Source organism: Odontesthes bonariensis, chromosome 8, assembly GCF_027942865.1.
Source record: "Odontesthes bonariensis isolate fOdoBon6 chromosome 8, fOdoBon6.hap1, whole genome shotgun sequence".
Classification (NCBI taxonomy): domain Eukaryota; kingdom Metazoa; phylum Chordata; class Actinopteri; order Atheriniformes; family Atherinopsidae; genus Odontesthes; species Odontesthes bonariensis.
In genome coordinates this window covers 36,893,960-37,035,571 of record NC_134513.1, presented here as the reverse complement: position 1 = coordinate 37,035,571, position 141,612 = coordinate 36,893,960, and the positions used below count along the sequence as shown (strand labels likewise).

At 44.8% G+C, this 141,612-nt stretch overlaps 1 protein-coding gene across 3 annotated transcripts; it reads left to right on the top strand.

The window, feature by feature from the left end:
- Window positions 1-49,488: 49,488 nt before the first annotated feature.
- Window positions 49,489-115,189, top strand: ptpro (protein tyrosine phosphatase receptor type O). Of its 3 annotated transcripts, XM_075472356.1 has the most exons (27): window positions 49,489-49,870; window positions 73,877-74,138; window positions 85,974-86,129; window positions 86,614-86,766; window positions 87,025-87,561; window positions 87,946-88,107; window positions 88,220-88,416; window positions 90,096-90,216; window positions 90,361-90,554; window positions 90,640-90,751; window positions 94,465-94,628; window positions 95,223-95,343; window positions 96,456-96,589; window positions 97,469-97,607; window positions 98,027-98,147; window positions 99,130-99,198; window positions 101,340-101,423; window positions 103,590-103,625; window positions 104,017-104,098; window positions 104,962-105,052; window positions 105,178-105,254; window positions 105,359-105,493; window positions 106,343-106,465; window positions 106,559-106,713; window positions 109,216-109,351; window positions 110,599-110,719; window positions 110,837-115,189. In XM_075472356.1, exons 1-26 carry the CDS (start codon window positions 49,823-49,825, stop codon window positions 110,701-110,703), a joined length of 3,714 nt encoding a protein of 1,237 aa, XP_075328471.1. In that variant the 5' UTR covers window positions 49,489-49,822; the 3' UTR covers window positions 110,704-110,719; window positions 110,837-115,189. The 3 variants fall into 3 exon arrangements, with proteins under 3 accessions (XP_075328471.1, XP_075328472.1, XP_075328473.1); XM_075472357.1 differs by lacking the exon at window positions 103,590-103,625; XM_075472358.1 differs by lacking the exons at window positions 101,340-101,423; window positions 103,590-103,625.
- Window positions 115,190-141,612: the final 26,423 nt, after the last annotated feature.

Genomic DNA, 141,612 nt, shown 5'->3' with positions numbered 1-141,612 from the left:
GACTCAGAAAGAAATGACCTCTCTTAAGAGTAAACCTAAAGAATCTGATCACACAAAGGGACCTTTTTATCCATCTCTCCAGGGCTTGAGTGCGTCTCTGGCAACGGTCGATCTCCAGGACTCCTCAACCCCATCCCATCGACAACTCCCACCCCTCGAAGGTAATCCTGCCGGCCCTCCACTGTCGCCCGCTCCCTCCGCTCCCCCTGCACCCGACAGCTCCTCTGACCACCTTCGAGCCACCAGTAGATCAGGCATGCCGCCCAGCAACGGCTCTCCATCCTCTACTACTGGAGGAAGACAGATTCTGCCGCTGGTCCTGGACTTCAACAGCCCTTTAACAAGCCCTGTTTCAAGCCACCTCAGAAGTCGAGACAACGATCCGGTCTCTCAACTACCCATGGTCCAGGTTGCTGGTCCTGACGGTCCGATGTTCGTCTTCTGTCCCTGGACCTTAGATGACATCATCAACTCAGCCAAGCACCTTCCATCCCCCGATAAAGGCGGACAAAAGTTGGCAGATGAGCTCCTGGAATTCATCACTCAATTCACTCCCACAGCTCATGAAATGAAGTTTTGGCTCATATTCTCACTCCAACCCAACTGACTCTCCTCCAGGCACACCTGAACCCGAACCGTGCACCAAGAACCCCGAATTGGCAGACCTCCACTGATCAGCAAGATGTTGACTATTACACCTGGATGACAGGTCTGATTGCAGCCGTTCGAGCAAGATTCCCTGTTGTCTGTGACATGTCCAAAGTCGGAGCATGTGTTCTGAAAGCAGATGAAGACATCATGGAGTACTTCACCAGACTCCAACAAATCTTTGACGCCCATGGAGGAATTGAATGTCCTGGCGGTTATCCCGGCAATAACCCTACCACCTACGAGTGCATGCTCAAACAATACTTTCTGGCTGGACTTGAGGCATCATTGCTGAGCATGGTCCGTGATTCCTGTGTCGAGGTGGATGATCCTAACACCCGCCTGACTGATGTCCTGAAACATGCAAAACACTGCCAAAAGAGACTGAGAGACAAATCAAATTCTGAAAAGACACACCGCACCGATGCCAAACACCGTGTCAACCTTGCTCTCCTGCATCAGCCTGGCCCACCACGTGGTCAGGAGGGGGGGCCATTCCCTGATCCACCTCCTTATCCACCCATGCGTCAATCAGCCAACTTGTCCCGCAACCAAGGTGAATGTTTCTATTGTCATCAAGCTGGACATTGGGCCCAAGACTGCCCCAGGAGGCGGAATCAAAGACAGGGACGTGGACGAGGAGGCGGTTACCAGCGTGGATCATACTCACCCAATTCAGGCCGAGGCCGCCCTTTCCAGGGCCCCTCCTCTTCCGATTGAGAAGAAAGGGAAATGGGTGGAGTCCGGGAGGTAGGCCCTGCTGGAGATTCTCCGCCCATGACAGATGATGACAGCTCTCCCCAGACTGCAGCTGAGGGAGGTGAAACACACACACACGCACACACACACACACACACACACACACACACACACACACACACACACACACACACTTCTCCTTTTCTACCTCTGAATGTAGTGCTCTAAGTTTACCCTCGCTAACTGTTCATGTTTGTGGTCACCCTGTTTCCTTTATTGTAGACACTGGTGCCACTTATTCTGTTATCACCACTTCTGCTCTGCCACATTCGCCCCCCTTATCTGAACGTACTGTTGTTTCTGTTGGAGCCTCTGGCTCACATGTTAGTGAACGCTTTACAGCCCCTCTATCAGTTACCTCCCCTTATTTCCCTGATTCAGTCCTCCATTCCTTTTTGTATTCACCTTGTTGCCCCTTCAACCTATTCGGTCGAGACTTGATTCTCAAATTTCAGATTAAACTTGTGCCCACACCCGACGGAGTTAAACCCGTCCAAAGAAATGACTTCACCTACTCTATGATAAAGCAAACTCTCGCCTCTTCTCCGTCTCCGCCATTGTATATTTATCAGTGGTGGATCAGTTTCTCTCAAGCCTCTTCTCTGGTCACCACTGCTCAAGACAGACTTGGTCCAAGTGCTGAGTTTATGGCAGCTGCTGCTCTTCACTGTACTGCTAAGGTCAGCTCTGAAGCATGTCCTGATTTTGAAGCTGAATTCTTTTCTGCCCTTAATGATTCTCTTCTCACCAGCAACCTTTACTGGTCTGCGACGCGCTGTGCTCTATCTGTTTGTTTGTCTCCCACACAGTTGCAGTTCTACGAGATTCCTTTTAGTGAGCCCCATGTTTCCCTGGCTAAGGGTCCCACGGATCAGTGGTGAGACTTGGGCCCTTGGGTGAGGATGTGCAACAGCCTGACTGATTGGTGTCCTACCGTGTGCCCTCTTGTGCTTCACTCTCCCTCAGCTCGGGTCTACTGCACCCCACACCCAATCCATTTGTCCGCCCTTAGATCTGTGTATCTTTTGCAGACCTCATCACTCTCCACCCTTGTGTCTGCTCCTGCAGACTCTGATCCGGATCTCGATTCTGTCCCCTCTTGTGTTTGGGCTCAGTCCAAGTATGATGTTGGTTTAATAAAGAACTGTGAACCGCTTGTTGTCACCCCTAAATCATCTTTTCGCCCTAGGCGTGCCCAATACCCACTCCGCCCTGAGCCTGTGGCAGGAATTCGTCCAGTCTTTCTGTCCCTGCGCACTACTGGTGTAATTCGCCTGTGTGATGACTCTCCTGTTAACACCCCCATCCTTCCTGTCAAGAAATACAGGCCCCCTCCTGCTCCACAGGAATGGAGGTTTGTTCAAGACTTGACCGCTGTTAATGCTGCTATTCATGCTCGTGCCCCATTGGTCCCTCATCCCTACACTTTGTTGTCTAAAATTCCCCCTGACTCCTGTTGGTTCTCTGTGATTGATTTATCAAATGCATTTTTCAGTGTTCCTGTACATCCTGATTCTCAGTTTTGGTTTGCTTTCCAGTTTGAAGGCCGCGGTTACACCTTTACTCGCATGCCACAGGGCTATGCTGAGTCACCTACAGTGTATAATGCCGCCTTGGGAGCTTCCTTGTCCTCCTTGTCACTCAGCCCTGGCACCGCCCTGCTGCAATATGTTGATGACCTACTTATCTGCTCTCCCACTCAGGTGCAGTGTAAAGCTGACACCATTTTTCTCCTCCACCATCTTGCATCTGAAGGTCATAAGGTCAGTCGATCTAAAATGCAGTTTGTGCAACAAAAGGTCACGTTTCTTGGACACGTTTTGTCCGAAGAGGGCAAGTCTCTGTCTAAAAAACATACTGATGCGATTCAATCTGCACCCAGACCCGCTACTACAAAGCAACTCCTTTCCTTCTTGGGTCTTTGTTCTTACTGTCGTGCCTTTGAGCCAAATTACTCTGCTCGCGAACGTCCATTTCGTGTCCTCACTCATTCCACACGCAGCGGTTCTGTTCTGCAGTGGACCCCCCAAGCTGAGGCTGCCTTTACGGACCTAAAGCAGGCCCTCATGTCTCCCCCCATTCTTGGTCTCCCTGACCCTTCCAGACCTTTCACTCAAACTGTTGATGAACGTTCCGGTTGTATGACATCTGTTCTTTTGCAGAAGCATGGTGACCTCCTGCGACCTGTTGCCTACTTTTCCGGCAAACTTGACCCTGTGGCTGCAGGCCTTCCTACCTGCCTTCGTGCCGTTGCCGCAGCTGAAAAGGCCGTCTTAGCCTCTCGTGATATAGTGGGCTATGCCCCACTCACTCTTCTGGTTCCTCATGCGGTAACCCATATCTTACAAGAACATCGCACCTCTCATTTCTCTGTCTCTCGTTTCCTTCGTTATCACACCTGTTTGTTGGAAATGTCCAATTTGACTGTTAAGCGTTGTACTGGCCTCAATCCTGCTTCTCTTCTTCCTCTTCCCAATGACGGGACTCCCCATGATTGTTCTGCGGAGTTGGCTCTGACCTGCACTCCCAGACCGGACCTGACTGATTCTCCCCTCCCAAATCCTGACCATGTTCTGAATGTTGACGGCTCTGCTTCCCGTGATTCCCATGGCACCAACAGGGCTGGTTATGCCGTATGTTCTGATCATGCCACACTCTCTTCTGGCTCTCTACCTTCCTCCTATTCGGCTCAGGCTGCTGAATTGGTCGCTCTAACTGAGGCTTGTCGCCTCTCTCGTGCTCTACGTGTCACTATTTACACTGATTCCAGGTATGCCTTTGGCGTCGTCCATGACTTTGGCGCACTTTGGAAGCACCACGGCTTCCTCAAATCAGATGGCAAACCTGTCCTTCATCATGATCTCATCGCTCAACTCCTTGACGCCATCCTTCTCCCATCTGAGGTTGCTGTTTGTAAATGTGCTGCTCATACTAACGCTACTGACTCTGTTTCTGCAGGAAATTCTCGAGCGGACCAGGCTGCCAAGACAGCTTCCCATCTCCCCCCCCCTTCTCCCTTACCCTCGCTGCTCTCTGTTCCCTCCTCTCCTCTCACAGACCTCCCGGCCCAACAATCATTGGCTTCGCCCTCTGACAAGGCTGCCTGGCGTTCTGCTGGCGCTGTTTACTCATCCAATGGCTGGATTGGCCCTGATGGTAAACCCTGTCTTCCCTCTTCCTTGTTTCACCATTACGCCAAGTTGACACATGGGTTAGACCATTTGTCAAAAGGAGGTATGGTAAGAATGATGACAGAAAATTGGTTCACAAAGGGATTCTCACCAGTGGCACAACGCTACTGTGAAGCCTGCCTAACATGCGCCACACATAACACACATAAATCTCGACCTAATATCAGATCAGGCGCACACCAAGCCCCTACGGGACCTTTTGAACACATTATGATGGACTTCATCGAACTTACTCCTTCACATGGTAAGAAATATTGCCTTGTAATGGTTGATATGTGGTCCAAATGGGTTGAATCATTCCCCACTTCTCAAGCTGACGCGTCATCAGTGGCTAGAGCACTATTAGGGGAAATCATTCCCAGATGGGGAATTCCTCGAATACTGTCTAGCGACAATGGTGCTCATTTTGCCAATCAGGCGATTACCCAAATTTCTAAATACCTTGGCATTGATGCTAGAAAACACTGTGCCTATCATCCTGCCAGTGGAGGTGCTGTGGAGAGAGAGAACGGAACATTGAAAAACAAACTGTCTAAATGTTGCCAGGAAACAGGACTTGCATGGCCAAAAGCACTTCCAATAGTTCTCATGTATATGAGAATGCGCAGGCGAACTAACAACAATCTCAGTCCCTTTGAAGTTCTGTTTGCAGGCCCTCCCCGGCTCGGTGTGGAACCTCCCAGGACTCCTCCTCCGGATTCTTCCCTGTGTGAAAGTGATGTGCTAACTTACTGTGTCAATCTGTCCAAAACTGTGGCAGACATTCGTTCACAGGTTGCTGCGGCGCTGCCCACCCCTGCTGACTCCGTCCTCCACAACCTGAATCCTGGAGACTGGATCCTCATTAAGAACTTCAGACAGAAGCAGTGGAACGCACAGCGCTGGACTGGCCCCTTCTAAATCCTCCTCACAACGCAAACGGCTGTGAAAGTCGCTGAACGGACCACTTGGATCCACGCATCGCATTGTCGGGCCGTTCCAACCCTAAATCTTGCTCCACCCATCGCACCCTAACAAGATCAGTGTACGAATTGTGTGTGCACTGCAACGTGACGTGCCAAGTCACCATCAGCCATGGGTTTTCTCGGAAAACTGTGTTGTGTAGCACTAGTGACCACAGCTGTGTTAGTCATCTTGTTAGTCTCACTGTTTCTCCCTTCCAGATCTATCACAGCAGTCTTCTACCTCCCTCCCGGACTTATCCCTCCTGCCAATCTCACCTTCACTCCCCCTAGACCTACCCCTCCTACCAATTTCACCTCCACTCCCCCTACCCCCTCCCTCGCGAACCTTACCCGTACCCGTCGATTCACTCCTCTCGCTCAGACCAGCCCAGACAAATGTGCATGGAATCCCACTAGCAGCGACTCCACCTTAGTGTTCTGTTACAACATGTACGTATTTAACGCAATTATAACCATTCCACTCAGCTCCTTCTCAATAGGTGGCTATCAGGCCTCCTCTTGGCAAGGTTATCTGTGGTATTTATCTCATACCACCGTTCGTGCTGACTGGGGAACAATATTTGCTTATACAGGCTCTGCGTGGAAAGCATCTGAGGTGATGACCACTGAGGCAGCCCGAAACTGGTCAAAAATCCTCACTCTCTCTGCCACTCCCTCTTCCCTTATCCTTACTCTTAACACGACAGCCTCTCCTTTACCAAAGCATCCCCCTCCCACTCCCTCTTTCGTTCCTGATCGCTCAGGGAAGAGGACACAAGTAAACGATTCTTGTTACCACTTCACCCTGTTTCTCGAGAAACCAGGTGCTGACCCAGCTGCATTCCTCTCCCTTTGTAGTAATCTCACGTCCTTTATTGATAATACCACATCTTCATTACCCCACACTCCGGCTCTATCCATTAGTAATTCCGTCGTCCGTGATGTCCGCGTGCATGTCTCTGTCCATAACCCGGCTAGGCTTAGCAAAAATAATTATTTTGAAATCATGACAGGCGTCTCGGGTTCCTCCAACAATTGGCTGCTCCTCGCTGAACAAGTCGGTGAAGCAGCTGGCGGTGACTGCGTTGTCTGTTTAGGATCCCGCCCTATTCTCCGTGTCGTGGCCCCTCCCCCTAGCCTTAACACCTCGTGTCTGTTAAATCTCCTAACTAAAAAATCCATCTCTGGCTCTTGTCAGGACTGGGACACGCCCTTCCCTCTCACTTAACGTACTCCCTTTCCCCCTTTGTTTAGTGCTGATGTTGCAGCAGGCAACTTTACCTGTTTTACCAATTATTCCCCAGGAACTTTTCCTCTCGGGTCCATTAATGCTTTGTGGTGCAGCTCTTCCACTCGAACCTCTGCCCGCTTCAACGTTGCTCGCACCGACCTGTACTGGTGGTGTGGCGGTTTTTCCCTCCGTGCAACCCTTCCATCTGATTGGGCTGGAACCTGCGCTCCTGTCACTCTTTTGCTGCCTGCTCGGATATTGCCAGGTTTTCCGTCCTTTTCATCGTCGCACGCCCGCTCTCGTCGTTCCACTCCCGACACTCCTGACCCCACTTATATAGATGCCATTGGAGTACCTCGCGGCGTCCCTAACGAGTACAAGCTAGTTGATCAAGTTTCTGCTGGCTTCGAGTCCAGCCTTTGCTGGTGGTGCACCATAAACAAAAACGTCGATCGTATTAATTACATACATTATAATGTCCAATGTCTGGCCAATTATACCAGAGATGGCCTTCTCGCCAGGAGGAGGTGTTTGCGCTGTATTTGGTGATCAATGCTGCACCTTTATCCCTAATAACACCGCCCCCATGGGTAAACTCACTCGCGCTGTTGATGGCCTCCACACTTTGAGCGCGAAATTGAAAGCACATTCCGGCATTGACTCCCCCTGGGATCAATGGTTCTCTGTTTTTGGTAAATACAGAACCCTTGTGGCCTCTGTCCTCACTTCTATCGCCATTTTCTCAGCAATTCTTGTGGTATGTGGTTGTTATTGCATTCCATTCCTCAGGTCTCTCATCCAGCGTCTCGTTACCACTGCCATCGGGGCATATCACCCCACTCTCACCTATCTCCCTCTACCTTCCTTTTTTCCCCCTCCCAAAACTCCTGCCCCCTCTCTCGCTGATGACTCCGATTCTGAAGCCATAGACCTTGTTTAACTCTGCAGCCTTTATGTGATGTCTTAAACCTTTGGGTGTGCCATCTCTGATGTTATTGCTGCATTTTTTATATACATTCTTTTTATGCATTCTTTGATGTTATTACTACCTTTTAGAAATTCATTCAGCTTGTGTTGATCCAGTAGGATCAAAAGTAGGGAAATGTGAAAGAATTTATATTACAGGTAGCCTTATATACCCATGTGAGGTGTGCTGTACCAGACTCTGGACAACCAGACTCTGAACTACCGGACACTGAACTTTAAGTGCTTTGTCTCTGCCTTGCAACATCATGATATTAATACCTTGCAACAATATGGTATTCATATGTTGCAACAATATGGTATTAATACCTTGCAAAAACATGACATTAATAGTATAAATCTGCCCTGCAACTTGCAAAATCTGCAAACACCTGCGTCCTTAGCTGTCAGATTCATGCGTGGGATGCGCGGGCCTTATTGTAAGAAGACTCGCGCGCCAGACAGGAAATAACTCCCTTCTGTGTAACTTGTTTGTACCACTGTATAAAAGCTTGTGTGATGTGCTGCAATGGCAGAGATCTCTCCATGTTCTGTACGAGCATGTGTTTCGAATAAATCAACTACCAGGGCACATAACGGACCTTGTTCATTTATTTGACTTGAGAAAGATTTTATTCCTCCACAAAAGGCCAAATGGCATAACTTGGTACTCAAAGTGTCCAAGGGGAGTCTTGAAGGCAGTCTTCCATTCGTCCCCTTGGCGGATACGGACGAGATGGTAAGCATTTCGCAGGTCAAGTTTTGTGAAAATGGTTGCGCCTTGGATGTGTTCAAAAGCTGAGGACAACAGAGGTAATGGGTATTTGTTCTTAACAGTGATTAGATTTAGTCCTCTATAGTCTATGCATTGTCTGAGTGATCCATCTTTTTTACTTACAAAGAAAAACCCGGCTCCTAGTGGGGAGGATGAGTGTCAAATGAGTCCAGCAGCTAGTGATTCATTTATATATTTCTCCATAGCTTGACGTTCAGGGTGCGAGATGTTATACAGTCTGCTAGAGGGTAGTGGAGCTCCTGGGAGGAGATCAACAGCGCAGTCGTATGGCCTGTGAGGTGGAAGAGATAAGGCTCGGTATTTACTGAATACTTGACTTAGATCATGGTATTCCTCTGGGACGGAAGCCAAATTACTGGGGTCCACCTCATCCTGGACGGCCGGAGACTGGTTGGATGGAACCGCTGACTGCAAACAGGTAGAGAAACAGTTAGTGGACCATGATTGGATACTTAACCTAGCCCAATCAAGATGGGGATTATGCATTTGGAGCCAATTGAATCCTAGAATTATGGATGGATCAGAAGTGGGAAAGACAAAAAAGGAGATCATTTCATGATGATTACCTGAAATAATTAGCTGGACTGGTTTGGTGAGTGATTCTGGGTAACTCTTTCCCATCTAGGGCTGAGACTTTCAGAGGTGTAGAGCGTTTGAAAGTTTCTATCCTAGCTTGTTCCACCAAAGTCTTATCTATAAGATTCTGCTCGCAACCAGAGTCAATAAGGGCGGTGAGATGTAGTGAGTCTTTGTCTAATTGGATGACGGCCGGGAGTATAAGGCGGGGAGATGGAGTCGGGAATTTTTGGCCCGTCAGGTTCCCCATATCTACTGACGGGCCCTCTCTTTTGGGCGGATGGGGCATGAAGCAATGTAATGTCCAAATTCGCCACAGTAAAGACACAGATTTGAGTTCCTTCGTCTTTGTCGTTCTTCTGGAGTTAATTGGGTTCTACCTAATTGCATGGGTTCTGATCCAAGGGATGAAACTAATGGACTAGTGGTCTTGGAGAAGGAAGATAACTTAGCTGGTCCAAAATTCTGTTTCTCGCCCCTCTGCTTCCTTCGTTCACGTAGACGATTATCTATTTTTGTGGTTAGGGAAATAAAATTATTTAGTGTCTTGGGTTCCTCAAGGACAGTCAATTCGTCCTTCAAAGAATCGTTGAGCGACTGGAAGAAGGCTGTCTTTAGGGCTTGGGTGTCCCATCCGGATGCTGCTGCGAGAGTGCGAAACGCTACGGAGAATTCAGCCACTGATTTGGAGCCTTGTTTTAAGTACCAAAATTTTCTGGAAACTGAGGTCTTGTCTGATTCCTCGGAAAAGGTGAGTTTAAACTCATCTATAAACTCTTGAAAAGAGCAGCCGAAGCGGGTCGGATTTTGAAACCGAGCCTCGGCCCATTTTAAAGCTTCTCCAGAAAGAAGACCCAAAATATGGGCGATCTTGGACTCATCGGTCGGAAATGACTGCGGTGATCTATTAAAAACAAGAGAGCATTGAAAAAGGAATCCACCACAACTAACCTCACCAGAGAACTTTTCCGGGTTGGGAGAGGTGACGTCACGGGAAACCACTTGTTGAACAGCTGGTGGAATGAATGGTTGAGAAGAGGCGCCGTCTGCTGGTAAAGATGACTGGTTAGGCTGCAAGTTTTGAATCAAACCGGTTAGTCATTCCAGACGTTGATCAACGGTTCTGCAGTGATCGTGTAGAGCATGAAGCATATTGTCATGTGACTGAATTTGTCGGTGCTGTTCTGTTAAGGTTCTATTGAGAGCCTCTGCTGGGTCTGGATGGCCTGATTGTTCTGTCATGGTTTTCTCTGGTTTGTCAGACCCAAATGCAGGAAACTCTCAAGAGTCCGGATAGTTTAAAGTGTTTATTTTCAAAGTGAGGAAAATTGTCTTTCATGGAGTGGATCTTTCCAGGAAGTGAATTCAGTCAGGGGTTGGCACCACAGCGGCTGCAGGAATAACTGGGACTGAAACAGATACACAGGTGAGTCTAGAGAAGGTTTTCTGAGCAGGATGAAGATGTCTGGAGACTTAAGCCCTATTCGGACGGGACTAGTTCAATGGGGGGACGTATGGTAATGTTGGTTAACCAGACGACGCCAGGGAGAAGAAATGACCAATTCGGACGGGACAAGAAATCCCTGTAATATTCATCTAACATGGGAGGAGTTGTTGGTTACGCACAACCGTCACATCCTAAATGCTATGCACGTCATTTCACTTCCGTAAACAGACATGGCGCCGACCAGGTCGAAGCAAGCCAAAGTCCAAAATTGGACGAGAGAGGAGACTCTGGTGTTAATATCTGTGTGGGGAGACCGTCACTTTCAGAGAATGTTTGAGGCCATGGTGCACAACCACACGGTTTGGGAGGAAATATATTTGGAAGTACTAAAGCAATGCCCTAGCGTTGAGGATTTCGGCAACTGGGTCAGGTGTAAAGAAAGACTGGAGTACTTGAAGAAGAAGTACCGCGAATGCGTTAAAAACAACAGGCGGACAGGCGCGGCTGCTGTGAAGTCGCCTTATTTCGAAGAATTGGATGCTGTTTTGGGTAAGACAAATGTTGTCATCATGAAATTAAACGGCTTTTGGTAGATAGCACAAGCCATTAGCTCCATTAACGAGTTGTCCTATTGTAGGATGCCGACCGATCACAAACCCCGGCAACGACCACGCTGACAACAGGACCACCGAGGAGGAGGACTGTGAAGCGGACGGTAAGTGGACCCGAGGCCATGTAGTGTCTGTTTTGTGGTGATGTTGTTAATGTTGGTTTTATACATCGTGCAGATATGGGCCCGGTGTGCAGTGTATAGCTTGGACGTGTGTTTGTGTATAACGCACACACGTGTAATTTCGCATTGAAATAGGCTACACCCGTGTTATAAACAAATGCACAACAATGCAACTGTTGAGTTTATCAGCAGAGTGGTGCTGCTGACGATGCGTAAATGAGTTGTTATGATGAGGTAATGAATAGGTAAGTCTAAAAACTTCGTTTGTCGCCATTATGATGGGGCAGAAGAAGGCAATATCAGCAATGGGGCATTAAATTTTCAATTTCTTTATTAAGGGATAACCCCTTGAGATGATGCATGTCGTTTTCGAGGGGGTCCCAAAAAACACCAAACATATACATTACACACACTCACACCAGAGCTAGTACAAAAATGTACTAAAATGTATTCATGCCCACAGCACCCAACAGTCAGGACAACACCCTTGAGCAGACAACAGATCCAAACGATGGTTCCGGTACTTCAGGTGCAGCTGCTGATCCATCACCACAATCCATCCATAGTAAGTATGTTTATAGTAGCTGATATCCCACTCCCAACCATCCCAGAAATGCACACAGTCACACAGAGAAACAGCAAGCACAATGTTTGGAAATAGTCATCAGGGTATTGTGCCGTGACATTAACCTGGCAGTCTGTGACATGTCTGTGAATATCATGCAGGTGAAATGTAATGTAGATTCACTGTCCTTTTAAACTTCGGATATGAATGATGTGTAACATTTCTGTGTATTTCATTCCTTTTTCACAGACACTCGTAAACGGAAGGGTAAAAAGACTCAAGTCATGGAGGCGGTGGAGAAGGGTCTGGACCGCATCCTCAGCCATGACTCATCAGCAGATTCAGAGCACTTGCGTTTGGAAAAGGAAAGACTGGAATGGGAGAAAGAGGTGGAAAGGAACCGGATGGACATGGAAAGGCGTCGGCTGGATTTTGAAATGAGGCGGTTGGAGGCTGACGAGCGCCGTGCAAGGGAGATGCGCGAGTTCATGATGCAGATGATGCAGTATCGGCCAATGCCTGCCAGTCAAAGTGCGCAATTATATGGTCCCCCCTTTCCTAGCTACCTTGAGCATCTTCAGGGCCCCTCTGCCTTACGTGATCCCACATTCCCCCCTTAAAATATTAGTAACAAGCATGTTCCATGTTATGATGTACCTGCACTTTGCTAAATGTTTGTAGTGTTGGAAAAGTGACATGTAACTACACATAAGAGTACTTGGTGTACATTTGTTGTTTTATTTCATTTCAGTGATACATTTTTGGTTACAGTATTCTTCTTAACACAACACATTGAAAAGCCAAACTGAAGGAAAAGTTGTTGTTGTTTTTTTTCTTGAATGTAAAGCATTCTGCTCCAAAATTATTCTATACAAACGCAGAAGACTTTTTTGTTTGTTTACCTGAATGTAAAGTATAGTTTAAAAAAAGGATTGCACAACTAAACTTAAGTGTAATTTTCTATTGTATCACATTGTTTACCACTTACAGAAGACCAGTAAAAGAAGCTATATTTTTTGTTATTCAACAAACAATGACAGACAATTTCTGTGTGAGAGCCCTATTGGGTTGGATGTTTTTGTATTTGTATCATTACTTTATGGCAGCTGGTTGATAAAGGTTTCTAACACCCGCCGGATGTCTCCTCCATTGTTTCCGATGTTCCTGGGATTGGGTTGTCCTTGTGGCTGTTGAAGCATTTCTGTGTATGGTGGTGGGTTAAGTAGGTTGTGACTCTCACAGAAGTTGTGTAGGACAATGCATGCTGTGACTATGTACTTGAGGTTGCTGGTTTTGGAGTCATTCCTCTTCATTATACACCTCCATCTCCCCTTCAGACGACCAAATGCATGTTCGACATGTATGCGTGCCCGACTCAGATGCTCATTGAAGCACCGCTGAGATCCTGTTGCTGTGCCCTCTGGGTAGGGTTTCATCACGGTGCCGGACAGGCTATAAGCAGAGTCGGCCACAATTACCACAGGGATCTCAACATCATTCACCACTCTCTTCACATTGGGGAAAAATGTGCCATTTTCCAGCTTGTTGTAGAGGTAGGACGATTCAAATACAAATGAGTCGTGGCATTTGCCTGGCCAGCCAACATCATAGTCCAGCAACTTGTAGTCAGAGTCCACAAGGCCTTGGAGGACCACACTATACCAACCCTTGCGGTTATGGTAGTCTGTGCGGTAGGCGGATGGTGCAATCACGGGTATGTGTGTGCCATCTAGGGCGCCTCCACACATAGGGAACCCTGACTTTCTTTCAAAGCCATCAATGATGGCCTGCATTTCTCCCTCATTTCTTGGCCTGGTGATGTATTTTTTTTTAATTTTGCACAGTGCCTTGCACACCTCCCAAAATATATCACACGCTGTGCTAGTACCCACTCCAAATAAGTTGGCCACATCATGGAATTCCACATTGCTTGCCAACTTGTACAGTGTGAGACCAACTCTTTTATCTAGGGGAACAGGCCTTTTCATTGTAGTGATGTGAGGCTGGATGATGGGGGACAGGTGAGCACAGAGTTGTTGAAATGAATTTCTAGGCATCCTGAAATTCAGGTACCAGCCATCATCATTGAAATGCTGCACTGTTGTGTCCCAGAAACAAGTGTCTCTGGGAATTACAGCAGCCGTCGGAGAGGCAGGGCATAAAGCTTCAGCTGAAGTAAAAAAAAAAAAAAAAAAAAAAATAGAAAAGGTTATTATTATCCTTTGGGAAATAGCCGGTTATATTGTCCATCATCAGGACCGTCATAATAGTTACTAGGCACATAGGCTACATTACTTAAAACAAGTAGAAGCTTCATGCCTCTGGTGGTTGATCTCTTGCGCCTCTTCATTTTTCGACGTATGGGTTTGGAATGCGCCATCATCGGTAGACCTACATGCGTGCTTGCAAGCAGCGCTTCATCCAGAACCTCCATGTTTGCAAACAGACACACCTACTTGTTTCTCTCTTTAAAAGGATGTGACGACATATTCCGTACTTATTACCGAAGGTCGCATTCGCACGGGATTAGTATTACCTATGGTAGATACTCCGGGCCGTTTCACAGGAGGTAGAATTCTCGGCAAAGTTTACCGACATACTCCGCTATCTTTACTGACATGGCGCGTTCGGACGGGACTAGATTTCCCGGTTATTATTACTTTACCCCAGGTCCCCCCATTGAACTAGTCCCGTCCGAATAGGGCTTTTCAGTTTCTTAGATGCGGATCCACTTGGGGGGGGGGGGGGGGGCAGATAAACACTGAGGGGTTTCTGGAGGTTGAGGGTTTGAATCCAGATGGATGTTCCAGAGCACGGTGGAGAGCGGACGGGGTTCGATCGGGAGCAGTAAGGAGAGCAAGGCTGTCAGTAGTTAATCAGGTCCAGGTCTTGGGAGAGTCTTCAGGTTTGTGTATTGGATACAAAGGTCCGAGCTTGGTTTCAGGAAAAAGGAAAACCTTGGAAGCAAAAAACACAACAAGTAAGTTTTCAAGGTATCTCAACGGGTTTGTGAAAAGGTATTTCACAGGCTTGAAGTACCACTTATGGCAACAATCAGGCGCCAAAGGACTGACAGCGATCTCCTTAAATGCTCCTCCTTGATGATGGTAAGTTACTGCAGGTGTGCCTCGTCAGATGCCAGCCTCAGCCACCGTGCTCCTGACTACCACCTGGTGGAAGGAAAAAGAACCACCACACTCCCAGAACCCCAACAGGTACAGGACCAATGAAATGTGGTTGGCATCCAACCAGAAGTGCAAATAAGTATGTTGACTAAAGAGTGAGGTTGACGAATAGGAGCTGGATTATATACAGATGGACATATAGAGCAATGTGTGAATAAGAATGACAGAGTACAGTGACAGGCAGCACGTCCCATACTGCAAAAATAAATATCTACTGGATTTATGTGATTTTGTACAAAGTGGATAAAGAATTCTGATGATATGAAACATGTTTGATTGTGATGTGAGAAATACCGCCTTAAAACAGCCCGGACTGAGTTCTATCAGGAGCTCTCTGTTTTTCTCTGTGTCCATAACTTTGAGGTGCTTTGAACAGTCCTGCAGTGTATGGCCAGCTTCAGGTACCAGAACAGATTAGTGTCCAGCAGAGGCTGTGAGAGGCGAGACGGGATGTTCCCAAACCCTGAACAAACCAAAGTCCAGTTTAAAACGCACCGAGGGCAGAAGGTCCCGCTTCTAAACCAAAGTCCAGTTTAAAACACACAGAGGGCAAAAGGTCCCGCTTCCAAACCAAAGTCCAGTTTAAAACGCACCGAGGGCAGAAGGTCCAGCTTCCAAACCAAATTCCAGTTTAAAACGCACCGAGGGCAGAAGGTCCAGCTTCCAAACCAAAGTCCAGTTTAAAACGCACCGAGGGCAGAAGGTCCAGCTTCCAAACCAAATTCCAGTTTAAAACACACAGAGGGCAGAAGGTCCAGCTTCCAAACCAAAGTCCAGTTTAAAACGCACCGAGGGCAGAAGGTCCAGCTTCCAAAACAAAGTCCAGTTTAAAACGCATCGAGGGCAGAAGGTCCAGCTTCCAAACCAAAGTCCAGTTTAAAATGAAACCGAGGGCATAAGGTGCAGCTTCCAAACCAAAGTCCAGTTTAAAATGAAACCGAGGGCATAAGGTGCAGCTTCCAAACCAAAGTCCAGTTTAAAACGCACCGAGGGCACAAGGTCCACCTTCCAAACCAAAGTCCAGTTTAAAATGAAACCGAGGGCATAAGGTGCAGCTTCCAAACCAAAGTCCAGTTTAAAATGAAACCGAGGGCATAAGGTGCAGCTTCCAAACCAAAGTCCAGTTTAAAACGCACCGAGGGCAGAAGGTCCACCTTCCAAACCAAAGTCCAGTTTAAAACACACAGAGGGCAGAAGGTCCAGCTTCAAAACAAAAGTCCAGTTTAAAACACACAGAGGGCAGAAGGTCCCGCTTCCAAACCAAAGTCCAGTTTAAAACACACCAAGGGCATAAGGTCCAGCTTCCAAACCAAAGTCCAGTTTAAAACGCACCGAGGGCAGAAGGTCCAGCTTCCAAACCAAAGTCCAGTTTAAAACGCACCGAGGGCAGAAGGTCCCGCTTCCAAACCAAAGTCCAGTTTAAAATGAAACCGAGGGCATAAGGTGCAGCTTCCAAACCAAAGTCCAGTTTAAAACGCACCGAGGGCAGAAGGTCCACCTTCCAAACCAAAGTCCAGTTTAAAATGAAACCGAGGGCATAAGGTGCAGCTTCCAAACCAAAGTCCAGTTTAAAACACACAGAGGGCAGAAGGTCCAGCTTCAAAACAAAAGTCCAGTTTAAAACACACAGAGGGCAGAAGGTCCAGCTTCTAAACCAAAGTCCAGTTTAAAACACACAGAGGGCAGAAGGTCCAGCTTCAAAACAAAAGTCCAGTTTAAAACGCACAGAGGGCAGAAGGTCCAGCTTCTAAACCAAAGTCCAGTTTAAAACACACAGAGGGCAGAAGGTCCAGCTTCCAAACCAAAGTCCAGTTTAAAACACACCGAGGGCAGAAGGTCCAGCTTCCAAACCAAAGTCCAGTTTAAAACGCACCGAGGGCGGAAGGTCCAGCTTCCAAACCAAAGTCCAGTTTAAAACGCACAGAGGGCAGAAGGTCCAGCTTCCAAACCAAAGTCCAGTTTAAAACACACAGAGGGCAGAAGGTCCAGCTTCCAAACCAAATTCCAAATTAAAACACACCGAGGGCAGAAGGTCCAGCTTCTAAACCAAAGTCCAGTTTAAAACGCACCGAGGGCGGAAGGTCCAGCTTCCAAACCAAAGTCCAGTTTAAAACGCACAGAGGGCAGAAGGTCCAGCTTCCAAACCAAAGTCCAGTTTAAAACACACAGAGGGCAGAAGGTCCAGCTTCCAAACCAAATTCCAAATTAAAACACACCGAGGGCAGAAGGTCCAGCTTCTAAACCAAAGTCCAGTTTAAAACGCACCGAGGGCAGAAGGTTTGTCTTACAGAAACCTGGCTGCAGCAGGAGGATGTTAGCATCATGTTAGCATCATGTTAGCATTAATGAATCAACTCCCTCTGACTGTTTAAATGTTCACGTTCCTCGAACCACAGGCAGAGGAGGAGGAGTGGCAGCTATTTTCAGATCAGGGTTACTCATCAGTCCCAGACCCAAGATTAGTTTGAGCTCTTTTGAATCTCTGATTCTCAGTTTTTCCCACGCAAAGTGGAAATCACAGAAACCTCTTGTGTTTGTTGTTGTGTATCGTCCACCTGGCCCTTATTCTGAGTTTCTGTCTGAATTCTCAGAGTTTTTATCCCAGTTAGTGCTGAGTACAGATAAAGTCATTGTAGTGGGTGACTTTAATATTCATGTAGATGTTGAAAATGACAGCCTGAATATGAACTTTAATTCTATATTGGACTCTATTGGATTTTCTCAGAGTGTTCACAGACCAACTCACTGCCTTAATCACACCCTTGATCTTGTGCTGACTTATGGCATTGAGAGTGAACAGTTAACAGTGTTCCCTCATAACCCTGTCTTATCTGACCATTTTCTGATAACCTTTGAGTTTACATTACTTGACTATACAGTTTCTGAGAAGAAATTTACGTATAGAAGGTGTCTATCAGAGGATGCTGTAACCAGATTTAAAGAATTAATTCCATCATCCTTTTCTTCACTGCCATGTGCAGATATGACAGAGGACGACTACCTAAACTTTACTCCAGCAGCACTTGACTCTCTTGTTGACAGCACTATAGTTTCAATGCGTACAGCACTGGACAATGTTGCCCCTCTGAAAAGGAAGGTAATCAGTCAGAAGAGGTTGGCTCCTTGGTATAATTCACAGCTGCGTGCTTTAAAGCAGACTGCAAGAAAGCTGGAGAGACAGTGGCGTTCCTCTAATTTAGAAGAGTCTCAGTTAGTCTGGAAAGATAGTTTAACAATGTATAAGAAAGCCCTTCGTAAAGCTAGAACTGCTTATTATTCATCATTGATAGAAGAGAATAAGAATAATCCCAGGTTTCTTTTCAGTACTGTAGCCAGTCTGACTAAGAGTCCGAACTCTGCTGAGCCAGGTATTCCTTTAACTCTCAGCAGTGATGATTTCATGAGCTTTTTTATTAATAAAATTGTTTCTATCAGAGAGAAGATTGATGGAGTCCTTCCCACTATTATCAGTGATGTATCATCAAGTACAGCAGCTTTAGAAGTATCTTTAGAACCTGATTTGTGTTTAGACGGCTTCTGTCCAGTTGATCTCTCTGAACTAACAACAGCAATAGTCTCTTCTAAACCATCAACTTGTGTTTTAGACCCAATCCCAACCAGACTGTTCAAGGAGGTTTTCCCATTAATTGACACTTCCATATTGGATTTGATCAATCTGTCTTTGTTGACAGGATATGTACCTCAGACTTTTAAGGTTGCTGTAATTAAACCTTTACTTAAAAAACCTACTCTTGATTCAGAAGTGTTGGCTCATTATAGACCTATATCCAATCTCCCTTTTATGTCTAAAGTTCTTGAAAAAATAGTTGCAGCTCAGCTTTGTGATCACTTACACAGAAATAATCTGTTTGAAGAGTTTCAGTCAGGATTCAGAGTGCATCATAGCACAGAAACTGCACTGCTGAAAGTTCCCAATGATCTCCTCTTAGCCTCTGATAGCGGACTTGTGTCTGTGCTTGTCCTGTTGGATCTCAGTGCTGCATTTGATACGGTCGATCACAGTATCTTATTACACAGACTTGAACATGTTATTGGGATTAAAGGAACTGCATTAGGCTGGTTGAAGTCATATTTATCTGATAGATTTCAGTTTGTTCTTGTAAATGAAGAATCTTCCTCACACACCAGAGTAAGTCATGGAGTTCCCCAGGGTTCTGTGCTTGGACCGATTCTTTTTACTTTATACATGCTTCCATTAGGTAACATTATTAGACAGCATGGCATAAATTTCCATTGCTATGCTGATGATACTCAGCTGTACTTATCTATAAAACCAGATGAACCCAATAGGTTGGTCAGACTACAAGCATGTCTTAAAGACATAAAGACCTGGATGACTCAGAACTGTCTGCTTCTAAATTCAGACAAAACTGAAGTCGTTATCTTTGGACCTGAGCGCTTCAGGGAGAAATTGTCTAGCTATATAGTTACTCTAGATGGTATTTCCTTGGCTTCTAGTTCTACAGTGAGGAACCTTGGAGTTATTTTTGACCAGAACTTATCATTTGACTCGCATATAAAACAGGTTTCTAGGACTGCCTTCTTTCACCTTCGTAATATTGTTAAAATCAGGAACATCTTGTCTCAGAGTGATGCAGAAAAACTAATTTATGCATTTGTTACTTCAAGATTGGACTACTGTAATTCTTTATTTATGGGCTGTCCCACATATTCTCTGAAAAGCCTTCAGTTGATCCAAAATGCTGCAGCCAGAGTTTTGATGAGAACTAACAGGAGAGATCATATTTCTCCAGTTTTAGCTTCTCTTCATTGGCTCCCTGTTAAATTCAGAATAGAATTTAAGATTCTTCTCCTTACATATAAAGCTCTTAATGACCGAGCTCCATCATATCTTAAAGATCTCATTGTAAGATATTTTCCTAACAGAGCACTTCGTTCCCAAACTGCAGGTTTACTTGAGGTTCCCAGAGTTTCTAAAAGTAGAATGGGAGGCAGAGCCTTCAGTTATCAGGCCCCTCTATTGTGGAATAAGCTGCCAGTAAATGTCCGGGAAGCAGACACCCTTTCCACTTTTAAGACCAGGCTTAAAACTTTCCTTTTTTATAAAGCTTATAGTTAGGTCTGTTGAATCTGATAGTGTATCTGCTAGTGTGTCTTGTTCTGCCTCCACCTCTGGCACCCTCTATACTTTCATTACCCCCTACCCGAACCAGGGTTTGAATCCCATTCCCGCTTATCTTACCTCTTTTATTTCTCCCCCTACCCGAACCAGGGTTTGCATCCCCACCCCGCTGTGACTGGTGTGCAGTTGGTGAGAGGCTGAGGTAGCTTGTGGCTGTAAAAAGATGGTTGTTGTGGTGTGAGGAGCAGATCTATATAGGGAGTATAGGGAATTACTCACTGAGTCTGGTCCTTTATTTTATTATTTATTTTTTCGTTAGCACAAGTTTCTTGTGTTTACCTTGAATAGGGATGGCTCAGGTAATCCTGAAACATCCCATAGTTAAGCTGCTATAGGCCTAGACTGCTGGGGGACCTCATCTGTCACACCTTTCCTCACTTTACTCTCTTTATGTATATGTGATATTATTGTGGTCATTAACTCGTGTTTCCCTGTTCCAACAGATATCCTTTGAATGGTGTTACAGTGCCGCCGCCGCTGCGGCCCTCCCCCCCTCCCCCCTCCCCATTTTCTGTCTTCTCAAACCCCAGCTGGTCGAGGCGGATGGCCACCCTTCCTGAGTCTGGTTCTGCCAGAGGTTTCTTCATGTTAAAAGGGAGTCGTTTCTTTCCACAGTCGCCTCAGGCACGCTCAGGCCGGGAGATTGGACCGAAAAACTAAAAGTTTTCAGTGCAATCTGTTGGTTTTCTTAGCTAGGAAATTGTTTTTGAATTGGCTCTATATGAACGAATTGGATTATTTTATGAATTATGATTATTATTAATTAATTGAATTCCAATTGGCTTGAATTGGACTTACTATCTAAGTGCCTTGAGATGACATTTGTTGTATTTGGCGCTATATAAATAAAAATGAATTGAATTGAATTGAATTGAAGGTCCAGCTTCCAAACCAAAGTCCAGTTTAAAACGCACTGAGAGCAGAAGGTCCCGCTTCCAACACAAAGTCCAGTTTAAAACGCATCGAGGGCATAAGGTGCAGCTTCCAAACCAAAGTCCAGTTCAAAACGCACCAAGGGCAGAAGGTCCCGCTTCCAAACCAAAGTCCAGTTTAAAACGCACAGAGGGGAGAAGGTCCAGCTTCCAAACAAAAGTTCAGTTTAAAACACACAGAAGGCAGAAGGTCCAGCTTCCAAACCAAAGTCCAGATTAAAACGAACCGAGGGCATAAGGTCCAGCTTCTAAACCAAAGTCCAGTTTAAAACGCACCGAGGGCAGAAGGTCCAGCTTCCAAACCAAAGTCCAGTTTAAAACGCACCGAGGGCAGAAGGTCCAGCTTCCAAACCAAATTCCAGTTTAAAACACACAGGGGGCAGAAGGTCCAGCTTCAAAACCAAAGTCCAGTTTAAAACGCACCGAGGGCAGAAGGTCCAGCTTCCAAACCAAAGTCCAGTTTAAAACGCACCGAGGGCAGAAGGTCCAGCTTCAAAACCAAAGTCCAGTTTAAAACGCATAGAGGGCAGAAGGTCCAGCTTCTAAACCAAAGTCCAATTTAAAACGCACAGAGGGCAGAAGGTCCCACTTCCAAAACAAAGTCCAGTTTAAAACGCATCGAGGGCAGAAGGTCCAGCTTCCAAACCAAAGTCCAGTTTAAAATGAAACCGAGGGCATAAGGTGCAGCTTCCAAACCAAAGTCCAGTTTAAAACAAACAGAGGGCAGAAGGTCCAGCTTCCAAACCAAAGTCCAGTTCAAAAAGCACCAAGGGCAGAAGGTCCCGCTTCCAAACCAAAGTCCAGTTTAAAACGCATCGAGGGCAGAAGGTCCAGCTTCCAAACCAAAGTCCAGTTTAAAATGAAACCGAGGGCATAAGGTGCAGCTTCCAAACCAAAGTCCAGTTTAAAACAAACAGAGGGCAGAAGGTCCAGAGTCCAAACCAAAGTCCAGTTCAAAACGCACCAAGGGCAGAAGGTCCCGCTTCCAAACCAAAGTTCAGTTTAAAACGCACCGAGGGCAGAAGGTCCAGCTTCCAAACGAAAGTCCAGTTTAAAACACACAGAGGGCATAAGGTCCAGCTTCCAAACGAAAGTCCAAATTAAAAAGCACCGAGGGCAGAAGGTCCCGCTTCCAAACCAAATTCCAGTTTAAAACGCACCGAGGGCAGAAGGTCCAGCTTCCAAACCAAAGTCCAGTTTAAAACAAACAGAGGGCAGAAGGTCCAGCTTCCAAACCAAAGTCCAGTTTAAAACGCACCGAGGGCAGAAGGTCCAGCTTCCAAACCAAAGTCCAGTTTAAAACACACAGAGGGCAGAAGGTCCAGCTTCCAAACCAAAGTCCAGTTTGAAACGCACCGAGGGCAGAAGGTCCAAATTCCAAACCAAAGTCCAGTTTAAAACGCACTGAGAGCGGAAGGTCCCGCTTCCAAAACAAAGTCCAGTTTAAAACGCATCGAGGGCAGAAGGTCCAGCTTCCAAACCAAAGTCTAGTTTAAAACACACAGAGGGCAGAAGGTCCAGCTTCCAAACCAAAGTCCAGTTTAAAACAAACAGAGGGCAGAAGGTCCAGCTTCCAAACCAAAGTCCAGTTTAAAACGCATCGAGGGCAGAAGGTCCAGCTTCCAAACCAAAGTCCAGTTTAAAACACACAGAGGGCAGAAGGTCCAGCTTCCAAACGAAAGTCCAAATTAAAAAGCACCGAGGGCAGAAGGTCCCGCTTCCAAACCAAATTCCAGTTTAAAACGCACCGAGGGCAGAAGGTCCAGCTTCCAAACCAAAGTCCAGTTTAAAACAAACAGAGGGCAGAAGGTCCAGCTTCCAAACCAAAGTCCAGTTTAAAACGCACAGAGGGCAGAAGGTCCAGCTTCCAAACCAAAGTCCAGTTTAAAACGCACTGAGAGCAGAAGGTCCCGCTTCCAAACCAAAGTCCAGTTTAAAACGCATCGAGGGCAGAAGGTCCAGCTTCCAAACCAAAGTCCAGTTTAAAATGAAACCGAGGGCATAAGGTCCAGCTTCCAAACCAAAGTCCAGTTTAAAACGCATCGAGGGCAGAAGGTCCAGCTTCCAAACCAAAGTCCAGTTCAAAACGCACCAAGGGCAGAAGGTCCCGCTTCCAAACCAAAGTCCAGTTTAAAACGCACCAAGGGCAGAAGGTCCCGCTTCCAAACCAAAGTCCAGTTTAAAACGCACAGATGGCAGAAGGTCCAGCTTCCAAAAAAAAGTCCAGTTTAAAACACACAGAGGGCAGAAGGTCCAGCTTCCAAACCAAAGTCCAGATTAAAACGAACCGAGGGCATAAGGTCCAGCTTCCAAACCAAAGTCCAGTTTAAAACACACAGAGGGCAGAAGGTCCAGCTTCCAAACCAAAGTCCAGTTTAAAGGCTGAGTTATACTTCTTTTAACTGCCCTTGCGCTTTCTTCTTGCGCGTATGTTAATGGCTCGAGACGTTTATACTTCATTTAGCTTTGCCGGCGCTTGCGTGTGCTGCGTGGCGATTCACTGCCAGGAGAGTAGGTGGAGTAGCGGGTTTTTTCAATGACAAGCCTACTATGATGAAAGGAAATTCACCGCCAGGACCTCTTCGAGTGATTCATGCTTCTTCTTCTTGTAAATAGCCGGTATTTTGTCAGATTTTCAACACCTTGGGGGTCTAAACGACTACTTTCTCGCCTGAAAATGTTTCAAATGATGCTGAAGTTATATATATACAGAGTTTATAGCTTAAGCGAAATCAGCTTTTCAGGCCGGCTGATTTCGGCTCGGGCAGGAGTGAAGTGCACTGTGTGTAAACGCTCTGCATGCTGTCTGATCGATGAGTATGTCGTTTTCAAGCAGTAGGCTTGCGTCTTTTCTTGCGTGAAGTTTAGAAAATTGAGGTGACACACGCAATCTCGCAATGGGGGGCTTGCAACCGCGCAAGGGCTTGCGTTTCTTCTTGCGTCTTGCGTTACCGACTATAAACCAGGCTTTAAACGCACCAAGGGCATAAGGTCCAGCTTCCAAACCAAAGTCCAGTTTAAAACGCACCGAGGGCAGAAGGTCCAGCTTCCAAACGAAAGTCCAGTTTAAAACACAAAGAGGGCAGAAGGTCCAGCTTCCAAACGAAAGTCCAAATTAAAAAGCACCGAGGGCAGAAGGTCCCGCTTCCAAACCAAAGTCCAGTTTAAAACGCACCGAGGGCAGAAGGTCCAGCTTCCAAACGAAAGTCCAGATTAAAACGCACCGAGGGCAGAAGGTCCAGCTTCCAAACCAAAGTCCAGTTTAAAACACACAGAGGGCAGAAGGTCCAGCTTCCAAACCAAAGTCCAGTTTAAAACGCACCGAGGGCAGAAGGTCCACCTTCCAAACCAAAGTCCAGTTTAAAACACACAGAGGGCAGAAGGTCCAGCTTCAAAACAAAAGTCCAGTTTAAAACGCACAGAGGGCAGAAGGTCCAGCTTCTAAACCAAAGTCCAGTTTAAAACACACCGAGGGCAGAAGGTCCAGCTTCCAAACCAAAGTCCAGTTTAAAACGCACCGAGGGCACAAGGTCCAGCTTCCAAACCAAAGTCCAGTTTAAAACGCACAGAGGGCAGAAGGTCCAGCTTCCAAACCAAAGTCCAGTTTAAAACGTACCGAGGGCAGAAGGTCCAGCTTCCAAACCAAAGTCCAGTTTAAAACGCACAGAGGGCAGAAGGTCCAGATTCCAAACCAAAGTCCAGTTTAAAACGCACCGAGGGCAGAAGGTCCAGCTTCCAAACCAAAGTCCAGTTTAAAACACACAGGGGGCAGAAGGTCCAGCTTCAAAACCAAAGTCCAGTTTAAAACGCACCGAGGGCAGAAGGTCCAGCTTCCAAACCAAAGTCCAGTTTAAAACGCACCGAGGGCAGAAGGTCCAGCTTCAAAACCAAAGTCCAGTTTAAAACGCATAGAGGGCAGAAGGTCCAGCTTCTAAACCAAAGTCCAATTTAAAACGCACAGAGGGCAGAAGGTCCCACTTCCAAAACAAAGTCCAGTTTAAAACGCATCGAGGGCAGAAGGTCCAGCTTCCAAACCAAAGTCCAGTTTAAAATGAAACCGAGGGCATAAGGTGCAGCTTCCAAACCAAAGTCCAGTTTAAAACAAACAGAGGGCAGAAGGTCCAGCTTCCAAACCAAAGTCCAGTTCAAAAAGCACCAAGGGCAGAAGGTCCCGCTTCCAAACCAAAGTCCAGTTTAAAACGCATCGAGGGCAGAAGGTCCAGCTTCCAAACCAAAGTCCAGTTTAAAATGAAACCGAGGGCATAAGGTGCAGCTTCCAAACCAAAGTCCAGTTTAAAACAAACAGAGGGCAGAAGGTCCAGCTTCCAAACCAAAGTCCAGTTCAAAAAGCACCGAGGGCAGAAGGTCCCGCTTCCAAACCAAATTCCAGTTTAAAACGCACCGAGGGCAGAAGGTCCAGCTTCCAAACCAAAGTCCAGTTTAAAACAAACAGAGGGCAGAAAGTCCAGCTTCCAAACCAAAGTCCAGTTTAAAATGAAACCGAGGGCATAAGGTCCAGCTTCCAAACCAAAGTCCAGTTCAAAACGCACCAAGGGCAGAAGGTCCCGCTTCCAAACCAAAGTCCAGTTTAAAACGCACCGAGGGCAGAAGGTCCAGCTTCCAAACGAAAGTCCAGTTTAAAACACACAGAGGGCAGAAGGTCCAGCTTCCAAACGAAAGTCCAAATTAAAAAGCACCGAGGGCAGAAGGTCCCGCTTCCAAACCAAATTCCAGTTTAAAACGCACCGAGGGCAGAAGGTCCAGCTTCAAAACCAAAGTCCAGTTTAAAACACACAGAGGGCAGAAGGTCCAGCTTCCAAACGAAAGTCCAAATTAAAAAGCACCGAGGGCAGAAGGTCCCGCTTCCAAACCAAATTCCAGTTTAAAACGCACCGAGGGCAGAAGGTCCAGCTTCCAAACCAAAGTCCAGTTTAAAACAAACAGAGGGCAGAAGGTCCAGCTTCAAAACCAAAGTCCAGTTTAAAACGCACCGAGGGCAGAAGGTCCAGCTTCCAAACCAAAGTCCAGTTTAAAACGCACTGAGAGCAGAAGGTCCCGCTTCCAAACCAAAGTCCAGTTTAAAACGCATCGAGGGCAGAAGGTCCAGCTTCCAAACCAAAGTCCAGTTTAAAATGAAACCGAGGGCATAAGGTCCAGCTTCCAAACCAAAGTCCAGTTTAAAACGCATCGAGGGCAGAAGGTCCAGCTTCCAAACCAAAGTCCAGTTCAAAACGCACCAAGGGCAGAAGGTCCCGCTTCCAAACCAAAGTCCAGTTTAAAACGCACCAAGGGCAGAAGGTCCCGCTTCCAAACCAAAGTCCAGTTTAAAACGCACAGATGGCAGAAGGTCCAGCTTCCAAAAAAAAGTCCAGTTTAAAACACACAGAGGGCAGAAGGTCCAGCTTCCAAACCAAAGTCCAGATTAAAACGAACCGAGGGCATAAGGTCCAGCTTCCAAACCAAAGTCCAGTTTAAAACACACAGAGGGCAGAAGGTCCCGCTTCCAAACCAAAGTCCAGTTTAAAGGCTGAGTTATACTTCTTTTAACTGCCCTTGCGCTTTCTTCTTGCGCGTATGTTAATTGCTCGAGACGTTTATACTTCATTTAGCTTTGCCGGCGCTTGCGTGTGCTGCGTGGCGATTCACTGCCAGGAGAGTAGGTGGAGTAGCGGGTTTTTTCAATGACAAGCCTACTATGATGAAAGGAAATTCACCGCCAGGACCTCTTCGAGTGATTCATGCTTCTTCTTCTTGTAAATAGCCGGTATTTTGTCAGATTTTCAACACCTTGGGGGTCTAAACGACTACTTTCTCGCCTGAAAATGTTTCAAATGATGCTAAAGTTATATATATACAGAGTTTATAGCTTAAGCGAAATCAGCTTTTCAGGCCGGCTGATTTCGGCTCGGGCAGGAGTGAAGTGCACTGTGTGTAAACGCTCTGCATGCTGTCTGATCGATGAGTATGTCGTTTTCAAGCAGTAGGCTTGCATCTTTTCTTGCGTGAAGTTTAGAAAATTGAGGTGACACACGCAATCTCGCAATGGGGGGCTTGCAACCGCGCAAGGGCTTGCGTTTCTTCTTGCGTCTTGCGTTACCGACTATAAACCAGGCTTTAAACGCACCAAGGGCATAAGGTCCAGCTTCCAAACCAAAGTCCAGTTTAAAACGCACCGAGGGCAGAAGGTCCAGCTTCCAAACGAAAGTCCAGTTTAAAACACAAAGAGGGCAGAAGGTCCAGCTTCCAAACGAAAGTCCAAATTAAAAAGCACCGAGGGCAGAAGGTCCCGCTTCCAAACGAAAGTCCAGTTTAAAACGCACCGAGGGCAGAAGGTCCAGCTTCCAAACGAAAGTCCAGATTAAAACGCACCGAGGGCAGAAGGTCCAGCTTCCAAACCAAAGTCCAGTTTAAAACACACAGAGGGCAGAAGGTCCAGCTTCCAAACCAAAGTCCAGTTTAAAACGCACCGAGGGCAGAAGGTCCACCTTCCAAACCAAAGTCCAGTTTAAAACACACAGAGGGCAGAAGGTCCAGCTTCAAAACAAAAGTCCAGTTTAAAACGCACAGAGGGCAGAAGGTCCAGCTTCTAAACCAAAGTCCAGTTTAAAACACACCGAGGGCAGAAGGTCCAGCTTCCAAACCAAAGTCCAGTTTAAAACGCACCGAGGGCACAAGGTCCAGCTTCCAAACCAAAGTCCAGTTTAAAACGCACAGAGGGCAGAAGGTCCAGCTTCCAAACCAAAGTCCAGTTTAAAACGTACCGAGGGCAGAAGGTCCAGCTTCCAAACCAAAGTCCAGTTTAAAACGCACAGAGGGCAGAAGGTCCAGATTCCAAACCAAAGTCCAGTTTAAAACGCACCGAGGGCAGAAGGTCCAGCTTCCAAACCAAATTCCAGTTTAAAACACACAGGGGGCAGAAGGTCCAGCTTCAAAACCAAAGTCCAGTTTAAAACGCACCGAGGGCAGAAGGTCCAGCTTCCAAACCAAAGTCCAGTTTAAAACGCACCGAGGGCAGAAGGTCCAGCTTCAAAACCAAAGTCCAGTTTAAAACGCATAGAGGGCAGAAGGTCCAGCTTCTAAACCAAAGTCCAATTTAAAACGCACAGAGGGCAGAAGGTCCCACTTCCAAAACAAAGTCCAGTTTAAAACGCATCGAGGGCAGAAGGTCCAGCTTCCAAACCAAAGTCCAGTTTAAAATGAAACCGAGGGCATAAGGTGCAGCTTCCAAACCAAAGTCCAGTTTAAAACAAACAGAGGGCAGAAGGTCCAGCTTCCAAACCAAAGTCCAGTTCAAAAAGCACCAAGGGCAGAAGGTCCCGCTTCCAAACCAAAGTCCAGTTTAAAACGCATCGAGGGCAGAAGGTCCAGCTTCCAAACCAAAGTCCAGTTTAAAATGAAACCGAGGGCATAAGGTGCAGCTTCCAAACCAAAGTCCAGTTTAAAACAAACAGAGGGCAGAAGGTCCAGCTTCCAAACCAAAGTCCAGTTCAAAAAGCACCGAGGGCAGAAGGTCCCGCTTCCAAACCAAATTCCAGTTTAAAACGCACCGAGGGCAGAAGGTCCCGCTTCCAAACCAAAGTCCAGTTTAAAACAAACAGAGGGCAGAAGGTCCAAATTCCAAACCAAAGTCCAGTTTAAAATGAAACCGAGGGCATAAGGTGCAGCTTCCAAACCAAAGTCCAGTTTAAAACAAACAGAGGGCAGAAGGTCCAGAGTCCAAACCAAAGTCCAGTTCAAAACGCACCAAGGGCAGAAGGTCCCGCTTCCAAACCAAAGTTCAGTTTAAAACGCACCGAGGGCAGAAGGTCCAGCTTCCAAACGAAAGTCCAGTTTAAAACACACAGAGGGCATAAGGTCCAGCTTCCAAACGAAAGTCCAAATTAAAAAGCACCGAGGGCAGAAGGTCCCGCTTCCAAACCAAATTCCAGTTTAAAACGCACCGAGGGCAGAAGGTCCAGCTTCCAAACCAAAGTCCAGTTTAAAACAAACAGAGGGCAGAAGGTCCAGCTTCCAAACCAAAGTCTAGTTTAAAATGAAACCGAGGGCATAAGGTGCAGCTTCCAAACCAAAGTCCAGTTCAAAACGCACCAAGGGCAGAAGGTCCCGCTTCCAAACCAAAGTCCAGTTTAAAACGCACGGAGGGGAGAAGGTCCAGCTTCCAAACAAAAGTTCAGTTTAAAACACACAGAGGGCAGAAGGTCCAGCTTCCAAACCAAAGTCCAGTTTAAAACGCACCGAGGGCAGAAGGTCCACCTTCCAAACCAAAGTCCAGTTTAAAACACACAGAGGGCAGAAGGTCCAGCTTCAAAACAAAAGTCCAGTTTAAAACGCACAGAGGGCAGAAGGTCCAGCTTCTAAACCAAAGTCCAGTTTAAAACACACCGAGGGCAGAAGGTCCAGCTTCCAAACCAAAGTCCAGTTTAAAACGCACCGAGGGCACAAGGTCCAGCTTCCAAACCAAAGTCCAGTTTAAAACGCACAGAGGGCAGAAGGTCCAGCTTCCAAACCAAAGTCCAGTTTAAAACGTACCGAGGGCAGAAGGTCCAGCTTCCAAACCAAAGTCCAGTTTAAAACGCACAGAGGGCAGAAGGTCCAGATTCCAAACCAAAGTCCAGTTTAAAACGCACCGAGGGCAGAAGGTCCAGCTTCCAAACCAAATTCCAGTTTAAAACACACAGGGGGCAGAAGGTCCAGCTTCAAAACCAAAGTCCAGTTTAAAACGCACCGAGGGCAGAAGGTCCAGCTTCCAAACCAAAGTCCAGTTTAAAACGCACCGAGGGCAGAAGGTCCAGCTTCAAAACCAAAGTCCAGTTTAAAACGCATAGAGGGCAGAAGGTCCAGCTTCTAAACCAAAGTCCAATTTAAAACGCACAGAGGGCAGAAGGTCCCACTTCCAAAACAAAGTCCAGTTTAAAACGCATCGAGGGCAGAAGGTCCAGCTTCCAAACCAAAGTCCAGTTTAAAATGAAACCGAGGGCATAAGGTGCAGCTTCCAAACCAAAGTCCAGTTTAAAACAAACAGAGGGCAGAAGGTCCAGCTTCCAAACCAAAGTCCAGTTCAAAAAGCACCAAGGGCAGAAGGTCCCGCTTCCAAACCAAAGTCCAGTTTAAAACGCATCGAGGGCAGAAGGTCCAGCTTCCAAACCAAAGTCCAGTTTAAAATGAAACCGAGGGCATAAGGTGCAGCTTCCAAACCAAAGTCCAGTTTAAAACAAACAGAGGGCAGAAGGTCCAGCTTCCAAACCAAAGTCCAGTTCAAAAAGCACCGAGGGCAGAAGGTCCCGCTTCCAAACCAAATTCCAGTTTAAAACGCACCGAGGGCAGAAGGTCCCGCTTCCAAACCAAAGTCCAGTTTAAAACAAACAGAGGGCAGAAGGTCCAAATTCCAAACCAAAGTCCAGTTTAAAATGAAACCGAGGGCATAAGGTGCAGCTTCCAAACCAAAGTCCAGTTTAAAACAAACAGAGGGCAGAAGGTCCAGAGTCCAAACCAAAGTCCAGTTCAAAACGCACCAAGGGCAGAAGGTCCCGCTTCCAAACCAAAGTTCAGTTTAAAACGCACCGAGGGCAGAAGGTCCAGCTTCCAAACGAAAGTCCAGTTTAAAACACACAGAGGGCATAAGGTCCAGCTTCCAAACGAAAGTCCAAATTAAAAAGCACCGAGGGCAGAAGGTCCCGCTTCCAAACCAAATTCCAGTTTAAAACGCACCGAGGGCAGAAGGTCCAGCTTCCAAACCAAAGTCCAGTTTAAAACAAACAGAGGGCAGAAGGTCCAGCTTCCAAACCAAAGTCTAGTTTAAAATGAAACCGAGGGCATAAGGTGCAGCTTCCAAACCAAAGTCCAGTTCAAAACGCACCAAGGGCAGAAGGTCCCGCTTCCAAACCAAAGTCCAGTTTAAAACGCACGGAGGGGAGAAGGTCCAGCTTCCAAACAAAAGTTCAGTTTAAAACACACAGAGGGCAGAAGGTCCAGCTTCCAAACCAAAGTCCAGATTAAAACGAACCGAGGGCATAAGGTCCAGCTTCTAAACCAAAGTCCAGTTTAAAACGCACCGAGGGCAGAAGGTCCAGCTTCCAAACCAAAGTCCAGTTTAAAACACACAGAGGGCAGAAGGTCCAGCTTCCAAACCAAAGTCCAGTTTGAAACGCACCGAGGGCAGAAGGTCCAGCTTCCAAACCAAAGTCCAGTTTAAAACGCACTGAGAGCGGAAGGTCCCGCTTCCAAAACAAAGTCCAGTTTAAAACGCATCGAGGGCAGAAGGTCCAGCTTCCAAACCAAAGTCCAGTTTAAAATGAAACCGAGGGCATAAGGTGCAGCTTCCAAACCAAAGTCCAGTTTAAAACGCACCAAGGGCAGAAGGTCCCGCTTCCAAACCTAAGTCCAGTTTAAAACGCACTGAGAGCGGAAGGTCCCGCTTCCAAAACAAAGTCCAGTTTAAAACGCACTGAGAGCGGAAGGTCCCGCTTCCAAAACAAAGTCCAGTTTAAAACGCATCGAGGGCAGAAGGTCCAGCTTCCAAACCAAAGTCCAGTTTAAAATGAAACCGAGGGCATAAGGTGCAGCTTCCAAACCAAATTCCAGTTCAAAACGCACCAAGGGCAGAAGGTCCCGCTTCCAAACCAAAGTCCAGTTTAAAACGCACGGAGGGGAGAAGGTCCAGCTTCCAAACAAAAGTTCAGTTTAAAACACACAGAGGGCAGAAGGTCCAGCTTCCAAACCAAAGTCCAGATTAAAACGAACCGAGGGCATAAGGTCCAGCTTCTAAACCAAAGTCCAGTTTAAAACGCACCGAGGGCAGAAGGTCCAGCTTCTAAACCAAAGTCCAGTTTGAAACGCACCGAGGGCAGAAGGTCCAGCTTCCAAACCAAAGTCCAGTTTAAAACACACAGAGGGCAGAAGGTCCAGCTTCCAAACCAAAGTCCAGTTTGAAACGCACCGAGGGCAGAAGGTCCAGCTTCCAAACCAAAGTCCAGTTTAAAACGCACTGAGAGCGGAAGGTCCCGCTTCCAAACCAAAGTCCAGTTTAAAACAAACAGAGGGCAGAAGGTCCAGCTTCCAAACCAAAGTCCAGTTTAAAACAAACAGAGGGCAGAAGGTCCAGCTTCCAAACCAAAGTCCAGTTTAAAACGCACCGAGGGCAGAAGGTCCAGCTTCCAAACCAAAGTCCAGTTTAAAACAAACAGAGGGCAGAAGGTCCAGCTTCCAAACCAAAGTCCAGTTTAAAACACACAGAGGGCAGAAGGTCCAGCTTCCAAACCAAAGTCCAGTTTAAAACGCATCGAGGGCAGAAGGTCCAGCTTCCAAACCAAAGTCCAGTTTAAAATGAAACCGAGGGCATAAGGTGCAGCTTCCAAACCAAAGTCCAGTTCAAAACGCACCAAGGGCAGAAGGTCCCGCTTCCAAACCAAAGTCCAGTTTAAAACGCACGGAGGGGAGAAGGTCCAGCTTCCAAACAAAAGTTCAGTTTAAAACACACAGAGGGCAGAAGGTCCAGCTTCCAAACCAAAGTCCAGATTAAAACGAACCGAGGGCATAAGGTCCAGCTTCTAAACCAAAGTCCAGTTTAAAACGCACCAAGGGCAGAAGGTCCAGCTTCCAAACCAAAGTCCAGTTTAAAATGAAACCGAGGGCATAAGGTGCAGCTTCCAAACCAAAGTCCAGTTTAAAACAAACAGAGGGCAGAAGGTCCAGCTTCCAAACCAAAGTCCAGTTCAAAATGCACCAAGGGCAGAAGGTCCCGCTTCCAAACGAAAGTCCAGTTTAAAACGCACCGAGGGCAGAAGGTCCAGCTTCCAAACCAAAGTCCAGTTTAAAACGCACAGAGGGCAGAAGGTCCCGCTTCCAAACCAAATTCCAGTTTAAAACGCACCGAGGGCAGAAGGTCCAGCTTCCAAACCAAAGTCCAGTTTAAAACACACAGAGGGCAGAAGGTCCAGCTTCTAAACCAAAGTCCAGTTTAAAACGCACCAAGGGCAGAAGGTCCAGCTTCCAAACCAAAGTCCAGTTTAAAATGAAACCGAGGGCATAAGGTGCAGCTTCAAAACCAAAGTCCAGTTCAAAACGCACCAAGGGCAGAAGGTGCCGCTTCCAAACCAAAGTCCAGTTTAAAACGCACCGAGGGCAGAAGGTCCAGCTTCCAAACGAAAGTCCAGTTTAAAACACACAGAGGGCAGAAGGTCCAGCTTCCAAACGAAAGTCCAAATTAAAAAGCACCGAGGGCAGAAGGTCCCGCTTCCAAACCAAATTCCAGTTTAAAACGCACCGAGGGCAGAAGGTCCAGCTTCAAAACCAAAGTCCAGTTTAAAACACACAGAGGGCAGAAGGTCCAGCTTCCAAACGAAAGTCCAAATTAAAAAGCACCGAGGGCAGAAGGTCCCGCTTCCAAACCAAATTCCAGTTTAAAACGCACCGAGGGCAGAAGGTCCAGCTTCCAAACCAAAGTCCAGTTTAAAACAAACAGAGGGCAGAAGGTCCAGCTTCCAAACCAAAGTCCAGTTTAAAACGCACCGAGGGCAGAAGGTCCAGCTTCCAAACCAAAGTCCAGTTTAAAACACACAGAGGGCAGAAGGTCCAGCTTCCAAACCAAAGTCCAGTTTAAAACGCACCGAGGGCAGAAGGTCCAGCTTCCAAACCAAAGTCCAGTTTAAAACGCACTGAGAGCAGAAGGTCCCGCTTCCAAACCAAAGTCCAGTTTAAAACGCATCGAGGGCAGTAGGTCCAGCTTCCAAACCAAAGTCCAGTTTAAAACAAACAGAGGGCAGAAGGTCCAGCTTCCAAACCAAAGTCCAGTTTAAAACAAACAGAGGGCAGAAGGTCCAGCTTCCAAACCAAAGTCCAGTTTAAAACGCACCGAGGGCAGAAGGTCCAGCTTCCCAACCAAAGTCCAGTTTAAAACAAACAGAGGGCAGAAGGTCCAGCTTCCAAACCAAAGTCCAGTTTAAAACAAACAGAGGGCAGAAGGTCCAGCTTCCAAACCAAAGTCCAGTTTAAAACGCACCGAGGGCAGAAGGTCCAGCTTCCAAACCAAAGTCCAGTTTAAAACAAACAGAGGGCAGAAGGTCCAGCTTCCAAACCAAAGTCCAGTTTAAAACGCACTGAGAGCAGAAGGTCCCGCTTCCAAACCAAAGTCCAGTTTAAAACGCATAGAGGGCAGAAGGTCCAGCTTCTAAACCAAAGTCAAGTTTAAAACGCACCGAGGGCAGAAGGTCCCGCTTCCAAAACAAAGTCCAGTTTAAAACGCATCGAGGGCAGAAGGTCCAGCTTCCAAACCAAAGTCCAGTTTAAAATGAAACCGAGGGCATAAGGTGCAGCTTCCAAACCAAAGTCCAGTTTAAAACGCATCGAGGGCAGAAGGTCCAGCTTCCAAACCAAAGTCCAGTTCAAAACGCACCAAGGGCAGAAGGTCCCGCTTCCAAAAAAAAGTCCAGTTTAAAACACACAGAGGGCAGAAGGTCCAGCTTCCAAACCAAAGTCCAGATAAAAACGAACCGAGGGCATAAGGTCCAGCTTCCAAACCAAAGTCCAGTTTAAAACACACAGAGGGCAGAAGGTCCAGCTTCCAAACCAAAGTCCAGATTAAAACAAACCGAGGGCAGAAGGTCCCGCTTCCAAACCAAAGTCCAGTTTAAAACGCACCGAGGGCACAAGGTCCAGCTTCCAAACCAAAGTCCAGTTTAAAACACACCGAGGGCAGAAGGTCCAGCTTCCAAACCAAAGTCCAGTTTAAAATGCACTGAGAGCAGAAGGTCCCGCTTCCAAACCAAAGTCCAGTTTAAAACGCATAGAGGGCAGAAGGTCCAGCTTCTAAACCAAAGTCCAGTTTAAAACGCACTGAGAGCAGAAGGTCCCGCTTCCAAACCAAAGTCCAGTTTAAAACGCATCGAGGGCAGTAGGTCCAGCTTCCAAACCAAAGTCCAGTTTAAAACACACAGAGGGCAGAAGGTCCACCTTCCAAACCAAAGTCCAGTTTAAAACGCACCGAGGGCAGAAGGTCCAGCTTCCAAACCAAAGTCCATATTAAAACGAACCGAGGGCAGAAGGTCCAGCTTCCAAACCAAAGTCCAGTTTAAAACACACAGAGGGCAGAAGGTCCCGCTTCCAAACCAAAGTCCAGTTTAAAACGCACCGAGGGCAGAAGGTCCAGCTTCTAAACCAAAGTCCAGTTTAAAACGCACCGAGGGCAGAAGGTCCCGCTTCCAAAACAAAGTCCAGTTTAAAACGCATCGAGGGCAGAAGGTCCAGCTTCCAAACCAAAGTCCAGTTTAAAATGAAACCGAGGGCATAAGGTGCAGCTTCCAAACCAAAGTCCAGTTTAAAACGCATCGAGGGCAGAAGGTCCAGCTTCCAAACCAAAGTCCAGTTTAAAACGCACAGAGGGCAGAAGGTCCAGCTTCCAAACCAAAGTCCAGTTCAAAACGCACCAAGGGCAGAAGGTCCCGCTTCCAAAAAAAAGTCCAGTTTAAAACACACAGAGGGCAGAAGGTCCCGCTTCCAAACCAAAGTCCAGTTTAAAACGCACCGAGGGCAGAAGGTCCAGCTTCCAAACCAAAGTCCAGTTTAAAACACACAGAAGGCAGAAGGTCCCGCTTCTAAACCAAAGTCCAGTTTAAAACGCACCGAGGGCAGAAGGTCCCGCTTCCAAAACAAAGTCCAGTTTAAAACGCATCGAGGGCAGAAGGTCCAGCTTCCAAACCAAAGTCCAGTTTAAAATGAAACCGAGGGCATAAGGTGCAGCTTCCAAACCTAAGTCCAGTTTAAAACGCATCGAGGGCAGAAGGTCCAGCTTCCAAACCAAAGTCCAGTTTAAAACGCACAGAGGGCAGAAGGTCCAGCTTCCAAACCAAAGTCCAGTTCAAAACGCACCAAGGGCAGAAGGTCCCGCTTCCAAAAAAAAGTCCAGTTTAAAACACACAGAGGGCAGAAGGTCCAGCTTCCAAACAAAAGTCCAGATTAAAACGAACCGAGGGCATAAGGTCCAGCTTCCAAACCAAAGTCCAGTTTAAAACACACAGAGGGCAGAAGGTCCCGCTTCCAAACCAAAGTCCAGTTTAAAACGCACCGAGGGCAGAAGGTCCAGCTTCCAAACCAAAGTTTAAAACGCACCGAGGGCAGAAGGTCCCGCTTCCAAACCAAAGTCCAGTTTAAAACACACAGAGGGCAGAAGGTCCAGCTTCTAAACCAAAGTCAAGTTTAAAACACACCGAGGGCAGAAGGTCCAGCTTCTAAACCAAAGTCCAGTTTAAAACACACAGAGGGCAGAAGGTCCAGCTTCTAAACCAAAGTCCAGTTTAAAACGTACCGAGGGCAGAAGGTCCAGCTTCCAAACCAAAGTGCAGTTTAAAACACACAGAGGGCAGAAGGTCCCGCTTCCAAACCAAAGTCCAGTTTAAAACGCACCGAGGGCAGAAGGTCCAGCTTCTAAACCAAAGTCCAGTTTAAAACGCACCGAGGGCAGAAGGTCCCGCTTCCAAAACAAAGTCCAGTTTAAAACGCATCGAGGGCAGAAGGTCCAGCTTCCAAACCAAAGTCCAGTTTAAAACGCACAGAGGGCAGAAGGTCCCGCTTCCAAAACAAAAGTCCAGTTTAAAACGCATCGAGGGCAGAAGGTCCAGCTTCCAAACCAAAGTCCAGTTTAAAACGCACAGAGGGCAGAAGGTCCAGCTTCCAAACCAAAGTCCAGTTTAAAACGCACCGAGGGCAGAAGGTCCAGCTTCCAAACCAAAGTCCAGTTTAAAACACACAGAGGGCAGAAGGTCCCGCTTCTAAACCAAAGTCCAGTTTAAAATGAAACCGAGGGCAGAAGGTCCAGCTTCCAAACCAAAGTCCAGTTTAAAATGAAACCGAGGGCATAAGGTGCAGCTTCCAAACCAAAGTCCAGTTTAAAACGCACCGAGGGCAGAAGGTCCCGCTTCCAAAACAAAGTCCAGTTTAAAACGCATCGAGGGCAGAAGGTCCAGCTTCCAAACCAAAGTCCAGTTTAAAATGAAACCGAGGGCATAAGGTGCAGCTTCCAAACCAAAGTCCAGTTTAAAACGCATCGAGGGCAGAAGGTCCAGCTTCCAAACCAAAGTCCAGTTTAAAACGCACAGAGGGCAGAAGGTCCAGCTTCCAAACCAAAGTCCAGTTCAAAACGCACCAAGGGCAGAAGGTCCCGCTTCCAAAAAAAAGTCCAGTTTAAAACACACAGAGGGCAGAAGGTCCAGCTTCCAAACAAAAGTCCAGATTAAAACGAACCGAGGGCATAAGGTCCAGCTTCCAAACCAAAGTCCAGTTTAAAACACACAGAGGGCAGAAGGTCCCGCTTCCAAACCAAAGTCCAGTTTAAAACGCACCGAGGGCAGAAGGTCCAGCTTCCAAACCAAAGTTTAAAACGCACCGAGGGCAGAAGGTCCCGCTTCCAAACCAAAGTCCAGTTTAAAACACACAGAGGGCAGAAGGTCCAGCTTCTAAACCAAAGTCAAGTTTAAAACACACAGAGGGCAGAAGGTCCAGCTTCTAAACCAAAGTCCAGTTTAAAACGTACAGAGGGCAGAAGGTCCAGCTTCCAAACCAAAGTCCAGTTTGAAACGCACCGAGGGCAGAAGGTCCAGCTTCCAAACCAAAGTCCAGTTTAAAACGCACTGAGAGCGGAAGGTCCCGCTTCCAAAACAAAGTCCAGTTTAAAACGCATCGAGGGCAGAAGGTCCAGCTTCCAAACCAAAGTCTAGTTTAAAATGAAACCGAGGGCATAAGGTGCAGCTTCCAAACCAAAGTCCAGTTCAAAACGCACCAAGGGCAGAAGGTCCCGCTTCCAAACCAAAGTCCAGTTTAAAACGCACGGAGGGGAGAAGGTCCAGCTTCCAAACAAAAGTTCAGTTTAAAACACACAGAGGGCAGAAGGTCCAGCTTCCAAACCAAAGTCCAGATTAAAACGAACCGAGGGCATAAGGTCCAGCTTCTAAACCAAAGTCCAGTTTAAAACGCACCGAGGGCAGAAGGTCCAGCTTCCAAACCAAAGTCCAGTTTAAAACACACAGAGGGCAGAAGGTCCAGCTTCCAAACCAAAGTCCAGTTTGAAACGCACCGAGGGCAGAAGGTCCAGCTTCCAAACCAAAGTCCAGTTTAAAACGCACTGAGAGCGGAAGGTCCCGCTTCCAAAACAAAGTCCAGTTTAAAACGCATCGAGGGCAGAAGGTCCAGCTTCCAAACCAAAGTCCAGTTTAAAATGAAACCGAGGGCATAAGGTGCAGCTTCCAAACCAAAGTCCAGTTTAAAACGCACCAAGGGCAGAAGGTCCCGCTTCCAAACCAAAGTCCAGTTTAAAACGCACTGAGAGCGGAAGGTCCCGCTTCCAAAACAAAGTCCAGTTTAAAACGCATCGAGGGCAGAAGGTCCAGCTTCCAAACCAAAGTCCAGTTTAAAATGAAACCGAGGGCATAAGGTGCAGCTTCCAAACCAAATTCCAGTTCAAAACGCACCAAGGGCAGAAGGTCCCGCTTCCAAACCAAAGTCCAGTTTAAAACGCACGGAGGGGAGAAGGTCCAGCTTCCAAACAAAAGTTCAGTTTAAAACACACAGAGGGCAGAAGGTCCAGCTTCCAAACCAAAGTCCAGATTAAAACGAACCGAGGGCATAAGGTCCAGCTTCTAAACCAAAGTCCAGTTTAAAACGCACCGAGGGCAGAAGGTCCAGCTTCTAAACCAAAGTCCAGTTTGAAACGCACCGAGGGCAGAAGGTCCAGCTTCCAAACCAAAGTCCAGTTTAAAACGCACTGAGAGCGGAAGGTCCCGCTTCCAAAACAAAGTCCAGTTTAAAACGCATCGAGGGCAGAAGGTCCAGCTTCCAAACCAAAGTCCAGTTTAAAATGAAACCGAGGGCATAAGGTGCAGCTTCCAAACCAAAGTCCAGTTCAAAACGCACCAAGGGCAGAAGGTCCCGCTTCCAAACCAAAGTCCAGTTTAAAACGCACGGAGGGGAGAAGGTCCAGCTTCCAAACAAAAGTTCAGTTTAAAACACACAGAGGGCAGAAGGTCCAGCTTCCAAACCAAAGTCCAGATTAAAACGAACCGAGGGCATAAGGTCCAGCTTCTAAACCAAAGTCCAGTTTAAAACGCACCAAGGGCAGAAGGTCCAGCTTCCAAACCAAAGTCCAGTTCAAAACGCACCAAGGGCAGAAGGTCCCGCTTCCAAAAAAAAGTCCAGTTTAAAACACACAGAGGGCAGAAGGTCCAGCTTCCAAACAAAAGTCCAGATTAAAACGAACCGAGGGCATAAGGTCCAGCTTCCAAACCAAAGTCCAGTTTAAAACACACAGAGGGCAGAAGGTCCCGCTTCCAAACCAAAGTCCAGTTTAAAACGCACCGAGGGCAGAAGGTCCAGCTTCCAAACCAAAGTTTAAAACGCACCGAGGGCAGAAGGTCCCGCTTCCAAACCAAAGTCCAGTTTAAAACACACAGAGGGCAGAAGGTCCAGCTTCTAAACCAAAGTCAAGTTTAAAACACACCGAGGGCAGAAGGTCCAGCTTCTAAACCAAAGTCCAGTTTAAAACACACAGAGGGCAGAAGGTCCAGCTTCTAAACCAAAGTCCAGTTTAAAACGTACCGAGGGCAGAAGGTCCAGCTTCCAAACCAAAGTGCAGTTTAAAACACACAGAGGGCAGAAGGTCCCGCTTCCAAACCAAAGTCCAGTTTAAAACGCACCGAGGGCAGAAGGTCCAGCTTCTAAACCAAAGTCCAGTTTAAAACGCACCGAGGGCAGAAGGTCCCGCTTCCAAAACAAAGTCCAGTTTAAAACGCATCGAGGGCAGAAGGTCCAGCTTCCAAACCAAAGTCCAGTTTAAAACGCACAGAGGGCAGAAGGTCCCGCTTCCAAAACAAAAGTCCAGTTTAAAACGCATCGAGGGCAGAAGGTCCAGCTTCCAAACCAAAGTCCAGTTTAAAACGCACAGAGGGCAGAAGGTCCAGCTTCCAAACCAAAGTCCAGTTTAAAACGCACCGAGGGCAGAAGGTCCAGCTTCCAAACCAAAGTCCAGTTTAAAACACACAGAGGGCAGAAGGTCCCGCTTCTAAACCAAAGTCCAGTTTAAAATGAAACCGAGGGCATAAGGTGCAGCTTCCAAACCAAAGTCCAGTTTAAAACGCACAGAGGGCAGAAGGTCCAGCTTCCAAACCAAAGTCCAGTTTAAAATGAAACCGAGGGCATAAGGTGCAGCTTCCAAACCAAAGTCCAGTTTAAAACGCACCGAGGGCAGAAGGTCCCGCTTCCAAAACAAAGTCCAGTTTAAAACGCATCGAGGGCAGAAGGTCCAGCTTCCAAACCAAAGTCCAGTTTAAAATGAAACCGAGGGCATAAGGTGCAGCTTCCAAACCAAAGTCCAGTTTAAAACGCATCGAGGGCAGAAGGTCCAGCTTCCAAACCAAAGTCCAGTTTAAAACGCACAGAGGGCAGAAGGTCCAGCTTCCAAACCAAAGTCCAGTTCAAAACGCACCAAGGGCAGAAGGTCCCGCTTCCAAAAAAAAGTCCAGTTTAAAACACACAGAGGGCAGAAGGTCCAGCTTCCAAACAAAAGTCCAGATTAAAACGAACCGAGGGCATAAGGTCCAGCTTCCAAACCAAAGTCCAGTTTAAAACACACAGAGGGCAGAAGGTCCCGCTTCCAAACCAAAGTCCAGTTTAAAACGCACCGAGGGCAGAAGGTCCAGCTTCCAAACCAAAGTTTAAAACGCACCGAGGGCAGAAGGTCCCGCTTCCAAACCAAAGTCCAGTTTAAAACACACAGAGGGCAGAAGGTCCAGCTTCTAAACCAAAGTCAAGTTTAAAACACACAGAGGGCAGAAGGTCCAGCTTCTAAACCAAAGTCCAGTTTAAAACGTACAGAGGGCAGAAGGTCCAGCTTCCAAACCAAAGTCCAGTTTGAAACGCACCGAGGGCAGAAGGTCCAGCTTCCAAACCAAAGTCCAGTTTAAAACGCACTGAGAGCGGAAGGTCCCGCTTCCAAAACAAAGTCCAGTTTAAAACGCATCGAGGGCAGAAGGTCCAGCTTCCAAACCAAAGTCTAGTTTAAAATGAAACCGAGGGCATAAGGTGCAGCTTCCAAACCAAAGTCCAGTTCAAAACGCACCAAGGGCAGAAGGTCCCGCTTCCAAACCAAAGTCCAGTTTAAAACGCACGGAGGGGAGAAGGTCCAGCTTCCAAACAAAAGTTCAGTTTAAAACACACAGAGGGCAGAAGGTCCAGCTTCCAAACCAAAGTCCAGATTAAAACGAACCGAGGGCATAAGGTCCAGCTTCTAAACCAAAGTCCAGTTTAAAACGCACCGAGGGCAGAAGGTCCAGCTTCCAAACCAAAGTCCAGTTTAAAACACACAGAGGGCAGAAGGTCCAGCTTCCAAACCAAAGTCCAGTTTGAAACGCACCGAGGGCAGAAGGTCCAGCTTCCAAACCAAAGTCCAGTTTAAAACGCACTGAGAGCGGAAGGTCCCGCTTCCAAAACAAAGTCCAGTTTAAAACGCATCGAGGGCAGAAGGTCCAGCTTCCAAACCAAAGTCCAGTTTAAAATGAAACCGAGGGCATAAGGTGCAGCTTCCAAACCAAAGTCCAGTTTAAAACGCACCAAGGGCAGAAGGTCCCGCTTCCAAACCAAAGTCCAGTTTAAAACGCACTGAGAGCGGAAGGTCCCGCTTCCAAAACAAAGTCCAGTTTAAAACGCATCGAGGGCAGAAGGTCCAGCTTCCAAACCAAAGTCCAGTTTAAAATGAAACCGAGGGCATAAGGTGCAGCTTCCAAACCAAATTCCAGTTCAAAACGCACCAAGGGCAGAAGGTCCCGCTTCCAAACCAAAGTCCAGTTTAAAACGCACGGAGGGGAGAAGGTCCAGCTTCCAAACAAAAGTTCAGTTTAAAACACACAGAGGGCAGAAGGTCCAGCTTCCAAACCAAAGTCCAGATTAAAACGAACCGAGGGCATAAGGTCCAGCTTCTAAACCAAAGTCCAGTTTAAAACGCACCGAGGGCAGAAGGTCCAGCTTCTAAACCAAAGTCCAGTTTGAAACGCACCGAGGGCAGAAGGTCCAGCTTCCAAACCAAAGTCCAGTTTAAAACGCACTGAGAGCGGAAGGTCCCGCTTCCAAAACAAAGTCCAGTTTAAAACGCATCGAGGGCAGAAGGTCCAGCTTCCAAACCAAAGTCCAGTTTAAAATGAAACCGAGGGCATAAGGTGCAGCTTCCAAACCAAAGTCCAGTTCAAAACGCACCAAGGGCAGAAGGTCCCGCTTCCAAACCAAAGTCCAGTTTAAAACGCACGGAGGGGAGAAGGTCCAGCTTCCAAACAAAAGTTCAGTTTAAAACACACAGAGGGCAGAAGGTCCAGCTTCCAAACCAAAGTCCAGATTAAAACGAACCGAGGGCATAAGGTCCAGCTTCTAAACCAAAGTCCAGTTTAAAACGCACCAAGGGCAGAAGGTCCAGCTTCCAAACCAAAGTCCAGTTTAAAATGAAACCGAGGGCATAAGGTGCAGCTTCCAAACCAAAGTCCAGTTTAAAACAAACAGAGGGCAGAAGGTCCAGCTTCCAAACCAAAGTCCAGTTCAAAATGCACCAAGGGCAGAAGGTCCCGCTTCCAAACGAAAGTCCAGTTTAAAACGCACCGAGGGCAGAAGGTCCAGCTTCCAAACGAAAGTCCAGTTTAAAACGCACAGAGGGCAGAAGGTCCCGCTTCCAAACCAAATTCCAGTTTAAAACGCACCGAGGGCAGAAGGTCCAGCTTCCAAACCAAAGTCCAGTTTAAAACACACAGAGGGCAGAAGGTCCAGCTTCCAAACGAAAGTCCAAATTAAAAAGCACCGAGGGCAGAAGGTCCCGCTTCCAAACCAAATTCCAGTTTAAAACGCACCGAGGGCAGAAGGTCCAGCTTCCAAACCAAAGTCCAGTTTAAAACAAACAGAGGGCAGAAGGTCCAGCTTCCAAACCAAAGTCCAGTTTAAAACACACAGAGGGCAGAAGGTCCAGCTTCCAAACCAAAGTCCAGTTTAAAACGCACCGAGGGCAGAAGGTCCAGCTTCCAAACCAAAGTCCAGTTCAAAATGCACCAAGGGCAGAAGGTCCCGCTTCCAAACGAAAGTCCAGTTTAAAACGCACCGAGGGCAGAAGGTCCAGCTTCCAAACGAAAGTCCAGTTTAAAACGCACAGAGGGCAGAAGGTCCCGCTTCCAAACCAAATTCCAGTTTAAAACGCACCGAGGGCAGAAGGTCCAGCTTCCAAACCAAAGTCCAGTTTAAAACACACAGAGGGCAGAAGGTCCAGCTTCCAAACGAAAGTCCAAATTAAAAAGCACCGAGGGCAGAAGGTCCCGCTTCCAAACCAAATTCCAGTTTAAAACGCACCGAGGGCAGAAGGTCCAGCTTCCAAACCAAAGTCCAGTTTAAAACGCACCGAGGGCAGAAGGTCCAGCTTCCAAACCAAAGTCCAGTTTAAAACACACAGAGGGCAGAAGGTCCAGCTTCCAAACCAAAGTCCAGTTTAAAACGCACCGAGGGCAGAAGGTCCAGCTTCCAAACCAAAGTCCAGTTTAAAACGCACTTAGAGCAGAAGGTCCCGCTTCCAAACCAAAGTCCAGTTTAAAACGCATCGAGGGCAGTAGGTCCAGCTTCCAAACCAAAGTCCAGTTTAAAACAAACAGAGGGCAGAAGGTCCAGCTTCCAAACCAAAGTCCAGTTTAAAACAAACAGAGGGCAGAAGGTCCAGCTTCCAAACCAAAGTCCAGTTTAAAACGCACCGAGGGCAGAAGGTCCAGCTTCCAAACCAAAGTCCAGTTTAAAACAAACAGAGGGCAGAAGGTCCAGCTTCCAAACCAAAGTCCAGTTTAAAACAAACAGAGGGCAGAAGGTCCAGCTTCCAAACCAAAGTCCAGTTTAAAACGCACCGAGGGCAGAAGGTCCAGCTTCCAAACCAAAGTCCAGTTTAAAACAAACAGAGGGCAGAAGGTCCAGCTTCCAAACCAAAGTCCAGTTTAAAACGCACTGAGAGCAGAAGGTCCCGCTTCCAAACCAAAGTCCAGTTTAAAACGCATAGAGGGCAGAAGGTCCAGCTTCTAAACCAAAGTCAAGTTTAAAACGCACCGAGGGCAGAAGGTCCCGCTTCCAAAACAAAGTCCAGTTTAAAACGCATCGAGGGCAGAAGGTCCAGCTTCCAAACCAAAGTCCAGTTTAAAATGAAACCGAGGGCATAAGGTGCAGCTTCCAAACCAAAGTCCAGTTTAAAACGCATCGAGGGCAGAAGGTCCAGCTTCCAAACCAAAGTCCAGTTCAAAACGCACCAAGGGCAGAAGGTCCCGCTTCCAAAAAAAAGTGCAGTTTAAAACACACAGAGGGCAGAAGGTCCAGCTTCCAAACCAAAGTCCAGATTAAAACGAACCGAGGGCATAAGGTCCAGCTTCCAAACCAAAGTCCAGTTTAAAACACACAGAGGGCAGAAGGTCCAGCTTCCAAACCAAAGTCCAGATTAAAACAAACCGAGGGCAGAAGGTCCCGCTTCCAAACCAAAGTCCAGTTTAAAACGCACCGAGGGCACAAGGTCCAGCTTCCAAACCAAAGTCCAGTTTAAAACACACCGAGGGCAGAAGGTCCAGCTTCCAAACCAAAGTCCAGTTTAAAATGCACTGAGAGCAGAAGGTCCCGCTTCCAAACCAAAGTCCAGTTTAAAACGCATAGAGGGCAGAAGGTCCAGCTTCTAAACCAAAGTCCAGTTTAAAACGCACCGAGGGCAGAAGGTCCCGCTTCCAAAACAAAGTCCAGTTTAAAACGCATCGAGGGCAGAAGGTCCAGCTTCCAAACCAAAGTCCAGTTCAAAACGCACCAAGGGCAGAAGGTCCCGCTTCCAAAAAAAAGTCCAGTTTAAAACACACAGAGGGCAGAAGGTCCAGCTTCCAAACCAAAGTCCAGTTCAAAACGCACCAAGGGCAGAAGGTCCCGCTTCCAAAAAAAAGTCCAGTTTAAAACACACAGAGGGCAGAAGGTCCAGCTTCCAAACAAAAGTCCAGATTAAAACGAACCGAGGGCATAAGGTCCAGCTTCCAAACCAAAGTCCAGTTTAAAACACACAGAGGGCAGAAGGTCCCGCTTCCAAACCAAAGTCCAGTTTAAAACGCACCGAGGGCAGAAGGTCCAGCTTCCAAACCAAAGTTTAAAACGCACCGAGGGCAGAAGGTCCCGCTTCCAAACCAAAGTCCAGTTTAAAACACACAGAGGGCAGAAGGTCCAGCTTCTAAACCAAAGTCAAGTTTAAAACACACAGAGGGCAGAAGGTCCAGCTTCTAAACCAAAGTCCAGTTTAAAACGTACCGAGGGCAGAAGGTCCAGCTTCCAAACCAAAGTGCAGTTTAAAACACACCGAGGGCAGAAGGTCCAGCTTCTAAACCAAAGTCCAGTTTAAAACACACAGAGGGCAGAAGGTCCAGCTTCTAAACCAAAGTCCAGTTTAAAACGTACCGAGGGCAGAAGGTCCAGCTTCCAAACCAAAGTGCAGTTTAAAACACACAGAGGGCAGAAGGTCCCGCTTCCAAACCAAAGTCCAGTTTAAAACGCACCGAGGGCAGAAGGTCCAGCTTCCAAACCAAAGTTTAAAACGCACCGAGGGCAGAAGGTCCCGCTTCCAAACCAAAGTCCAGTTTAAAACACACAGAGGGCAGAAGGTCCAGCTTCTAAACCAAAGTCAAGTTTAAAACACACAGAGGGCAGAAGGTCCAGCTTCTAAACCAAAGTCAAGTTTAAAACACACAGAGGGCAGAAGGTCCAGCTTCTAAACCAAAGTCCAGTTTAAAACACACAGAGGGCAGAAGGTCCAGCTTCTAAACCAAAGTCCAGTTTAAAACGTACCGAGGGCAGAAGGTCCAGCTTCCAAACCAAAGTGCAGTTTAAAACACACAGAGGGCAGAAGGTCCCGCTTCCAAACCAAAGTCCAGTTTAAAACGCACCGAGGGCAGAAGGTCCAGCTTCTAAACCAAAGTCCAGTTTAAAACGCACCGAGGGCAGAAGGTCCCGCTTCCAAAACAAAGTCCAGTTTAAAACGCATCGAGGGCAGAAGGTCCAGCTTCCAAACCAAAGTCCAGTTTAAAACGCACAGAGGGCAGAAGGTCCCGCTTCCAAAACCAAAGTCCAGTTTAAAACGCATCGAGGGCAGAAGGTCCAGCTTCCAAACCAAAGTCCAGTTTAAAACGCACAGAGGGCAGAAGGTCCAGCTTCCAAACCAAAGTCCAGTTTAAAACGCACCGAGGGCAGAAGGTCCAGCTTCCAAACCAAAGTCCAGTTTAAAACACACAGAGGGCAGAAGGTCCCGCTTCTAAACCAAAGTCCAGTTTAAAATGAAACCGAGGGCATAAGGTGCAGCTTCCAAACCAAAGTCCAGTTTAAAACGCACAGAGGGCAGAAGGTCCAGCTTCCAAACCAAAGTCCAGTTTAAAATGAAACCGAGGGCATAAGGTGCAGCTTCCAAACCAAAGTCCAGTTTAAAACGCACAGAGGGCAGAAGGTCCAGCTTCCAAACCAAAGTCCAGTTCAAAACGCACCAAGGGCAGAAGGTCCCGCTTCCAAAAAAAAGTCCAGTTTAAAACACACAGAGGGCAGAAGGTCCAGCTTCCAAACAAAAGTCCAGATTAAAACGAACCGAGGGCATAAGGTCCAGCTTCCAAACCAAAGTCCAGTTTAAAACACACAGAGGGCAGAAGGTCCCGCTTCCAAACCAAAGTCCAGTTTAAAACGCACCGAGGGCAGAAGGTCCAGCTTCCAAACCAAAGTTTAAAACGCACCGAGGGCAGAAGGTCCCGCTTCCAAACCAAAGTCCAGTTTAAAACACACAGAGGGCAGAAGGTCCAGCTTCTAAACCAAAGTCAAGTTTAAAACACACAGAGGGCAGAAGGTCCAGCTTCTAAACCAAAGTCCAGTTTAAAACGTACCGAGGGCAGAAGGTCCAGCTTCCAAACCAAAGTGCAGTTTAAAACGCACCGAGGGCAGAAGGTCCAGCTTCTAAACCAAAGTCCAGTTTAAAACGTACCGAGGGCAGAAGGTCCAGCTTCCAAACCAAAGTGCAGTTTAAAACACACAGAGGGCAGAAGGTCCCGCTTCCAAACCAAAGTCCAGTTTAAAACGCACCGAGGGCAGAAGGTCCAGCTTCTAAACCAAAGTCCAGTTTAAAACGCACCGAGGGCAGAAGGTCCCGCTTCCAAAACAAAGTCCAGTTTAAAACGCACCGAGGGCAGAAGGTCCCGCTTCCAAACCAAAGTCCAGTTTAAAACGCACAGAGGGCAGAAGGTCCAGCTTCCAAACCAAAGTCCAGTTTAAAACGCACCGAGGGCAGAAGGTCCAGCTTCCAAACCAAAGTCCAGTTTAAAACACACAGAGGGCAGAAGGTCCCGCTTCTAAACCAAAGTCCAGTTTAAAATGAAACCGAGGGCATAAGGTGCAGCTTCCAAACCAAAGTCCAGTTTAAAACGCACAGAGGGCAGAAGGTCCAGCTTCCAAACCAAAGTCCAGTTTAAAATGAAACCGAGGGCATAAGGTGCAGCTTCCAAACCAAAGTCCAGTTTAAAACGCACAGAGGGCAGAAGGTCCAGCTTCCAAACCAAAGTCCAGTTCAAAACGCACCAAGGGCAGAAGGTCCAGCTTCCAAACCAAAGTCCAGTTTAAAACACACAGAGGGCAGAAGGTCCCGCTTCCAAAAAAAAGTCCAGTTTAAAACACACAGAGGGCAGAAGGTCCAGCTTCCAAACAAAAGTCCAGATTAAAACTAACCGAGGGCATAAGGTCCAGCTTCCAAACCAAAGTCCAGTTTAAAACACACAGAGGGCAGAAGGTCCAGCTTCCAAACCAAAGTCCAGTTTAAAACACACAGAGGGCAGAAGGTCCCGCTTCCAAACCAAAGTCCAGTTTAAAACGCACCGAGGGCAGAAGGTCCAGCTTCCAAACCAAAGTTTAAAACGCACCGAGGGCAGAAGGTCCAGCTTCTAAACCAAAGTGCAGTTTAAAACACACAGAGGGCAGAAGGTCCAGCTTCCAAACCAAAGTGCAGTTTAAAACACACAGAGGGCAGAAGGTCCAGCTTCCAAACCAAAGTTTAAAACGCACCGAGGGCAGAAGGTCCAGCTTCCAAACCAAAGTTTAAAACACACAGAGGGCAGAAGGTCCCGCTTCTAAACCAAAGTCCAGTTTAAAACGTACCGAGGGCAGAAGGTCCAGCTTCCAAACCAAAGTGCAGTTTAAAACACACAGAGGGCAGAAGTTCCCGCTTCCAAACCAAAGTTTAAAACACACCGAGGGCAGGAGGTCTCGTAAATGTTGTTGGAATCTGACATCTCAGACATATCTCGACTCCTAAAGACTATAAATGGGGATGCTGAGGAGGACTCTGGCTGCAGCATTTTGGATCAGCTGGAGGCTTTTCAGAGAATATGTGGGACAGCCCAATAATAAAGAATTACAGTAGTCCAATCCTGAAGTAACAAATGCATGGAGCAGTTTTTCTGCATCACTCTGAGACAAGATGTTCCTGATTTGAACAATATTACGAAGGTGAAAGAAGGTGCTTCATCCTCAGGAAATCAGCTGAGCGTAAGAAGAGAGCTGGAAGCTAAGCTGTGAGCGAAGGATCCTTTTTAATTCAGTTCATTTTTATTTATATAATATTATATATTTTTAGCTCTCTGAAGTCCTGAAGGTCTTTTTTCCTCTTCAAATCTAGGCTAAAAACCTACTTATTTAGGATGGCTTTAATATCCAGTAGTATGATGGCACTTTTATCTTATTTTATCTTTATCCATTTTGTTGTATTTTATTGCTTTCACCGTTCTTTTATTGTTTTTATTTGTTTTTACTTCTTCTTCTCTTTATTTATTACCTTCTGTAAAGCACTTTGGTACACCGTAATGATTGTTTGTAAAGGGCTGTAGAAATAAAGTACATTTACATGTTTTATTCCAGACTTCAGACGGCTGGGCTCTTTGGTGTGATAACCTGTTTCCAGCTGCCTCCTGGAGTCCCACAGAGCCTTCAATGCCTGATGATCAGCTGCTGCTCTGAACACATCACTCAGTGGATTAAAGCTGAAACAGTTTCATCAGGATGAAGATGAGGACTCACTGGAATCTGCATTTGTTTTCTGTTGAACAATATCATTCAGCTGGTGGAAAATGAAGCCGAAAATGAACAGAATGTTCATCTCTGATCCAAATCACATCGCTGCAGCTTTTGTTGATGAAATGATTCTCCAGGTGATGCACATCGTGTCTGCGCGTGCTGTTAAGCTGACGATGATGATGATGATGATGATGAGGGGGAGGAGGAGGAGAGGAGTAGAAGGAGGAGGACCTGCGTGTCTCCGTGCAGTCTCCGGAGCGCAGGGCGGGGCGACGCCGCGCAGCAGCAGCTTCATCACCGCTGACCGACACCGACCTCCTGCTCGTCTCCAGGCCGCGGCATGGACCCCGGAGCCCGGCCCGTTACCTCCGAGTCACAGCGGGTCCGGTTCGAGCTGCGCTCCGTTTGGATGAGGGTGATGATGGTGATGATGAAGACGGCGGCGGCGGAGCGGAAATAAAACGCAGACGGAAGCTGTGCGCGCCGCGGAGCTCCGCGCTCCGATGCAGCAGAGATCGCCATTGTTTGGATGCGCAGCAGACTGAGAGCAAAGAGGCCGTAGTGAAGACACCCAGACCCCCACACGCACCATGCCGCCCCCGCTGCTCGTCGCGGTGCAGCTGCTCTGCTTCATCCAGGTAAGGGCGCGCTTTGTTCGGCGTTTCCAGCCGCAGCTCCGCCGGCATGCAGCGGCGGCGGCGGGAGGCTTTGTTCGGCCGAAACCCGCCGCGGTGAGCGCTTTTATGGGACAGAAAGGTGCTGGGTGTGCTGGGTGCGTGCGTGAGAGAGAGAGAGTGTGTGTTGGTGTGCGTGTCGGGGACGGACGCGCTGTGGCACCGGCGGTCCGGTCGGGAGGCAGCCAGCAGCTCGTTGTGTTCTGCAGAAAGTGGGTCAGTCGGCTGCTGCCTCACTGAATCCTGCAAGTCTGTCAGCATCACTGAGGATCACACGCACGCATGCACACGCGCACGCACACACAGCAGGAAACCCTGCCAACATCAGCACAATTGGCTTCATTCAAAGCGCTTCTTCACACAAAGTTCTGGCTCATTAAAACATTTCAAAGCAGATCCAGCAGCAGAGGACCGATCACTGATCAGTAATCAATACTCCAGATCTGACTCAACATGTCTGACATCAAAACTGCATCAAGGTTTTTCCATGAATCACAGATTGATCACGAGTCCAGATCAGAGATCTGAATCTTTCTGACTGTTTCCTGCTGAGAACATCTGGAACTGTTTCCTGCTGAGAACATCTGGAACATCACTTCACCGGATTCACATTCATTAAAGAGTAAAAACAGCTGCAATAGATCCTGATCAGGATTATTGATCAGAGTCCATCTCCTCACCCTACGGAAGAGTATTAGGGCCAGGCATAAGAAAAAATAATAATATTTTGCCTGTCAAGATTAAAGTCGACATGTCGAGAATAAAGTCGAATTCTCGAGAAAAAAAGTCAACTCCTCTGGTCCATCATCTAATTACTTTATTTTCGACATTTCGACTTTAATCTCGACAGGCAAAATATAAATATTTTTTCTTATGTCTGGCCCTAATACTCTTCCATATCACCCAGAGTTAACTAAAGCTGAAAGAGGAACATGAGGCTGTTTAGAGGAGCTGATGTGATGACATGGAGCTCAGAAATGTGTCTGAGAGCTGCTGATAGCTGCATCAGACCAGTAGTTCAGGAGCCTCCTCCAGATGTTCTGTTTTTAACAACATCATTAATCTTAGAATGAATACTTCTAACATCAGAGCACAGAATGAAATCAACAAGGAAATGTTGTGATGGAAACGAACAAAGTGGTGGTAGAAAGCAACAAGGAAGCTTCTTCAGCGGCTTCTTTAGCGGCTTCTTTAGCGGCTTCTTTAGCGGCTTCTTTAGCGACTTGTTTAGCGACTTGTTTAGCGGCTTCTTTAGCGGCTTCTTTAGCGGCTTCTTCAGCGGCTTCTTTAGCGGCTTCTTTAGCGGCTTCTTCAGCGGCTTCTTTAGCGGCTTCTTTAGCGGCTTCTTTAGCGACTTGTTTAGCGACTTGTTTAGCGGCTTCTTTAGCGGCTTCTTTAGCGGCTTTCTTAGCGACTTGTTTAGCGGCTTCTTTAGCGGCTTCTTTAGCGACTTGTTTAGCGGCTTCTTTAGCGGCTTCTTTAGCGACTTGTTTAGCGACTTGTTTAGCGACTTGTTTAGCGACTTGTTTAGCGACTTGTTTAGCGACTTGTTTAGCGGCTTCTTTAGCGACTTGTTTAGCGGCTTCTTTAGCGGCTTCTTCAGCGGCTTCTTTAGCGGCTTCTTTAGCGGCTTCTTTAGCGACTTGTTTAGCGGCTTCTTTAGTGGCTTCTTCAGCGGCTTCTTCAGCTGCTTCTTTAGTGGCTTCTTTAGCGACTTCTTCAGCGGCTTCTTTAGCGAGTTTAATTTCCCTTTTTTTGTCGCATTTGTTGGGTGTGCTTCCCAGCACCGCTGGGAAGCTGCAATGGCTCCTGGCGGCTTCTCCATGCTGTCCAGGAAGCACGGCATCAGGGTTGGTGCCGGCTCTCCGTGCAGCGTGGAGGAGGTGGCGCTGGCTGTAGGGGAGGTGATCGGGCATGGATGTGTGAAGTCTGCTGCCTGTATGAACAGTGCGGTGGTCCTGTTTGTGGAGAAGGTGGAGCAGGTGAACAGACTGGTGGAGACGGGCATCACAGTCAGTGGGACCAGCGCTGGATTGATCTCATTAGATCAAGAAAAGGCTTTTGACCGCATTGAACACAACTTCCTCTGGAAGGTCATGGGGAGGTTTGGGTTCAGCGCTGGTTTTATAGCCAAGATCAAGGTGTTGTACAGTGACATTGAGAGTGTGCTGAAGGTTAATGGTGGCCTGTGTGCTCCTTTTAGGGTGCATAGAGGCGTCCGGCAGGGCTGAGCCCTGTCTGGGATGCTCTATGCGCTCTCCCTGGAACCCCTCCTACAAGTGATACGATCGTCTGTCCGAGGCCTGTTTTTACCTGGTTTTAACAGCAGTGTTGTTTTATCGGCTTACGCTGATGATGTTGTTGTTTTTATTAAAGACCGACAGGATGTGTGTGTTTTAGACTCCATCATTGAGAAGTTTTCTGTTGTGTCTGCTGCGAGGGTGAACTGGAGGAAGAGCAAAGCCCTGGCTGTTGGCGAGTGGCGTGAAACCCTCAAAGCCTGACCTGGAAAAGGGAAGGCTTCAGTATTTATTTAGGGAGCAACAACATTAAAAAAAAAATTGGGATAATATTATGGAGAAAGTGGAAAACAAACGGTGTGGAGGTGGCTCCGCTCGCAAATGTCTTTCAGAGGGAGGGTCCTGGTTTTAAATAATCTGTCTGGACCCTCCACCAGGACTTATAGCTCAGATTCAGGCTAAGATAATCAACTTCTTCTGGGATAAATTTCATTGGGTACCTCAGTCTGTGCTGTTTTTATCCAGAGATGAGGGGGGCCAGGGCCTGGTCCACCTGGCCAGCAGGACGCCACCTTCAGACTCCAGTTCTTTCAAAGATATTTGACTGGACCGAAGGATCTGGTGTGGAGGGACGTGGCCAGCTGCATACTCAGGTTAACAACCTGGGTCTGGATGCTGCTCTGTTTTTTACTGACTTTAATTCTCTTAAGTTAAGTGGATTGCCTCCTTTTTATCAGGGTGCTTTTAAGTCCTGGGCGCTGTTTAAAGTTAAAAGAAGTGAGAAGTGTGACTCTCTGTACTGGCTGTTAAAGGAGCCTGTACTCTGTGGTGCCAGGCTGGACGTCTGCTGCAGTGCTGTGCCCGGTCTGATGGGGGCGCTGTGCAGGTCAAAGTTCTTCTGCCTGCATCAGCTGGTAGATGTAGCAGGACCGGCACTCGCGGACAGCCGAGCTCTGGGCTCCGTTTTGGGGGTGCGCTCCCTCCGACTGATGGAGAGGTGCCTGGAGCTGTGGAGGGAGAGGCTGACGGAGAAGGAGAAAGGCCTTCTCCTTAGATACAGCAGGGGAGAGGCGGAACCTGACCCCAGGGACTTGTACCCAGAAATCCACCTGAGGCCTGGGTTCGCAGAGCTCAGCGGTCCTCTACTGAAGTCCTGCAGGGTGGAGAAGCTGAGCCTGCACACGGCCAATAAAAAGACATTATACATGAACTGTGTTAAAACTATCCTCAGGACAGGCCTGTGCAATAGAGCGGAGTGTGTGTGGACCGGGAGGCTGGGTGGGCTGAGCCCACAGTGGAGAACTGTACAAACCTCCTCCAAAAAAGAGAATCGGAGATCTCCAGTGGAGAATTTTACATGGCGCCATTGCGACCAACGCCTTTTTATCTGTTTTCAATCACAGTGTTTTAAACGAGTGCCCTTTCTGCAGACTGTCCGAAAACATCTTTCATGTTTTTACTGAGTGCAGGAGATTGGCAGGTTTTTTTTAACGTTTTAAGGTCTGTTTGGTGTTGTTTTTACTGTGCCTGTTTTCATTAGCGGAGTTAGGTATAGAAAGACAGAAAAAGAAAAGTGTCAACTCATAAATTTCTTAATTGGCGAAGCGAAAATGTCAATATACCTGACTCATAGCGACAAACTACAGGGAGGGCCGACCCTTAATGCTGTGACTGTGGAAGTACAACGTGAAAGCCAGATTGAAGCTGGAGTTTTGCTTCCACAGAATCACGGGAAACGTGGATGTCTTTGCACAGCAGTGGGCCTATGAGGAGCTCCTGTGCAGTAGCTCATGGAGAATTAAAATTTGCATCCTTTTTAAATTAATTTGTTGACTTCTTCTTCTTCTGATTTAACCTCCTCAGCTCAGAGTTCTGCAGACTAAGTCAGAGAGAAAACACTGAAGACCCCAACACCGACGTCTTTGTCTATCCTGACGAAGGCCTCCCAATGAGAGGATGAAAACCTTTGCGTGGGAATAAGATCGATATAAAGTGCCATTATTTTTCTGTCTGATGACACCTTCAGGGTCAGTGTGCAGAGACCTTTAATCATGCTCTTTTTGTGACGAAAAGGATGGGCTGTGGTCATAAATCCCTGAGCTGATAACCCGACCACGAGTGGCAGCACATCGGCTGGAAACATAGACATTTAGATTGAAGTTTTTGAGGTGGTTCTTCTTTCTTTAATTGAATCCCATTAAACTGAAATGCAGAGGTCCAGCTGCCTGAGAGCGTCCTCTGTAGGACGAGGACAGCCGCTGATCTCAGTCTTTGATTCATGTGATGATGACAGAGCTCAGACGGTGATGGCTTCGCTTTATCTGATGGGCTCAGTTTCTAATTTCCACCTAGCTGTCCGCCAAAGTGATACGGCTGATTTATATTAAACTGAGGAAGAAAGAAAGAAAACCCCACAGTCTGTGACTCACTGAGCTTTTGTGTGTCCAACAAAGCTACCTGCAGTTTGTGTTGGAACGAGTTCTCCTTCTCATCTTTCATGTAAAGCTCTGGAAAGAAAGTTCCTCCACAACCATGAGAGAGACTGATGACGTCACACAGACACCGTTACTTCAACTTCCTGCTGCTGAAGCTGCTGCTGCACCTGCTGCACCTGCTGCTGCTGCTGCTGCTGCTGCTGCACCTGCTGCTGCTGAAGCTGCTGCTGCTGCACCTGCTGCACCTGCTGCACCTGCTGCTGCTGAAGCTGCTGCTGCTGCTGCTGCTGAAGCTCCTGCTGCTGCACCTGCTGCACCTGCTGCTGCTGCTGCTGCTGCTGCTGCACCTGCTGCTGCTGAAGCTGCTGCTGCTGCTGCTGCACCTGCTGCACCTGCTGCTGCTGAAGCTGCTGCTCCTGCTGCTGCTGCTCCTGCTGCTGCTGCTGCTGCTGCACCTGCTGCACCTGCTGCTGCTGCTCCTGCTGCTGCTGCTGCTGCTGCACCTGCTGCACCTGCTGCTGCTGAAGCTGCTGCTGCTGCTGAAGCTGCTGCTCCTGCTGCTGCTGCACCTGCTGCACCTGCTGCTGCTGAAGCTGCTGCTGCTGCTGCTGCTGCACCTGCTGCACCTGCTGCTGCTGCTGCTGCTGAAGCTGCTGCACCTGCTGCACCTGCTGCTGCTGAAGCTGCTGCTGCTGCTCCTGCTGCACCTGCTGCTGCAGCTGCTGCTGCTGCTCCTGCTGCACCTGCTGCTGAAGCTGCTGCTGCTGCTGCTGCTGCTGCACCTGCTGCACCTGCTGCTGCTGCTGCTGCTGAAGCTGCTGCTGCACCTGCTGCCCCTGCTGCACCTGCTGCTGCTGAAGCTGCTGCTGCTGCACCTGCTGCACCTGCTGCTGCACCTGCTGCACCTGCTGCTACTGAAGCTGCTGCTGCTGCTGCTGAAGCTGCTGAAGCTGCTGCTGCACCTGCTGCACCTGCTGCACCTGCTGCACCTGCTGCACCTGCTGCTGCTGAAGCTGCTGCTGCTGCTGCTGCTGAAGCTGCTGCTGCTGAAGCTTCAGCAGCAGGAAGTTGAAGTAACGGTGTCTGTGTGACGTCATCAGTCTCTCTCATGGTTGTGGAGGAACTTTCTTTCCAGAGCTTTACATGAAAGATGAGAAGGAGAACTCGTTCCAACACAAATTGCAGGTAGCTTTGTTGGACACACAAAAGCTCAGTGAGTCACAGATAAAATATTTAACGAATAATTAACGAGTTAACGCGATAATAACGAGTTAACGAGTTACTAATTAGTAATAAGTGGGCTCGGCTCCCCTAATTAAACAACAACGGGTCTGTTCGTATCCGGTAATAAAGCAGTTAGTGACAGTCAGATTAATGGTTAATGAGAGTCATACTTGCAGCTCTGTCACAGACACGAGTTCAAACACCAATGAATCATCAGGTCTCCTTTCTGTGGCGAAGCTGCGACTACATGTGTAACGTAAAGGCGGCGATTTGTTTCTAATCCTGCTGTAAGCCTCTTAACACCAGGGTTGGGTTAAATTCTGCAGCTGTTCCAAACACCCAGTCTCTCTCCGTAAAAGCTGAGTTTGCAGTGTTTAGGTTGGCTGAGTTACCTTCACAGTGCTGTAGAACATCTGTGGGCAGTTTGGATAAGCAGAGCGCTGTAATAATCTGCAGATGGAATCAGGAGGTTCCACTGAGGCCCCAATTAGAGCCAGCGTTTCATCAGAGAATTCGACACACAGAGGGAAACACTGAGCGGATTCTCTTTGCTGCCAGGACACAACACACAGTTCAGTGATGTTCAGGCCGAGACGAGCAGAATAACAACGAGTGGCCACACAACAGTTCAGCAGCCAGACTTTCCACATTAGATGAACAGTTTGAGAGCTAAACCCAGCCTTCAGACACATTCATGTTGATTCTATCAAACCCGTCTGCTGGAAAATGAACCCCAGAAACAGTGTTTTTATTTGCAGATACCCACTATAGGTGTATTTAAACTGCAATCATGTTAGAATCCTGGAAAGCACAGCCATTACTCTGATTTCTTACTGGTTTCTACAGCTTCAGATTAATTTCGGCTCCTTCAGGCTAACATTTGAGTTTTACCTTTAGCCGCAAACCGTGCTGGTTATAGTTACTAACAAAGTTAGAGCAAATTTCACATCAACACACAGTTCTTTTATCTCATTAGAATAAATGTTGCTGTTGTGCTGATGATGCTTCTTTTCGAGCCTCTGGTAGAGGTCCAGCTGACTGTGCTGAACAGCAGGCGGTCAGGTGACGTCGAACACATGACATTGACTCACATATTTCTGCTGTTTCTGCTGTGTGGTGGGTGAGTCTTCAGATTCAATGTTTTAGAGTAAGACAAATGCTACAAAATTGAACAACAACAGGCTTATCTTCGGTCAGCTTCTCGGTTGTTTGGTGTCCTGATTGTCCTCTCAGGATGCCTCCACTTACAGCTTGTTGCCCTGAGAGGTAACCCGTGTGTGCCCTGGTTCAGCTGTGCCCCAGCTGTGCCCTCCGTTCCATCACAAATGCTTTCTATCGGTCTGATGTGTCTGTTTGTACAGCCCATCGTCTGAGGGTTCATTTAAATGGGTTTCCAATGTTTAAACTTTTCCCAAGTTCAAATAGATGTGAGGTTTCAGGAAAAGGACAAAGAAGAACAATGGTTTTATTCAAACTAAACACGAAGCGCTGCCAGGTCAGGTTAAGCAAAACCGTTAACAGAGAGTACAAGAAGGAACCAAAGAAGACGAAAGGACCGACTGACTCAGGAAACTAACCGGGAAGAGAAACCAGGAACAGAGGACATAGATCCACTGGGTAAAAACAGCAACAACGCTCCAACAGGTGAGCTAGAGATACTGGGAGGTGGATGGGGAGTAATTACCAGGAGACAGGTGTGGATGAGACCAGGGGACAGACCAAGACACCTGAGGACATCTAGGAGTGATGACAACAAACAAGAATCCAACAGAATCTGACACTGAAAACAAGGAATGAAGCTCAGAAAAAATGTCAAACAGGAACACAGAACAGAGACTAAGCCAAGGAGCAGAGAACTAACTGAACCAGCGACTAAGAGACGCTGAGCTGAGACTAAGAGACGCTGAGCTGAGACTAAGAGACGCTGAGACTAAGAGATGCTGAGCAGAGACTAAGAGACGCTGAGCTGAGACTAAGAGACGCTGAGCTGAGACTAAGAGACGCTGAGCTGAGACTAAGAGACGCTGAGACTAAGAGACGCTGAGCTGAGACTAAGAGACGCTGAGCTGAGACTAAGAGACGCTGAGCTGAGACTAAGAGACGCTGAGCTGAGACTAAGAGACGCTGAGACTAAGAGATGCTGAGCAGAGACTAAGAGACGCTGAGCTGAGACTAAGAGACGCTGAGCTGAGACTAAGAGACGCTGAGACTAAGAGACGCTGAGCAGAGACTAAGAGACGCTGAGCTGAGACTAAGAGACGCTGAGACTAAGAGACACTGAGCAGAGACTAAGAGACGCTGAGCTGAGACTAAGAGACGCTGAGCTGAGACTAAGAGACGCTGAGACTAAGAGACGCTGAGCTGAGACTAAGAGACGCTGAGCAGAGACTAAGAGACGCTGAGCAGAGACTAACAGACGCTGAGCAGAGACTAAGAGACGCTGAGCAGAGACTAAGAGACGCTGAGCTGAGACTAAGAGACGCTGAGCTGAGACTAAGAGACGCTGAGCTGAGACTAAGAGACGCTGAGCAGAGACTAAGAGACGCTGAGCAGAGACTAAGAGACGCTGAGCAGAGACTAAGAGACGCTGAGCTGAGACTAAGAGACGCTGAGCAGAGACTAAGAGACGCTGAGCAGAGACTAAGAGACGCTGAGCTGAGACTAAGAGACGCTGAGCAGAGACTAAGAGACGCTGAGCAGAGACTAAGAGACGCTGAGCAGAGACTAAGAGACGCTGAGCAGAGACTAAGAGACGCTGAGCTGAGACTAAGAGACGCTGAGCAGAGACTAAGAGACGCTGAGCTGAGACTAAGAGACGCTGAGCAGAGACTAAGAGACGCTGAGCAGAGACTAAGAGACGCTGAGCAGAGACTAAGAGACGCTGAGCTGAGACTAAGAGACGCTGAGCTGAGACTAAGAGACGCTGAGCTGAGACTAAGAGACGCTGAGGAGAGACTAAGAGACGCTGAGCTGAGACTAAGAGACGCTGAGCAGAGACTAAGAGACGCTGAGCTGAGACTAAGAGACGCTGAGCAGAGACTAAGAGACGCTGAGCTGAGACTAAGAGACGCTGAGCAGAGACTAAGAGACGCTGAGACTAAGAGACGCTGAGACTAAGAGACGCTGAGCAGAGACTAAGAGACGCTGAGACTAAGAGACGCTGAGACTAAGAGACGCTGAGACTAAGAGACGCTGAGCTGAGACTAAGAGACGCTGAGCTGAGACTAAGAGACGCTGAGCAGAGACTAAGAGACGCTGAGCTGAGACTAAGAGACGCTAAGACTAAGAGACGCTGAGCTGAGACTAAGAGACACTGAGCTGAGACTAAGAGACGCTGAGCTGAGACTAAGAGACGCTGAGCTGAGACTAAAAGACGCTGAGCTGAGACTAAGAGACGCTGAGCTGAGACTAAGAGACGCTGAGCTGAGACTAAGAGACGTTGAGACTAAGAGACGCTGAGCTGAGACTAAGAGACGCTGAGCAGAGACTAAAAGACGCTGAGCTGAGACTAAGAGAGCTGAGCAGAGACTAAGAGACGCTGAGACTAAGAGACGCTGAGACTAAGAGACGCTGAGCAGAGACTAAGAGACGCTGAGACTAAGAGACGCTGAGCTGAGACTAAAGGCTCTAGCATGGTTGCCGCGTCTGCTAGCGCGAGCGGTGTTGATGACGTCACGATTTCGTGCCCGCCATGTATAGTGGCGCAAGCAGCGCAAGTCGATGTGCCAGTAGTTGCAATTTTCTCCGTCACAGAGGTGGCGCTGCTACGTGAAGGTTACCGCTACTCTACAACCACAAAAGTAGAGAAGAAAACAATGCCGCTGTCAAGAGCAAGAAAACAGTAATTAATGATACTGCTGCAGTATTCGGATCAATTTAATTTTTTAATTCAGTTAATAGAGGTGAAGGTCTGAAGCCCCGGCATCAACAGAGTCTCTGCCCTCTTCTTTGCCTTCAGGTATCTGTCCCGTAGCTTCTTCCACACATTCTTACAGAACTCTCCCTCTTTCCCCAAAGTTCTGCCAATCTCTGTGCACCAGTTTTGGGAGTTTACGTGCTCCCTGTGCTGTTTCATTGCAGTGTCGTACAGCTGCCTGTACAAACGCACCTCCTGACTGAGCCGGTCTCACATCGGTCCATCCAGTTCGTTGTTCTCGGCGCAGCCAAGTTACAAAAATCGACTGGTGCACGACAACGCGCAGCGCCGTCTTTTCAAGGCAAGCGCCAGGCCTGAAACGTCATTTTGACGTCACGGTCCGCCACCGCCGTGACAGACGCGGCAACCATGCTAGCGCCTTAAGAGAGCTGAGCAGAGACTAAGAGACGCTGAGCAGAGACTAAGAGACGCTGAGCAGAGACTAAGAGACGCTGAGCAGAGACTAAGAGACGCTGAGCTGAGACTAAGAGACGCTGAGCTGAGACTAAGAGACGCTGAGCAGAGACTAAGAGACGCTGAGCTGAGACTAAGAGACGCTGAGCAGAGACTAAGAGACGCTGAGCTGAGACTAAGAGACGCTGAGCAGAGACTAAGAGACGCTGAGCAGAGACTAAGAGACGCTGAGCTGAGACTAAGAGACGCTGAGCAGAGACTAAGAGACGCTGAGACTAAGAGACGCAGAGACTAAGAGACGCTGAGCTGAGACTAAGAGACGCTGAGCTGAGACTAAGAGACGCTGAGCAGAGACTAAGAGACGCTGAGCTGAGACTAAGAGATGCTGAGCAGAGACTAAGAGACGCTGAGCAGAGACTAAGAGACGCTGAGCTGAGACTAAGAGATGCTGAGTAGAGACTAAGAGACGCTGAGCAGAGACTAAGAGACGCTGAGCAGAGACTAAGAGACGCTGAGCAGAGACTAAGAGACGCTGAGCTGAGACTAAGAGATGCTGAGCAGAGACTAAGAGACGCTGAGCAGAGACTAAGAGACGCTGCGCTGAGACTAAGAGACGCTGCGCTGAGACTAAGAGACGCTGAGCAGAGACTAAGAGACGCTGAGCAGAGACTAAGAGACGCTGAGCTGAGACTAAGAGAGCTGAGCAGAGACTAAGAGACGCTGAGCAGAGACTAAGAGACGCTGAGCAGAGACTAAGAGACGCTGAGCTGAGACTAAGAGACGCTGAGCTGAGACTAAGAGACGCTGAGACTAAGAGACGCTGAGACAAAGAGACGCTGAGACAAAGAGACGCTGAGACTAAGAGACGCTGAGACTAAGAGACGCTGAGACTAAAAGACGCTGAGACAAAGAGACGCTGAGACGAAGAGACGCTGAGACTAAGAGACGCTGAGCTGAGACTAAAGCCCTATTCGGACGGGACTAGTTTAATGGGGAGACCTGGGGTAAAGTAATAATAACCGGGAGATCTAGTCCCGTCCGAACGCGCCATGTCAGTAAAGATAGCGGAGTATGTCGGTAAACTTTGCCGAGAATTCTACCTCCTGTGAAACGGTCCGGAGTATCTACCATAGGTAATACTAATCCCGTGCGAATGCGACCTTCGGTACTAAGTACGGAATATATCGTCGCATCCTTTTAAAGAGAGAAACAATTAGGTGTAAAATAGAAAATGACACTTAAGTTTCGTTGTGCAATCCTTTTTTTAAACTATACTTTACATTCAGGTAAAATAAGTATCCTGAGCAAAACTTTTGGTGAACAGTACTTTACATTAAGGTCAAAAATGAATAAATCTTCTGTTCTGTTATACTGTACAATACGTTTTAGTAATACTTATCATTCAGGTAAACAAACAAAAAAGTCTTCTGCGTTTGTATACAATAATTTTGGAGCAGAATGCTTTATATTCAAGAAAACTCCTCCCATGTTAGATGAATATTACAGGGATTTCTTGTCCCGTCCGAATTAGTCATTTCTTCTCCCTGGCGTCGTCTGGTTAACCAACATTACCATGCGTCCCCCCATTGATCTAGTCCCGTCCGAATAGGGCTTATGAGACGCTGAGCAGAGACTAAGAGACGCTGAGCAGAGACTAAGAGACACTGAGCTGAGACTGAGAGACGCTGAGCAGAGACTAAGAGACGCTGAGCTGAGACTAAGAGACGCTGAGACTAAGAGACGCTGAGCAGAGACTAAGAGACGCTGAGCTGAGACTAAGAGACGCTGAGCAGAGACTAAGAGACGCTGAGCTGAGACTGAGAGACGCTGAGCAGAGACTAAGAGACGCTGAGACTAAGAGACGCTGAGCAGAGACTGAGAGACGCTGAGCTGAGACTAAGAGACGCTGAGCTGAGACTAAGAGACGCTGAGCAGAGACTAAGAGACGCTGAGCTGAGACTAAGAGACGCTGAGCTGAGACTAAGAGACGCTGAGCAGAGACTAAGAGACGCTGAGCAGAGACTAAGAGACGCTGAGCTGAGACTAAGAGACGCTGAGCAGAGACTAAGAGACGCTGAGCAGAGACTAAGAGACGCTGAGCTGAGACTAAGAGACGCTGAGCAGAGACTAAGAGACGCTGAGCTGAGACTAAGAGACGCTGAGCTGAGACTAAGAGACGCTGAGCAGAGACTAAGAGACGCTGAGACTAAGAGACGCTGAGCAGAGACTAAGAGACGCTGAGACTAAGAGACGCTGAGCAGAGACTAAAAGACGCTGAGCTGAGACTAAGAGACGCTGAGCAGAGACTAAGAGACGCTGAGACTAAGAGACGCTGAGCAGAGACTAAAAGACGCTGAGCTGAGACTAAGAGACGCTGAGCAGAGACTAAGAGACGCTGAGACTAAGAGACGCTGAGCAGAGACTAAAGCCCCTTTCACACTGCCGAATAACCCGCGTTTAATTCGCGAATTTAGCGTGTCCGCTGTTGCGTTCACACTGCCGATCCGGCTGCCGCGTCAACTCGACTCGCCTTTCGACCCGCGTCGGACCCTAGTCTTTTTGCCGAGCCGAGTTTGATGTGAATGCAATCGACGCGGGTCGGACGTGGGCGTGACGTGAGGAGTTTAAAAGACAGAATGGACAGCTGATTCAGAACAACAGCGACAGGTGAGGACAAGTTTCACTCTGTTTTACATCAAGTTCGAGACATTTTTGAAGATGGCCAACTGGGGAGACAAAGAGGTCCGCGAGCTCCTCAGCCTCCGAGCAGAGGACGTTATTTACCGCCACATGTCGGGGACGGTGAAGGATGGACCTCTGCTGGAAGGGCTGGCGAGAAAGATGGGAGAGCGCGGATTCCCACGCAGCAAGACGCACCGTAAAGTAACATCTCCATGAACTGCATATACAATTGCAAAAACGAGTTCTCAAGGTGTCCCGCCATCGTTTGTTTGAAAAATTTGATGCAGACAGGTGTATTTAACCCTACCTCCGACGCATGGCTTGTGCCTACGTCATTGTACACGCCCAGCATTTTATGTGTTTCGTGTGACGCTCTGCCACTAGGCAACGCCCCCTGAACTCGGCTTCAGGCGACACGGGTCACCCTGACACGCCAAGCGTTCACATTGCTCGACGCGGGTCGAAGGTGCAATTTGGACCCGCTAAGGTAGCGGGTCGCAGTGTGAAAGGGGCTTAAGAGACGCTGAGCTGAGACTAAGAGACGCTGAGCAGAGACTAAGAGACGCTGAGCTGAGACTAAGAGACGCTGAGCTGAGACTAAGAGACGCTGAGCAGAGACTAAGAGACGCTGAGCTGAGACTAAGAGACGCTGAGCAGAGACTAAGAGACGCTGAGCAGAGACTAAGAGACGCTGAGCTGAGACTAAGAGACGCTGAGCAGAGACTAAGAGACGCTGAGCTGAGACTAAGAGACGCTGAGCAGAGACTAAGAGACGCTGAGCTGAGACTAAGAGACGCTGAGCTGAGACTAAGAGACGCTGAGCTGAGACTAAGAGACGCTGAGCAGAGACTAAGAGACGCTGAGCTGAGACTAAGAGACGCTGAGCAGAGACTAAGAGACGCTGAGCTGAGACTAAGAGACGCTGAGCAGAGACTAAGAGACGCTGAGCAGAGACTAAGAGACGCTGAGCTGAGACTAAGAGACGCTGAGCAGAGACTAAGAGACGCTGAGCAGAGACTAAGAGACGCTGAGCTGAGACTAAGAGACGCTGAGCAGAGACTAAGAGACGCTGAGCAGAGACTAAGAGACGCTGAGACTAAGAGACGCTGAGCAGAGACTAAGAGACGCTGAGCAGAGACTAAGAGACGCTGAGCTGAGACTAAATCTTTCAGTCCCAGTATCCATTGTAGTGCATTAATTTGAACAGATTTAGAGGGATTTATCAGTCATCAGTGGTTCATGTTACTGGGGAAGTAACTGGCAGCAAATAGATCAGGAGGGATTAGTGGGTTCAGTGGGAGTTAGATTTCCCATGGCTCAGGGAAAGAAAATGGCCAAATGTTTGGTGATCTCTGCAGAAAAGCTAACATGAACTCAGTGAACAATCCCTGAAACAGCAGAAGTCATGTCAGAGCAGAGACGGGTTCAGATGATCCAACATGTTCCGATCCTGTCTGTCAGGATCCAGCAAGACCACCTTTATTATTCCAGCTTTCACTGTCTCAAAAAGCAAACTTCCCTCAGCTTTGTAAAGCTGATTTCATTTCCATTATTTTATTTCCATTTTCTTGTTCATAAAGATGTCATAAATTTGTCTTCAGCACTGAAAGTTCAGGCCTGAGACTGTAGGCTGGGACTGACGAGCCTTCACTGTGCATCGGTGCAGCTGCAGGATCCAGAGTCCAAGTCGATCCACCACTGATACGCCTCTGAGCCGTCATGGGGGGTGGTTACAGAGGCCAGGTGAGCTTCGTGTGTGAGTTCGACATCAGGGAACACACCTCTCCAGCCAAGAAGACTGTTGAGTTTCAACTTGTTCCACACGGCCAGCTTGATTTGTGTCAGCACACACTGACCCGGCACTGATCCACTCCGTGTGAATCCCTGAAGAGGAACAGCACACCTGTATCAGCCCGAATGTGGAACAAAATGAAGCTGATTCTGTTTTTAAAGCTCACAACAGATGTTTTCCACCTTCTCTGTCCACGTCGTCCTGCCGCACAGAAGCACAAACCAGGGGGGTAATTAAAGAAAACTGCTCCACCTCCAGCTCCACCTCCACCCTGCTGCTTTGGCATTTAATGGAAGTGAACAAAGAGAACAGAGCAGCGGCTGGCTCTGCTGACAGCAGATCCTCCTTCGAATATAAAGCAACCCCCCACCTCTTCCTGCTTTTCCAAACCCTCAAAGCAGCAAAAGGAGGTGAGGAAGTCCGTCTGCTTTTAAAGTGATCAATAACTGATCAGTCTGTATCTTACTTCCATCAAACATCCACACCTGGCTTTGTAGGAGTGCAGAGCAGGAATCCTCTTTTTCCACACTTCCATCATTAAAGTGAACATGTACACACAGGACTACCGGCTTCAGCTGAACTGTATGAATGTGCTTCATTCTCAGGGTTGAGATGTATTATGTTACCTCATTATTAGGTGTTTCATGAGTTTTTTTAGTTTCTTTATGAGATGGTGTGAACCCTCCACTGGCATTAAGATCATTATCAGTCTGATATGTGTGAGAATAATCAGCCCCAGGGGTTCCAGCTGATGCAGGTTTCACTGTTATACTTCCAAAATGCATCTTATGTAAATGTGTGTAAATGAGGCTGCTTCCAAAGCTCAGCCGCTAACAGAGCAGCGGTGTTACCAGAATGACCAAAACTACAATCAGTTTGGAAGCTTTGGACAGAAGTTAATCCACTGATGGTGGCAAGTTAAAATGACTAGATGTTATTGTGAATTGTTTGCTTTTAATGTTTGAGGGATAAAGTTTTGGTCTATAAAATATCCTTTTGTAGCAACCATTGCATGCTGTGCAGAGCATTAAAATCAAGTCCAGATTAAAGTTTCATTCAGGGCTGGACTGGGACCAAAAAATGGCCCGGGCATTTTTTAGCCATGGCGGCCCACCATGAATATTTATACGATCACACAAGTAATCTCATCACTTTTTGTGAAAAATGCAATTAAATCCTAACACAAATGTATTAATTTAAATAAATCTCCTCACCTTACAAAAGCAGTTTTTTCATTAAATCACTCTTCTCTGCCACTCTGTCAATCACTGTGTCAGTATCAAGGGACACAAGAACATCTTTCTCGGTGGCCATCAACATAAAGGCTTCCAGTTTGCTGGCAGAAAGACAACTCCTCAGTCTGTGTTTGATGTAGCGGAGGGTTGAAAATGACCGAAAGTGAGCGAGGCAGGAATATTAATTTCGTATTTCTCCGGTTACCTACCAATCCATTTCAGCAAAGCAATGTTTCACTAATATTACATGGGCAACTGTAACCTGTAACACCTGCAAACAATATAGTTATCACAAGCTAAAATAACACTGAACACTTTGGTGTCTACATGAGAGTGTCATAAATATTAATGACACACTTGATATCTATGACTGATGTCATTGGGTATTTGCAATATCTGCACACCAGTCAACTTTACATAAGCCTACAAAATGGAATGGCACTAGATACGTTATAGCCTTTCCTACATTAATGATGGTTTAAGTACTGTAATGCTAATGACAGGCGCATGCCACTTTTACACCTTCAAATAAAGTAAATCTACTCATAGCATTAGTTGAAAATAAAGACTGAATGATCTCTGTGACAGAAACGCGCACGCGCAGACACACACACACACCACAGTCGGTGACCACCTCCTAACCAACAAGGTTGTGCAAAAAACAGGCTTGGCTTTTTATTCGTGTTGCAGCCTGACTGGATAAAATAAGTAATAATTTCAGCATGATCAATTGCCCCCATACTGATGTAGTGAAGATGTAGCCTACCAGTCGTTTATCTATAAATACCTCATTTAAGTCTCCACGCACACGGAGGTATCCATTCTGCTATTGTCCTCAGTCCTCCCATTAAAAAAACATATAATTCTGCTAACATTTTGCCTAACATTAGCCTACTTCTTACCGGGCTGGCTATTCTGACCTCCTCAATCTGTCCCTGGATCCCGTCTGTCTCCTCCTCCACCTCTGAATCCACCTCGATAGCTTCTTCCTCTGTGTTTCTACACTGTTCTACTGCTGCGGATGTTGACGGCCCTGGCCCTGCACTTGATGGCCCTGCACCCGGTGCTGTGGTCTGGTGAAAGCACTTGCAAACATGTCAGTAAGCTTCGCACATTTTGCTGCTTGTAGGCTTTTTAGCCTTTTATCTCGCAGCTTCTGTGCACCACCCTTTCGTTTCTGTTGTTTATCCATTTCGGTTTTTGACTGTTCTCTCCTAGTCCGTTCAGCTCAAATGGTAGGATTGATGACCTGTGTCAACGGTGAGGGGAGGGGCGGGCCAAAGAGGTGCTGAGAGATTTCATTGGACTAGCCCCGTCAACATGAAATCGTGGGCCGCCCGCCGGTCACTTTTTTTTTTTTTTTTTACATTAATCAAAAAAAAAAAAAAAAAAGAAACCGACATCACCGGCCCTCGAGGGGCGTCGGCCCACCGGGAAAATTATGCCCGGTATGCCAGACTGTCAGTCCAGCCCTGGTTTCATTAGATGGTTTTAAAAGTTCTGAACTGCAATTTAAAACTTGTTTTTCAGCTAATACAAGTAGAGGCTAGTTTTAAGTTAAAGCAAGAAAGTACCAATTCATTTTAAGCTGACTTCAATTTTGTTAGTTTTAAGATTCAGGAGGTTTGGTAATGCAGGTTTGTTTTCAATTCAATTCAGTTTATGTATAAAGCCCCAAATCACAGCAAATGTCATCTCAAGGCACTTCAGTAATATATTCCAATTCAAGCCAATTAGAGTCCAATTCATTGTAATCATAATCCAATCAAATACAATTATTACATTCAAAAATTAGTTCAATTTATACATACAGACCCAATTCAAAAACAGTTTCCAGCTCAGGAAACCAACAGACTGCACTGAAACTTCTCTCTGATCCAATCCCCTGTCCTGAGCGTGCACGAGGCGACTGTGAAGAGAAAAAACTCCCTTTGAGCAGGAAGAAACCTCCATCAGAACCAAAACCAGGAAGGGTGGCCATCTGCCTCAAAAAGTTTACAGATGGTTAATGCAAGTAATGTTCAAGCTGACCTAAGTTTGTTGATGCGGGTTAGTTTACAGAGATTTACTAACGCAAGCTAGTTTTAATCTCAGTCTGTTAGATCAAATAAATGTTCATGCAAGTTTGCTTTAAAATGAAGGAAATTTCTTAAGGCAGATTAATTGTAAGCTAAAACAGGTTTGTTAACGCAGGCTAATTTTAAGCTAACACGAGCAAGTTAACACAGGCTAATTTTAAGGTAACATGAGTTTGGCAACACAGGCTAATTTTAAGCTAACACGAGCATGTTAACACAGGCTAATTTTAAGCTAACACGAGCATGTTAACACAGGCTAATTTTAAGCTAACACGAGCATGTTAACACAGGCTAATTTTAAGGTAACACGAGCATGTTAACACAGGCTAATTTTAAGGTAACATGAGTTTGTTGACACAGGTTGGTTTTAAGTTAAAGAAGGTTTGTCAATTCAGGCAAATTCCAAGCTAACGCTTCATTGCTAAATTTAAGGCTAAATTAGCGCACACCCCAGAGTTAAGGATGAGTCACTGCTGGCAGGTCGGGGAGTATAGGTGGCGTAAGCTGTTAGACGTGTCATATTCAAATATTCAAGCATTTATAGAGGTGAGACCTCGCCTGTGTTCCCAGGAAAAGGTCACATCGTTTTGAGAGTGACGGAGATGGAACTGCCAAACATATCAAGAAAAGGCCCCTCAGCCTGATACTAGCGTTGCTAACATGATGGAGAAAAGTTGGATCTCTACAAGAGCTCATCGCTGTGGGGTTTCAGTCATTTGTGGAATTAGATTTGAGATCTTTGTGCTGAGAGAAAACCGGCCGGTGGATCTTGAGTTTATTTGGTTTGTTTGGGATCGGTTCCCAGTGCCATCCCAGAACAAACTCTGTCTCTAAAGCTTCACCAAAGCTCACTGAGAAAAGAGGACATTTTGCTGTGCTGTCACTCAGCTTTGGAAGCAGGACAGAGGAGTGTTGTAAAGGCCGTTAGTGTGGACCTCATCGCTCCCTTTCATAGTCTAATGGACTGGTCGAAGCTGTCAGAGTCCGTCCTCTCTCCACCGCCCCCGCCTTCCTCCGCAGAGGAAGACAAAACTCTGGGGGTTTGCATGATAATGTTGGCAGCTGCCTGGGGCGACGCCTCCTGACCCCCGTCCACTGCGCTTTCATGGGGTCAGATACTGGATTCATTCAGCAGCACTGAAAAGCGCCTGAATGCTGGATGAGTGTGGGATTGTTCCCTCATCAGGAAAACCACTGATCTGCTCTATTTTTCACTCCGTGTACTTCAGACTGAGCACTGACAACGTGTTTAATTACAGAGAAACGTGAACATTTTCACCCTCGGAACAATAAAAACATCATTCTGCGTTTTCAACCGACACGTGCGCTGTTGTCACGTCCAAACAGGAAGCCGGGGAAGCTGTGGCTGACAGTAACCGTGGCGATAAGGCAGAAAACATACGCTTCAGTTGGACCGAACAGGAGGAGGAGCAGCTACCTGCTTTATGGAAACAGCACAAACGTCTCTACGACGTTTCATCTGCAGCTGTGGCTAAAAGCTGCTTATCGACCGACTTCATTGTTGTTAAGAATCTCCACCAGGTGCATGATGGGAAGTAATCTCAGAAAAGTCTTGTTGTGATTTTCCACACAGTAAGATCTGGAGGCTCAGGGACATTTAGAAAACCTGTTTTTTTATTTATATTTCAGGTGCTGATTTTGAACCACGTTGAGTGTAAAAGTTTCACCCTTATATCAGTGATGTAAATACATTAAATCTTCTAAAAGCGCAGTCTTCACCCACATGTGACACCAAATTGATTCTTGATGAACGAGATGAGTCCGTTTGGACGAGGCGACGTATCCCTTTTCATCTTATTCAGATTTTTTCTGTGAAAACTCACATTTCTGAAACATGTTTCTGAGCTGGTTTGGATTCTGAGCTGCTGGAAGGACTTCTGCTGGGAACTCTGGTAGTCTGGGATAAGACCCCAAATCAAGATGAGTTGAAGAGGAGATGTCTAGGATGCAGAGCAGGAACAAAATGAAGGAGGAAGTTCAAACCATTTCTTCCCTTGATCATCATGGGAAATGTGAGATCACTGGTGGAACCTGGCTGCAGGAACAGCTCTAACAGCTCTCTGCTCAGCTCTAAGACTATCCGCGCAGACAGAGACTGCAGACAGAGCACTAACAGGAAAGGAGGAGGATCACAGAGCTGGTTAACAACAGATGCTATAATCTTGGACATGTCACTGCAGCCCAGATGTTGAACAGCTGGCTCTGAGCTTCTGTCCATGTTGTCTGCTGAGAGAGTTCACCTGAGTTACCTGCTGATGCTGTGTGTGACATCATCAGCTGAGCTGTTGCTAAGCAACAGAAACAACAGCCCAACCCACTGATGGAGACCTCTGAAGGTTTCTACCACACCTTCCTCTCTGCTCCACTTACAGTGATATAATTTACCATCAGGGATTAATAAAGTTTTATTGAACTGAACTGAATTAAATTGTTATGCCTGATGCTTTCTGTGTGTGTGTTTTTTTTTATTGTTTATCACAGAATAACTGGGTTGTTTGTTTCTGTCCTCATGCACTTTTCTCAGTGTGCACGCTGTGTGTCTTTAAACCTGCGTGCACACGGGGGGAACATTAGCATTCATCCTGGGCCGCCCCCCGAGGCTCCGTGTCCATGGTAATCCTGGAATCACACAGACATAATGAGCATCTCCTCCCACCACAAACGCAGCTCTCCTTTCATCTCTGTTGCCATGGCGACAGCAGAGCAGCGGCAAATGAATGATTTAAATTTTTTCTATTTTTCCTCTGAGGGTTGTCACCACGAAGCGTCCCTTACCTCTGCTCACTGTGTGTAACGTGACACCCACCGAAGGACTGAACGTGTGTAAATCCACCACAGAAAATAGTCCTTAAAACCATTATTCCTGCTGTTTGTGGCACCTCCAGCTTCTGATTGTGGTTCAGAATGAAACAGGAAACATCCAGTTGGATGGGGATGCAGTGTAAGACTTTACAGCTGGTGTCATCATCACTTTATCAACAGAACCAGAACCAGTGATGACCTGAAAATGAAGAGCAAACGACTGACCTAACTTCAGAAGTTGTCAGCTCACTCGTTTTCATTTCTTTGAATCAGGAATCTATCGTCCCACACGGAAAGCTTGAACTCTGAGTCTGATGCTTTTTTTTTTAAAGTGTGCAGTTAAAGACTTAATGTGACATCATTTTTCAGATCCAAAGTGTTTGTTCACGTAGACTAAATTCAGTCCAGAGTGAAATGTGTTGGCAGCTTGTTGATTTGATTTAATTGAACTGAACTTAATGATGATTATCCCAAAAGGCCCATTTTATTGTTGCATTATGAAAAAATAACAGCATCAATCAGTGCCATCACTGATAGGAGACGGGATTATCTGGCAGAGCTCTGGATGCTGGGCTCAGCCAGGCGGCCCTCTCATGCCTTCAGCTCGTCCAGAAAGCTGCTGCTCACCTGCACAGGTGTAAGGATATCTCACCGGTTCTGTCTGCTCTTCACGGGCTCCCTGTGCTTTTGGACCTTGATGTTGGGATGGTTTCAGACTTTGTTTTGGTCTTGGTTTTGACCTGATTTGAATGGCTTTTTGGTGCATTTGTATTGGTTTTAGATTAAAGCCACTGGACTGATTTCTGACTTTGAGTTGCACTGGACTGCACACCTGGTCTTTGATGTTGGTTTGGTCATTGGTATTGGACTGGTTTTCAACAACCAGACCGGGCCCAGCAGTGAGCCTTGGGGTGCTCCACAGTGCAGTTTTAATTAAACTCAGTCATTAAACCGGAGCAGCGGCTCGACCTTTTCCAAGGTGGCAGCAGAGCGGGAAAGGTCCGGTTTTATGAGCCGAGCATCACTCGGTCTCCTTTGTGGCTGGACTGCTGTGCGGATGATGATCAGCGGCAGGCAGCTGAACACACAGGAGATAAAAGATGGAGGTGTCACTCTGTCTGATGGTTCTTATGGCTGAAACAAAGCCTCCAGATCTTTTTCACTGTTAGTCTTTTAAAGGAGCTCTGATGGAGCTTTAGAAACTAAACTGAAATATTTGCCGTCTTTGCAGGAGCTGCTGTGGAAGTGGGTCACAGTGTGAAGTCGGTGTGATAAAGAGATGTTGTAAATCAGAGCAGACGCTGAATCCTCCGCCTCTTTGTCTGTTTGTAGCATCCTCTCACAGTGTGGATAAATCCCACCATGTTCAGAGACTCTGGCTTTCACTCTGCCACTCTCAGATTAGAAATGTGGGTCAGGATGGATAATCTGCCACTCCACTGAAGAAGAGTTGATATGGACTCTTTGTTTGGTGTGTGATCCTGTCACAACAATGTGTGGAAAAGCTGCTGGTGGAACAGGAGGTTAATATTCAGATTAGAGATGTGTTTGTGTGTCTCAGCCTGAGGGCAGAAAGCAGCGCTCTGCTGATCACAAGGACCGGTACGCTGCAGGAGGTGGATGGAAGGTGTTCAGTGTCTGCAGGGATCACGTGAACACAGCACCATCCCAGCTGCTAAAGCAAGAAGGCCGCACACACAGACGTCCTCAGACATTACACAGATGGAACTCAGGGTTCCACCAGTTCAGCTCCAGGTTCCACTCTTTGCCTCAGCATCATCCTTAAAGGATTCAGAATCCGTCCTCATCAGGTACCAGTCAGGCGGCAGGAAATACAGTTTCATTCTGATGCTGGTTTGGTGAAACTTGAGGAGTTTTTAACATGAATTCATTTTAAAATGACTCTGTTTCATATAAGAGATGAAAGTTGAATGAGATGGAAGGTCGATAAGGTTTTCAGATGCTGAATGAGGCTGTTAATTGGTGGCTGTGGGTTATTAAATCAGATCTGTGTCCAGTATTAGAGGCTTCTGGGACACATCAGCAGCTCAGAGTGGACTCCTGCTGTCAGATGGAATGAAACGACAGACTCACCTGCTTCAGAAGCAGCAGGTCAGCTCCTCACATGAGTCTGAGTCTGGGTGGAGGACAGGGAGGAGCACCACGTTCACCTCCTGGTTAACAGCAGGATCGGCTTCCTTTAACGACCCTTCTTAACGCTTTGGGAACTGAGGACACTGATTGTTGCAGTTTTTCCCAGGAATCTGGGCCCATTCCTGCTGAATCCCAGCTTTCAGCTGCTCAGCAGTCCCTGGTTGTTGTTGTCTGGTTCTCCAGCAGGGCTTTCTGTCCTTGGCCTTTCCACGCTGAGGTTTCCCCAGACTCCCTGAATCTGTCCTCAATATTCTGCTCTGTAGATGCTGAGAGACCAAAGTTCTTTACAGTCTGACTGAGAAACATTTGCTGAACTTATTGATGGTTCTCTGATGGAGTTTGGTCCAAAGCGGTGAGCTCATCCTTGTTGGAGAGGCTGAACCTTTGCTGGATGCTGCTGTTCTACCCAACCCTGACACCCTCACCTGTCAGCAGGTAACCTGCTGGTTGGAGAAGCTTCCAGAACGCTGTTCCTGTAGATTCTGGAAACTTTCTGTCTTTCTTTTTTGTCTTTCTGTTAAATTAAGATTCAAACTAATGAACTAATCACAGATGGAAGGTCAGTCAGCTCATCTGGAGGATCTAAAATCAGACAATTTGATAGAAATTCTTTGTCCTGGTTCAAACTGTGGGGAAGGATGCCTGTGGGAGAGTTCACGTTAATATGCTGTTAGTTTGTAAGATTGTAAAAGATTTTTGATGTCATTTTGAATTCTGTTGAAATAAAAGTGAATGAAAGAAGAAAGTGGAAACCTTTCTTAGTGGTTTTAGATCAATTCCTGAGGAACATTTTACTGTTGACTGACATCTGTCTCATGTTCAGTTGAGACAGAAACGAAATCATTAAATTCTTTGGTATATCATTCAGAGGAAGGACCATCAGTCCACCCAACAGTTGTGCTTTTAACTTCCAGGAGCAGAACAGAAGATGAGAACTGTGACCTGATGATGAAGACTTTGTCTGTTTGTGTTTTCAGAGTTTGTCGGCGTTCCAGGCGTCCGTGAACGAAGACGGTTTGATCGTGGTGACCCTTGAGCGTTCGGACCTTCAGGAGAACGTCACGGCGTACGCGGTGCAGATCTCCGGAGAACCTCGACTGGTCCTGGTTCAGTTCGCCAACACCAGCGAGCCTCTGCTGTTCAATGCCTCATTCCATGGCCTCTGCTACACCGTGGGACTGCTGGTCAAACTGGGACAGAACTGGTCCAGACCGGTGAAGAGCGTGCCGGTTCTGACAAGTAAGAGGGTTTTAACTCCCTTTTAACAGCTAGGAGTGCTCAGTGTCAACACAGACTAAATAGACCACATAGAACCCATTTCAGATTTTTTTTCCAGAATACCACCCCCCACTGTCAGAGATCTGTAATGTGACATAAATGTCACATTGGGAGTTAAGAACCTGGATAATTTCTCCATCAAGGAAAATTATGGGGGACGTAAGGAAGTGTGACACCTGTGTCACGGTGGGTGACACAGGTGCGGCTTATCTGCAGATTTTCACATTTTCACTGTAAACAAATTAATAACATAGCTAATTACACTGGTGGGACTGTTCAGCTGTTTCAGACTGATACCTCCGGTTCAGGCTGCTCCTCATCCTCAACACGCACGTCTCTTTTTCAATCGCGGAAAATATTTTTCAATACTCATCTGGATTGAAGCAGCAAACATTCAGTGTAAGAGTTTAAAAAACCTACTTTATTTGATTCACAGCTGCTAGTGTTTTGACCTCGACAACCCAACTACATTTTTTTTTTTTTTTTTACGGCAAACTTGCGACTAGTTAACTTTATAAAGAAGGCGTAATCGCTTGTTTGCTATGGGACGGGACGGGACGGGACAACATTGTATTCAAAATATAAAATATTTTTATAGGACTTTTTAATGTGTGATTTTATAAAGGTGCATGTGATACCAACCTTTCATGAATTTCGCCAGCCGTCTTCTTTCGGTTGAGCTAATCTAACGCGACGCTGAAGCTAGCAAGCTTCCACGCTTCCAGGGAAGCACGGAGGGGAGGGGCTGTGTGTGTGTGTAGGCTATGCGAGAGAGACGGAGGGAGAGCAGGGAAAGGAAATGCAGCTTAACGAATACGAGTATTTTTTAAATAACGTTAAAAAAATAATAATAATGAAACGCAATATGTGGCGGCCGGTGTTTAATCTGTGGCGCACTGCCACAAATTAGTCTATGTGTGGGAAACACTGAGTGCTGATACAGTTTGGTGTTGATACACTTTGGTGTTTATATGGTTTGGTGTTGATACAGTTTGGTGTTGATATAGTTTGGTACTGATACAGTTTGGTGTTGATACAGTTTGGTGTTGATACAGTTTGGTGTTGATACAGTTTGGTGCTGATACAATTTGGTGTTTATACAGTTTGGTGCTGATATAGTTTGGTGCTGATACAGTTTGGTGTTTATACAGTTTGATTGTGATACATTTTTGTGCTGATACAGTTTGGTGCTGATACAGTTTGGTGTTGATACAGTTTGGTGTTGATACAGTTTGGTGCTGATACAGTTTGGTACTGATACAGTTTGGTGTTGATACAGTTTGGTGTTGATACAGTTTGGTGCTGATACAGTTTGGTGCTGATACAGTTTGGTGTTGATACAGTTTGGTGCTGATACAATTTGGTGTTTATACAGTTTGGTGTTTATACATGTGGAAAACTCCCTGCCGGAGTCAGCGTTGTGACGTCAGCGGTGACGTACCACGCACTTGCTTGCATGCAGAACTTTAACTTTCAGTGCGCTTGGCTGGCAGACACCTGCAGTTTTGCTCCAGCATCGTGTTGAAATGTTCTATTCTTTGTGTGTACGTGTGCGTTGATGACAATGTAAGTACATCTTTTATATCTGTATTTATGTTGTATTTCATCTGTTTGTGTTTATTACATGCTGTTTAGTTCGGTCACCGTGTAACTTCGAGTTTACCACGAGATCCAATACATTTCTACGAGGAAATGTCTATTTCTAAATAGCTTGTTAAATGCTTATTTCTTTGGTTAAAATTACATGAACAGTCGGGTTTGGGAGTGCTTTGATAGTATTTTCGGCCTGTAGCGTTATTCTCTGTTCTGTGAATGTTTGAGGCATTATATTTAGCTTCTAAGTGTTGCGTCGCCGTGTCTATGGTAGCATGCATTGTTCACGTGAACAGCCGTCATGCTAGACTTTCTGACGGCAAATACCGTTTCTGCCATTTGTGGTCTTAAAGCGCCATCTTTTGGTCACTTAAGTGTACTGCACTTACTTTTCTCTTTGTTAACCCTATAAGTGCCTATTTATCACTTATATTATCCTGATGTTACTTCCTACTTTGCAGTAACTTGGTTTCTTCTCACATTAGTGTTACTTGGTGCAATTATATTACCGTGTATATATTGTTAATGTAACTTTATGTGTGATATTACTGCTGTATATTCTGCATACGTTAGTACAATGCAGAATTTGCTTGTACAGTTCCTAATTACTTTCTGTATATGTCTATTTTACAGAAACCACACACAGACACACGAACTGTAATTCATTTACCACAATACATTGGATATGTATTTGGAAACTAATTTGATGCCTGAATATCAATAAAACTCTCAATATCACCTGAAGTCGCAGCTGTTCTCTAACCGGAGCACATAGTCAGTGAGAAGGAAACTAGCCATCAACGTACACGTCCGTCACAAGTGGTCCTTCGAGCCGGATCATCCGCCCACTGCGCTATGGCGACCTTCCAAGGTGATGACAGAGAAGACAACATCCAAGCCCGTCCTCAGAGAGTGAGACAGCTCCCACGGCATCTTGGAGACTACGAACTCGGTTCCCCAGCCGAACAGCTGCCTCCCTTTGAGCGACACCCCTATCAGGCTACAGAGAGTCAACCAGCTAGCCAGCTAGCGCCTGCCGACTTCATCACGCCCGTTCCCATCCTGCAGAGGACAAGTGAAGAGGAGCAACGGCATCGCTTTGAAGCACGCTACAACGACTTGACCAAACAGCTACGTCAGCTTGTGATGGACAGCGCCAAAGGCCTGCCCCATCCACAGAGTGCTCCAGCGAATCCGCCATACTATCCTCCATCTTACCATCACTATCCTCCACAGTACACTAGCTTGCCAAGGCTAACCCTGGACAGCCTCGATGGCAGCCCTAGGTCAACAACAGTGTCACAGCATGGCTCCCCGTCACGACAGCCCAGCCTTCTGCTTCAGACTGGAGATCCCCATGCACAACACCAAGCCACGCTTGGCCAGCCAGTCTACCAGCAAGTGCCTACGGATGATGGATGGATCTCCAACCCCAACTCTGTACTCCATACTCCTCATCGACAGGATGGACAGCCGCCACGGTCTGCGCCACAGCCCATTATGCCTCAGGCTCCGCCAGCACAGTCCGTCAACCATCCACTTCCTGTCCAACCGAGTAGTCATCCTCCTCCAATACAATACCAGTCCTATCCTCAGTACCCTGCCTATCCTCCTACAGTTTACCCATCTGGAGGGTACTACCCCTATTATCCATCACTCCCGCCAGCCACGTACATGCCTGCGATGCCACCGCCAGCACCCTACAGGCAACCTGTCCCACCACCGGGGCCAACAGCTCCTGGCATCCTGGAAATGGCCATAGCCTCTTCCTACGGCATCCCAAAGCCCAAGCTTACCCCGTTTAGCACTGGAAAAGAGAGTGACTTCATTATGATGAAGAAAGGACTGGACAGTGTGCTAGGTCCACATAAGCACCTAACTGAGGACTATAAGTACCAAGTACTTATCGACCTCCTCAAACTACCAAACGCCTATCAGGTTGCCAAGAGGTATGTCAACGACCCAAAGCCATACACTAGCGCAATGCACGCCCTTGAACAGCGCTACGGTCAGCCGCGCCAGCTCGTCCAAGGAGAGCTGAAGGCTATTCTGAACTCTCCCCCTATCAAGCCAGGTGACGCACAGGCCTTTGAGGACTTCTCATCCGCCGTCAGCACGCTAGTGGGCCTGCTAAGCACTATCGATGGTTCCTCTCGAGCTGAGCTGAGATGTGGCTCTCATGTGGACACACTGCTAAGCAAGCTACCTGCCTCATACAGAGACCGCTTTGCTGAGCATTGCATATCAAAGGGAATCATCCGCAGTGGCAGTGATCGGACATATACGCTCCCTGATTTTGCAGATTGGCTGGAACGCAAGGCGCAAGCCATACAGGTGGCAAGACGTGCTACGGAAGCCTCTAAACCTGAAGTCACTCAGCCTGAGTGCAAGTACAAGACTACCAAGCCCCAGCAGTCTAAGTCCGCCATTATCTATGTGACTAACCAGCCTGAGAGCTCCGAGCCACCACAAAGTTCTGCCACCTCTCCATTCAGCTCAAACCCCAGCCAGGTCTCCAAGAAGAGAGAGCGCTTTAAGCCCTATTGCCCCTACTGCTCCAACCAAGAACACTACCTCAGTGCTTGTACAGAGTTTGCCAAACTCAGCACAGCTGAGAAAGGTGCTTGGATCAAGGAAAAGAGTAAATGCTGGCGATGTGGGCGTGGACATAAGCCGGAGAGCTGCACCTTAAAGAAGCTATGCTCCACCTGCAATGAGCAACACCTTCTTGTCCTGCATGAAGTGGCCACCAAAGTCTGTCAGAGCCTCTTCACGGTTACTGCATCTTCCAACATGGTGTATGTAAGCCAGTCCAGTCACTCCAGTCGTGTCATGGTGAAGGTTGTTCCTATTCAGCTACACAGCGGAGACAAGACGCTGGACACTTATGCCATACTGGATGACGGCTCCGAAAGAACCATTCTCCTTCCTGATGCTACCAGGCGTCTTGGTTTGCATAGGGAGGATGAAATTCTGTCACTCCGCACCATCAGACAAGATGTGGTGAAACTTAATGGAGCATCAGTGTCATTTGAGGTATGCAATCCTAACAACACTCAGGTGAAATACGCTATCAGTCATGCCTTTACTGCAGAAGAGCTCAGTCTCGCAGAGCAGTCCTGCCCTGCCGAGATGCTCAAGAAGAGGTTTGACTATCTCCGTGGGGTTCCGGTGCGAGGCTTCAGTGTAGTCCAGCCTTTACTCCTCATCGGCTCCGATCATCCACATCTGATCACTCCTGTATGTCCAGTACTGAGAGGACCTCAAGGCAGTCCAATCGCTGTATGTACCCTGCTGGGATGGACCATACAGGGACCGACCAACTTCTTGCAAAACCCCTCCACGGAGACGTCATGTCTTCATGCAGCGTTCCAGTCACCTAATCAAGACCTACACCGACATGTTGAGATGCTGTGGCAAGTAGACACCCTGCCGTTTCGGTCTGAGAAGGAGGCAACACGCTCGAAGCAAGATCAGCTAGCTGTCACCACACTGGACCAGCGAACTGTCCGTGTCACAGTAGATGGCATAGCCCGCTACGCTACACCTCTACTCCGCAAACCAGCAGCTCCTAAACTACATGCACCTCCATCAGCGGTGATGCCTTTGCTACGCGCTACTGAGCGACGCTTAACCAGCAACCCAGGTTTGGCAAAGGTCTACAACGAAGAGATACACAAACTGGAGAGAGCTGGGTATGTCGTCAAGATCAGCAGCGACGAAGCAAGCCAGTCAGAGGAGTCCTGGTACATCCCGCACCACATCGTTCACCACAACGGGAAGTCCAGAGTGGTGTTCAACTGTTCGTTTAAGTACCAGCAGACTGCCCTCAACGACACCCTACTTCCTGGACCCAACCTTGGAGCCTCACTGCTCAGCGTGCTCCTCCGGTTCAGGGAGTACCCAGTAGCTATCAGCGGAGACATTCGTGGGATGTTCCACCAACTCCGGTTACTCCCTGAAGACCAATCACTCCTTCGCTTCCTGTGGCGTGACATGGAGAAGGAGCGCAGTCCGGACATCTACGAATGGCGTGTTCTGCCCTTCGGTACTGCCTGCAGCCCGTGCTGTGCTATATACGCACTGCAACAGCACGTTAAGACCAACAGTGCCAGCAACGGAGAGGTCCTGAACTCAGTCTACAACGCCTTCTACGTAGATAACTGCCTCCAGTCTCTCCGCACTCCAACACAGGCCAGACAGCTGATTGATGATATGAGAGTACTGCTCGCTGCTGGTGGATTCGACATGAGGCAGTGGGCAAGCAACCGACCAGAGGTCATCGCCCATCTCCCGTCAGAGGCAAGGTCTGAAGGCTGTGAATTGTGGCTAACTGCAGAGAGAGCTGATCCTCAGGAATCCACCCTAGGTCTACGGTGGCACTGCCCCTCGGATACGCTTGGCTACAAGCACCGACAATCAGCAGCATCTGAGCCCACACTGAGAAATGTGTACAGGGTCTTGGCGTCTCAGTACGACCCACTAGGGTACATTATTCCCTATACCACTCGTGCCAAGGTCCTGATCCAAGCCCTCTGGAGGCACGAGCAACAGTGGGATGAGCCTATCACCGGAGAACTCCTCTCAGTGTGGCAGACTTGGGAGAGTGAACTTCCCCACCTTCAGCACGTCAGCATGCCCCGCTGCTACATGCCAGTCAACATGAGCGCTGACCCTTCCAATGTTGACCTACATGTCTTCTGCGACGCCTCGGAAAGGGCATACGGATCCGTTGCCTACCTTCGTATGGAAGATGCAGAAGGACAACCCCATGTGTCGTTTGTTATGGCACGATCCCGGGTCGCACCACGGAAGCAGCTCTCTATGCCCCGTCTGGAGCTCAGCGCTGCGTTGACCGGAGCTCAACTTGTCAAACTGCTACACTCTGAGCTCACCCTAACCATGAGGCACACAGTCATGTGGTCAGACTCCACCACAGTGCTGAGTTGGATCCAGTCTGATTCAGCTCAGTACAAGGTATTCGTCGGAATTCGCATAGCAGAAATCCAGGAGCACACCGATTCTAGTGACTGGAGGTACGTTCCCTCTGACAAGAACCCGGCTGATGACATCACTCGGGGGAAGTCACTTCATCAGCTAGCTCAACCGAACCGTTGGAACAACGGACCTGCCTTCCTGTATGAACCCCCTAGCAATTGGCCGGAGAACTTAGCGGCGAGAGTGGAAGATACAGGCGAGCTCAGGAAATCCATCTTCTGTGGCCAGCTTACAGTCACTGACACCTGCCCCGATCCACTGCAGTATGAGACCTGGTCTGACCTAGTGGACGCCACTTACCGGTCCCAACACGGGGCGGCCGCAGCCCCCATGTCTGCTTCAGCTCGCATAGACACAGAATTAGCTATCCTGAAGCGAGCGCAAGCTGACAATTTCCCTGAGGAACTCGGCGCCCTGCAGCGGGACCGCCCTCTCCGACCTAGTAGCCGCCTCATATCACTCTCACCAGAGTACGACCACAATGTGGGTCTCATCAGAGTGGGAGGTCGCCTACGCAAAACTGATGATCTACCTGAAGACTCCATTCACCCCATTGTCCTTGCACCAGATCATCACATCACGCAGCTCCTGGTGAAGGACTACGACGACCGTCTCCTGCACGCCGGTCCGGAGAGAGTCTTTGCGGAAATCAGGAGGTCATATTGGATCCTCAGAGGCCGCCAAGCCATCAGGAAGCACCAGCGACATTGTGTTGAGTGTCGCAGATGGCGAAGCAAACCTACGATCCCCAAGATGGCCGACCTACCTGCTGCACGCCTCCGACTGAACAAGCCTCCATTCTGGTCCACCGGAGTGGACTGCTTCGGCCCGTACACTGTCAAGATAGGACGGCGGCAAGAGAAGCGTTGGGGCATCATCTTCAAATGTCTCACGTCCCGCTGCGTCCATCTCGACCTGATGCCAAGTATGGACACAGACTCCTTTCTCCTTGCTCTCCGCCGCTTCATAGCGCGCCGGGGCAAGCCCTACGAGATACTCTGCGACAGAGGTACCAATTTCCGTGGAGGCGAGAAGGAGCTCCAGCAAGCTTTTGAAGCACTTGAACCATCACTCAAGGAACTGCTGGCCAAACAGTGCATCCTGTTCAAATTCAACCCCCCTCTCGCTCCACACTTTGGGGGAGTGTGGGAGAGGGAGATTAAATCGGTGAAGGCCTCTCTCCAGACCATCCTGAAGGACCAAGTCCTCCCAGAGGAAGCCCTAATGACTGTGCTCATTGAAGTTGAGGGCATCCTCAATTCTAAGCCCCTCGGCTACACATCCTCTGACTTGGCCGATCCTGACCCGATTACCCCTAATCTCCTCCTCATGGGGCGGCGAGATGCTTCGCTACCCCAGGCAGTCTATGGCTCCAGTGACCTGCTGGGCCGACGCAGATGGCGACACAGTCAGGTGCTTGCCGACCACTTCTGGGGTCACTTCACCAGCAAGTACCTACCTGGGCTACAGCCCCGCCAGAAGTGGAGAACTCCTACACCAGATCTAGTAGTGGGCACTGTTGTCATGGTGCTCGACCCTCGGCTCCCGAGAGCGCTGTGGCCTGTTGGGCGCATTACCCGCATCATTCCTAGCGACGACGGCAAGGTACGAGCTGCAGAGGTGGACATCAAGGGTAACCTCTACACCCGTCCCGTAGCCAAGCTGGTCGAGCTGCCGGAGATGCCCGACGACGGAGAGCCCAGTACACGCTAATCCAGCAGAGACTTTCCTAGTCTACGTATTCGCTCCACGAATCCGGGGGCGGCTGTGGAAAACTCCCTGCCGGAGTCAGCGTTGTGACGTCAGCGGTGACGTACCACGCACTTGCTTGCATGCAGAACTTTAACTTTCAGTGCGCTTGGCTGGCAGACACCTGCAGTTTTGCTCCAGCATCGTGTTGAAATGTTCTATTCTTTGTGTGTACGTGTGCGTTGATGACAATGTAAGTACATCTTTTATATCTGTATTTATGTTGTATTTCATCTGTTTGTGTTTATTACATGCTGTTTAGTTCGGTCACCGTGTAACTTCGAGTTTACCACGAGATCCAATACATTTCTACGAGGAAATGTCTATTTCTAAATAGCTTGTTAAATGCTTATTTCTTTGGTTAAAATTACATGAACAGTCGGGTTTGGGAGTGCTTTGATAGTATTTTCGGCCTGTAGCGTTATTCTCTGTTCTGTGAATGTTTGAGGCATTATATTTAGCTTCTAAGTGTTGCGTCGCCGTGTCTATGGTAGCATGCATTGTTCACGTGAACAGCCGTCATGCTAGACTTTCTGACGGCAAATACCGTTTCTGCCATTTGTGGTCTTAAAGCGCCATCTTTTGGTCACTTAAGTGTACTGCACTTACTTTTCTCTTTGTTAACCCTATAAGTGCCTATTTATCACTTATATTATCCTGATGTTACTTCCTACTTTGCAGTAACTTGGTTTCTTCTCACATTAGTGTTACTTGGTGCAATTATATTACCGTGTATATATTGTTAATGTAACTTTATGTGTGATATTACTGCTGTATATTCTGCATACGTTAGTACAATGCAGAATTTGCTTGTACAGTTCCTAATTACTTTCTGTATATGTCTATTTTACAGAAACCACACACAGACACACAAACTGTAATTCATTTACCACAATACATTGGATATGTATTTGGAATCTAATTTGATGCCTGAATATCAATAAAACTCTCAATATCACCTGAAGTCGCAGCTGTTCTCTAACCGGAGCACATAGTCAGTGAGAAGGAAACTAGCCATCAACGTACACGTCCGTCACAATACAGTTTGGTGCTGATACAGTTTGGTGTTGATACAGTTTGGTGTCGATACAGTTTGGTGCTGATACAATTTGGTGTTTATACAGTTTGGTGTTTATACAGTTTGGTGTTGATACAGTTTGGTGCTGATACAGTTTGGTGCTGATACAGTTTGGTACTGATACAGTTTGGTGTTGATACAGTTTGGTGTTGATACAGTTTGGTGTTGATACAGTTTAGTGTTGATACAGTTTGGTACTGATACAGTTTGGTGCTGATACAGTTTGGTGTTGATACAGTTTGGTGCTGATACAGTTTGGTGCTGATACAGTTTGATTGTGATACATTTTTGTGCTGATACAGTTTGGTGTTGATACAGTTTGGTGCTGATACAGTTTGGTACTGATACAGTTTGGTGCTGATACAGTTTGGTACTGATACAGTTTGGTGTTGATACAGTTTGGTGCTGATACAGTTTGATTGTGATACATTTTTGTGCTGATACAGTTTGGTGCTGATACAGTTTGGTGCTGATACAGTTTGGTGTTGATACAGTTTGGTGTTGATACAGTTTGGTGCTGATACAGTTTGGTGTTGATACAGTTTGGTGCTGATACAGTTTGGTGCTGATACAGTTTGGTGCTGATACAGTTTGGTGTTTATACAGTTTGGTGCTGATACAGTTTGGTGTTGATACAGTTTGGTGCTGATACAGTTTGGTGCTGATACAGTTTGATTGTGATACGTTTTTGTGCTGATACAGTTTGGTGTTGATACAGTTTGATGTTGATACAGTTTGGTGTTGATACAGTTTGGTACTGATACAGTTTGGTGCTGATACAGTTTGGTACTGATACAGTTTGGTGTTGATACAGTTTGGTGCTGATACAGTTTGGTGTTGATACAGTTTGATTGTGATACATTTTTTGCTGATACAGTTTGGTGCTGATACAGTTTGGTGCTGATACAGTTTGGTGTTGATACAGTTTGGTGCTGATACAGTTTGGTGCTGAGACAGTTTGGTGTTGATACAGTTTGGTGTTGATACAGTTTGGTGCTGATACAGTTTGGTGTTGATACAGTTTGGTACTGATACAGTTTGGTGCTGATACAGTTTGGTACTGATACAGTTTGGTACTGATACAGTTTGGTGCTGATACAGTTTGGTGCTGATACAGTTTGATTGTGATACATTTTTGTGCTGATACAGTTTTGTGCTGATACAGTTTGGTGCTGATACAGTTTGATTGTGATACAGTTTGGTGTTGATACAGTTTGGTACTGATACAGTTTGGTGTTGATACAGTTTGGTGTTGATACAGTTTGGTGCTGATACAGTTTGGTGTTGATACAGTTTGGTACTGATACAGTTTGGTGCTGATACAGTTTGGTACTGATACAGTTTGGTACTGATACAGTTCGGTCCTGATACAGTTTGGTGCTGATACAGTTTGATTGTGATACATTTTTGTGCTGATACAGTTTTGTGCTGATACAGTTTGGTACTGATACAGTTTGGTGCTGATACAGTTTGGTGCTGATACAGTTTGATTGTGATACATTTTTGTGCTGATACAGTTTGATTGTGATACAGTTTGGTGTTGATACAGTTTGGTACTGATACAGTTTTGTACTGATACAGTTTGGTGCTGATACAGTTTGGTACTGATACAGTTTGGTGCTGATACAGTTTGGTGCTGATACAGTTTGGTGCTGATACAGTTTGATTGTGATACATTTTTGTGCTGATACAGTTTTGTGCTGATACAGTTTGGTGTTGATACAGTTTGGTACTGATACAGTTCGGTGTTGATACAGTTTGGTACCGGTACAGCTTAGTGTTGATACAGTTTAATGTTGATACCAACAGAATTTAAAGGGAAAATCAAATCATGCAAATTAGGTAAAGCTGGACTTGTTTGTGTGAGTCATTAAAAGTAAAGTTAGTTCCCATATGATGAAAATAATAATTTGATTTGGAATATTTTATCATTAAAAGCGTGTTTTTATGATTAAGATACAGTCACCCTGATTAAACCTTGATATTAAAAATGTCATTATTAGAAGCTGTTTATTGTCAGGTCCAATAATTTCTTCTGATTATATTTAACATTTGTTTTCAGGAGTATCTTTTATATTGTTTATTTTAACCCTTAAAATAATTGGAAATTCGGCTATGTTTATGCAGTTGATGTGCAACTTTTGAATGTCAAGTTGAACTAATTTATCTCTAATTGTGTTTTCTTCACTTTCATTATTCAATCCTTTAAGACCTCAATTACTTAATATACATATAAACATATTTCAGGTGTTTTTAATTTGCTAAACAACTAAAACTGGTGGAGAAATCGATGCCTTTTATTGATTGATTTTTGTTATTAAAAAAGAATAAAGCTTTTGTCAGAGTTAATCTGTGGGGTTTTTGTGTTTTCCTGTCAGAGCCGCTTCCTGTGCGCAGCGCTTACATATCAGACTATAGGGAAGCCCCGGAGACCGGCGTGGTGTTTGACATTGGCCCTCCATCCAGAACCGTCTTCAGCAGGGTCAACATCAGCTACACTGAAGGACAGGAGCGCCGGTCGATGCTCTATAAAGGTGAAACGCTGGTGCCGCTGGACAGTAAATCCTAAAACCGATGACCAGTGTTCACTTCCCTCTGTCCAGTTTTACAACCTGGAGAAATTTTACTCTAAATGTTAATCGGTATTATTAAACACATAAACTCCAACAACTTTTTGTAATTGATTTGACTTTTTCAGGGATGAAGTCAAACAGAAAGAGAAGTGGACCCAGTATTGATCTCTGAGGAACTCCAAACCTCATTTTAGCTGCTAAAAATTTGAAATCATTCATATAAACACAGAAATGATTTTTCTTTTCCATCTCACTTTTTTCCTGTTTGGAGAGCTATAATACTCTGCCCAAGTTGTATATTTAATTAAAATAAAGTGAACTTTCACAGAAGAAGTGCCATAAGCCCCTGGTTAATGTTGTTGAAGACTTTATTTCTCATGTGACTCGTTGGTTAAACGTCGTCACTTTGGTGTCTGAACGGTTTGTTTGTGCTTGTTGTTTGTAGATTTCTACAAAGGGAAGACGGTGTTTAAACACTGGTTACCTGGAGTGTGTTACCGTAACATCACCTTCCAGCTCATCTCTGAGGCCACCGTGTACCAGACCCCTCTGGTGACCCACAGTGACATCACACACACACCTCTGCACCACCGCACAGGTGAGGCCCCAGAGTCCGATTGATTTGGTTTCCCTGTAAGAATCGGCTCATTTGAATGATCATGATGCTGCTGGTAATCATCACGGAGGACTGATGGTGACCACACGTTAACGCCTCGCTATCGTAGCATCAGATTAATGAGACACGCACTCAAAGTCGGCTCCAGTGACGTGATGATACAAACAGCAGAGACCAACAGAGTTCATGTTACTGACCCTGAGATGAGCTCCTCATCTTGTTCTCCTTTCTCCCCCACAGTGCCCTACCCTCCCCTCAATATATCCCATAAGATCATCCATCTGAGCCAGAGGGCGGCTCCGGGTGAAATGGACCGTGTGAAGAGGGGCCAGCGGTCCTCTCGCCAGGCCCGGGACGTCCCACTGATGGAGGAGCAGCCCGAGGAAGAGACGCAGCCCGAGGAGGAGACGCAGCCCGAGGAGGAGGACGTCTCTGAGGAGGTGTCCTCAGCCTCTCACCTTCCCTTCAACGCAACACACAACCTGACACGAATTGCCGCCGTCTATGCAAACGGCAGCCAGAGTGAGGAGGCGGAGCCTCAGAGCTACTGGCTGGACCCAACGGAGCCGTCTCCTGTCGACAACACGGACGAAGAGTTTGTCAACGCCGTGGTGTCTGAGTACGAGGACTCCAATGAGCCGGGGTCCGCCATGGGTCTCCCCGCCGAGGCCTCGGTCCTGCCCACCAGCCTGCCCCCCGTCCTGCTGGAGCTGCGCTGGCTGCCCCCCAAACCGCCAACCAGCTACGACGGCTTCAACGTCTTCGTCTACAGAGACGGTAAACGGGCAGCGCCGTTCATCCCATCAGGGCTGATGTCCGGACACACACCTTCGCTTTAACCCGCGTCTCCTCACCTTCAACAACTCAAAGTCAGATTTAACTGCCATCAGATTTAACGCTTTTATATGTTTCCTCACATTTCAATCAGTTTTCTGTCTGAATTTAGAGGATTTTACAGAACTAACATCTAAAAAAATTATCTTTGGTTTGCACCTTTAACTCTGTTCTGTCTGAAGCTTGTTCCTCCAACATGTTTGTGTCTGATGTTGAGTCTGACGGACGCAGAATAAGCAGCATGTGACAGAAACTGGCTTCAACGCTCAGCTGTTCTGAGGAGATGGCGCCATCTTAAATCTCCTCATTTTCTCGTCTGTTCCTCAGGTAACTCCACAGAGACGGCGACGGTGGATGAGAACACCCACGAGTTTTTCACCGAGTTAACGGAGCCGGGAACGTACCGAGTGCACGTCACCACGCTGAGCTCCACGGGCGACTGCGAAGCCCGAGAGAGCGGCGGCGTCTCAGGCTTCACCTTCTACCTCAGTGAGTCCAGTTCAACCATCAGAATAACTTCACCTTCACATTCATCTCAGTCTCTCCAAAATGTTTCAACCTGCTCCTGAAATCGCTGACATGTTGGTGGGAACCCGTTCAGGTCCCGATGGCGAGCTGTTGGAGGAGCTCCGGGAGCGTCCTCAGGCCGTCAGTGTCAGACTGCTGGACTCCAGCACGGCCGCTGTCTCCTGGGCGGCGTCCCCCCAGAACCACAACGGCAGCCTGGTGTCCGTGCTTTCCACCACCTGCCTGAAGCCCAGCCTCAGCCAGAGGATGGAGAACACCTACTGCAGCGAGGTAATGCCAACACACCCACCTGTGAATGTTTCCTCTGCTCTAACTTCTCTGATGTCATGTTTCCTCTGCTCTAACTTCTCTGATGTCATGTTTCCTCTGCTCTAACTTCTCTGATGTCATGTTTCCTCTGCTCCAACTTCTCTGATGTCATGTTTCCTCTGCTCTAACTTCTCTGATGTCATGTTTCCTCTGCTCCAACTTCACTGATGTCATGTTTCCTCTGCTCTAACTTCTCTGATGTCATGTTTCCTCTGCTCTAACTTCACTGATGTCATGTTTCCTCTGCTCTAACTTCTCTGATGTCATGTTTCCTCTGCTCTAACTTCACTGATGTCATGTTTCCTCTGCTCTAACTTCTCTGATGTCATGTTTCCTCTGCTCCAACTTCACTGATGTCATGTTTCCTCTGCTCCAACTTCACTGATGTCATGTTTCCTCTTCTCTAGCTTCTCTGATGTCATGTTTCCTCTGCTCTAACTTCTCTGATGTCATGTTTCCTCTGCTCTAACTTCACTGATGTCATGTTTCCTCTGCTCTAACTTCTCTGATGTCATGTTTCCTCTGCTCTAACTTCTCTGATGTCATGTTTCCTCTGCTCCAACTTCACTGATGTCATGTTTCCTCTGCTCCAACTTCACTGATGTCATGTTTCCTCTTCTCTAGCTTCTCTGATGTCATGTTTCCTCTGCTCTAACTTCTCTGATGTCATGTTTCCTCTGCTCTAACTTCACTGATGTCATGTTTCCTCTGCTCTAACTTCTCTGATGTCATGTTTCCTCTGCTCTAACTTCTCTGATGTCATGTTTCCTCTGCTCCAACTTCTCTGATGTCATGTTTCCTCTGCTCCAACTTCTCTGATGTCATGTTTCCTCTGCTCTAACTTCACTGATGTCATGTTTCCTCTGCTCCATCTTCACTGATGTCATGTTTCCTCTGCTCTAACTTCTCTGATGTCATGTTTCCTCTGCTCTAACTTCTCTGATGTCATGTTTCCTCTGCTCCAACTTCACTGATGTCATGTTTCCTCTGCTCTAACTTCTCTGATGTCATGTTTCCTCTGCTCTAACTTCACTGATGTCATGTTTCCTCTGCTCTAACTTCTCTGATGTCATGTTTCCTCTGCTCTAACTTCACTGATGTCATGTTTCCTCTGCTCTAACTTCTCTGATGTCATGTTTCCTCTGCTCTAACTTCTCTGATGTCATGTTTCCTCTGCTCCAACTTCACTGATGTCATGTTTCCTCTGCTCCAACTTCACTGATGTCATGTTTCCTCTTCTCTAGCTTCTCTGATGTCATGTTTCCTCTGCTCTAACTTCTCTGATGTCATGTTTCCTCTGCTCTAACTTCACTGATGTCATGTTTCCTCTGCTCTAACTTCTCTGATGTCATGTTTCCTCTGCTCTAACTTCTCTGATGTCATGTTTCCTCTGCTCTAACTTCACTGATGTCATGTTTCCTCTGCTCCAACTTCACTGATGTCATGTTTCCTCTTCTCTAGCTTCTCTGATGTCATGTTTCCTCTGCTCTAACTTCACTGATGTCATGTTTCCTCTTCTCTAGCTTCTCTGATGTCATGTTTCCTCTGCTCTAACTTCTCTGATGTCATGTTTCCTCTGCTCTAACTTCTCTGATGTCATGTTTCCTCTGCTCTAAATCATCTTTTTCACGTTTTCACAGGAGAACTCAACAAGTGACATCATCAGTAACCTGATGCCCGGCGCTCAGTACAGAGTCATCGTCTATCACACCAACGGACCTCTGATCAGTCCTCCGTCTGAACCTGTCATCATCGACATCGGTGATTATCGGCGTGCAGGAGCTGAATGTAAGTTACCCTTTCTCCACAGGCTCCTCCCCCCTGACAGGTGTGTGTGTGTGTGTGTGTGTGTGTGTGTGTGTGTGTGTGTGTGTGTGTGTGTGTGTGTGTGTGTGTGTGTGTCAGAGCCCACAGGTGTGCGTGAGCTGGCCGTGTACCCTCTGAGCCCCACGGCAGTGATCCTGAGCTGGCAGCGTCCGTACCACGTGGCCTTCAGGAAGTACATCCTGCAGACCTTTTTCTTCAACCCCGTCACGCTGGCGTCCGAGTGGACCACCTACTACGAGATCGCCGCCACCGCCTCCGTCATCGCCTCTGTGGTAGCGCAGTTTGTTGGCTTGGTTGCAGTGAACGTGTCGTGATGCTTTCAGCTCCTCCTCTCACCGTTTCTCTGTCTCCTCTCAGAGGGTCACCGACCTGCTGCCGGCCTGGTACTACAACTTCCGTGTTTCCATGGTGACGTGGGGCGAGCCACCCCTCAGCTGCTGCGACAGCTCCACAGTGAGCTTCGTGACAGGTACGCACTCGCCTGTTATCATCGGAAGTGTTTGATCATCGTCTTTCCTTATCCTCATGGAAAACCCCATGGGCTTAAGGAAAGATGGAAGGATGAAAGCTGCAGCTGCAAGGAATTGTGGGACAGAATTGGAGTTCCTTTCTCTATATAACTGCGTATCAGCTGGCCTAATGGAAGCATGTACAGATTGAACAATAGGGTCCCAGGATTGACCCCTGGGGAACCCCACAGGTCATAGCCTCAGACTGCAGATGATTTCTGACTGCAGATGATCTTTGACAGTCATTAAAGAATATTGCAAACTCATCACACTTGGATGTAGAAATGAGTTCTAAAGGCAGTGAAACTGGAGGGTTTGTTCATCTGTTTACTCTTGTTACTGCAGTTTTTGATGATTTCAGAAAAATAACTCTCCCTTGTTCAAAGTCTGGTTGAACACACACAGCTTTTCTTTGTCAGTCCCATCATGAACCTGGAGTTTTGACTTTCCCGTCCGCCTCTGCTCTCATGTTTGTATTAGATACGACTCCGTCTCCAAGCACAACAGTATCTTTGACCTTGACACACGGCACAGTTTCTCTGTCCATCTGCTGCTTTGTGCTGTCTCTCCGTTTGTTCCACTGACAGCGGTAAAAATCTGTTTGTTAACGATGTTACACATCCTCCATTAATCTGAGCACAAAGTCCTTTAGAAGTGTCTTTGCACTCTTGGAAATGACACGGTTTCATTTAGCTTTAAGTGGCAGTTTTTTACCCTTTCCTGTCGGAGTAAATGTGGACTTCTTATCACTGGATTCCATTGGGAGCGATTCATGAAGGAAGAATTCTTTGTTGATATATCCGACAGTTTTCCCAGGGTTAAGGGAGACTTTTGTTTGCTCCTTCAAGGCATGTTGAGACGATTGTAGTCGCTGACTCGTCAGATAAGTTGTAAAAAGAATGAAAATTATTCAAAAAGTCTTGGTTCACTTCAAAGAAAAAGAAATCATATCCAAGACTTGTGGAAAGAAAGTAGAATGATTTAAGAGCAAATAAAACAGTAAGCAGCAGAGAATGTGTTTTTTAATTAAGGAAGCGTCGGAGCTCCTTTCTCTCCGAAAGGACGGTCCGGCGTTTCCTAAAGGAGACCGCTGAGGAAGCGTCGGAGCTCCTTTCTCTCCTAAAGGACGGTCCGGCGTTTCCTAAAGGACACCGCTGAGGAAGCGTCGGAGCTCCCTTCTCTCCTAAAGGACGGTCCGGCGTTTCCTAAAGGAGACCGCTGAGGAAGCGTCGGAGCTCCTTTCTCTCCTAAAGGACGGTCCGGCGTTTCCTAAAGGAGACCGCTGAGGAAGCGTCGGAGCTCCTTTCTCTCCCAAAGGACGGTCCGGCGTTTCCTAAAGGAGACCGCTGAGGAAGCGTCGGAGCTCCCTTCTCTCCTAAAGGACGGTCCGGCGTTTCCTAAAGGAGACCGCTGAGGAAGCGTCGGAGCTCCTTTCTCTCCTAAAGGACGGCCCGGCGTTTCCTAAAGGAGACCGCTGAGGAAGCGTCGGAGCTCCCTTCTCTCCTAAAGGACGGTCCGGCGTTTCCTAAAGGAGACCGCTGAGGAAGCGTCGGAGCTCCCTTCTCTCCTAAAGGACGGTCCGGCGTTTCCTAAAGGAGACCGCTGAGGAAGCGTCGGAGCTCCCTTCTCTCCTAAAGGACGGTCCGGCGTTTCCTAAAGGAGACCGCTGAGGAAGCGTCAGAGCTCCTTTCTCTCCTAAAGGACGGTCCGGCGTTTCCTAAAGGAGACCGCTGAGGAAGCGTCGGAGCTCCCTTCTCTCCTAAAGGACGGTCCGGCGTTTCCTAAAGGAGACCGCTGAGGAAGCGTCGGAGCTCCTTTCTCTCCTAAAGGACGGCCCGGCGTTTCCTAAAGGAGACCGCTGAGGAAGCGTCGGAGCTCCCTTCTCTCCTAAAGGACGGTCCGGCGTTTCCTAAAGGAGACCGCTGAGGAAGCGTCGGAGCTCCTTTCTCTCCTAAAGGACGGTCCGGCGTTTCCTAAAGGAGACCGCTGAGGAAGCGTCGGAGCTCCTTTCTCTCCTAAAGGACGGTCCGGCGTTTCCTAAAGGAGACCGCTGAGGAAGCGTCGGAGCTCCTTTCTCTCCTAAAGGACGGTCCGGCGTTTCCTAAAGGAGACCGCTGAGGAAGCGTCGGAGCTCCTTTCTCTCCTAAAGGACGGTCCGGCGTATCCTAAAGGAGACCGCTGAGGAAGCGTCGGAGCTCCCTTCTCTCCTAAAGGACGGTCCGGCGTTTCCTAAAGGAGACCGCTGAGGAAGTGTCGGAGCTCCTTTCTCTCCTAAAGGACGGTCCGGCGTTTCCTAAAGGAGACCGCTGAGGAAGCGTCGGAGCTCCTTTCTCTCCTAAAGGACGGTCCGGCGTTTCCTAAAGGAGACCGCTGAGGAAGCGTCGGAGCTCCCTTCTCTCCTAAAGGACGGTCCGGCGTTTCCTAAAGGAGACCGCTGAGGAAGCGTCGGAGCTCCTTTCTCTCCTAAAGGACGGTCCGGCGTTTCCTAAAGGAGACCGCTGAGGAAGCGTCGGAGCTCCTTTCTCTCCTAAAGGACGGTCCGGCGTTTCCTAAAGGAGACCGCTGAGGAAGCGTCGGAGCTCCTTTCTCTCCTAAAGGACGGTCCGGCGTATCCTAAAGGAGACCGCTGAGGAAGCGTCGGAGCTCCCTTCTCTCCTAAAGGACGGTCCGGCGTTTCCTAAAGGAGACCGCTGAGGAAGCGTCGGAGCTCCTTTCTCTCCTAAAGGACGGTCCGGCGTTTCCTAAAGGAGACCGCTGAGGAAGCGTCGGAGCTCCTTTCTCTCCTAAAGGACGGTCCGGCGTTTCCTAAAGGAGACCGCTGAGGAAGCGTCGGAGCTCCCTTCTCTCCTAAAGGACGGTCCGGCGTTTCCTAAAGGAGACCGCTGAGGAAGCGTCGGAGCTGCTTTTCTTAGTATCTGGAGGATTCGGACAGCTCTGATCATGGCTGCCGCTCACATACTTCCAGCTCATTTCACTCAGTTTGGAAGGTTCTGTTGGGCCGGGCTCCAGCTTTAATTTTATTTACCTTGTTTCTTTGAATCGGTTCATTTTCAGATTTTTGTTACATTTCTTTTATTCTAATGAAACGTTTAATTAATTAATTTACTTTGAAATAATTAGAATTTTTTATTTTAACAAATACGTTTATTTATGTTTTTATTTACTTTATATTTGTCATATCATCAACTTAATTTTAATAGTTAAATGTAAATTTCAGTAAAGAAAAAGTATTAATCATGAATATTTATTATTTTCAGCTCTTAGTTTGTATTTATTAATTAATTTTTCATGTTTAATATCAACTTTCATCAATAAATCGTCCCAATGTTTTATTCTTTAGTTTATCTTATTTATTTTTCTTAAATATTTTTTAATATTTAATATTTAATTTTTTTCAAATTTAATTTAATTTTGTTATCATTTAATTTAGTTCAACCTTTTTATTATTTGTTCATCTTATGACATTTTTTTCTGTATTTATGATATTTTCAGTGAGTTTTTAAAACCTAATTTACTTTATAATTTTTTTGCCTTGTTTTCGATAATTTCACGTTTTTAGTTAGATACTGAATTCATCTTGTTGTTAATCACAGTTTTTCTGAGGTCAGAGTCGGACTCTCTCTGCTCTGCTCAGGTGTTTCGTGACGTCACTAACAGACCTGTTCTCCTGCAGCTCCCGAGGCTCCTCACATCTCCTCGGTGGATTACTCTCACGGCGTTCTGTTTGTCCGCTGGACGTACGGCGAGCTTTTCATCGACCTGTCCCACTCCAGGATGCTGCACTGGCAGGTGGTGGCTGTCGGCAAGAAGGGTCCCGAGAAGAGTTACTCCATCGACGTAAGTTTACCGAAGGTGTGACGAGGCTGCAGCCTGAGCAGCTCAGGATGGGAAGTCCAGCACCCATCTACACAGCTGGGTCCTAAATGCCTCCTTTTAGTAGGAATGGGAATTGTTAAGAATTTACCAATTCCGTTCCATTATCGATATCGCTTATCGATTCTGTTCCTTATCGGTTCTCGTATCGATTCTCACCCGGTTATATAGTACAGACAAAGTACAATATATAACTCTATGTATCTAATTCTGCCTCACTCTTGCGGCCCTCTTCAACTAAATGTTAATATCAGATGGAAAGTATTCATACACTATGTCGCTAACATTATTACAACAGGGCTCTGAAGTTTTGAATGCAGGCAAGACTGACATCTCTACTCTCCGACACTCGATTCCCATCCCTATTTTTTAGTGAGCACTCTGATCGTTAATCCACATGAATCTGTGAATCCTTCCTTATATCTCATGATAGAACAGCAGCCTGGTGTTTGAGGGTTACAAAACATTTAAAGAACCGTTACAGGAGACAGACGTAAAGCTGGAACATTTCAGGGACGTCTGAGATGAGATAACGAGATCCTCGAACTCTGTGTTCAGGTGACTCGTAACGTGATGCGGGCCAGCTTCCCTCTGCCTCCAGGAGACATCTACAACCTGACGGTGACGGCGTGCACCGAGCGCAGCAGGAACATGTCCACGCCCAACATCATCAAGCTGGGTCAGCACACACACGCACAAACACACCCAAACCTGCTCAGGTTCTGTTCAGGTTCAGGTTACTTCCTGTCAGTAAGGCCGAATAACTGGGCAGATCCTAAACATCTGCCAACATAGCTACTGTCACTCATTTTGGAAACATCTTTTGGTTTATGTGTTCCATTTAAACTCAAATCTGTTTAATTTGTCATTCTGGGGACACAGCATTAGTGTTTTCAGGACATTTGGCTCATAGTAACGATCAGCGGTACATCGTCTGCATACAGGCAGGTTTTAACTGCTTCATCATCCCTTATAAGCTGTGCTAAGGCTGCTTCCAAATCAATGATCTCTGAGTAGGTGTCCATTGATTTTTATCCCAGCATTTGGAGGATTTTAATAGATCCTGAGAGGCAGAAGAGAAATTATGTTATTCTTTTTATTTTTATGACTTTAATACAGATAAAAATGTTTCAGTGGTTTAATCTTTCTGAAGTAGGAATTCTTTATTATCTCTGAAACAGGAGGAATAAGGAATAAACCTAAAGGGTAAAAAATAACTTTTAACATTTAAAAGATATATATGAATATAAAGTTCGAACTCGTTCTTCTTTTCCTCGTGTTACCACGTCATTACCAGCAGACTCACCTCAGAGACTGGTGGGCAGAGTATTTATGTCTTTATTCTTTGCCCTTCGGGCTTCCGTACCTACAGAACCATAAAACAGTGAACGTTTCCTGCTTAAATCAGACGTAAACCGTCTGCCTGTCAGACTGTGTGTTGAGCAGCTTTCAGGATCCTGTTTTCAGGGATTTTTCAGGGATTTTTCAGAGGAAATGAGACCTTGATGGCAAACGTCTTTTTCTGTTTTCTGATGGAAGCTGGCGCTGCGTGAGGCCGCCGTACTTTCTGCTGACAGGTGAAACACACCTGCAGGTCTTCTCACACACACTTTGTTCGGACTGGCTGTTTTCACCCTGAAAGTGAAAAAGAAACTTCAGATTCTTCACTTCCCCTTCTGAGCGTCTTAAAGTCTTCCGTAAGCAGAAGTGGGCTGTTTTTAGTTGGGCTCGACCTGCCTCACACCCGCAGCTTTTCTCCTTTAAACTCACACCCGGCTTTCCTTCCTGCAGAGCCGGCTCCTCCCCGGGCGCTGTTCGCCGTCAACGCCACACACTCATCGGTGACTCTGCTGTGGACCGAGGAGGGAGTGGTTGACTACTACCAGGTCGTCTGCAGACCCTGCAAACCTGGCAAGGAGCTGAAGGTAAAGCACATCTGTCATCATGGGTCCAGCTGTTTCCTGAGAGCTTTAACCACAAGAGACGAACAAATGAAACAATTTCAGAGCAGAAACTTAGTTTAAAAAGTTGGATTTGAGTTTTCTGACCCAAAATGAACCGAGCCTTCCACCCTGTAATCACAGAGATGACCCAAAGTCAGTTCTTGTCGGTTTGGATTCAAGGCTGACAAAACACGTCAGAAACCGGCAGAGGTGACGTGACTGTGGGATCTGGAAATGATTCAGACATGGACGGCTGAAAGCAGGCAGAGGATGACTTCCTGCGGCTTCATTCAAAACTGCTGGTTTCAGTCCGACAGAAAGCGATCAGCTGCTGTGTGTCCGTGAAGCTTCGGTCCCAGCAGGCTGCAGACTCAGAGAACAGGACCTGAGATGAAAATAAGATCAGACTGAAGGTGGAGTTCAGCTTTAACTGACAGATCATGGATGCTTCATCTCTGCTCAGCTCCAAACAAACTGAACGTGAGAATCCTGACCTGTGACTCGGACTTCTCCTGTTCGTGGACTCACTCGTCAGTAACTGAGAGGAAACGTCTGGCGGTGATTTATTAACTGCAGAAAGTAACTCCGACAGGTCCATTTAAAGCCTTAAAGTGAGCAATAAAACCTTAAAATCAATCTGAAAATGGACTGGAAGCCAATGAAGGAAGATCAGAGCAGAGTTATGTGATCTTCCAACATCTCTGAGTGATTCTGACTCTTGGCTTTCAAAGGGCACCAGAATCAGTCTCTGTGGGTCTAAATGAAACCTCTCAGAGCTGCGTTCACACAAACTTTATTAACACGACAGAAGCAGGAAACAGTGGCTCAGAAGTTAAAACTCTTGAACTTCTCCTCCTTCAGGCCCGTGATCCGCTCACCGCCACCTCCCACGTCCTGACAGTTTCCGGTTTGACGCCGTCGTCCAGCTACAACTGCTCCATCACCAGCTTCAGCTACAGCACGCCCAGCCGGCCGGCGCACATCACCGTCAGCACCGTCGGTAGGTGGGACCGCCGCAGCTGCACTGCGGGGCTGTCGCCGTGGTTTCAGTGTAATTTGATTGTATATGACATCATACCTCAGTTTGACTGCAGAGGTCTGATAACAAGGTGTTAATTTGACACATTTCAACCGGACTCTGACATGACTGAAAACATCAGCTGATTGTTTCCTGAATAAAATAATTTCATCTTCGCGATTTTATTTAAATTTCTGTTGAGACTTCCTGCAGGACTTTCACAGTAAAAGCCTCCTACTGGCTTTTAATGTGAAAGTCCTGCAGGAAGTGATTATTCTTCAAATAAATAAACAAATGAATAAACACCTGATGGACGGCAGGGGAATGTGGACGACCAGTTTATCATGAAATAAAAAGCGAAAGGACTCGATGGTAATGCTTGTTTGTTTGTGCGTCTGCAGCTAAAGAGATGAACCCGAGCGTCGCCGCCATCTCCGCGCTGGCCGTCCTCAGCATCCTGCTCATCAGCCTGTTGCTTCTGTTCCTGCTGGTTCTGCGTAAGAAGCATCTGCAGCTGAGCAGGTAACACACCTGTACGCACCTGAGTCATGTGACCCTCTGCTGTCAGAGGGAACCAGGAGCAGCTGCTCGCAGGTCATGTGACGTGTGTTTGGCTGCAAAACTTCCTCCTCTGATAAAGAAGCTTTAATTTAGAGAAAATCAAAAACGTTAGAGTGAAGGTGTTACAGGGGTTACATGTACATCCAACACAGTGGGCCTTTGGGCCTTCTGGGCTTCTACGGAAGCCCAGAAGGCCCAAACCAAACTCAGCAGCTGACATTGACAGTGTGTTTCAGTTTGGATGTGTGTATCTTTAAATGATTAAATCAGGCTTAAATAGAAAGACTTTGATAATCTGGGTGTTTTTCAGTGATTTTTATTTTTACTTCAGTCATAAAGTATCTGCATTTATTTAAAGTTTACAATTAATTATGACAATCTTCATTAGTGAGTAAGTCTGCTGATGTTTGCTCTGCATGCTGTGATGATCTTACTTTTCTTCCATTTTTATTTTGTAATTAAAACATCTCAGAAATTTAAATGTTGTTAAATTTATTTCTGTTATTTATAATTATTTCCTCCAGAAGTTTTAATGTTTTAACTGTTTTCTTTGTTTTTTTTTTAAATTTTTCAGATTTTCCAAAGTTTTATTGAAATATTTTGTTAGAATTTTTCCATTTCTTAGATTTTTAGAAAAAAGTTTTTATTTTCTTAGACTTAAACTGTTTTGTGGGATGTTTTTGTAAAATATAATTTTCTTGTTGGATTTTATTGGGTTTAAAAATTTTTGTCGACATTTTCTAAAGATGTTTCTTTTTTCTGTTTTTCTCCTTTTTTCTTCTTCTTGGGTTTTGTGAACACATGTTGTGTCACGTTCTCGTCGAGGGTCGGTAACTCTGGCGTGCCAGTCCTTTCAGCTCACTTCCTGTTTCTCCTGAGAACTCATTAAATGTTTGTCTGACTTCCCCAAACTGTTCTCACCACACGTTCTGCTGTGTTTCAGAGAGTGTGGCGCCGAGACTTTTGTCAACTTCGCCTCGTTTGAAAGAGACGGGAAGCTTCCCTACAACTGGTAAGCAGCTCCTCTTCCTCTCTGTACGCTCATCCTCACATCGCTGACGGCGGCGCCCGGCAGGTGTTTCACGGCTGTCGGTCTCCTCAGTTATCTCACGTCCTCAAACACCCGAGGCAGATTAGCTGACGAGGCAGATTAGGACTTTCTGCTCTTTAAGCACCGCGAGGTGACGATGATGATGGTGAGCTCAGCTGAGGGTTGTTTGATGAAGATGAAAGAAAATCTGATCAAACAAGACAACAGAAATGGGTCGTCATTAACCTTTCAAATTGAGAAGTTTTAACAGAAGAGGCGCCGGCGTGGCCGAAGGACCCGGTTCCGTCGTGCATGTTCCGACCCGCAGATTTGTGATTAATATAACGGCTGAAAGACGGTCAGTTGAGGCAGAGCCTGGGCTTCCATCTGCTGTGGTATTTGACCCCCCATCACTAAACGCACATCTCCATCAGTGTCGTCTTCTTACTGTGACGTTTGTGTTTCTGCTTTGACTGTGCATGTGTGCTGTTACAGCAGAGTGGGTGTGGCCAAGAGGAGGAGGCGCCGTGACCTCACTGATGCAGGAAGCAGCTTCATCTGAACTCCACCTTTGTTGTTTGTTTGGAGACTGAAGGAGGAAAACAAAAGTTCAGACGTTTCTTTTGGGCCCAAATATTTTACAGCTGAACCTGCCGCTCAGAACGGCTCCCCGCACAGTGACCACGAGACGAGTTCCCACCCATCCGCCATCCGCCCTCCGCCCAGTCCAGTTCTGGGTCGCCTGAATACAAAAGTTATTGATGACACGTCTGAACCCTTCAGAGAGAACTTTTTTTTGGGGGGGGGCTTTTTTTTATGCCTTTTTTAATGATAGGACAGCTGGAGAGAGACAAGAAGCAGGGGGCAGAGAGAGAGGGAAGACATGCAGCAAAGGGCCGTCCGGTGCGGGACTGGAACGGGACCCACTGCAGCGAGGACTGTAGCCTCTGTACATGGGGCGGCTGCTTAAACCACTACGCCACCGACCACCCCAGAGAGAACTTTTAAATAAAAGTCTTCCAGATACATGAGATTAAAGAGAGCGTATTAAAACCGGCAGTGAACCAGGCTGACAGCGTGTGTTAATTAAACGTTGAGCTAACACGTTAGCATCTTTCTCGGTGATGATTCGGTTCTGTTGCAGTTGCAGCTCTTTCATCAGCACAGGATGCATGAGCAGGATGGAAATAAGCTGTTTGTGTGCGCAGACAGCTCTGCTACACTTCTATCATATTTAAGAGCGCTTTTATGTGTTTTTACCTGTTTGCTCCACCCACGAACAGGGTCAGTTTTTATCTTTCCCAGCTCTCAGATCAGTCCTGAATCCCTCAGAAGTTCAGAGCCAGAAGCTTTTCTTCCAGGCTGTAAACATGTTCATTTCTGCTCATTAGCATGTGTGTCTGTGGCCGTTTAAGAGCTGAAGGTTTAGTCCCGTTTTCCAGCTGCCTTTCCACCACAGGAACCTTTTCCAGGACCGTGGCTCATTCAGGGGTCCGTTCCCACAGCAGGAACCAGGAGCTAAAAGAAATTTTACCCCCATAATAACTGTTATTTTTATGTAAACGCAACATTCAAACTTCAGCCAGCTGAAGGGCGCCGGAGGTCCAAGCAGGAAGCCGTCAGTAATAACAGTGGAGATGGGAACATATTAATGTGATAGACCTAAAGAACGGTTCCCGCCTGTGTCTGCATCAGTGAGGTCAACACACACGTTAAGGAGGTCATCAGGTCCGTGAAGGTGGCGTCACCTGGTCTGACGTCAGCGCAGAGAGACGAGCTGACACCTGTTTTTGACACATGGTGAGAGGGATGAGTGATGCATTGTGGGCTGGGCCGGGAGGACGCGGTGATGTCACGGGCTCAGGCTGGGGTTGAGACAGAGCGGCCATTGAGGAGCGACGTTAGACAGACTGCTGTTGTCCTGCGGGGACAACGGCCTCTCTGAGCGGCTGCATGATGCATTAACTCTGTGTTCAGCACTAATGTGAACCTCTCGACACTCTGTGCCTCTTTACTAATGGAGCACCATGTTCTGTCCCAACCTGTCGCCCCCTGGTGTCTGTTTTCTTTATTTTCTCTCGTTTGTTTGTGTTTTTATTTTTGTGTTTATTTGAACCCTTCAGGCGAAGAAGCCTCTTTGCCTTCCTTACCCTACTGCCATCCTGCCTTTGGACTGACTATCTTTTGGCTTTTTATATTAATCTGTGGTAAGTAAGCACCTGCTGCACTTCAGGGGCATGTCCAGTCAGAGCCACAGCCCACAGTACTGATCAGACACAGTTTTACCTCCATGTCAGTCAGAGTGAGGAGTCACTCCTCTGATCCAGAACTAACAGACAAGTCTGGTGTTGTTCTGTCGATGTCTGCGCAAATACAACGAGAGCAAAAAACAAACAGTGAAGTCCCTCAAGGCTCGATCCTGGGGCCACTTCACTGAACAGTTCAACAGTCCTGATCAGCCTCATTTCTCTACATGTTCTACATAAAAGCAGGAAACAACTGCAGAGATTCACTGAAACATGTTCCAACATGAACATAAACCCAGAATCTGAGTCAGAACCAGAGTTAGTTCAGTTCTGAGCAGCTTTAAAGTGAATATCTGCTCTGAGCTCCTTTCTCCTCTAGCACAGCCTGAACCCTCTCAGACGAGCTTTCTGTCCTTTCTTTAAGGAGTCTTCAGGAATAGTTCTCCAGGCTTCTTGAAGGACATCCCAAAGCTCTTAGCAGAAAATGTCCAAAGAAAAACCCTGAAAGACCTTCAGAAAGCTGGAGAACTGTTGATCACTTTAAAGATTACAGGAAAGTCTGGAAGAAATGAGGCTGATCAGGACTCTGGGTCAGGACTTGAAATAAAGCCTGGTTCGGATATTTAGAAAACAAAACTTTCATTCTTCTTCTTTCATTTCTAACATTCAAACACAAATAGTTAAGTTAGTTAGTTAATTAGTTGGTGTTTACTGAAAGCATTAGCTGTGTTCGTTGATCGACAACGAGACGACGAGCACAGATTTTTTTAAGTTACTGTATTAAGTTCGTAAACACAAAAAGTCTTTGAAAAGAAAACTGTGTGATGCTTTAGTTTTATCCACAGAGACACGAGGTCGTGTTCTCATGCTGGAGTTCCATAGGGAGCCACTGGAGGGCCCCTGTTTTTTTTTCGATCATGTTGGTAAGAAAAACACCAGACTGGTCTTTAACATTGATAACAGGAAGTGACATGTTGAACTTTGTCCTGCCATGCTGTGTTTGTGGTGGAACTACTAACCCGTAGCATGATGCTAACCCCGCTGTGCTGCATGCCGTCACTTTGTTTCAGTACACGTGCACGTTGTTGCGTACAGATGGAGTAGCTGGATGTGTTGTAGCGCCTCCACATTTCCTCCCACTGGATGTTCTGAGTCAGAACATCACAGGTGCTTCTGGAGAAAATTTGGCTCATTTCAGTGTAAATGCATGAGTAGTTAAAGGTCTGAGAAGGTCAAACGGCTGCATGACCGATGTGAATGAAGCGGGACGCAGTTCTGAGCATGACGTCTGTTGTTCTGCCGGGTCGGACCGATGTTTGGGTTCCTCTTTTATGGAAGTCTGTGGCTGCTGATGTTAAACTACCATTTAATGTATTTCCACCTTTTTGATTAAATTTTCTGTTCGCAGAAATAGATGAATAATCTCACTTAAAGGCCTCGGTTCCAGAACTGAGATGGAATCAGATTGACTAAAAGAAAAGGAAGTTGGAAGCCACAGACTTCCTGCTTAGTTAAAATAAGGATTCATGTTCCTCATGAGGAGGATTTTTAGAATATTTGTCGCCTTCCTAATGTCATTTTTAAACATTTTGAACCAATCAGAACTGTTTTAGTTTCCACTCGTCTCTGCAGCAGCTGTTTCCTCCTGATTTTACCGTCATGTGAAGAAGAAAGTTTGTCCCTTTTCACTTCCCGTGGAAGCAGTAAGGGTTCACTTTCTCACACACTGTTTCTGTGTTTTGTTCAGTAAGTAATGAACAATGATGCTAACATGTGAGGTTGGATTTACGGAGTTTTAAGAAGCAGATGATGTTTATTATGTAAAACTGGAGAATCTGTGGAGGGTGTACTTTCTTTTTTACGCGACTGTAAAGCTGAATAAGTTGTAAACATCCCAGAACCAGGTCAGTTCACTGGTTCTGAGGAGGTCACATGACGCTCTCAGCTAAACTGATTTGAGGATAAAGGTGGAAACTTTAGTTGTAGCGGTGTGAACGGACAGCAGGGGGCGCCGCTGCTGCTGCACTGACGGTCAGAACCCTTCATCGGTCAGAGCTGAATGTGACGATGATGATGTTGCTGAAGGTCAGAAGTCATCATGAGGACTTCACGTGTTTTATTTTATAGGAGCAAGACAGCTTTAAAGAAACGGAAGCTAACAAGGTAACCCCACTCAGGGTGCGTGTGTGTGCGTGCACGTGTGTGTGTGCGTGTGTGTGTGCGCTGCCATGACTTTAATCCCAGCCTTCAGACCCACAGCTGATGATCCAGCATGAACCTGAGCCCACAGCAGTACCCCTTCCTTATTTCAGAGCTTTAGCAGCAGGTTTTCCATCATTCTGCACCAGTAGTTTTACTTTTACTGGGATCAGGTTCGTTAGTTTATGGTGTTCTGGGGATAAAGACACGTTAAAAGTAAAGGTTCTGTTGGAGGGAGAAGTTCAGTGTACGTGTTGGAGGTCCTGTTTCCTTCTCATGACTCAGAGGTTAAAATCTGTTTGACCGTGAAGAACAAGAGGAGCGATGTGTTGACGGCTTTTATTTCTGCTTTCAGCCCCGTGCAGCTCGACGACTTCGACGCATTCTTCAAAGAAATGAGCAAAGACTCGGCGTACAAGTTCTCTCTGCAGTTTGAGGTAAGACTCCGGTCTGCTTCCTGACTCTCATGATCCTCTTCCTGTTGAAACAGGACCACCTCGTCCCAACGAGGCGTCCCATAGAGTCAGGGTTAGGGTTAGGATAAGTTAGGATAACGCTAACCCACGAAGATACGAGACCTCTTCAGGACAATGCAAACTTCATCTTTCAGTCTTTAGTTTTTTATTCAAAGGTATTGAAAGACGATTACCTCTATGGGTCCTTTTCTCTGGTTGTGTTCGCACCCCAGGGAGAAACACTGCGCTGTAAATAATTAGAAGTAGTCCCACTGCAGTGTTTCTAACTGAGGGAAGATCCAGCAAAGACCTGACACAGGAGCTGAGAGATGCATCTGGACCTTCAGCTGATCCATCTGCTGTTGGCCCAAGCCTCATCAGAAATGGGCTCCATGGAAGGGTGGCTGTCAGGAAGCCGTTCTTCAGGAAGGGAAACAGGGAGAAAAGGCTGAGCTGTGCCAAAGGACACAAGAAGTGGGCTGAAAATCAGTGGCAGCAGGTCTGATGGAGGGATGAATCCTCCCCAGAGCCCGGAGCTCAACATTACTGAAGCAGTGTGGGATCATGTTGGCAGAGAACGGAACAAAAGGCAGCCCACATCCAAAGAAGAGCTTTGGGATGTCCTTCAAGAAGCCTGGAGAACTATTCCTGAAGACTCCTTAAAGAAAGGACAGAAAGCTCGTCTGAGAGGGTTCAGGCTGTGCTGGAGGAGAAGCTTTGGGATGGAGGCAGGCAGCTGTTCCTAAAACCATCATCTAATGAACATCTACATGTTTGTGCTCTGAGGTGGAAGACATGTGGAATGAGTCCCACCTGTGTGACCTGAAGGTTTGAATGTTTTCCAGGAGCTGAAGAGCGTTGGTCTGGATCTGTCCCACGATGCTGCAGACCTGCCGGTCAACAGGCCCAAGAACCGATACACCAACATCCTCCCCTGTGAGTCCCTCTCATTTTACCCTCCATCACATGTCCTCCTGAAACGCTTTCTGACGCGTTTTCAGTTCCATGTCAGTTTGATGATCAGCTGTATTTAACATGCATTTCACCTCTGCTGCACTCAGACGACTTCAGTCGGGTGAAGCTGATCTCGATGCACAACGATGAAGGTGCCGACTACATCAACGCCAACTACATACCTGTGAGTCCGAAACACTGACCTTTAACCATCTTATAGGAGCAAAAACATCACTGCTTTGTTGGGACTCTGCAGAAGCTAAAGCTGTGCATGTGTCTGATGTTCAGGGCTACAAACACTCCAGGGAGTACATCGCCACTCAGGGGCCGCTGCCCGAGACCCGCAACGATTTCTGGAAGATGGTGCTGCAGCAGAAGTCGCCCATCGTGGTCATGCTGACTCAGTGCAACGAGCGGCGGCGGGTGAGGGAGCGCCAGCTGCTGGTCCCAAAGTGTGAAGCAGAGCTTTAACAGATGGGCTCATCAGCAGGAAGCGCTGCTCTGTGATTGGATGTCTGCTCCAGCAGTAGCCAGTCACAGTGCAAGCAAAGAGTTTTTGAATAAATCAAATCATTTTTCACTTTAAAAAGATCAACATTTTGATATCGAAGAGTAAAACTATTCAATTCTTTTTCAAATTTGACCGTTTTCTGAGGATAGTAAGTTTGAAAGGGGCTCCCCCTACAGGTGTGGAATAAAACATCTGAGTGTGAGCCCTGCACATGCACAGCCATACACTGAACCTGTCATCATGGTGAAGAGGCCAAAGACGACATTAAAAACCCAGAAAGATGTCAAGCGTGCGTAAAGCAAAATGGCGTGAACACCAAAGTGTTCTGGGCGCTGCAGGTCAGTTTCAGGAGGTCAACGTACGTCGAAACAGTTTTAAGGTTCACAAACTTCTTTAGTGTTGCTTTGGAAGCTGATATGGCTTTAATTTCTGTAGCACCCTCAAACAGTGAAACTCCACATTTAGTCACAGCTGGACAAACAGTTTTACAGCAAATGGTCAGGTCAGACAACGAGTCGCATTCAAATTAATTCAGATATTGAACGAGCAGAGTTTGTGGAGGGTTGAATGAAATGTGGAGAACGAGAGACTCAGAAGGGAAGATCCTTTTATCTGACAGGAAACCAAGTTAACTGTTTAAAACTGGTTAAAACTGGTTAACCAGGTGAAACTGTGGTGTAAACAGCCGGTACACATGAAGTGAGGGCGCGCTGCTCTTCAGTGCCACCTGCTTGTCACTCACCTTGCTCTTCTCTTCTCAGGTGAAGTGCGATCATTACTGGCCGTTTACAGACGAGCCCGTGATGTACGGCGAGATCAGCGTGGAGATGCTGTCTGAGAGCGAGTCGCCCGAGTGGATCATCCGGAAGTTCAGACTCGGATACGTGAGTTTCCTCCCCTGCAGGGCAACTCCTGGACTGAGCAGAAAGCCTCCAGGCGGCGCGCTCGCTTAACACCAATCGTTGTCGTTGTCACAGGCCGACGAGACTCAGGACGTCTTCCATCTGAACTACACCTCCTGGCCGGACCACGGCGTCCCCACGGTCAACGCCATCGAGAGCATCCTTCAGTTCGTCCACATCGTCCGTCAGCAGGCCAACAGGACCAAAGACCCCGTCATCGTCCACTGCAGGTCAGTAAAGCATCAAGTCGCCTGGAAAAACCTGGAAACAGCTGGAAACAGCTGAAGGAGGGTCACGATGTGACAAAAGTCTGTGTTTCCATCACATGAAGATGAGAATCATCACACATAACTTCCACTTTATTTACATGGTCTCCACCGCAGTTAGGTATGGAAGACTGAAACTGCCATAAGTTTCAATGATGCTTCTGAAATGTATTCCAAAAATCAATTTATGGAAATATAATCGAATAAATTGTAAAAGAAAGGATTGTTTCTGCTTTAATTCTAAACTTTGATTTAAAGGGGAAGTTTGTATTTTTAAACCTGGACCTTATTTCTGGCATAAAATCCGTTCATCTACTCACCGATAACAGTTTGGTGAAAGTCGGCGTCCTTCGGAAGATATTTAGATCACTGGAGATCGGCGTATATTCATATAACGAGAGAGAACAGAGACAATACAGCCACTAAATAAGGCTTTATCTGTCTTTATTTGACCAATACTTTAAGACCAATGAATGAATGAATGAACGCGTACTATTGCACTGTTAGCTCAGAGCTGCCGTGTTGTTGTTATTGGGGGCTATCGGGGGGGCTTATCGGGGCTTTCTACTCACGCATCTACTTGGATGACGTCATTGATGCGCGCCGCAGCAGCAGCATCTTTGTTACTGCTGCTGGTAACATGGTTCGTGATTGCGTATTTCCAAATTGCACAGAACTAGCAGCAGCAAACTCGGTGTGAAGTTAGCTGACCATCACAGAGCACGGAGTGAAGAAGCTGTGCTGCAGCGGCGCGGCGATGATGTCATCCCAGTTTAAAAAAAACAGAACTTTGTGTTCATGCTTCATTTATTTTTTCATTTCACACATTTCCATAAAAATTTTTAATTTGTCTTTCTTTGGTCACATCTGTATTTATGTCTTTATTGTAGTTTGATTTCACCAGCTTCATTATTTAAGTTACTGTAATGAATTCAGTTTCAAATGAAAGCTTTCACATTTTATACGATTAGTTTTACATAAGTTAGTTTTTAAAATGAATCTCAGCAGCATTTATTACCATAAAAATTCATTTATATATATATATATATTTGTATTTATTTGAGATTATGGCAGTTTCATTTTAATCCAACTGCAGTTTTCAGTTTCTGCCAGTAGAGGTCACTGCTGCTGAGACTCTGCATAGGCTGAGTCTGTGAGTGATGTCCCAACTGTGGATGTTTAGGTTTAGGGTTAAATCTTTTTCATCCAGTCGACTGACTGTGGCTCATTTTGATAAAAGTCCAGACGTCTCTCACTCCTTGAAGGAATTACGAGTCTTTGTGATGCTATCATATTTTATAACTGATCAATGATGTCATGAGAACGTATTAGCTGAAGGACTTAATGTGCTTCATGTTGACCACAGAGCCACATCATAGCTGAGGGATTCTCGTCGTCTTTTCCTGAGCAGTTTGTGAAGTTACGCCCATAAAGGAACAAGCTGCTGCCGTCATGACTCAGTCAGGGTGTAAACAGTGTTGCCAAAAAAAAAATCACAAGAAGTCGCTATTGGCTCATAAGTGACGTAACCACGCCCATATTATATATTTTCGCTCCTACCCGAGCCGAAATCAGCCGGCCTGAAGCTGATTTCAGCTCTAAACTCTGTAAACTTTAGCAACATTTGAAACTTTCCAGGCCAGAAAGTAGTCGTTTAGATCCCCAACGTGTTAAAAACCTGACAAAATACCGGCTATTTACAATTTTGTTCCGACGAATTCGGCGCTACTAAAGCTAGCCGCAGTGAGCAATGCTCTTCCGGTTATTTTGACAAAATAAAATACCCGTTGCCTTTTATCATAGGGAAAGCCATTACGATAAAAATGTGCTTTTGTTTTGAAAACAGGAAGTGAACCTACCCTCGTTGTAGCTAGCTTGAAACTGCCGTTTTGACAGGAAATGACGGTATGCCGGGTTGCCGCCGTCCTGCAGTGCTTCTGTCTCGGCTTGTATGGTGTCGCGGGGCAACTGATTTGTCACTCACAAAACAAATTAAATTGTCGCTAGATTCAGCCAGATTGAGCCCGAAAGTCGCTAAGTCGCTAGATTATTTTTTTTGTCGCCAGAGATGGCCAAAAGTCACTAATTGGCAACACTGGGTGTAAAATGTCGGTAGACTTAATACATATAGGTGGGCGGGGCTTGATCAGGCCACTGTAGCTGACCAATCAGAGCAGACTGTGGCTTCGGAAGAGGGAGGGGCCTCCCGAGGCCCTGTTGTTACAGAAAACGTGGACAGATGTGCAGGCCAGTAGATGTTTTAGCTGTTTCATGTCAGACACGTCAGTTCCTACAGTTGAAAATAAAATAAACGGGAAAACATGAAGAGAGGTGTTGGACCTGTTGATTCTCTGTGAGTCAAACTCAGCAGGAAGTGGACTCCTGTCAGTCTCAGCCGGATGACTTGATGTCCATGACCATTACCGAGCGCGTGGTTAACAGACGTTTTCTGGGTCTCCGTTTCAGTGCTGGTGTCGGCAGAACCGGGACCTTCATCGCTCTGGATCGCCTCATGCAGCACATCAGAGAGCACGAGTTCATCGACATCCTGGGCATGGTGTCCGAGATGAGATCCCACCGAGTGTCCATGGTCCAGACCGAGGTCAGAGTTGTCCACACAAGCACCTTCACCGGGTCTCAGCTGGTTCTGGAAGCAGAACTCTGAGAGTTTCAGATCCACATTTTCATTCAGTTTGCTGTAAAACTGTTGAAGTAATCGAGCATCATTTGGTCAGACATTTGTTGTAATGTGACAGTTTATTTGTTGTCACAGTTAATTAAGTTTTTAACAAACCAAACTGTCAATCTTTTAATTAAAAAACATTTAGCTTCAGAGTTACTCTCAGCTTAACAGAGGAGGCGGAGCCAACTTAAGGACGTACTTTAGAAATGAAAATCAGAACGGCTCAGGAAGAAGGGGTTTATACACCTCAGACACCCTGATATGTGCTCCCAGGAACAGGAAGAAGGAGTTTTACACCTCAGACACCCTGATATGTGCTCCCAGGAACAGGAAGAAGGGGTTTATACACCTCAGACACCCTGATATGTGCTCCCAGGAACAGGAAGAAGGAGTTTTACACCTCAGACACCCTGATATGTGCTCCCAGGAACAGGAAGAAGGAGTTTTACACCTCAGACACCCTGATATGTGCTCCCAGGAACAGGAAGAAGGAGTTTCTGTTGGACAGTGGTGTCAAAAGTACACACATTTCTTACTTAAGTAGAAGTATAGATACTGCAGTTTAAAAACACTCTGGTAAAAGTTGAAGTATCAACTTGACCTCTTTACTCAAGTAAAAGTGAAAAAGTATGTGCTCCAAAACCTACTTAAAGTATAAAAGTATAAAGTAACCTTTAAATAAAAATGTTTTTTTAATAAAAAAAAAAAACACACACACAAAAAGGTAGATGCCACTATATGAATTGCAAGCTTAATTTGAAAACTGAATAGTTCCACATGTGGCCCAAGACAACAATCATAAAACCATTACTGTCAAAGACAAAGTCACTCAAGGAGCATGTTCTTTCTCAAACTTTATTGGAATTCAATTACACGTGAGGTAGTATTCAAGAGGTAGGTCGTGAGGTATTCATTAAAAACAAAAACAAAAAATGTAAGGAATAGAAAGTACAGATACTTGTGTGAAAATGTAATGAGTAGAAGTCAGAAGTAGGCAGAAAAATAAGTAATGGAGTAAAGTACAGATACCTAAAAAGTGTACTTAAGTACAGTAACGAAGTATTTGTACTTTGTTACTTGACACCTCTGCTGTTGGAGGACTTACATGTAGGTGTTGACAGGGTGAGGCTGAGCATCAGCGGCTCACAGTTTGATGTTGTGTGCAGGAGCAGTACGTCTTCATCCATCAGTGCATCCTGTTAATGTGGCAGAAGAAGAAGCAGCAGACCATCACCTCAGACGTCATCTACGAGAACGCCAGCAAGACATAATGAGACGCCACGCCAGGTCTGGAACACTTTACTTACAACCGGTCGGATCGTAAAACCTGTGGTTCCGACTTACTTTCTTTGGTGTGACTCGGGTTAATGTGGAGCTCTCTGAACCCTTCTCGTTGTCTTGCAGGCTGTGACCACGCCCAACCTCCTGTGCTTCAGGCATCCATTCTGTGCAGAAGACCCGCTTCATCATCAGTATCCAAACCAACCGCAGAAAGTCTCAACAAGAGAAGACACTATCATCCAGTCTTTTATTTGAATTGGTGTTAAAGCATGGGATGGAGTTTTGCCTTAAGGAGCCTTTACTGACTGCCCAACATGTTCAACCACAACCCTGAACCGGACTGACTCATGCCAACGTGGGCTCAGAGGAGCGTTGACCCGCTCTGTGCAGTGATCGGACGTCTACACCGTCCACACGCGAGTTGGTGGGACTGAGTCAGCAGTTTGTCATTTTATTTATGTTTTTTAATCTCAGGAGTCGCTGAAAAACCAGCAAGCACACGGGCCTCTTCCTCTGTTTGCATCGCTCCGCAGGGTGCAGCGGTCCCGGCTCTGTGCTCCACACTGCCATACGTACTGAACACCGGATGTAGCACGCCGTGCCGATGACCTGCCAGGACCGCTGCACGGGGCCGCTCACAGGAACCACCCGGCAAACACTCCACAAACCACCAAGAACCGACTCCAACCTGAATTCAAGGTTTCTACAGATTTGTTTGATGAGTCATCATAAGGTTTTCACCGCCTGCTCATCGAGGCAGAAACACATCGGTGATGGAAAATATCTCCACATTTTTAACACCTTCCAGAATTCAGACAGCACATGAACTTTTTGAATGGAATCAGTTCTCTGACGGTTTGCTGGGTCTGCACGACCAGGCCGGCGGAGGGAAGGAGCGCCTCTGCTGCCGCTCGGCGTGTTCCAACGCTGGAGACTTTGCTTGTAAAGCTGTAGTTTGTATTTGCACTGAGGCCTCGGAGCTGCCGAACAAGAAGGGAAGAGTTCCTGCTGCTGCTTCTGACTGTGAAGGACTAACGGAGGCTCCACGCTCATCCTGCGCTGCGATGGCAGCCTCAGCCCCAAGGTTCACTTCAGATCAGCTGCAACAATCCAGCAGAGACACGGGTCATATATGACAGCTCGAGCCCAGCAGTTTCCCTTCATGCTGCTGCTGGTGGGAACAGCTCAAACATATCTGTAGGGCCGGTCCAAGCCCTCCAGGAGCCCAAGTTAAACCTAAATATCACAGATCTGTAACTTATCTGAGCAAATCTTTAGTTCCAGGCCAAACTTAGAGTTTCAACAATCTGCTTCATGGACCTAGATTTCCACTAGAATGCGGCGTTCACACCTTTTTAGCTCTTACGATGAGGGAAATGTTACACGTGGGGATGTTTTGAAGATGAATAAGTTTGACATTAAAGGATTAAAGTGAAACGTCAGTCGGAATGATCTCAGTTTGGAGAATCAGGGAGTTTCCTCCATCTAAAACAACTCAGACCATCAGTCAGGAGCTGTTGGACTGGATGGAGAGCTCACAGATGGATTCAAGTCTAACTCCAGCAGTTATAAACCATCTAAAAATTGATCTGTTTAGACTCTACGTCTTCTTATGAATGTGATAATCTGTCCACACCTGCCAGCAGCCGACTCTGTTCAGTCATAGAAAGCGTTCGGATGTTAGCCGACCCAAAAGGCAGCAGTATTTCCAGCTCATCACATATCATCAGTGCTTCAACCAAACCAACGAAGGCAACTCCTGACCCGTCAGAGGCAGAGGGGCTCATGGCACTTCCTAGGGTTTTCACAGTGGATCTGTGGGTATAACCTGCACTGCAGCCCCAGTTATGACTGTATGTTCAATAAAGCCCAGTGACAAAGGCAGAAATGTAGCCAAATTCTAAAAGGTGGTTTGCAGAATCACGTTGGTAATGTGTTTACTTTCAGCTAACTAGGAGCTGCTCGCCCTAGGAGTGCATGACTCCAGGACTAGCACAGTAGGAGTCCGAGCTGCTGGCTAGCTCAGTGCTCCCAGCGTTGGTGGCACACAGCAGAAGCAAAGTGAGACAGAAGCTGGCTAACCCAGCAGCCATCAGAGTGAAATCATCTGCTCGAGTTTCGGTCGCCTCACAGAGTGCCACAGCGTGTACCTAGCCCAGCACTCTGGGAGCTAGCAGTTAGCAGCTAGCAGTTAGCTCCCGTCCCGTGCAGACTGGGAGGTTTGAGTTGTTTTACCCGTTACTTCCCCATCAGAACTCTGGTTCTCCAAACTCTGACTTCTGAAGGAACCTTTGCTCGCCAAGTCTGTCCCACACTGTCACATCTTCCACATTTTCTGCATTTCCTTCGAAGAGCCAAAAGTCCTCTGGAGAGTTTGGTATGACCGCTCAGAGCCACCGTACACACAGATTCACTTTGTTTCTCAGGTGCTCGATACCACATCCTGAAGACAGTCAGAGTAACTCTGAGACTCGGAGCACCGTGTCTGCTTTTAATGTAACATCTACTCAATTTGGGACATTTGGAGACGTTTCCATGCTGATGAAACAGAATAAAAAGTTTACTTCCTGGTTGCTTTGGGCTCCGTCGGCCGTTTGATGACAATATCCGACTCATTTCATCCAGCTGTGAGCCGTTCTCTGCTCATTCATCCAGATGTGAGCCGTTCTCTGCTCATTTCATCCAGCTGTGAGCTGTTCTCTGCTCATTTCATCCAGCTGTGAGCCGTTCTCTGCTCATTCATCCAGATGTGAGCCGTTCTCTGCTCATTTCATCCAGCTGTGAGCCGTTCTCTGCTCATTTCATCCAGCTGTGAGCCGTTCTCTGCTCATTCATCCAGCTGTGAGCCGTTCTCTGCTCATTTCATCCAGCTGTGAGCCGTTCTCTGCTCATTCATCCAGATGTGAGCCGTTCTCTGCTCATTTCATCCAGCTGTGAGCCGTTCTCTGCTCATTTCATCCAGCTGTGAGCCGTTCTCTGCTCATTCATCCAGATGTGAGCCGTTCTCTGCTCATTTCATCCAGATGTGAGCCGTTCTCTGCTCATTTCATCCAGCTGTGAGCCGTTCTCTGCTCATTTCATCCAGCTGTGAGCCGTTCTCTGCTCATTCATCCAGATGTGAGCCGTTCTCTGCTCATTTCATCCAGCTGTGAGCCGTTCTCTGCTCATTTCATCGTATCAGCTTCTCTTCGTTCATGTTTTTCTGAATATTTGACTTGAAAAAGGTTTTTTAAATCCACTCTTTGTGATTGATGACTGTAGAGAATGTTTACTGAACAGATGGGCGGTCGACCTCACTGAACCCAAAGTTTTACACTTTATTCAGGATGTACACGGTGTCGTCAAACCAGTTCTGGTTCTGGTTCTGGAACACTTCAGTTTACACTCATTAACCTTTCAGGTTACAAATCTATCATCCCTTTAGTTTGAACTGAGCTGAACTCATTTACGCTCATTTTAAGATGATTTTAACAGATTTTGGTTCATTTCCCCAAAACAAAACATTTTTTCCCACTTTAAAATTTTTACATAAACTCAGAATATGTTTATGATCAGACTTTTTAGATAATAGAACCCTTAAAATCTGATGTTATCACCTTTAACTGTTATGAGACCAGATTTTAAAACAATGAAATATTGGTTTATTTTTATTTAATATCAGCTGATTGAATAAAAGTTATTGATTTAAAGTTTTTTGTCATATTTTGAGCGTTTGAACTTGTTTGATATAAAGATCACAGAATTATCTTTATCATGAATTCTTTCAGTATCAGACAGTGATAACATCACATATCACAAGCAGATTTCATCCTTTTTAAATATCTGAATCCTGGTTTTTAATTGCTGTCGAACAGCATCTTGTGTTTGTTTCTGCAGGAACAGAAAGTAATGTGCTGGCAGTGTTTTGGCGGCACCGTGTATCAAATTGAACAAATGTTTAAATACTCAATGAATGTGTAAAAAGGCTGTTTGGACAGTTGTGAAACGATTGGTCATCGTGGCCTTGTGGTTCCAGCACCTGAAGTCTTGTTTGCCGTCTCAGATGCTTTGAGGTCCGGTCGCCACTCCATCTGAACTAGGTTACATTTCACATATGTACTATACATGCATAATACTACTGCTTAACTACTGCGTTTCTACTCGTCATTACTAAGTAATTCTTGTGGAAATGTTGCTTTAGATTTTGTTTTTGGAAGTTGTTGTGAATCATTATTCTGAGCCAGAAGCTTAAAACTACGACGGTTTGATGTTTCAAGTGTTGAGTGGATCCTCCAGACCCGTCTACGTCCTGGAAAGCTCTCTGAAAGCTCAGCACTGAACACTTTTACGCTTCTTTCTCTTGCTTCGTGTGTGTCCAGTCAAACTTGTACGTCATTAGTGCCATTCTTGTGCATTGTGTCACTTACAGTTTGTATGATCGATCATTGTCACAGAGTTGTAATGTGTGTTTGAACTAAATAAAATGTTGCAGTTAAAGTGGCTGTCCAACTTTTTCTGAGCCCCACAAAACTGCTTCGATGTTGTCCATGAACAGAGCTGTCAGATTAAAAAATGTCTTCAGAGAAGGCGAGCTGTCCTTGTGGATCTGAGCGAATCTGGAGTGTGGGACATGAGCTGAGGCAGGAAAAGGAAAACTAGATTCAAAATTCATGTCTTCTAAATGGACTCCAAGTAAAAACAAAACATCCATCCATCATCTTCCGCTGCTCCGGGGATCGGGTCGCGGGGGCAGCAGCTTGAGCAGAGAGACCCAGACGTCCCTGTCCCCGGCCACTTCCTCCAGCTCTTCTGGGGGGACCCCGAGGCGTTCCCAGGCCAGCCGAGAAACATAGTCTCTCCAACATGTCCTGGGTCTTACCCGGGTTCTCCTCCCAGTGGGACGGGCCCGGAACACCTCACCGGGGAGGCGTCCAGGAGGCATCCTAACCAGATGCCCGAGCCACCTCATCTGACTCCTCTCGATGCGGAGGAGCAGCGGTTCTACTCCGAGCCCCTCCCGGATGACCGAGCTTCTCACCCTATCTCTAAGGGAGAGCCCAGACACCCTGCGGAGGAAACTCATTTCGGCCGCTTGTATTCGCGATCTCGTTCTTTCGGTCACTACCCACAGCTCGTGACCACAGGTGAGGGTAGGAACATAGATTGACCGGTAAATCGAGAGCTTCGCCTTCTGCCTCAGCTCCTTCTTCACCACGACGGGCCGGTGCAGAGCCCGCATCACTGCAGACGCCGCACCGATCCGTCTGTCAATCTCCTGTTCCATTCGTCCCTCACTCGTGAACAAGACCCCGAGATACTTGAACTCCTCCACTTGGGGAAGGATCTCATTCCCAACCCAGAGAGAGCATTCCACCCTTTTCCGGCTGAGGACCATGGTCTCAGATTCTGAGGTCGCCAAACCGGACCCCCCCAACGCCCTGGCTGCACCTAGAAATTCTGTCCATAAAAATTATGAACAGAATCGGTGACAAAGGGCAGCCCTGACGGAGTCCAACCCTCACAGGAAACATGTCCGACTTACTGCCGGCGATGCGGACCAAACTCTGACACCGGTCATACAGAGACCGAACAGCCCATATCAAGGAGTCCGGCACTCCATACTCCCGGAGCACCCCCCACAAGAGTCCCCGAGGGACACGGTCGAACGCCTTCTCCAAGTCCACAAAACACATGTAGACCGGTTGGGCGAACTCCCATGCACCCTCCAGGATCCTGCCGAGGGTATAGAGCTGGTCCACTGTTCCACGGCCAGGACGAAAACCACACTGCACCTCCTGAATCCGAGATCCGACTATACGGCGGATCCTCCTCTCCAGTACCCCCGAATAGACCTTACCAGGTTCTATTCATATTTCATAGTCATATTTAGTTAAGATTATGAATGCTGGAGATTTACCACAGCCTACATTTCTTATCATTACTCAGGATAGATAGATAGATAGATAGATAGATAGATAGATCAGAGCATGGGCTTTCTGTCTGAGGGAACAGAGCTTACTACAATGAAAAGATGGAAAATAGGAGCAGTTTCAAACCTGCACAGTAACTGGTAAAAACCTTTAAGGATGAAACTTCTGGTAAAGATTGTTGTACTTTGTCAGTTTGAATGTTTTACTGACAGCATTGTTGTCCCGTTGTGTCTGAAATGGAGTGAAATCTATCTGTTCCAAAGTATTTGTTCATATGATGAAGGCAGCCAGCTGCAGTCTGCAGGTTCAGCCTTTATGCTGTCAGCAGGGCGTTTCTGCTCTCTAGTGGCCACAAAGGGTATCTACACAAAAGGGTAAAGCTAGAGATGTTATAAATGACCGACACTTCCGGTGGTACCTTTCAAAATAAAACGCTATTAAAGCTATTTGATCTGATAACAGCAGAGACTTGTATTACTTCCGAGTGACTGAATGTAGATAAATGGAATAATAATTTTTTTGACAATGTGCACTACTACTAGAGCAGTGTACACAAGAGAAGAACTGTTGGCACTGTCAAGGATTGGACGCGGAATTAAACATCCAATTCCGACCGAGCTTAAAAAGCTGTGGCTACCGTGGATGCAGAGCTGGATCGAAACTAAAGGCAAAGAGGCACAACAGGAGGTGGAGGTACAAACCTTTTCTGCCCTCGGTGATCATGGGAAACACTAACTCACTGCCAAATAAGTGTGATGAGTTAGAGGCGCTTGTGCGGAACCAACAGCTGTATAAGGAGAGCAGTTGATCTGTCTGTCTGAGTCCTGGCTGAACCACAACACACCAGACTCATGTGTGGACATACCCGGCTTCACAGCCGTACGAGCGGATAGAGACCTGAGTACGAGCGGTAAGCGGAAAGGCGGGGGTGTTATACTGTTCTTTAATCAGAGATAAACCCCCGCAATGTGACCGTTAAGGAGAGGGTTTGTTGTCCAGACATCGAACTGCTGTCAGTTGGTTTCAGTGCATTCTATGCGCCCAGAGAGTTCCCATACACAGTCGTCATCGTTGTTTACATTCCACCGAGGGCGGCACCTGTAACGGCGTGTGACGTCATCCATGACGCCGTTGCTAGGATACAGACCCAGCATCCTGATGCATTCATTGCAATCACAGGAGATTTCAACCAGGTCTCTCTATCCTCCTGCCTGACTGGCTTTGTACAGTATGTGGACTGTCCAACACGTGGAGAAAGGACATTAGATCTGTTCTATGCTAACGTGAAGGAGGCTTACAGGGCAGTGTCTCTTCCACCACTGGGTAGATCTGATCACAGCATGGTCTATCTACAACCCACATACAGACCGTGTGTACAAAGACTTCCTGTTACTACCAGATCTTTCAGGAAGTGGTCACCAGAGGCGAGTGATGCATTGAGAGACTGCTTTGATGTCACAGACTGGGCTGTACTGCTGGAGGAAGATGAAATGGACATTGACATGGACAGGAGGGTCAGCACCATCACAGACTACATTAACTTCTGTAGGGACACTGTGATTCCAGTCAGGACTGTAAGGTGCTATCCAAATAACAAACCATGGATCACCAGTGACATCAAAGACCTCCTGAAGCAGAAAAAGAGGGCGTTCCAGAATGGGGATAGAGAAAGGCGGAGGAGCGTACAAAAGGAGCTTAAAAAGACGTCGAGCTAAGGTGGAGTACAAGAAAAAGGTGGAGCGACAGCTGGAGAACAATAACACCAAGGAGGTGTGGAGGGGCATGAGGACCATCACTGGATACAGACTGAAGAACCCTCAGTGTGTAGAAGGTGATGTGGACAGAGCCAACACTTTCAACCATTATTACAACAGGTTTGACAGTGTGGCTTTTCCCTCCTCTGCTGCTGCTCCCTCCACCCCCACCACTACAGCTGCTTCCTCTATACTGCTTCCACTGCCCTGCTGTACTTTCACCTCAATGGCAACCCGCATCGCTAAGCCTCCTCCTCCGCCTGACTGCACCTCCACCTCTGCAGCAACTTCCATCGCCTGGTCTCCTGAGCCAACCTACACCTCCACCTGTGTGGCAGCTTCCACCACCAGGCATCCAGAGCCCAGCTGCACCTCTACCTCTACGGCAGCTTCCACCACCAGGCATCCAGAGCCCAGCTGCACCTCTACCTCTACGGCAGCTTCCACCACCAGCCATCCAGAGCCCAGCTGCACCTCCACCTCTGCGGCAGCTTCCACCGCCTGGCCTCCTCGGTCCAGCTGCTCCTCCACCTCTGCAGCAACTCCCACCACTAGCCCTCCTCTGTCCAGCTGCACCCCCACCCCCATCTCTATGGTTGATAGCAACATCACTCCTGTCGCCATCCCTCCGCTACAACCTCTGTGTCTAACTATAGAGGAGGTTGGAGCTGAGCTCAGGAGACTTCAGTCAGGGAGGGCTTCAGGCCCAGATGGAGTCTGTCCAAGGCTTCTGAGGGACTGTGCTGGTCAACTAGCAGTCCCTCTTCAGAGGCTCTTCAATATGAGCATTCAGATGGAAAAAGTCCCAGTACTGTGGAAAACTTCTTGTCTCATACCAGTGCCCAAATTAGGGCAACCGGTGGAGCTGAATGACTACAGACCGGTGGCTCTGACATCTCATATCATGAAGACCTTGGAGAGACTCCTTGTTCGTCGCATGAGATTGCAGGTTGCTGAGGCTCTTGACCCCCTCCAGTTTGCCTACCAGAAACACATAGGAGTGGAAGACGCGATTCTGTACATGTTGCATCGGGCATATGCTTATCTGGATGTGCCTGGTTCATATGTGAGAGTCATGTTCTTTGACTTCTCCAGAGCCTTCAACACCATACGGCCTCCCATACTGAAAGACAAGCTGCTCGGTATGGGTGTGGCCCCCTCCCTGACATCATGGATTATAGACTATTTGTCTGCCAGACCACAGTATGTCAGGATGGGGAAATGTGTTTCTGGAACACTGGAATGCCATTCTGGGGCTCCGCAGGGCACTGTTTTGGCTCCTTTTCTTTTCACCCTGTACACATCAGACTTCAGGTACAACTCAGAGTCCTGCCACATACAGAAGTATTCTGATGATACGGCTGTTGTGGCATGTGTGCGCGGTGGACAGGAGAAGGAGTACAGGGACCTTGTGGAGGCCTTTACTGACTGGAGCAAAAAGAACTGTTTGCTCCTGAACACCCCCAAAACCAAAGAGCTGGTGGTGGACTTCAGGAGATCTAAAACCCCATACCAGTCAGTCTGCATTGATAGAGGGGAGATAGAGACTGTTCAGACCTGCAGATACCTGGGGGTGGTGCTGGATAATAAACTGGAGTGGTCTGCCAACATAGACGCAGTGTACAGGAGGGGCCAGAGCCGTCTCTTTTTCCTGAGACGCTCAGGTCCTTCAATGTCTGCAGTGATATGATGTGCATGTTTTATCACACTATCACTGAGAGTGCACTGTTCTATGCTGCTGTCTGCTGGGGGAGTTGCACTACAGACAGAAACTGTAGGCGCCTGGACAAACTGGTGAAAAAGGCTGGTTCTGTTGTAGGCAGAAGGCTGGACCCTCTCAGTGCTGTGGTGGAGAAACGGATGAGGAGGAAGTTAGATTCTGTGATGGAGAATAATAAACATCCTCTCCACAGCATCCTGCAGGACAGGGGAGCAGCTGCAGCGAGAGGCTCATCTCTCTGCGCTGCAGGACTGAGAGCTTCAGGAGGGCCTTTGTTCCCACAGCCAGAAGGCTTTATAACAGTGACTGCTGAGTTCTTCTCAAATTGATTGATTGATTTTTATTTATTTGTTTATTTTGCCATTTAGTCATTTATTATTATTTAGTTAGTAGTAGTATTATTATTGTTGTTTTATTTTTGTTAATTCAATCATTGTAAATATTTTAAAAAAAATGTTGATCTACTTGACGAATTTGAATTTCCACCATTGGGGGATAAATAAAGTATTTTTCTATTCTATTCTATTCTATTCTATTCTATTCTATTCTATAAATGCTGCTTAGATGTTGTCCAGGAGCTGAACTGTCAGATTAAAAAATGTCTTCTCTCCTGTATGACGGATTCATGGATGATGAGTTTGGTCCATCTGAAGAGGAGCTGCTGAGGTTTTATATGAATCAGTTCCCGTCAGCTTCGGTATATTGGCTCTGCAGACCTGCCTGTGCTCAGAATAACTCTGCAAATGTTGCACTGTATTGTATTAAACTCAGTTGTTTCTGTTCTGTTCTCTGATGTTTGCAGCAAATAAGTGTCATTAAACTGAAGACGCAGACACGGGATTTAAGACAGAGTGTTTGCTCAGGCTGGTGGAGCTGTCAGCTGCCGAAACTCGGGACTGAATCTTTTTCATGCTTAACTCTCAAAGTAAAGAGGGAAGTCCTCTCAGACCAGAAGGTTCAGGATGCGTGAGAGAAGCTTGGTGCTGCAGAGGTTTCAGGTTCAAATCTTCACAAGGTGCAGATACTTTAGGAGAGGAAAGGCAGAGTCGCTATGACTGAGAGCCCTCCGGTAATTTGGTCAAAGCCACAATGAAATAAGAAAGAAAGAGTGAAACGCTCTAAGAAAGAAAGAGTGAAACGCTCTAAGAAAGAAAGAGTGAAACGTTCTAAGGAAGAAAGAGTGAAACGCTCTAAGAAAGAAAGAGTGAAACGTTCTAAGAAAGAAAGAGTGAAATGCTCTCAGAAAGAAAGAGTGAAATGTTCTAAGAAAGAAAGAGTGAAACGCTCTAAGAAAGAAAGAGTGAAACGTTCTAAGAAAGAAAGAGTTAAATGCTCTCAGAAAGAAAGAGTGAAATGTTCTAATAAAGAAAGAGTGAAATGTTCTCAGAAAGAAAGAGTGAAATGTTCTAATAAAGAAAGAGTGAAATGTTCTGAGAAAGAAAGAGTGAAACGCTCTAAGAAAGAAAGAGTGAAACGTTCTAAGAAAGAAAGAATGAAATGTTCTAAGAAAGAAAGAGTGAAATGCTCTAAGAAAGAAAGAGTGAAACGCTCTAATAAAGAAAGAGTGAAACGCTCTAATAAAGAAAGAGTGAAACGTTCTAAGAAATAAAGAGTGAAACGCTCTAAGAAAGAAAGAGTGAAATGTTCTAAGAAAGAAAGAGTTAAATGCTCTCAGAAAGAAAGAGTGAAATGCTCTCAGAAAGAAAGAGTGAAATGCTCTAAGAAAGAAAGAGTGAAATGTTCTCAGAAAGAAAGAGTGAAATGTTCTCAGAAAGAAAGAGTGAAATGTTCTAATAAAGAAAGAGTGAAATGTTCTGAGAAAGAATGAAATGTTCTCAGAAAGAAAGAGTGAAATGTTCTAAGAAAGAAAGAGTGAAATGTTCTAAGAAAGAAAGAGTGAAGCGCTCTCAGAAAGAAAGAGTGAAATGTTCTAAGAAAGAAAGAGTGAAATCTTCTAAGAAAGAAAGAGTGAAATGCTCTAAGAAAGAAAGAGTGAAATGCTCTAAGAAAGAAAGAGTGAAATGTTCTAAGTAAGAAAGAGTGAAATGTTCTCAGAAAGAAAGAGTAAAATGTTCTAAGAAAGAAAGAGTGAAATGCTCTAAGAAAGAAAGAGTGAAATGCTCTAAGAAAGAAAGAGTGAAATGTTCTAAGAAAGAAAGAGTGAAATGTTCTAAGAAAGAAAGAATGAAATGCTCTAAGAAAGAAAGAGTTAAATGTTCTAAGAAAGAAAGAATGAAATGCTCTAAGAAAGAAAGAGTGAAATGTTCTAAGAAAGAAAGAGTGAAATGCTCTAAGAAAGAAAGAGTGAAATGTTCTAAGAAAGAAAGAGTGAAATGTTCTCAGAAAGAAAGAGTGAAATGTTCTCAGAAAGAAAGAGTGAAATGTTCTAAGAAAGAAAGAATGAAATGCTCTAAGAAAGAAAGAGTGAAATGTTCTAAGAAAGAAAGAATGAAATGCTCTAAGAAAGAAAGAGTGAAATGCTCTAATAAAGAAAGAGTGAAATGCTCTAAGAAAGAAAGAGTGAAATGTTTTAAGAAAGAAAGAGTGAAATGTTCTAAGAAAGAGTGAAATGCTCTAAGACAGAAAGAGTGAAATGTTCTAAGAAAGAAAGAGTGAAATGTTCTAAGAAAGAAAGAGTGAAATGTTCTCAGAAAGAAAGAGTGAAATGTTCTAAGAAAGAAAGAGTGAAATGTTCTCAGAAAGAAAGAGTGAAATGCTCTAAGAAAGAAAGAGTGAAATGTTCTAAGAAAGAAAGAGTGAAATGTTCTAATAAAGAAAGAGTGAAATGCTCTAAGAAAGAAAGAGTGAAATGCTCTAAGAAAGAAAGAGTGAAATGTTCTATGTAAGAAAGAGTGAAATGTTCTCAGAAAGAAAGAGTGAAATGTTCTAAGAAAGAAAGAGTGAAATGTTCTAAGAAAGAAAGAGTGAAATGTTCTCAGAAAGAAAGAGTGAAATGTTCTCAGAAAGAAAGAGTGAAATGTTCTCAGAAAGAAAGAGTGAAATGTTCTAAGAAAGAAAGAGTGAAATGTTCTCAGAAAGAAAGAGTGAAATGTTCTAAGAAAGAAAGAATGAAATGCTCTAAGAAAGAAAGAGTGAAACGCTCTAAGAAAGAAAGAGTGAAACGCTCTAAGAAAGAAAGAGTGAAATGTTCTAATAAAGAAAGAGTGAAACGTTCTAAGAAAGAAAGAGTGAAATGCTCTCAGAAAGAAAGAGTGAAATGCTCTAAGAAAGAAAGAGTGAAATGTTCTCAGAAAGAAAGAGTGAAATGTTCTAAGAAAGAAAGAGTGAAATGTTCTCAGAAAGAAAGAGTGAAATGTTCTGAGAAAGAATGAAATGTTCTCAGAAAGAAAGAGTGAAATGTTCTAAGAAAGAAAGAGTGAAATGTTCTAAGAAAGAAAGAGTGAAACGCTCTCAGAAAGAAAGAGTGAAACGTTCTAAGAAAGAAAGAGTGAAATGTTCTAAGAAAGAAAGAGTGAAATCTTCTAAGAAAGAAAGAGTGAAATGTTCTAAGAAAGAAAGAGTGAAATGCTCTCAGAAAGAAAGAGTGAAATGCTCTAAGAAAGAAAGAGTGAAATGTTCTAAGAAAGAAAGAGTGAAATGTTCTAAGTAAGAAAGAGTGAAATGTTCTCAGAAAGAAAGAGTGAAATGTTCTAAGAAAGAAAGAGTGAAATGCTCTAAGAAAGAAAGAGTGAAATGCTCTAAGAAAGAAAGAGTGAAATGCTCTAAGAAAGAAAGAGTGAAATGCTCTAAGAAAGAAAGAGTGAAATGTTCTAAGAAAGAAAGAATGAAATGCTCTAAGAAAGAAAGAGTTAAATGTTCTAAGAAAGAAAGAATGAAATGCTCTAAGAAAGAAAGAGTGAAATGTTCTAAGAAAGAAAGAGTGAAATGCTCTAAGAAAGAAAGAGTGAAATGCTCTAAGAAAGAAAGAGTGAAATGTTCTAAGAAAGAAAGAGTGAAATGTTCTCAGAAAGAAAGAGTGAAATGTTCTCAGAAAGAAAGAGTGAAATGTTCTAAGAAAGAAAGAATGAAATGCTCTAAGAAAGAAAGAGTGAAATGTTCTAAGAAAGAAAGAATGAAATGCTCTAAGAAAGAAAGAGTGAAATGCTCTAATAAAGAAAGAGTGAAATGCTCTAAGAAAGAAAGAGTGAAATGTTTTAAGAAAGAAAGAGTGAAATGTTCTAAGAAAGAGTGAAATGCTCTAAGACAGAAAGAGTGAAATGCTCTAAGACAGAAAGAGTGAAATGTTCTAAGAAAGAAAGAGTGAAATGTTCTAAGAAAGAAAGAGTGAAATGTTCTCAGAAAGAAAGAGTGAAATGTTCTAAGAAAGAAAGAGTGAAATGTTCTCAGAAAGAAAGAGTGAAATGCTCTAAGAAAGAAAGAGTGAAATGTTCTAAGAAAGAAAGAGTGAAATGTTCTAATAAAGAAAGAGTGAAATGCTCTAAGAAAGAAAGAGTGAAATGCTCTAAGAAAGAAAGAGTGAAATGTTCTATGTAAGAAAGAGTGAAATGTTCTCAGAAAGAAAGAGTGAAATGTTCTTAGAAAGAAAGAGTGAAATGTTCTAAGAAAGAAAGAGTGAAATGTTCTCAGAAAGAAAGAGTGAAATGTTCTCAGAAAGAAAGAGTGAAATGTTCTAAGAAAGAAAGAGTGAAATGTTCTCAGAAAGAAAGAGTGAAATGTTCTAAGAAAGAAAGAATGAAATGCTCTAAGAAAGAAAGAGTGAAACGCTCTAAGAAAGAAAGAGTGAAACGCTCTAAGAAAGAAAGAGTGAAATGTTCTAATAAAGAAAGAGTGAAACGTTCTAAGAAAGAAAGAGTGAAATGCTCTAATAAAGAAAGAGTGAAACGTTCTAAGAAAGAAAGAGTGAAATGCTCTGATAAAGAAAGAGTGAAATGCTCTAAGAAAGAAAGAGTGAAATGTTCTGATAAAGAAAGAGTGAAATGCTCTAAGAAAGAAAGAGTGAAATGCTCTCAGAAAGAAAGAGTGAAATGTTCTAAGTAAGAGTGAAATGTCCTAAGAAAGAAAAAGTGAAATGTTCTAAGAAAGAAAGAATGAAATGCTCTAAGAAAGAAAGAGTGAAATGTTTTAATAAAGAAAGAGTGAAATGCTCTAAGAAAGAAAGAGTGAAATGCTCTAAGAAAGAAAGAGTGAAATGTTCTAAGAAAGAAAGAGTGAAATGCTCTAAGAAAGAAAGAGTGAAATGTTTTAATAAAGAAAGAGTGAAATGCTCTAAGAAAGAAAGAGTGAAATGCTCTCAGAAAGAAAGAGTGAAATGTTCTAAGAAAGAAAGAGTGAAATGTTCTAAGAAAGAAAGAGTGAAATGTTCTAAGAAAGAAAGAGTGAAATGTTCTAAGAAAGAATGAAATGTTCTCAGAAAGAAAGAGTGAAATGTTCTAAGAAAGAAAGAGTGAAATGCTCTAAGAAAGAAAGAGTGAAACGCTCTCAGAAAGAAAGAGTGAAATGTTCTAAGAAAGAAAGAGTGAAATGCTCTAAGAAAGAAAGAGTGAAATGTTCTAAGAAAGAAAGAGTGAAATGCTCTCAGAAAGAAAGAGTGAAATGGTCTAAGAAAGAAAGAGTGAAATGCTCTCAGAAAGAAAGAGTGAAATGTTCTAAGAAAGAAAGAAAGAAAGAGTGAAATGTTCTCAGAAAGAAAGAGTGAAATGTTCTAAGAAAGAAAGAGTGAAATGCTCTCAGAAAGAAAGAGTGAAATGGTCTAAGAAAGAAAGAGTGAAATGCTCTCAGAAAGAAAGAGTGAAATGTTCTAAGAAAGAGTGAAATGCTCTAAGACAGAAAGAGTGAAATGTTCTAAGAAAGAAAGAGTGAAATGTTCTAAGAAAGAAAGAGTGAAATGTTCTCAGAAAGAAAGAGTGAAATGTTCTAAGAAAGAAAGAGTGAAATGTTCTCAGAAAGAAAGAGTGAAATGCTCTAAGAAAGAAAGAGTGAAATGTTCTAAGAAAGAAAGAGTGAAATGTTCTAATAAAGAAAGAGTGAAATGCTCTAAGAAAGAAAGAGTGAAATGCTCTAAGAAAGAAAGAGTGAAATGTTCTATGTAAGAAAGAGTGAAATGTTCTCAGAAAGAAAGAGTGAAATGTTCTAAGAAAGAAAGAGTGAAATGTTCTAAGAAAGAAAGAGTGAAATGTTCTCAGAAAGAAAGAGTGAAATGTTCTCAGAAAGAAAGAGTGAAATGTTCTAAGAAAGAAAGAGTGAAATGTTCTCAGAAAGAAAGAGTGAAATGTTCTAAGAAAGAAAGAATGAAATGCTCTAAGAAAGAAAGAGTGAAACGCTCTAAGAAAGAAAGAGTGAAACGCTCTAAGAAAGAAAGAGTGAAATGTTCTAATAAAGAAAGAGTGAAACGTTCTAAGAAAGAAAGAGTGAAATGCTCTAATAAAGAAAGAGTGAAACGTTCTAAGAAAGAAAGAGTGAAATGCTCTGATAAAGAAAGAGTGAAATGCTCTAAGAAAGAAAGAGTGAAATGTTCTGATAAAGAAAGAGTGAAATGCTCTAAGAAAGAAAGAGTGAAATGCTCTCAGAAAGAAAGAGTGAAATGTTCTAAGTAAGAGTGAAATGTTCTAAGAAAGAAAAAGTGAAATGTTCTAAGAAAGAAAGAGTGAAATGCTCTAAGAAAGAAAGAATGAAATGCTCTAAGAAAGAAAGAGTGAAATGTTTTAATAAAGAAAGAGTGAAATGCTCTAAGAAAGAAAGAGTGAAATGCTCTAAGAAAGAAAGAGTGAAATGTTCTAAGAAAGAAAGAGTGAAATGTTCTAAGAAAGAAAGAATGAAATGCTCTAAGAAAGAAAGAGTGAAATGTTTTAATAAAGAAAGAGTGAAATGCTCTAAGAAAGAAAGAGTGAAATGCTCTCAGAAAGAAAGAGTGAAATGTTCTAAGAAAGAAAGAGTGAAATGTTCTAAGAAAGAAAGAGTGAAATGTTCTAAGAAAGAAAGAGTGAAATGTTCTAAGAAAGAATGAAATGTTCTCAGAAAGAAAGAGTGAAATGTTCTAAGAAAGAAAGAGTGAAATGCTCTAAGAAAGAAAGAGTGAAACGCTCTCAGAAAGAAAGAGTGAAATGTTCTAAGAAAGAAAGAGTGAAATGCTCTAAGAAAGAAAGAGTGAAATGTTCTAAGAAAGAAAGAGTGAAATGCTCTCAGAAAGAAAGAGTGAAATGGTCTAAGAAAGAAAGAGTGAAATGCTCTCAGAAAGAAAGAGTGAAATGTTCTAAGAAAGAAAGAGTGAAATGTTCTAAGTAAGAAAGAGTGAAATGTTCTCAGAAAGAAAGAGTGAAATGTTCTAAGAAAGAAAGAGTGAAAAGCTCTCAGAAAGAAAGAGTGAAATGGTCTAAGAAAGAAAGAGTGAAATGCTCTCAGAAAGAAAGAGTGAAATGTTCTAAGAAAGAAAGAGTGAAATGTTCTAAGAAAGAATGAAATGTTCTCAGAAAGAAAGAGTGAAATGTTCTAAGAAAGAAAGAGTGAAATGCTCTAAGAAAGAAAGAGTGAAACGCTCTCAGAAAGAAAGAGTGAAATGTTCTAAGAAAGAAAGAGTGAAATGCTCTAAGAAAGAAAGAGTGAAATGTTCTAAGAAAGAAAGAGTGAAATGCTCTCAGAAAGAAAGAGTGAAATGGTCTAAGAAAGAAAGAGTGAAATGCTCTCAGAAAGAAAGAGTGAAATGTTCTAAGAAAGAAAGAGTGAAATGTTCTAAGTAAGAAAGAGTGAAATGTTCTCAGAAAGAAAGAGTGAAATGTTCTAAGAAAGAAAGAGTGAAAAGCTCTCAGAAAGAAAGAGTGAAATGGTCTAAGAAAGAAAGAGTGAAATGCTCTCAGAAAGAAAGAGTGAAATGTTCTAAGAAAGAAAGAGTGAAATGTTCTAAGTAAGAAAGAGTGAAATGTTCTAAGAAAGAAAGAGTGAAATGTTCTAAGTAAGAAAGAGTGAAATGTTCTCAGAAAGAAAGAGTGAAATGTTCTAAGAAAGAAAGAGTGAAATGCTCTCAGAAAGAAAGAGTGAAATGTTCTAAGTAAGAAAGAGTGAAATGTTCTAATAAAGAAAGAGTGAAATGTTCTAAGAAAGAAAGAATGAAATGCTCTAAGAAAGAAAGAGTGAAATGTTCTAAGAAAGAAAGAGTGAAATGTTCTAAGAAAGAAAGAGTGAAATGTTCTAAGAAAGAAAGAATGAAATGCTCTAAGAAAGAAAGAGTGAAATGTTCTAAGAAAGAAAGAGTGAAATGTTCTAAGAAAGAAAGAATGAAATGCTCTCAGAAAGAAAGAGTGAAACGTTCTAATAAAGAAAGAGTGAAACGTTCTAAGAAAGAAAGAGTGAAACGTTCTAAGAAAGAAAGAGTGAAACGCTCTAATAAAGAAAGAGTGAAATGTTCTAAGAAAGAAAGAGTGAAATGTTCTAAGAAAGAAAGAGTGAAATGTTCTAAGAAAGAAAGAGTGAAATGCTCTAAAAAAGAAAGAGTGAAATGCTCTAAGAAAGAAAGAGTGATATGCTCTCAGAAAGAAAGAGTGAAATGCTCTAAGAAAGAAAGAGTGAAATGCTCTCAGAAAGAAAGAGTGAAATGCTCTAAGAAAGAAAGAGTGAAATGCTCTAAGAAAGAAAGAGTGAAATGCTCTCAGAAAGAAAGAGTGAAATGTTCTAAGAAAGAAAGAGTGAAATGTTCTAAGAAAGAAAGAGTGAAATGTTCTAAGAAAGAATGAAATGTTCTCAGAAAGAAAGAGTGAAATGTTCTAAGAAAGAAAGAGTGAAATGATCTAAGAAAGAAAGAGTGAAATGTTCTAAGAAAGAAAGAGTGAAACGCTCTAAGAAAGAAAGAGTGAAACGTTCTAAGAAAGAAAGAATGAAATGTTCTAAGAAAGAAAGAGTGAAATGTTCTAATAAAGAAAGAGTGAAATGTTCTCAGAAAGAAAGAGTGAAATGTTCTAAGAAAGAAAGAGTGAAATGTTCTAATAAAGAAAGAGTGAAATGTTCTCAGAAAGAAAGAGTGAAATGTTCTAATAAAGAAAGAGTGAAATGTTCTGAGAAAGAAAGAGTGAAACGCTCTAAGAAAGAAAGAGTGAAACGTTCTAAGAAAGAAAGAATGAAATGTTCTAAGAAAGAAAGAGTGAAATGCTCTAAGAAAGAAAGAGTGAAATGTTCTAAGAAAGAAAGAGTGAAACGCTCTAATAAAGAAAGAGTGAAACGCTCTAATAAAGAAAGAGTGAAACGTTCTAAGAAATAAAGAGTGAAACGCTCTCAGAAAGAAAGAGTGAAATGTTCTAAGAAAGAAAGAGTTAAATGCTCTCAGAAAGAAAGAGTGAAATGCTCTCAGAAAGAAAGAGTGAAATGCTCTAAGAAAGAAAGAGTGAAATGTTCTCAGAAAGAAAGAGTGAAATGTTCTAAGAAAGAAAGAGTGAAATGTTCTCAGAAAGAAAGAGTGAAATGTTCTAATAAAGAAAGAGTGAAATGCTCTGAGAAAGAATGAAATGTTCTCAGAAAGAAAGAGTGAAATGTTCTAAGAAAGAAAGAGTGAAACGCTCTCAGAAAGAAAGAGTGAAATGTTCTAAGAAAGAAAGAGTGAAATCTTCTAAGAAAGAAAGAGTGAAATGTTCTAAGAAAGAAAGAGTGAAATGCTCTAAGAAAGAAAGAGTGAAATGCTCTAAGAAAGAAAGAGTGAAATGTTCTAAGAAAGAAAGAGTGAAATGTTCTAAGTAAGAAAGAGTGAAATGTTCTCAGAAAGAAAGAGTGAAATGTTCTAAGAAAGAAAGAGTGAAATGCTCTAAGAAAGAAAGAGTGAAATGCTCTAAGAAAGAAAGAGTGAAATGCTCTAAGAAAGAAAGAGTGAAATGTTCTAAGAAAGAAAGAGTGAAATGTTCTAAGAAAGAAAGAATGAAATGCTCTAAGAAAGAAAGAGTTAAATGTTCTAAGAAAGAAAGAATGAAATGCTCTAAGAAAGAAAGAGTGAAATGTTCTAAGAAAGAAAGAGTGAAATGCTCTAAGAAAGAAAGAGTTAAATGTTCTAAGAAAGAAAGAGTGAAATGTTCTCAGAAAGAAAGAGTGAAATGTTCTCAGAAAGAAAGAGTGAAATGTTCTAAGAAAGAAAGAATGAAATGCTCTAAGAAAGAAAGAGTGAAATGTTCTAAGAAAGAAAGAATGAAATGCTCTAAGAAAGAAAGAGTGAAATGCTCTAATAAAGAAAGAGTGAAATGCTCTAAGAAAGAAAGAGTGAAATGTTTTAAGAAAGAAAGAGTGAAATGTTCTAAGAAAGAGTGAAATGCTCTAAGACAGAAAGAGTGAAATGTTCTAAGAAAGAAAGAGTGAAATGTTCTAAGAAAGAAAGAGTGAAATGTTCTCAGAAAGAAAGAGTGAAATGTTCTAAGAAAGAAAGAGTGAAATGTTCTCAGAAAGAAAGAGTGAAATGCTCTAAGAAAGAAAGAGTGAAATGTTCTAAGAAAGAAAGAGTGAAATGTTCTAATAAAGAAAGAGTGAAATGCTCTAAGAAAGAAAGAGTGAAATGCTCTAAGAAAGAAAGAGTGAAATGTTCTATGTAAGAAAGAGTGAAATGTTCTCAGATAGAAAGAGTGAAATGTTCTAAGAAAGAAAGAGTGAAATGTTCTAAGAAAGAAAGAGTGAAATGTTCTCAGAAAGAAAGAGTGAAATGTTCTCAGAAAGAAAGAGTGAAATGTTCTAAGAAAGAAAGAGTGAAATGTTCTCAGAAAGAAAGAGTGAAATGTTCTAAGAAAGAAAGAATGAAATGCTCTAAGAAAGAAAGAGTGAAACGCTCTAAGAAAGAAAGAGTGAAACGCTCTAAGAAAGAAAGAGTGAAATGTTCTAATAAAGAAAGAGTGAAACGTTCTAAGAAAGAAAGAGTGAAATGCTCTAATAAAGAAAGAGTGAAACGTTCTAAGAAAGAAAGAGTGAAATGCTCTGATAAAGAAAGAGTGAAATGCTCTAAGAAAGAAAGAGTGAAATGTTCTGATAAAGAAAGAGTGAAATGCTCTAAGAAAGAAAGAGTGAAATGTTCTAAGAAAGAAAGAATGAAATGCTCTAAGAAAGAAAGAGTGAAACGCTCTAAGAAAGAAAGAGTGAAACGCTCTAAGAAAGAAAGAGTGAAATGTTCTAATAAAGAAAGAGTGAAACGTTCTAAGAAAGAAAGAGTGAAATGCTCTCAGAAAGAAAGAGTGAAATGTTCTAAGAAAGAAAGAGTGAAATGTTCTAAGAAAGAAAGAGTGAAATGTTCTAAGAAAGAAAGAGTGAAATGTTCTAAGAAAGAATGAAATGTTCTCAGAAAGAAAGAGTGAAATGCTCTCAGAAAGAAAGAGTGAAATGTTCTAAGTAAGAAAGAGTGAAATGTTCTAATAAAGAAAGAGTGAAATGTTCTAAGAAAGAAAGAGTGAAATGTTCTAAGTAAGAAAGAGTGAAATGTTCTAAGAAAGAAAGAATGAAATGCTCTCAGAAAGAAAGAGTGAAATGTTCTAAGAAAGAAAGATGAAATGCTCTAAGAAAGAAAGAGTGAAATGTTCTAAGAAAGAAAGAGTGAAATGTTCTAAGAAAGAAAGAATGAAATGCTCTCAGAAAGAAAGAGTGAAACGTTCTAATAAAGAAAGAGTGAAACGTTCTAAGAAAGAAAGAGTGAAACGCTCTAATAAAGAAAGAGTGAAACGCTCTAATAAAGAAAGAGTGAAACGTTCTAAGAAAGAAAGAGTGAAATGTTCTAAGAAAGAAAGAGTGAAATGCTCTAAAAAAGAAAGAGTGAAATGCTCTAAGAAAGAAAGAGTGATATGCTCTCAGAAAGAAAGTGAAATGCTCTCAGAAAGAAAGAGTGAAATGCTCTCAGAAAGAAAGAGTGAAATGCTCTAAGAAAGAAAGAGTGAAATGTTCTAAGAAAGAAAGAGTGAAATGCTCTAAGAAAGAAAGAGTGAAATGTTCTAAGAAAGAAAGAGTGAAATGCTCTCAGAAAGAAAGAGTGAAATGCTCTAAGAAAGAAAGAGTGAAATGCTCTAAGAAAGAAAGAGTGAAATGTTCTAAGAAAGAAAGAGTGAAACGCTCTAAGAAAGAAAGAGTGAAATGTTCTAAGAAAGAAAGAGTGAAATGTTCTAAGAAAGAAAGAGTGAAATGCTCTAAGAAAGAAAGAATGAAATGTTCTAAGAAAGAAACAGTGAAATGCTCTAAGAAAGAAAGAGTGAAATGTTCTCAGAAAGAAAGAGTGAAACGTTCTAAGAAAGAAAGAGTGAAATGCTCTCAGAAAGAAAGAGTGAAATGTTCTAAGAAAGAAAAAGTTAAATGTTCTAAGAAAGAAAGAGTGAAATGCTCTAAGAAAGAAAGAATGAAATGCTCTAAGAAAGAAAGAGTGAAATCTTTTAATAAAGAAAGAGTGAAATGCTCTAAGAAAGAGAGTGAAATGCTCTAAGAAATAAAGAGTGAAATGTTCTAAGAAAGAAAGAATGAAATGCTCTAAGAAAGAAAGAGTGAAATGCTCTCAGAAAGAAAGAGTGAAATGTTCTAAGAAAGAAAGAGTGAAATGTTCTAAGAAAGAAAGAGTGAAATGTTCTAAGAAAGAAAGAGTGAAATGTTCTAAGAAAGAAAGAGTGAAATGTTCTAAGAAAGAAAGAGTGAAATGCTCTAAAAAAGAAAGAGTGAAATGCTCTAAGAAAGAAAGAGTGAAATGCTCTCAGAAAGAAAGAGTGAAATGCTCTCAGAAAGAAAGAGTGAAATGCTCTAAGAAAGAAAGAGTGAAATGCTCTAAGAAAGAAAGAGTGAAATGCTCTCAGAAAGAAAGAGTGAAATGTTCTAAGAAAGAAAGAGTGAAATGTTCTAAGAAAGAAAGAGTGAAATGTTCTAAGAAAGAAAGAGTGAAATGTTCTAAGAAAGAATGAAATGTTCTCAGAAAAAAAGAGTGAAATGTTCTAACAAAGAAAGAGTGAAATGCTCTAAGAAAGAAAGAGTGAAACGCTCTCAGAAAGAAAGAGTGAAATGTTCTAAGAAAGAAAGAGTGAAATGCTCTAAGAAAGAAAGAGTGAAATGTTCTAAGAAAGAAAGAGTGAAACGCTCTAAGAAAGAAAGAGTGAAATGCTCTAAGAAAGAAAGAGTGAAATGCTCTCAGAAAGAAAGAGTGAAATGCTCTAAGAAAGAAAGAGTGAAATGCTCTAAGAAAGAAAGAGTGAAATGCTCTAAGAAAGAAAGAGTGAAATGCTCTCAGAAAGAAAGAGTGAAATGTTCTAAGAAAGAAAGAGTGAAATGGTCTAAGAAAGAAAGAGTGAAATGCTCTCAGAAAGAAAGAGTGAAATGTTCTAAGAAAGAAAGAGTGAAATGTTCTAAGTAAGAAAGAGTGAAATGTTCTAAGAAAGAAAGAGTGAAATGCTCTCAGAAAGAAAGAGTGAAATGGTCTAAGAAAGAAAGAGTGAAATGCTCTCAGAAAGAAAGAGTGAAATGTTCTAAGTAAGAAAGAGTGAAATGTTCTCAGAAAGAAAGAGTGAAATGCTCTAAGAAAGAAAGAGTGAAATGTTCTCAGAAAGAAAGAGTGAAACGTTCTAAGAAAGAAAGAGTGAAATGTTCTCAGAAAGAAAGAGTGAAATGCTCTAAGAAAGAAAGAGTGAAATGTTCTCAGAAAGAAAGAGTGAAATGTTCTAAGAAAGAAAGAGTGAAATGCTCTCAGAAAGAAAGAGTGAAATGTTCTAAGTAAGAAAGAGTGAAATGTTCTAATAAAGAAAGAGTGAAATGTTCTAAGAAAGAAAGAGTGAAATGTTCTAAGTAAGAAAGAGTGAAATGTTCTAAGAAAGAAAGAATGAAATGCTCTCAGAAAGAAAGAGTGAAATGTTCTAAGAAAGAAAGATGAAATGCTCTAAGAAAGAAAGAGTGAAATGTTCTAAGAAAGAAAGAGTGAAATGTTCTAAGAAAGAAAGAATGAAATGCTCTCAGAAAGAAAGAGTGAAACGTTCTAATAAAGAAAGAGTGAAACGTTCTAAGAAAGAAAGAGTGAAACGCTCTAATAAAGAAAGAGTGAAACGCTCTAATAAAGAAAGAGTGAAACGTTCTAAGAAAGAAAGAGTGAAATGTTCTAAGAAAGAAAGAGTGAAATGCTCTAAAAAAGAAAGAGTGATATGCTCTCAGAAAGAAAGTGAAATGCTCTCAGAAAGAAAGAGTGAAATGCTCTAAGAAAGAAAGAGTGAAATGCTCTCAGAAAGAAAGAGTGAAATGTTCTAAGAAAGAAAGAGTGAAATGCTCTAAGAAAGAAAGAGTGAAATGTTCTAAGAAAGAAAGAGTGAAATGCTCTCAGAAAGAAAGAGTGAAATGCTCTAAGAAAGAAAGAGTGAAATGCTCTAAGAAAGAAAGAGTGAAATGTTCTAAGAAAGAAAGAGTGAAACGCTCTAAGAAAGAAAGAGTGAAATGTTCTAAGAAAGAAAGAGTGAAATGTTCTAAGAAAGAAAGAGTGAAATGCTCTAAGAAAGAAAGAATGAAATGTTCTAAGAAAGAAACAGTGAAATGCTCTAAGAAAGAAAGAGTGAAATGTTCTCAGAAAGAAAGAGTGAAACGGTCTAAGAAAGAAAGAGTGAAATGTTCTCAGAAAGAAAGAGTGAAATGTTCTAAGAAATAAAGAGTGAAATGCTCTAAGAAAGAAAGAGTGAAATGTTCTAAGAAAGAAAGAGTGAAATGTTCTAAGAAAGAAAGAGTGAAATGTTCTAAGAAAGAAAGAGTGAAATGTTCTCAGAAAGAAAGAGTGAAATGTTCTAAGAAAGAAAGAGTGAAATGTTCTAAGAAAGAAAGAGTGAAATGTTCTCAGAAAGAAAGAGTGAAATGCTCTCAGAAAGAAAGAGTGAAATGCTCTAAGAAAGAAAGAGTGAAATGTTCTAAGAAAGAAAGAGTGAAATGTTCTAAGAAAGAAAGAGTGAAATGCTCTAAGAAAGAAAGAGTGAAATGTTCTCAGAAAGAAAGAAAGAGTGAAATGCTCTAAGAAAGAAAGAGTGAAATGTTCTAAGAAAGAAAGAGTGAAACGCTCTAAGAAAGAAAGAGTGAAACGTTCTAAGAAAGAAAGAGTGAAATGTTCTAAGAAAGAAAGAGTGAAATGTTCTAAGAAAGAAAGAATGAAATGTTCTAAGAAAGAAACAGTGAAATGCTCTAAGAAAGAAAGAGTGAAACGTTCTAAGAAAGAAAGAGTGAAACGTTCTAAGAAAGAAAGAGTGAAATGCTCTCAGAAAGAAAGAGTGAAATGTTCTAAGAAAGAAAAAGTGAAATGTTCTAAGAAAGAAAGAGTGAAATGCTCTAAGAAAGAAAGAGTGAAATGTTCTAAGAAAGAAAGAGTGAAATGTTCTAAGAAAGAAAGAATGAAATGCTCTAAGAAAGAAAGAGTGAAATGCTCTAAGAAAGTAAGAGTGAAATGCTCTCAGAAAGAAAGAGTGAAATGTTCTAAGAAAGAAAGAGTGAAATGTTCTAAGAAAGAAAGAGTGAAATGTTCTAAGAAAGAAAGAGTGAAATGTTCTAAGAAAGAAAGAGTGAAATGCTCTAAGAAAGAAAGAGTGAAATGCTCTAAAAAAGAAAGAGTGAAATGCTCTCAGAAAGAAAGAGTGAAATGCTCTCAGAAAGAAAGAGTGAAATGCTCTCAGAAAGAAAGAGTGAAATGCTCTAAGAAAGAAAGAGTGAAATGCTCTAAGAAAGAAAGAGTGAAATGCTCTCAGAAAGAAAGAGTGAAATGTTCTAAGAAAGAAAGAGTGAAATGTTCTAAGAAAGAAAGAGTGAAATGTTCTAAGAAAGAAAGAGTGAAATGTTCTAAGAAAGAATGAAATGTTCTCAGAAAAAAAGAGTGAAATGTTCTAACAAAGAAAGAGTGAAATGCTCTAAGAAAGAAAGAGTGAAACGCTCTCAGAAAGAAAGAGTGAAATGTTCTAAGAAAGAAAGAGTGAAATGCTCTAAGAAAGAAAGAGTGAAATGTTCTAAGAAAGAAAGAGTGAAACGCTCTAAGAAAGAAAGAGTGAAATGCTCTAAGAAAGAAAGAGTGAAATGCTCTCAGAAAGAAAGAGTGAAATGCTCTAAGAAAGAAAGAGTGAAATGCTCTAAGAAAGAAAGAGTGAAATGCTCTAAGAAAGAAAGAGTGAAATGCTCTCAGAAAGAAAGAGTGAAATGTTCTAAGAAAGAAAGAGTGAAATGGTCTAAGAAAGAAAGAGTGAAATGCTCTCAGAAAGAAAGAGTGAAATGTTCTAAGAAAGAAAGAGTGAAATGTTCTAAGTAAGAAAGAGTGAAATGTTCTCAGAAAGAAAGAGTGAAATATTCTAAGAAAGAAAGAGTGAAATGCTCTCAGAAAGAAAGAGTGAAATGGTCTAAGAAAGAAAGAGTGAAATGCTCTCAGAAAGAAAGAGTGAAATGTTCTAAGTAAGAAAGAGTGAAATGTTCTCAGAAAGAAAGAGTGAAATGCTCTAAGAAAGAAAGAGTGAAATGTTCTCAGAAAGAAAGAGTGAAACGTTCTAAGAAAGAAAGAGTGAAATGTTCTCAGAAAGAAAGAGTGAAATGCTCTAAGAAAGAAAGAGTGAAATGTTCTCAGAAAGAAAGAGTGAAATGTTCTAAGAAAGAAAGAGTGAAATGCTCTCAGAAAGAAAGAGTGAAATGTTCTAAGTAAGAAAGAGTGAAATGTTCTAATAAAGAAAGAGTGAAATGTTCTAAGAAAGAAAGAGTGAAATGTTCTAAGTAAGAAAGAGTGAAATGTTCTAAGAAAGAAAGAATGAAATGCTCTCAGAAAGAAAGAGTGAAATGTTCTAAGAAAGAAAGATGAAATGCTCTAAGAAAGAAAGAGTGAAATGTTCTAAGAAAGAAAGAGTGAAATGTTCTAAGAAAGAAAGAATGAAATGCTCTCAGAAAGAAAGAGTGAAACGTTCTAATAAAGAAAGAGTGAAACGTTCTAAGAAAGAAAGAGTGAAACGCTCTAATAAAGAAAGAGTGAAACGCTCTAATAAAGAAAGAGTGAAACGTTCTAAGAAAGAAAGAGTGAAATGTTCTAAGAAAGAAAGAGTGAAATGCTCTAAAAAAGAAAGAGTGAAATGCTCTAAGAAAGAAAGAGTGATATGCTCTCAGAAAGAAAGTGAAATGCTCTCAGAAAGAAAGAGTGAAATGCTCTAAGAAAGAAAGAGTGAAATGCTCTCAGAAAGAAAGAGTGAAATGCTCTAAGAAAGAAAGAGTGAAATGTTCTAAGAAAGAAAGAGTGAAATGCTCTAAGAAAGAAAGAGTGAAATGTTCTAAGAAAGAAAGAGTGAAATGCTCTCAGAAAGAAAGAGTGAAATGCTCTAAGAAAGAAAGAGTGAAATGCTCTAAGAAAGAAAGAGTGAAATGTTCTAAGAAAGAAAGAGTGAAACGCTCTAAGAAAGAAAGAGTGAAATGTTCTAAGAAAGAAAGAGTGAAATGTTCTAAGAAAGAAACAGTGAAATGCTCTAAGAAAGAAAGAGTGAAATGTTCTCAGAAAGAAAGAGTGAAACGGTCTAAGAAAGAAAGAGTGAAATGTTCTCAGAAAGAAAGAGTGAAATGTTCTAAGAAAGAAAGAGTGAAATGTTCTAAGAAAGAAAGAGTGAAATGTTCTAAGAAAGAAAGAGTGAAATGTTCTCAGAAAGAAAGAGTGAAATGTTCTAAGAAAGAAAGAGTGAAATGTTCTCAGAAAGAAAGAGTGAAATGTTCTAAGAAAGAAAGAGTGAAATGTTCTAAGAAAGAAAGAGTGAAATGTTCTCAGAAAGAAAGAGTGAAATGCTCTCAGAAAGAAAGAGTGAAATGCTCTAAGAAAGAAAGAGTGAAATGTTCTAAGAAAGAAAGAGTGAAATGTTCTAAGAAAGAAAGAGTGAAATGCTCTAAGAAAGAAAGAGTGAAATGTTCTCAGAAAGAAAGAAAGAGTGAAATGCTCTAAGAAAGAAAGAGTGAAATGTTCTAAGAAAGAAAGAGTGAAACGCTCTAAGAAAGAAAGAGTGAAACGTTCTAAGAAAGAAAGAGTGAAATGTTCTAAGAAAGAAAGAGTGAAATGTTCTAAGAAAGAAAGAGTGAAATGTTCTAAGAAAGAAAGAATGAAATGTTCTAAGAAAGAAACAGTGAAATGCTCTAAGAAAGAAAGAGTGAAACGTTCTAAGAAAGAAAGAGTGAAACGTTCTAAGAAAGAAAGAGTGAAATGCTCTCAGAAAGAAAGAGTGAAATGTTCTAAGAAAGAAAAAGTGAAATGTTCTAAGAAAGAAAGAGTGAAATGCTCTAAGAAAGAAAGAGTGAAATGCTCTAAGAAAGAAAGAGTGAAATGCTCTCAGAAAGAAAGAGTGAAATGTTCTAAGAAAGAAAGAGTGAAATGTTCTAAGAAAGAAAGAGTGAAATGTTCTAAGAAAGAAAGAGTGAAATGTTCTAAGAAAGAAAGAGTGAAATGTTCTAAGAAAGAAAGAGTGAAATGCTCTAAAAAAGAAAGAATGAAATGCTCTAAGAAAGAAAGAGTGAAATGCTCTCAGAAAGAAATAGTGAAATGCTCTCAGAAAGAAAGAGTGAAATGCTCTAAGAAAGAAAGAGTGAAATGCTCTAAGAAAGAAAGAGTGAAATGCTCTCAGAAAGAAAGAGTGAAATGTTCTAAGAAAGAAAGAGTGAAATGTTCTAAGAAAGAAAGAGTGAAATGTTCTAAGAAAGAAAGAGTGAAATGTTCTAAGAAAGAATGAAATGTTCTCAGAAAAAAAGAGTGAAATGTTCTAACAAAGAAAGAGTGAAATGCTCTAAGAAAGAAAGAGTGAAACGCTCTCAGAAAGAAAGAGTGAAATGTTCTAAGAAAGAAAGAGTGAAATGCTCTAAGAAAGAAAGAGTGAAATGTTCTAAGAAAGAAAGAGTGAAACGCTCTAAGAAAGAAAGAGTGAAATGCTCTAAGAAAGAAAGAGTGAAATGCTCTCAGAAAGAAAGAGTGAAATGCTCTAAGAAAGAAAGAGTGAAATGCTCTAAGAAAGAAAGAGTGAAATGCTCTAAGAAAGAAAGAGTGAAATGCTCTCAGAAAGAAAGAGTGAAATGTTCTAAGAAAGAAAGAGTGAAATGGTCTAAGAAAGAAAGAGTGAAATGCTCTCAGAAAGAAAGAGTGAAATGTTCTAAGAAAGAAAGAGTGAAATGTTCTAAGTAAGAAAGAGTGAAATGTTCTCAGAAAGAAAGAGTGAAATATTCTAAGAAAGAAAGAGTGAAATGCTCTCAGAAAGAAAGAGTGAAATGGTCTAAGAAAGAAAGAGTGAAATGCTCTCAGAAAGAAAGAGTGAAATGTTCTAAGTAAGAAAGAGTGAAATGTTCTCAGAAAGAAAGAGTGAAATGCTCTAAGAAAGAAAGAGTGAAATGTTCTCAGAAAGAAAGAGTGAAACGTTCTAAGAAAGAAAGAGTGAAATGTTCTCAGAAAGAAAGAGTGAAATGCTCTAAGAAAGAAAGAGTGAAATGTTCTCAGAAAGAAAGAGTGAAATGTTCTAAGAAAGAAAGAGTGAAATGCTCTCAGAAAGAAAGAGTGAAATGTTCTAAGTAAGAAAGAGTGAAATGTTCTAATAAAGAAAGAGTGAAATGTTCTAAGAAAGAAAGAGTGAAATGTTCTAAGTAAGAAAGAGTGAAATGTTCTAAGAAAGAAAGAATGAAATGCTCTAAGAAAGAAAGAGTGAAATGTTCTAAGAAAGAAAGATGAAATGCTCTAAGAAAGAAAGAGTGAAATGTTCTAAGAAAGAAAGAGTGAAATGTTCTAAGAAAGAAAGAATGAAATGCTCTCAGAAAGAAAGAGTGAAACGTTCTAATAAAGAAAGAGTGAAACGTTCTAAGAAAGAAAGAGTGAAACGCTCTAATAAAGAAAGAGTGAAACGCTCTAATAAAGAAAGAGTGAAACGTTCTAAGAAAGAAAGAGTGAAATGTTCTAAGAAAGAAAGAGTGAAATGCTCTAAAAAAGAAAGAGTGAAATGCTCTAAGAAAGAAAGAGTGATATGCTCTCAGAAAGAAAGTGAAATGCTCTCAGAAAGAAAGAGTGAAATGCTCTAAGAAAGAAAGAGTGAAATGCTCTCAGAAAGAAAGAGTGAAATGCTCTAAGAAAGAAAGAGTGAAATGTTCTAAGAAAGAAAGAGTGAAATGCTCTAAGAAAGAAAGAGTGAAATGTTCTAAGAAAGAAAGAGTGAAATGCTCTCAGAAAGAAAGAGTGAAATGCTCTAAGAAAGAAAGAGTGAAATGCTCTAAGAAAGAAAGAGTGAAATGTTCTAAGAAAGAAAGAGTGAAACGCTCTAAGAAAGAAAGAGTGAAATGTTCTAAGAAAGAAAGAGTGAAATGCTCTAAGAAAGAAAGAATGAAATGTTCTAAGAAAGAAACAGTGAAATGCTCTAAGAAAGAAAGAGTGAAATGTTCTCAGAAAGAAAGAGTGAAACGGTCTAAGAAAGAAAGAGTGAAATGTTCTCAGAAAGAAAGAGTGAAATGTTCTAAGAAATAAAGAGTGAAATGCTCTAAGAAAGAAAGAGTGAAATGTTCTAAGAAAGAAAGAGTGAAATGTTCTAAGAAAGAAAGAGTGAAATGTTCTCAGAAAGAAAGAGTGAAATGTTCTAAGAAAGAAAGAGTGAAATGTTCTCAGAAAGAAAGAGTGAAATGTTCTAAGAAAGAAAGAGTGAAATGTTCTAAGAAAGAAAGAGTGAAATGTTCTCAGAAAGAAAGAGTGAAACGCTCTAAGAAAGAAAGAGTGAAATGTTCTAATAAAGAAAGAGTGAAACGTTCTAAGAAAGAAAGAGTGAAATGCTCTAATAAAGAAAGAGTGAAACGTTCTAAGAAAGAAAGAGTGAAACGTTCTAAGAAAGAAAGAGTGAAACGCTCTCAGAAAGAAAGAGTGAAATGTTCTAAGAAAGAAAAAGTGAAATGTTCTAAGAAAGAAAGAATGAAATGCTCTAAGAAAGAAAGAGTGAAATGTTTTAATAAAGAAAGAGTGAAATGCTCTAAGAAAGAAAGAGTGAAATGCTCTCAGAAAGAAAGAGTGAAATGCTCTCAGAAAGAAAGAGTGAAATGTTCTAAGAAAGAAAGAGTGAAATGTTCTAAGAAAGAAAGAGTGAAATGTTCTAAGAAAGAAAGAGTGAAATGTTCTAAGAAAGAAAGAGTGAAATGTTCTAAGAAAGAAAGAGTGAAATGTTCTAAGAAAGAAAGAGTGATATGCTCTCAGAAAGAAAGAGTGAAATGTTCTATGTAAGAAAGAGTGAAATGTTCTCAGAAAGAAAGAGTGAAATGTTCTAAGAAAGAAAGAGTGAAATGCTCTAAGAAAGAAAGAGTGAAATGTTCTAAGAAAGAAAGAGTGAAATGTTCTCAGAAAGAAAGAGTGAAATGTTCTCAGAAAGAAAGAGTGAAATGTTCTAAGAAAGAAAGAGTGAAATGTTCTCAGAAAGAAAGAGTGAAATGTTCTAAGAAAGAAAGAATGAAATGCTCTAAGAAAGAAAGAGTGAAACGCTCTAAGAAAGAAAGAGTGAAATGTTCTAAGAAAGAATGAAATGTTCTCAGAAAGAAAGAGTGAAATGTTCTAAGAAAGAAAGAGTGAAATGCTCTAAGAAAGAAAGAGTGAAATGTTCTAAGAAAGAAAGAGTGAAA

What these genes read in the sequence shown, in the direction of transcription:
- ptpro (XM_075472356.1), top strand. Translation starts at nt 49,823, where the DNA reads ATGCCGCCCCCGCTGCTCGTCGCGGTGCAGCTGCTCTGCTTCATCCAG. An exon ending in ACCTCTGCACCACCGCACAG is followed by an intron (nt 86,767 to 87,024) that starts GTGAGGCCCCAG and finishes TCTCCCCCACAG; the next exon opens with TGCCCTACCCTCCCCTCAAT. An exon ending in GGAAGTTCAGACTCGGATAC is followed by an intron (nt 106,466 to 106,558) that starts GTGAGTTTCCTC and finishes TCGTTGTCACAG; the next exon opens with GCCGACGAGACTCAGGACGT.